We start from the raw sequence: 111,607 nt of genomic DNA, 5'->3' as shown, positions 1-111,607 counted from the left end.
CCCTTTCAGAGTCTCTTGGTGAATTGACTGCAGGGAGCCTCCTTGTCGCCACATCCTGGATGGGTCTGTGGGCAGAACGGGCACCTAGATGCTTTGTGGATTGGGAGGTGAGCGGATGAAGTGTTATCAACTGGGAATTGTGCTGAGGACAGACTCCAAGGAAGAAGTCCACAGCGTCTCCAACCTCCAGCTTCATCTCCACCTGGGAGAAGGAGGAAAGGCTGAGGGCTGTCACCACCCAGGCCTCTAAATGCTTACCTTTCCTCCCTGTTCACTACACCCTACCTTCACCCCATCACACAGACGGGATCAAGTGCCCAGGAAAGATAACCCGTTTCCTCTTTGTAATGTAGGACAAAGAAGATACACTTTTTTTTTTTGGAGGTCTAATGGATGCGTGGATGAGTTTCCTTTGTTGTTCATCCTACCCCAAGTAACTCCAGCTCACTCATGGTCCAACCTCTGTCCTTTATGTTCATGTGTATGCACGTGCATGTGTGTGCACAGCATGGGGAGGCCGGAGGACAGTCTTGGGTATTGTTTCTCGGGTGCCAAACACTTGGGTCTGATTGGCATAGTGTTCATCTGTCTCTTCTCTGGCCCTAGCATGTAATTACAAACATACACTACCATGCTCTGGTTTTTTATGTAAGTTCTAGGGATCCAACCGAGCTAGGTCTTGATGCTTGCATGCCAAGCACCGTGCTAGCTGTTTGTTTATTTTTATATGTGCACTGTAGCTGTCTTCAGACACATCAGAAGAGGGCATCAGATCCCATTATAGATGGTTGTGAGCCACCGTGTTGTTTTGGGAAATTGAACTCAGGGCCTCTGGAAGAGCAGTAGTGCTTAACCACTGAGCCATCTCTCCCCCCCACCTTGTTTCCCCTTGGATTTCATTCTAAGGGACTTTTTAAAAAAATATGTTTACATGTAGCATGTGTACACACGTGCATAATAAGTCAGAGGATACATTTGGGAGTCAGTTCTCCTTCCACCAAGAGCATCCTAGGGATTGTTGTCAGGTTTGGCAAGCATTCTGCTTGGAACCGGCTCACTGGAGTGGGCTTTTTATTTTATTTTATTTTTTTGAGATAGTCTCAGCATGTTGTCCAGGCTCAAGCCTCAGCCTCCTAAGGGCTAAGACTACAGATAAATAGCACTGTACCTAGCTTCTGGTGTCTCTAAACATCAGGATCCTATATCCCAGGCACAAGGGTTTCCCCCAACTAGATGGAACCCTCTGAGGTTGGAATTGTTTCTCTGGAGCTCTGCCCTGGTATATGAATGAGGACAACTAACTTCTAAAAACAAAGCAGTTGAAGGGTCACTGTCATAGTTTGAATATATTTAGCCTTGGGAAGTGGCACTATTGGACGGTATCGCCTTGTTGGAGTAGGTGTGTCGCTGTGAGTGTGGTCTTAAGACCCTCACTCTAGTTACCTGGAAGTCAATCTTCCACTGATAGCCTTCAGATGAAGATGTTGAGCTCTCAGTTCCTCCTGCACCATGCCTGCCTGGATGCTGCCATGTTCCTGCCTTGATGATAATGGACTGGACCTCTGAGCCTGTAAGCCAGCCTCAATTAAATGTTGTCCTTATAAGACTTGCCTTGGTCATGGTGTCTGTTCACAGCACTAAAACCCCCGCCTTATACAAGAGGATTGAGGAGGGACCTGGGACGGAATTATGCAACCCAGGAGGGCTGGGTTAGAAAGGGTGACCTCTTTTCCAAACTGTCTTTTTATTTTGTGTAACATATGCCATGACACATGCAGAGGTAAAAGGACAATTTTTTTCTTCCACTTTGTGGGTCCTGGGGATTGAACTCAAGTTGTCAGGCTTGGCCACAATCGCCTTAGCCCACTGAGCCATAGCCTCAGCACAGAGGGAGATGTCTGTTGGTAGCAACATCAGGAATCTAAAGGGAAGAAGGCTCCTGACCCCGCCCCCAAATACAATACATGCAGCGTCTTCTCCACCAGGGTCTTTTTCTTGTTTCTATTGCCGTTTTAGCCAGGCCCCAAGCTCTCTTCCCACCCAAGGATTAGACATTAGACCTGGGCTGTGTAATGTTGGTCTCTGCTTTTCTGACATCCCACCCTCTACCCTGCATGGCTGAGGAAGCTACCTATTACTGCTAACTCGTCGTTGATTGAGCCCTACTGTGTGCTAGGCCTGGGATACAGAGTGTGAAGCTTTGCTGTAGGGACAAGGGAGAGCTGGGTCAGTCCAGCTTGTGAGGAGGCAGCCGTGCTTTGTGTGTCGTTGCTACCAGATGCCAAGAGTGAGTCCTGGGAGAAAATGCAGAGTGTGACGAGGGCCTGGCAGGAAATACCCAAGTTGAGGACAAAAGACAGGACTGTTGGCTGAGGCTCCTCAGCTGTGATGTTCTGGGGAGAGATGGGTGGCAGAGTGCTACACGTTGCTGGTGGTTAGGGGAGCCTCATCTTCCTCTCGACTCTGGAGGCTTTCTCTGGTCACTGCTCCGGGTCGTGCCCTCTGTTGACTCGCCGCCTGTCTGCAGGTCCCTAAAGCAGTGAAATCACAGGTTCACCTGCCTGTCACATCTCCTCAAAGAGGGCACTGGTCATCTAAAGCCCCTTCCTGGGGACATGGAACTACCACTGACCAGGAAAACGGCTTCTGTCACTAGCTCACTGTGTGGCTTAGGACAAATTACTTTCCACCCCTGGAAAATGATGTCTCTAAGCAACCAGTTCACCCCGTGCATGTAGATTATTCATCTCAAGTTAGTAATTGGGGTGAGTTCCAGAGGACCTCAGATGCGTTGAAAAAGTCTCTCGAGAACAATTCATTCCTGTCTTTCTTCCCAATAGCCAGTGTTTTATCAGGAGAGACAGGGAGGGGCCAGGAGTCAGCACAACAGGGAAACAGCATGGCACTCAGGGTGCCCTGCGTCTGCTCACTATTGGCATCCACTGCCCTTGCTCTGATTCACTGGCTCGGTGCTCCTTCCCAAGCCTGAATCATTTCTTTTCATGCCTGGCTTTAGGAACCACTTAAGGGAATAACTCCTGCTTGTGTGTTTGCATATGTGTGTTGGGGTGGAGGATGTTAGTCGCTCAGGGTATCACCTCTCCCATGGGGCTGCTTACTTAACGATAGTTGTTGAAGCCTAAGACTCTCTTTAAGACTAAATTCCCGACCCAGGGATCAACGTCTTATTCTGTCTCCACTGAACCGAGAGGGCATAGGCGAGGAAAGGTACAACTTTAAGATCATTGGGGTTGGCAGGATGGCTCAGCCTGCAAAGGCACCAGCCAACATGTCTGACCACCTGAGTTGGGTCTCTGGCACGTGGGAAAGAAGAAAACCAACCCTTGACCTCCACACACATATTGCAGCATATATAAACATACACAAATAAATAATCAAAAGGTCATCAGGAGCCTCTTCCCCTCCCTGAACCTCAGCTCTCACCTCCCATGGCCCCTTCTGCTGGATAGAATACTATAGGACCCTCTTCTATCTGACGGCAGTAGGACATCCCGTTGTTTTCCCATGATGCCCTTACCACCCTTTAGATGCCCATGCCTACCTTCTATGGACAAACCTCTCGTGCCAAGGAGATCCTGCACTATACGTCCCAGCTGATACCCTGGTGGGGGGGGGGGGGGAGAAAGAAGAGGTGAAGAGAAACTGTGAAAGAAAGGGTAGTGGGGGCGGGGAGGGGGGCTTGCAAATGCAGCCCTTTTCATTGCGGGACATGAGAGATGCCCTAGAGCCCTTCATTCTTCCATGTCTTTACACATTGGCTGCCCTCTTGCTAATCCTTTCACCAGTATTTCCATGTTCAGAAACTAGGCTAAGTATTAAGGACACAGAGTGACCCAAGCCTGCATCTTCCTGTGGGGAGTTTCCAGGCTGGGAACGACAGTCACGTGACACAGCAGGACTGCACTATGCAGTGTGCCAAGGACAGCACCCTTCCCAGTCCATGGAGGCAAGCTGTCTGCTAGGGTAGGCAATCTCACTCCAGCTGCTAGGGAGGGGGCAGTGAAATCAGCAACGGCCAAAGGGCATGGCCTGATTCCCGTGGCACTCAGGAGTGGTCAGAAGAGACTGGCAGCTTCTGTGTTGTTTCCTTTGAGACAGGTACTTGCTTTGTAGTTCAGGATAGCCACAGGTAATCCCTCTGCCTCAGCCTCCCAAGAGCTGGGATTAGAGGTGTGGGCTACCACACCCAACCTTCCCTTTGTGATTCTCTTTCTTATGAAGGGTTTAAGGAGAATAAAGCCTACCTGGGTTTGCAGTTCTTACATCCTCAGGGGGCCAAGGGCTGAAGCTCTGAGCTCTCTTATCTTCCTGGTTGATGCATTTTCTTAGCTCTGGTAATTCTACAGCTCTGGCTCTGACTCCTACCCCTGCAGGCACTCTCTAGGCGTGCGCATCCCACCCTCTGGGGAACAACCTGAGAGCCCAGTCTTCTGGTCAAGTCACAGCAGCTCTCCAGTGCTATAGCAGCGCTGGCCAGGCATGTCCCCAGCCCGTGCCCCCAGCTGGAGGTCACTGTTTAGTCCAGGGTTGTCAATGGCTAGCACATGGTATGTGTGTATGTCTGTGTGAGTAGATGTGTGTGTATGTATGTATGTATGCGTGGTGTAGCATATGTGTGTATACGCCTGTATAAGTGTATTTGTAGGGGTGTGTGTGTGTGTGTGTGTGTGTGTGTGTGTGTGTGTCAGCCAGAGGTGGACACTGATTGCCTTTCTGAATCACTGTCCACTTTGGTCTTTGAGGCAGGGCCTCTCACTGAGCCTGAAGCTCACCATTTGGTTTGACTGGTTAACCACCAAGTCCCAAGTATCGTCCGGCCTTTCGTTCCCCAGTGCCGGAGTTACAGGTGCACGACCTAGCTTTTCATGTGGGTGTTGGCTGCTGACTTCAGCTGCACATGTTTGAGTTGAGCCATCTCCCTGATCCCTTTTTTTTTTTAAAGGCAGGATCTCATGTAGGCCTCAAACTCACTGTGTAGCTGACAATGAGCTTGAACTTAACACCTTGTGTCTACCTCCCGAGTGTCAGGACTACTGTCATGTGCCACTGTGTTGCACTTATGTTCTACATTTTGACCTTTCCCCCACTAGTGGTCTTAGGTTTTGCTGCTATGATCAACTCAGCAATGAGCCTCATGGTGCAACATCTCAGGGCTCACGTGACATCCTCCCACGAACTTGAGATTTCCTGATGTGAAACTATTGGTGAAAAGGTGCATACATTTCCGCCTCTGATGGATGCAGCCAGTGTGCTCCAAATGGACAGAGCAAGTGCTCGTACTGAGCGTGGCTCCGCAGGACAATGGTGTCGAAGAAAAAAAATCGCAACCTAAGAGAAACAGCTTTTGTCCAGTTGACTCGTCTCCGTCTCTGGGACAGCTTCTGCACAGAACTGACTGGAAAGCCTGTCTCGTTCACATCTCAGTGCCGCTGTCCAGCCTCAGAGCACTCTCCCGTCTCTCTGATGTGGAACCAGGGTGCAAACCATCAGCCCCTCATCTACTGAATAGCCCTTATATACCTGTTACCATTGGCACTCCCTAGAGCATCCTGCTTGATTGACAACTGATAGACAGTGTACCTCACTATCCCATGAGCACCCTCCCTCTCCTGGGTATTGCAGAAGCCACTCTGAGCCACGCTCACAGCCTTTGTCACTCACCTCCCACCCGCTTCCCCATCAGACCATAGAACTGGCGAGTCCTGCTTCTCTTCAACTCCTGAAGCTTAAGTTCAATGCTGGGGACGGGGATTCCCTGGAGAAGCAGAGAGCTAGCGTTAGAGTGTGGTGCTGATGAGGAAAGGGGGAGGGGTGGATAACCATCTCAACAGCCTGGCGCCAGGCTCTTCTTCACGGTTTACCCCAAATAGCACATTGTACTAATGATGATGGAAATCTTCACATACTGTGTTCCTGGCACTGCCCTAAGGACCTTTAATTTAGGTAACATCAATTCTCAGCCAAACCTCATGAAAATAGTGCCTAATACTATTACTGTCACCATCTAACAGATGAAGACATACAGGTGTGTAGAGATGAAATATGTCCAGAAGTAGTGTAGCTGAGAACTGGGGTCAGAACTTGAATCTGAGCCATCTAGATCAAAGGGCAGGCTCTCAAGCACACTCCGGTCAAAATTTCAATATTAACTATTATTAGACTTTGGAGCTGGACATGGCGGCATGTGGTTGTAACCCCAGCACCTAGGTGGCTGAGGCAGGAACACACACACACACACACACACACACACACAGTGGAGGCGGGAGGATTGGCACAAACCAGATGTTAGACTAGTCTATATAGAGCTCCAACCAGCTAGGGATATTGAGTAAGACTGTCTCAACAAGAGAACATGTGATCCCCTGTCTGTTTTACATACATGGAAACTAAGGTTGCCCTTAACTAGGGTAGCACAGGAGAAGCTGAAGCTGGGTCTAAAATGGTCTTTTCCATCTTGAGAAATATCAACAAGGACAGAATCTGGCTGCCCCTTAGTTGTCGGAAGTACCAGAGCTAAGGGCTGTTCTATTCTCTTCCCCCAGCCTCCCAGATTTAGCCTCCCCAGAGCTGGGCATCCTGGGAGGAGCTATTGTCCTTGGAAAAGCCATTTTAATCCTCTAGCTTAGCCCAATTAGCATTACCCTTCCCCAACAGCTGTAGATCCCGTCTCCCTCCCCCCACCCGCTCTGCAACTTTGGCCAAAGCCTTCTCCTTCTTTGGCCTTAAGTCTCTGAGGGATCATCTCTGAACTGAGACTGGCAGGAACCACCATTTCCAACAAGGCTGAAGGAAGATAGGCCACAGCCTCGAGTGAGTCTGAGAACTGGGGACAGATCGGGGACTCTCCTTAGGGCCTGGGCAGGATCTCAGCATTCCAGGGATCCAGCTGTATGTCATGGAAGGCCCGTCTGCTGTCTGGGGTTGATCGCACCCTGTTTTCATGATAGGGAGAGTCTGTTTTCTAATTCTTGGCCTAATTCAGTCTCCCAATCTGTCTCCTCCCTAAGACGTCAGTGGCTGGGGCAGCTGTCGCCAGCTGGAGTCGCCCAGCCTAGCCAGAAACCAGAGAAAAGTCTCTTTGGAGATTTAGGCCCATCTTCGAACCGCTCATGAAAACCACTTTGCCTTAACAAAGTGCATGCTGGAAAGAGTGGTCTTTTACGAATGAAATAAAGCAGACCCTTCTGTTCACTAGGTTTCTGCTGGGGGAGGGGAGGCATTAGGAGGACCATTCTAGTTTACCCCAGGGCGGGTGGGGGGTGGGGGAGCTGCAGGCAGGGCACCCTGGGAGCCATCAGAATGTCCCATTTGTAGTGACAATTAGCAACCCGCAGAGTCTGTCTGTACTTCTGGTTTTCTAGCCTAGCCTCTACTCTCCTAGAAGACAGAGGGACACTAAAGGAGAGAGGAAGAGACAAGACTGAGATTCACTCCTGCAGGGTGAGCTAACTGACTTCAGGGAAAACCAGGTGACAGCGCATTCGAGGTTGATGGCACTTCCACGTGGCCACGCCCAGTGCTCTCGGTCATCCAGCTGGACTTTTCACACATTGTATGTCTGTCACTGACTCCAAACCAATTATATATATATATATAAATGTGAGAATGAGCTAGGGCTCATTTTCCCTCTCTCTCCATCTTGCAGGCAAGAAATCTGAGGTCACTGGGCGTGGTGGCGCACGCCTTTAATCCCAGCACTCGGGAGGCAGAGGCAGGCGGATTTCTGAGTTTGAGGCCAGCCTGGTCTACAGAGTGAGTTCCAGGACAGCCAGGGCTACACAGAGAAACCCTGTCTCGAAAGAAAGAAAGAAAAAAGAAAGCTGAGGTCAAGTCGAGTAGCAGACTTAAACCCACGTCTCCCAGTGCCCACATTTTCCCAGTCAAGCTAGAGAGGGCCCTCCCCACCCTCAGCAGGGCTGTCTGTGAGTGGTTCTCTCTAGGGTTCCAGTTTTACTGCTCCTCCCCTCCCTAGACTGGCTTTGAACTCTCTGTATAGCTAAGAATGGTCCCGAAACTTCTGATCTTCCTGCCTCTACTTCCTGGGTGCTGGGAATGCACCACCATGCAGTTTTGTGTGGTGGTGGGGATTGGATCCGGGGCTTCATGTATGCTACACAAGCCCTTCACCAACTGAGCTGCATCCCTAACCTCTCAATTCTAAGAACTTCCAGGGACCTCACATGGCTAAGCACCATACACCAAACTGAGCAGTGTCCTTTCCATCCTGGGACTGTGGGGACACAGGTTCCTGTTACCCTCCAGTTCAATCTTCCCTGACTACCAGTGGTTCCCCGAGGAGGTACTGGGAGCTCCAAGGTCAGGGTCTTCACGCAGGTCAGGGATACTGGATCTCAGAGTAGGGTTGGGGCTCCAACTTTAAGATTTCTTCCAGGCTGGTAACATGGCTTAGTGGTTAAGAGCACTGACTGCTCTTCCAGAGGTCCTGAGTTCAATTTCCAGCAATCACATAGTAGCTCACAACCACCTATAATGGGATCTTCTGGTGTGTCTGAAGACAGCAACAGTGTATTCATATACATAAAATAAATAATTCCTTAAAAACTGTTTCTTCCCAGTAACAGTATGCAGGAGGGTGGTAGACGCTACCATTGTCAAACACCAGTGTTTGTCAGGAGGCAAAGGCAGTTAGTTCCTTGTATGAGGCAAAATAGCAATCCTGTTCCAGTTGGTCACTTGAAAAGAAATTCTGGAAAACAATCTCCAATTCAAATATACATAGAACCAGAACCTAGCTAAAGTAGAAGCTGTGCTTTTGAGGCAATTCACTTTAAAGAAGCTCTGTGACCTCTCTGTACCTCGGTTTTCTTATCTGTGAAATGGGATAGCAATGACATTTTCCCCATGAGGTTGAAATAGGCTACTTTTCATAAGGCAGTTAGGACAGTACCAGGAACACAGTAGGTGCTAACTAAATGTTTCCATCTATACAGCACACATTGTTGCTCTCACGTGTATAAGCCAAACGCTCCCCTGGTAGTTGGACAGATCAAGGCTTGACCCTCCCCATCCAGCAGAGTTGGCCAGTCTGTCTTGCCATTAAAGTGCTTAGGAGAATGCACTCTGCTATCCTGGCTGCCTTAGAAGGAATCTCCCAGCCTTCCATCATGGGTCACCATCTCAGAAAGGTACCTTCAGGTTCACGGTCACCCAGGACTCTGCCTCTGCACCAAAAGCCAGTTCCTCTCTGTCTCCTGCTGTAGTGCACACTGATGGCCCGATCAGGAGAAGCAGGGCAAGGAGAGGCAACATGGTGAGCAGGTGCCTCTCTGTCCAGGGAGCCCCACTCAGCCTGATGCCACCTCCTCCAGCAGGCTCCGGTCCCCACGGGGCCACTTGTATGTGGCTGAGATGTGTCCTAGACTCTCTGCTTCCTTCCTATGCCTCACCCCACCTTTGCACTGCTTCATGGGACAGCCTCTCTCCTTGGCTGATAGAGCCAGTGACATCAGGAGCCTAGACCTCCCCATTGCCACCCCAACATTTGATCCCAAGGCTTAACACTGATGCAATACCAGCCTTCCCTTTGGCAGAGTTCCCTCCTGTGACAGGTGCACAATGGCACAGTATGTGGGACCTGGAGGTTACAGCTTGCCAGGGATGACAACCCCCATGGGAAGAGAGAGGGCGGTATGGTGCTTCCTTCCTGCACTTCCTGTCTGTCACTGCTGATCGGCCACTCCCACCCCATCTCTTCTTTCTCTGTACTCTTCCCATCCTCTCTCTCCATCAGTGCTGAGAACACACTGCCTGCCCTGGAAAGTGCCAGCCCTAAAAAAAAAACAAAAACGAGGCTTCTTACAAGTGGAAAATGAGATTTGCCAGAAAAATGGCTTCCGAACCCCAATGTCAGCTACTGACCCACAGTGATTTTCCACTTTTTCCGTGGCCTTCTAACACGGAACCACACTTGTCCCTTCTGCTTGTAGCCTGTGTGCTTCCATATCACACTCTTCTACAAACTACAAACTCATTCTCTGTTCAGCTCCTCCCTCTCGGCCTGGCCATCCGTTCATCCATCCTGTCAACTGTAGCATCATCGTTGAATAGCTATGTGATCCTCTGGCTATTACTTAACCCCTCTATGCCCTAGGACCAAAGGCTGGGGACAAATAAGATAGTGCACATGGGACATTCAGCACAGAGTGGGATGTCTATATTTAATGTCCATTAACTATTGTTAATGTTATTTTTTTTCTTGAGATAAGAGTTTCTCTGTGTAGTCATGGCTGTCCAGGAACTTGCTTTGTAGACAAGGCTGGCCTGGAACTCAGAGATTTACCTGTCTCCCAAGTGCTAGGCTAGTGTCCCCATGCTTGTCTGGCTAACTATTGTTATTATTACTATTATTGGGACTGGATGGGAAGATGAAGAAGACACTGTGTCTAACCTCAACGCCAGAAACCTGTGGTGCGCTGCAATAGGGGTTGTTTCAGAATACTAGGACATGCTAAAATGCAGATTCCCTGGTTCAGGCCAGGCTGAACATCTTTTACAGATGTGCAAACAGGCAGGTCAGACTCGCTATAGGCTAGCCTGAGGATCCCAGCATGGGCTCTGGAATAGGAGGTAGCCTTCCCACCATAGGCACAGATAGATTAACTTTAGTCTGTGAGGAGTCTCTCCTCCTCTCTCCTCTCTCCGCTACAGGAGGGAAGTTTAGTGATGGGGCCATAATTTGGACCTCCACACTCTGCCCTGACTCTCTTGAATTACACCCACCCTGGTGTATATTTTTCTTGATGGCACCTGACTTTAAAGAGATGTGTTTGAGGAAGTTTGAGAAAAGGAGAGGAACCCAGAGAAGCCCCCAGACTTCCTCTCTCTCTCTCTCCTCTCTCTCAAGTATGTGGGTACTCTGTCTTCAGACACACCAGAAGAGGGCATCGAATCCCATTACAGATGGTTGTGAGCCACCGTGTGGTTCCTGGGAATTGAACTCAGGACCTCTGGAAGAGCAGATGGTGTTCCTAACTGCTGAGCCATCTCTCCAGCCCCTGTGAGGAGTTTCTGAGCCTCAGTTTCCCTGTCTGCAAACTTGCTACGGTGCAAGCAGTTCATGAATGACTGCGTAAATCGTTCACAGGCACAGCAGACGCCCGAGCCTCGGCATTGGTCTCGAGGTTCTCCACCTCGCCGGTGAAGGAACCACAGTGCATGGGTCAGGATGTGGTGGGCGCACTGTGTGGACACAGCGGGGAGGCACTGGGCAGATGAGAGGGTGGAGGGAAGAAGAGAGAGAAAACCCCAAAGGTCCGGAAGACCAAGAGGGAGGCGGGGCACCAGCTGGAAACCGCGGCTATTTGCAGCATCGCCCTCGGTTTGCGGTCAGGCTGAGGCTGGAAGGCCGGACGACCGGGATCGCAGCCCCGCCCGGTGCCCTCGGCCACCCGGGCGGGCGAGGCCCTAGCCGGCGAGTCCCCTTCGCTGCAATGTTGAGGCGGGTGGACTGGGACGCCGAAGCCAGATGGATGACAAGGCCACCGGAGGACAGACCGCTCTGTCCTCGTAGGGTAAGGGAAACGCAGGGTGGGTGGCAGATTCCGGTTGAGGTCGGACCCGGGGGTAGGCGGGGCCCCGGCAGGATGGGACTTCGGTACTAGCGCAGTCGGGCACGATCGGGCGAGCAGCGCCCTCCAGCGGTCGAGCCGAGCAGTGCCCCCGACTGGCCGAACCGGGGCAGCGCCCTCTATCGGCTGAGGCCGGCAGCAACCCTCACCGACTCAGGAGGGCAGATTGAGCTCCGGAACAACTGCACGTGGGCGGCCCGGGTCCCGGGCGGCGCTCTGGCCGCGGGGCGGGTCGCGGCAGCGGAGAGGCTCCCTGGGCGCCGGGTGGGCGCGAAGGATTGCTAAAGGCTGCGGTTTGGCCAGGATTGCGGAGCCGAGAAGAAAAAGATGCAAGCGGACAGGGATGAAAAAAGAAAAAGCCGAGGGAGAAAAGGGAAACACTAGATGCCGCGGGCGAGCTGCGGGCAGGAAGCCGACGCTTCCGCGCACCCACTCGGCCAGAGGAGGGGGTCGTGGGCCCTTTAGAGGCCGGCTCCCGGAGGCCAGGCGCCACGGGTGGCAGAGTCGGGATTCGAACCTGGGTCTGCATTCGGCTCTTGTTTCGTTCACCTCCTAGATCAAGGAAACGGAATGGGGGGAGGAGGGGGGAAGCGATGACGGGGCTGGGAGGGGCTCGGGTGAGAGGTCTTGGCTGCCCCGTGGAGACACTTGCGGAAGAAGGCCAGATGTTAAGGACTGATCTAGGGACGCCGCTGGACCCTGCTTCCGTCCTACCAGCGCCCCCACGTGGAAGCTTTTGACCGACTCATCGCCCCTCCCAGAGCGCCGCGTGCCCGCGAGTTGGGACCGGGGTGCAGGGTTCTGATGATGTTCTGTTCTTTGCATAGAAGAACAGTAGGTTCCTTCCAGTGGCGGGGGAGTAAAGTGGCTCAGGTCACCCGAGAGCCCAGACCTGGAGCAACAAATAAAAACCCCGTGCTTGGACCCCTCCATTGCAATAGCTTGGACATATATATTCATTCATTCTCTCCCCTTTCCTTCCCCCATCCTCCCTCTCCCCTTCCCCCCTCTTTCTCTCACCTTACTGTTCCCCCTCATTGGCCATGAATTTATTGAACGTCTACTTTGACATAGCAGGGCATCTACAGAAGAGCAGGCACACTGGGCAAAAGGCTCCATCTCTATCCTCACTGGTCCTTACAGTCAGAGTTGGGGTGGACAGATATTTACCCACATTTCCACTACTGAACCCAAATCTCTCATGTTCTTGGCATCTTTAGCCTGTTAGGCTGTTGGCCTCTAGCCCTGGTTTCCCATATCTCTGGCAGGGTCCAGATTAAATTTCCTGAAAGTGTTGCCATATCTACTGCTAGCAAATCAGGATTTGGTGTTATTGTTACTGTTGTTTGGGTTTTGGCGTTCGTTTGTTTTGTTTTGTTCTATTAACCTTTTATTTTACGTGTATGGGTGTTTTGTCTCCACTGTGTCTGCAGAGTGTGGAGGTTCAAATTATGGCCCCATCACTAAACTTCCCTTGCTGTAGGAGAGACAGAGACAGAGACAGAGAGGGGGGGAGAGAGAGAGAGAGAGCACGCTCGAGAGAGAGCACACTTGTAGGGAGTAAGAAGATAACACGAGAATTTTTGTGCAGCGTTTGTTTAGCTCGCTGTCAGCATATAATAAATGGCAGCAATTATTGCTGTTAATAATATAATTAAACGACAACATCCATCTACATTCCCTGGGAAAGCCCAGATTAAGGAAAGTCATGGGGCATTCCCTGATGTTTCACCATTCAGTTGCTTCTTAAAATATGGCAGCTAGGTGCCTGCCATCAGACTGGGTCTCCCTGTATGGAGTGTCTTCCTTAGACAAAATTCAGCATCCTGGATCTTAAAGGGTGGGCACAGGAAGGGTGGTGAAGATGGGATGTTAGGAGTTCTGGGTTCTAGAACTGCCCCTTGCCTCCAGGGGAACAGAGGAGCCTTTCTGAAGTGCTCACTTCTCCCAGCGCCTGCAAACAGTAAACCCTCGGGTCTGACCCCATTAGTGAGGGGAGAGAAGCTCTGTTTAAAACCAGTCTTCTCTTCCTGGAGCCTGGTCTGAGTGCTGCGGTGGAGTGAACTGCTAATTGAAAATGTTGATAATGCGTTGCCCCTGGTCTGCGGAATAGAGCCTCCCTCCAGTTCCCGCCGTCTGCAAAACAGCTTGCTGCTCTCAAAAGGCTCTAGCATGGAAACAGTGCCTAGGAGGGGGGAATCAGGATGGCCGGTCTCAAGGGGCACCTGGGCTAGCCTTAGAGGACATACTTTGTCCTGCTATCCCTGACCATGACCTTGGACATCTAAGCCACCCAAACTAGAGAGGGCAACTGGAGATGAGGAGATGCCCCTGGTCCCAGTCCTAGATCTGCCCAATCCTTCTATTGTCTGTGGTGAACATGAGGCCAGTGTGGGTAGCTTGGGGCAGATGAGGACAGCTTGGGGTTGGGAGAAAACTCCATTTCTGATGTCCAAGCACTTAGGATCGAAGCAGAGGTGACTCTAGACATCAAGATGTCCTGAGTTCCCTGGGCCTAGCAGGACTGGAGCTGGGACCTAGGCTCTGCCATTTCACGTGGGCCTGATCCCTGTTCCTCCGTTCTGACCCTGAAGATACAGACAGCCAAGGGTTATTTCATACCCCGTCTCCACTCAGCCTTCAAGGACTACGTAATGTCAATCTTTATCTTTTTGTTGTTGTTGTTGTTTTCGAGACAGGGTTTCTCTGTATAGCCCTGGCTGTCCTGGAACTCACTTTTGTAGACCAGGCTGGCCTCGAACTCAGAAATCCACCTGCCTCTGCCTCCCGAGTGCTGGGATTAAAGGTGTGCGCCACCACGCCCGTCTCAATCTTTATCTTTTAAAACTTTTTAAAAATATATTTTATTTTACGTGTATGGGTGTTTTTGTCTACATCTTTATGCAACACTTGTATGTCTGGTGCACATGGTGGCCAGAGCAGACATCAGATATCCTGGGACTGGAGTTAAAGAGGCTGTGAATCACCATCGAGTGCTTGGAATCCAATCATCGTCCCTTGGAGGAGCAGTCTTTGAGACAGTCTCACTCTGTAGCCCAGGTTGGCCCTTCCTGGAACTCACCATGTAGACCAGGCTGGCCTCAGAAATCTGCTGGCCTCTGCCTCCTGAGTGCTGGGATTAAAGGCGTGCACCACCACTGCCTGGCCAGGCTGGCCTTGAATTTTGAATCCTTCTGTTTCTGTCGCACTAGTGCTACAACTATGAGTATGCTCTATTCTGCCCAGCTGAGCATCATTTAAAAAAAAAAAAAAAAGTTCACGAACAAGGATCTGGGGCTTGCCTGGGCCATGGCTCTTCAGCAGGGGTAGTGGAGTTTCGTCCTGAGAATGTTCATGTGTATGGGGTGAGGTCAGGATAAGTCGCTGGAATAGTCCCAGGATGACCTGGGGTGGGGCTGGGTGAGGCCAGTCCTGATCTAGAGAAACGTGGGCTGAGCTCAGTGACAGCCAAGGGTGTCCTGGGTCTGAGGTCTGGAGGACAGGAAGTGGGAGGCACTGGGATGATGATGGGGAAATATGGCTCAAGGAGTAAGGATGCCTGGGTGCGCTTCTGGACAGTGTGGCGCTGAGATGCCTGGACTGCCCAGGAGGAGGCACTGGGCTCAAGGAGCAAGGGTGGTGCTGGAGCTGTTAGAGAACACCAAGAACCCTCAAAATGTCTGGGGAGATGGCTCAGTGTGAGGACCTGAGCAAAAACCCAAGAACCCACATAAAAGCCACGTGGGATAGCATGAGTCTGTAGTCCCACCGTCCTAAGGGTAGACAGGAGACTTACGAGGGAGGTTTGAAGATGGATAGCCTGGCATGCCCCTGCCTCAAACGGGGTGAAAGGCAAGAGCTGATGCCTGAGGCTGACCTCTGACCTCTGTGAAGAACATGTGCATGGGGATCAGGGGACAACACCCAGAGAAATGTGAATGAACAGACTAGAGATGAAGAGTGTGGGGTACTACAACCCAGCGAAGTGGGTCGATTGGAGAACATCCAGCAATTAGGAGGGAAAAAAAAGACTAAGCATATAGTAGGCTGTCTATAAGGTGATCCCATCCGCTTAGTAACACGAAAAACATGTCCATTTATAAACGGATACATGCAGATGCCAGGACAGTGTCAAACACTTTGCAGAATTGGGGTTCAGTCTGGGAAGCAGTTGATGTATGGGAAGGGGAGCAGGAAAGAGACAGATCTGGGACCGGGGGAGACACAGGGTGCCTTCATTTCTCTCTGTAAAGGGTTGGTTTTTGTTCTTTAAATTTTTACATGCATTTGTTTGTTGTTTGTTTGTCTATGTGTTTTGTTTATGAGGTAGGGACATGCCCATGTGTGTGGTCAGGGGACAACCGAGGGAGTTCATTCTCTCCCTCCATCCCGTGAACCCCAGGGGTTGAACTCAGGTTGTTACAGTTGGCTACAGGCAGAGTCATTCCACCAGCCCAAGTTCTGGTGTTTTAACCTGGGGTGTGGCTCTGGTTTTGCACACTTCGGTGTGCCTTGTGCAATGAGTAAATTCTGGGAAAGAGACCGCAGTGGAAGTCTGAGAACCTTGGAGGAGTGTTTCAACTGCGGCTGGGGTCGAGTGCTGCTTGCCTGGCATGCCTGAGGCCATGGGTTCAATCCCCAGCACCGAGCAGGGGGGTGGGCGGGATGAGACTTAAGGGAGTGTCAGTTACCTCACTAACCAGCTGGAGAGGTAGTTAGCCCTGAGGCAGGGGGATGACCATGCTGAATTCTGCAGGAGTCAGTGAGTCTCCAGTGCCCAGGGGCTGGTGGGCAAGGATAGTGTTGAGACATGAAGATTTGAGGAGGCTAAAGTCAAGCCCTGTTGCCTGGGCATAGAGAGTGGGTGATGCCCGCTCTTGGCAGCAGTAAGGTAAAGGATGCGGTGCCAAGCTGGGCAGAGGGGCTGCCAGGGTAGAAGATCAGAGGAGCGGATGGGGGTGCCGGGGCACTGTCAGGGCTTGAAGCAGGAGGCTGACGGGGGTGGAGTGTGGGGGATCAGCAAAGCTCGGGGGAGGCCAAGAGGAAGTGGGCATTGCCAAGCCTGTGGTGGGAAGCAGTTGGTGCCAGCTCGGGGCTGAGGGGCAGAGGGTAGGGGTGAGTACCCTGAGCCTGGTCTCCCCTGGGTCTCCCTTAGCCGGCCAGTTTTGCTACTACCATATTGTATCCTGAAGTCTCAAGGACAGAAGACCTTTGTACAGAAAAGGACAACCATGCCCAGGGGTGGAGAGATTGTCCTAGGTCAGGCCACCCTGTGAGTCTGGTGACAAGACCTGGACCAGTGCTGCCTCGGTGTTTGGATCTGTGCAAACCCTATAGGTTGCATAGTGGGGTGAAGGGACCATGGGAGGGGCTCCTTTCTGATCTAGTGCCAAAACCCTGCTTGTGGAGGAACAAGGCCCAAATGTTTCCAAACAGCAGACATAAGGCCACAAACACAACCTAGCAAATGTTCTGGCCCAACAGAGGGGTGGACCTTGTGATTCTCGGTGTCAGGGAAGGTGGCAGGGATTCCCACAGAATCTGAAGCAAAGAGTTACATGCCTATAAACCCAACAGAGTTTATTTATGCCAGGCGGTGGTGGCACATGCCTGTAATCCCAGCACTTGGGAGGCAGAGGCAGGCAGATTTCTGAGCTCGAGGCCAGCCAGGCCAGCCTGGTCTACAGAGTGAGTTCCAGGACAGTCAGGACTGCACAGAGAAACCCTGTCTCGAAAAAAACAAAAACAACAACAAAACCAAAAAAGGTTATTTATTTGTTTGTTTTTGAGACAGGGTCTCCATATGTATAGTCCTGACTGTCCTGGAACTTTCTACACAGACCCAGCTGACCTCAAACTCACAGAAATCCACCTGCCTCTGCCTCCAAAGTTCTGGGATTGAAGACATGTGCTATTATGCCCACTTTAAGGAATTATTTTCAGAGATGAGTGTTAATCCAAGCACTCAGAAACATAAATTTGAGGCCAGGCCAGGCTGTATGTAACAATAACCAACAAAACAAGACAAACAAACAAACAAACAAACAAAAGCAGACAGTTGCTTGGGTGCTCAGTTGATGGAGAGTATTTTCCTAAGCAAATATCAAGCCCTTGCTTTGATTCCTTGTAGCACAAAAAACAGGCCTGGAGGTGCCCATCTGCAGCCCTAGCAGTCAGGAAGTAGAGGTGGAAAGTTCAAGGTCATCCTTGGCTACATAGTGAATTTGAGGCTAGCCTGGGGTACATGAAATCTTTTTTTTTTCAAAGTTTAAAAAAAATTAGAAAACAAAGACTACTTAAAGAAGACTCCTTTGTATTTTTATTTTATGTGTATTGATGTGTTACCTGCACGTGCGTATATTTTATATACCATGTGTGTATACTGCCCACTGAAACCAGAAGAGGGTGTCAGGACTTCTGGAACTGGAGTCATGGATGGTTGTAGGCTGCCATGTGGATGCTGGGAATTGAACTCGGGTCCTCTGGAAGAACAGCCTGTGCTCTTAACCACTGAGCCATCTCTCCAGCCCCAGAAGAGTGTCTTTTTTAATAGGAACCAAATACCCCATGATGCCAGGGCAGGCTTTGAAAGGCAAAACACATTGAGACAATGACTGTGGTAAGTGAGGTTGACCATATTACTCAGGCCGTCCCACGGGAGCCAGGACTTGGGTCTTCAAGATCCCTGTGGCCCCCTGCACCTGCCTTGGGACTGAGCTAAGGGCTTCTCTCAGGTTTTGTCCACTGTAGCCCCAGGAGCAGAAACTAGAGGTCAGTTGGGATGTGCCCCCTGGAAGACTTGGAGCTCCTCTTTGCTTTACAATATAATGGAATAAGATCCAGGGAAAAGTCACATCACCCTCAGATTCCATTCAGGTCAGAAGTATGTTTGCGGCCTGTAACTGCAGGCGTTTGGTGGCATTGCAGGATGGCGCTGGCTTAAGCTAGTTTTCCCCCAGGGGACTGAGAGCAGTCCTGTGAAGGACACTCAGGGGGACAAGCCTGGCTGGAGACAGATGGAGCAGTTTTGACTGCCCTGGTGTCCCCTGACCAGAGGAGGAGCCAGCAATGGCTTGAACCTTGTACCCTCTCCACCCACCCTCTCTTTGGCCCAGAGGTGCCTGACTGCTTTGAAAGGGCGGGGTGCACCGTGGCTGCTGGGGGCTGCAGGACAAGACCCATTTAGCCTCAGCAGTCATCTGACCCCCATGACTCAGGCCTGGCCCTGCCCATGGAAGGCACAGGGCCAGTCTGAGCTCATCTCCACTGCCCGGAGCAGAAGTGGTAAACAAGTTCACCTTCCACCTCCCACCCCAGTGAGGAAGCCGGGAACAGAATGAAACAAGCCCCCCCGCCCCAAGACACTGCACCACCCAGGTGCGTGCCATGGGTGCCCCTGGACTAGTCAGTGTGTGCTAGGCTCTTGTATTAGCGACCTTTGATGTCACATATCCATGGGGTGCCCACAGCAAACCTTTGAGGGCTGGAAGATGACCGGGGCTCCTGGAGAGACTAAGACTAGGCAGCCGAAGACACATGAAACCCAGTCTAGGACTGGTGGTCACCTTGAATACCTTGTTTTACCTGAATCAGCCCGCACTTGTATGCTCTGGGCCCTTTGTGGCCTCTAGGAGCCTTTCCACAGGAAAATATTCATGGTCTATTGCTCCAGCTTGCCTGGCCCACAGCGACGTGGTGGGAACTGTTGTTGTCTTCCACAGCATCTGCCTCTCGCTGGGGCTTCCAGCTCCTCTGCCTTTCCTCTCCTCCCTTTCCCCGCTCTTTCCTGCTTTTCTGGGCTTCTACTTTTCAGAGCTCTCCTTCTCCCTCAATCTAGGTGACCGTCATTGCCATTGGTGGCCACCAGATGGCACCAGCGCATCATGTGTTCTGTCACTGCGGCCGCACCAGCACCCGACCCCGGGAGGGCTCACCATTCTTAGCTTCTCACCCTGCCCCAGCCCCTTTGAAGCTTCTGACACCTGGTCAGGATATAGCTGAAGACATGAGCTCCCAGCTCCCGGGCCAAGGGCTCTGCTGACTCTCTTGAGACTCCTGTCAAGAAATCAAGAACACTCATTCCACAGAGCTCCAGCTCTGAGGGGTCTTTCTCACATATCTACTAAAGGAACACAACTCAGAGAAATGAAGGTGGGACAGTCAGTATCGGTTTTGTGGAAGGGACTCAAATCTAAGCCTTGTGGGTTCCAAAGCCCTGGGGATTTCTTTTTTTTTTTTTTTTTTTTTTTTTTTTGGTTTTTCGAGACAGGGTTTCTCTGTGTAGCCCTGGCTGTCCTGGAACTCACTTTGTAGACCAGGCTGGCCTCGAACTCAGAAATCCGCCTGCCTCTGCCTCCCGAGTGCTGGGATTAAAGGCGTGTGCCACCACGCCCGGCGTCCCTGGGGATTTCTGAGTGTAGGGTTCCCTGATCAGATCTCTCACATGCTGACTCTGCCATTGCCCCTTCCACGGGCACGTTGGCTTTCCTTCAAATCTGCCTCGAGATGGGCTGTGATCATGCTGTTCTGGATGCTGCAGAATTCAGGAACCTGGGTATCAGCTGGCACTTCTGCTGCTCTCAGCCCATCTCTGTAGCTGGAGCTGGCAACTGTTCTCTAGGAGTCCCTGATGGTGTGATGGGCAAGCTGGGGAAAGGTGTCTAGGCAGGCTTCCTGGAGGAGGCAGGCATCAGGACAGGACAGGTGAGGGCAGTGTGCTATGCAGCACTCTGTAAGGAGTGCTGTGTCCTTCAGATGTGTATGGGAAGCAGAGGAGGCCTGGCTGCCACAGCCCTGGAGTCAGGCTCAGTTCCCTCCTCACCCTGCCCCCAACCCCTCACTCTCTGTCCCACTGGGAGGCCCTGTGGACTGGGGAACAGAAGACAAGGCTGGAGTCCTACCCTGGGCCTGAACTGTACCCTGAACAGGCTGTGGCAGTACCCAGGAGGAGCCAGAGAGTAGCCACCATCCCCCATTCAGGGTCCCTCTGTAATTACAGCTATTTTTAGGCCCCTCTTCCTTCCTATTTCAGGCCTCTGGACTAGGCTTGAGAGTGGGCTGTCCTGGGGCAGCGGCCTGGAGCCGCTAAAGTAAGACGAGGCGTGGGAGATCCAGCCACAGCGCTGACCACAGGTGGGCGGAGTCCTGGTCCAGGGAGCTCAAGACGTGGCCAGAGCAGAGCTGGCGGAGGAGGCGTGTCTTGGCCCATGGACCCCTCACCGATCTGCACCATATTGGCCCATCCCTCTACTTTCAACACTGCTGGTCTAAACGGTTAACCCTGGCCTCAGTTTTCCAGTCTAATAAGATTGGGTACCCATTATCTTCGGGACTGTGGCCTTGGGTTGGCACAGAGTGGTCACAGTAACAATCACTAATTCATGTGTATGTATGTGTGTGTGTGTGTGTGTGTGTGTGTGTGTGCGTGCTGGTGTGCATATTGATGGACCCATGCAGAGCCCATAGGTCAACATCTTCCTCTATTGATCTCTACCTTCCAAAAACAAAACAAAATAAAACAAAATAAGAAAACAACAACAAACCAACCAACCAGAGTTTCACTGTGTAACCTCAGCTTGCCTGGAATTTATTATATAGACACCTACCTCTCTCTTGAGACTAGCATCAAAGATGAGCATGCCTGCTCCATGTAACCCTTTAAAAAATATTTTTAAGTTGGCTTTTACTGTGAGGTGTGTGTGTGTGTGTGTGTGTGTGATGTAGGTGTCTGAGTGCAGGTGCATGCATGTATGTGTGTGGGGGGCAGGTGTCTGATTGCAGGTGTGTGCACTTATGTGTGAACATCACGGGACAGCTTCCAGCGTCAGTTTTCCCCTCTCACACTGGGCCCATGGGGCCGATTGCAGGTCTTGCAAGGCTGACATGTTTATCTGCTGAGCTAGCTCCCCGGCCTCACCTTACTTTTCAGACAGAGTCTCTTACTGAACCTGGAACTCAGTGAGATTCAGACTGTCCCCCAAGATCCTACTGCCCCAGCCTCCCAGCCTGAGAATACCAGAGCATGCTGCCATACCCAGACTTTTGGGTAGGTGTTGGAGACCCAAACTCAGGTTCTCATGTTTATACAGCCAGCTTCTCCGTTCTGAGCCATCTCCCCAGTCCCTATGACCAGAGTTTATTGAGCACTTACTGTGTGCCAGATGCTGTCCCAGCCTTTGACCTATATTAATTCACTGTTGACAACATTCTGAGGTCAGGATTATTTTATTCCTATTTTACAGATAGGAAAACTGAGTCTCTCAAGTGTTTCATTGCCATGGGCTGGGCTTGGTCTCACATGATTTACTCTCTCATCCCTGTCTTTGATGGTGTTGGAGGAAGAAAGGTATCCATCCAGACATTAGTTTCTTCCTGGTCTACTTCCAGACTCAGTTCCTTGGGTCTGGGGCTATTAGGCATGGCATGGTCTGTCTGTCTGTCCAGTCATGGCCCAAGGCCTGTCCTGCAGGAGGAAGGGTGAGTCTTGCCCAGCTGGTTCCAGTTAGGCTCCAGAAAGCAGGCAAGGGGTATATTTAGCCCTGGTTTCTCAAGGAGCCAGAGATCTTTCATCCTTGGAGACGCCGGCCACAGTGGGACTGGCCTTGCCACAGCTGGGCCCCTGGGCTGCAGGGCGGGCAGGCTTCGGGGCAGGGAGGGAAGGGTCCAGTGTGAACTGGCCTCTCTCTGACACCAGGAGGTGATGACAAATGCCCATGTCAACTGGGGCAACTGAGCTTGACTCTGATGGTCCCAATCTGTCCCTAGAAGTTGAGGGCTCCTGAAGACACTGGAAGCAACATCAGCACCCGATACCTGTTCCTCCAGCTCAGATGCAGTCTGTCTTAGGTTTTCCCCATGGAGGGCTTATTCTGTATCTAGTCCTGACCAAAGCATCAAGGGCCCATCTTTCATCAGGAGAGGTAGGCAGACGATAGAGCTTGGGACCTAGAGAGAGGTAGCCTTCTTCTTCCTTTACTTATTTTTAAAGATTTTATTTGTGTGTGTGTGTGTGTGTGTGTGTGTGTGTGTGTGTGTGTGTATTTTATGAGTGCACTACCTGAGGAGACCAGAAGAGGGCATCAGAACCTACAGAGCTGGAGTTACCAAGGTTTGGGAGCTACTGAACCTGGGTGCTGGGAATCAAGCTCAGGTCTTCTGGAAGAGCAGGAAGTGCTCTTAACTGAGCCATCTTCCCAGGCCCTATTTATTAATTTTGAGAGTCTCATGTAGCCTAGGATGGTCTTCTGCCCCACTTCCTGTTTGCTAGGACCCTGGGCATGTGGCAATGTACCCCATTTATGCAGTGCTGGGGATCAAACCCGAGGCTCAGTCCATATTAAGCAAGCACTGTACTGACTGAGTTACACCCTGCCCCCTTTCCATTCTTTCCTACGAGACTCCCTGATGCGTTTGAAGTTCATATTTGCAACTGGTGGGAGGGTTGGGGGCAGGTAGATACAGACAACAGAAAGAGAGGCCATAATGTGCAGCCTATGCTGGCTCTGTGGGAGGTGCTGGTGTTTCCTGGGCACCCTCTCTGGGCCCCTGGGCATCGTGGTGCCGTGTTGCTATGGAGGACTATGTTGCTGGGTGTGTGGTGACCCCCAGGTGACTGTGGCATTGCTCAATGTGGATAGTTATGATGGTGGGGACTCTAGTGTGGTGCTTCTGGGGGCTCCTGGGGAGTGTGGTGGCAGAGGCCAGATGAGCTGCTTTAAACAGCACCACTGTGTGTTTGCCTCTATGTGAGACTGTAAACACATGGGTTGTTGGTTGGTTTAGACCTGTGTGTGTGAGTGTGTGTGTGTGTGTGTGAGTGTTGACTCTGAACATGACTGGATATGGGACGGCAGTGTCCTACTAGCCACCCACGCCTTCCCACTGCACACAAGGCCTGATCCCAGCTGAAGTTCATGCCCCATTGCCCTTCCGGGGACCCCCACCCGAAAGCCACAGGGCCACGGGTCTGTGATAGGGAACCCTACTAGCTGGAAGCCTCTGTCTCTCCTCTAATCCTCTCACCCCCACTCCTTCCAAACCCATCCTCCACAAGGCAGGCTTCTACCTGCCCTGGGGCGGAGGCTGGGAGAGAAAGAGGAGCCGGCAGCCTGCCCGCCTGCCCGCCGCCCTCTGTCGTCTCCCCTAGCAGACAAAGAGCTCACCCTGGTCTCTGTGGGCGTCTGGGAGACGCTGGGGGGATTAGCTCTCCGCGCCGCCCTCTCCCCATCTCATGCCAGCCCACCCAGCTGGCACCAACACCTCAAGCCCAGGGGTGGTGCCCTTGCCACAGCCTCTGCATTAGTGTGGATTTGTGTGTGTGTGTTTATATGAGAGTGTGTATGTGTGTGTGTGCATTTGTGTGAGTGTGTGTGTGTATAAGAATGTGTATGTGTGTGTATTTGTGTGAGTTTGTGTATGTACGTGTGTGTTTGTATGAGTGTATGAGTGTGTGTGTGTTTGTATGAGAGTGTGTATGAGTGTGTGTATATGTGTGTGTGTTTGTATGAGTGTGTGTGTGTAAAAGAGTGTGTATGAGTCTGTGTGTATTTGTGTGAGTTTGTGTGTGTGTTTGTATGAGTGTGTGTATGTGTGTTTGTATGAGTGTGTGTGTGTGTGTGTGTTTCGCAGGCTGCAGTGAGGTGGGTTTCACCTTTTCTGCCTGGCCTGGGTTAGGTCTCGCTTCAGTTTCTCCTCTGCTTGGCAGTTTAGAGGTGCCCCAGTTGGTATCCAATGCCCACCTCATGCGTGTGATTTTTCTCTTGAGACAGGGAGGGTCTCCTGTAGTCTAGACCGGCCTCAAACTTGTCTGGTAGCCAAGAATGATTCTGAACTTCTGATTTTCTTCCTTTTGGCTTCCCAGTGCTGGGACTGCAAATGCATGCGTCCGCGCTCAGTTTATGTGATCGTGGGGATCGAACCCAGCCAGGCTTGTGCACGCTAAGTATTCCGCAAATTCCCCAGCCACTTTAGTTGGTATCCATGGTTTCAAACCTCCCGTTAACCCATTTGTGTTCCTTCCCTTCTGTTAATGGCAACACAACAGTCTCCCCCGTTCCTTGTCTTCAAAGGAGAGAGCAGGATCGACTGTGAGCAGGAGGAGCTCTCTAGAGGGGTGCAGCTCCAGAGGGTGCTTTGGGGTGCATTGGAGGTTGGTGTCTGATGGCACTGGGAACTGCATTGGGAGTAGGGTTGGGGTGGCACCGGGTGTTCTTTGGGGCTGGCATTAGGTGTGACATTGGTGTGACAAGCTGTTCCTTGTGCTTCTGGAGAGCACCCTTGTGGTTTGTCCTCCGTCTGGAAATGTGAAGTGATGGTTGGGGTGACAGCCTTCATGACTTTTAGACCTACATCTTAGCATCTTCTTTGTACTGGGCAAAACTAGAGATGGTCCACCAAGCCCTTCTGTGCATTCTCTTGAGGGTTTCTGCAGCAGGAGCCTCCATTGCACAAGTATTTCAAGCAAGGCTCTGAGCGTTAAGAGACTTCCCCAAAGTTACTGAGCTGAGAGACTGCAGCAGCACCTGCCCCGTGACCCAGGACCTCACTTCAGATGCCTCAGCATCGCTGTCACCTGGCCTTTACCTCCCGAGGCCCTGTTCCCTTCACTCCTGTGTTCTTGGGAAACTGGAATGGGGACAAGCCAGGGGGAGCTGGAGAGATGCCTGCCCCACCCAGAGTCACACCTCATCTTTAAATAACCGAGGCCCATTCCAGAGACAGTTCTCATTGCCCATCCCATATGTTAGCAGTAGCCATGGAAACCTTCCCTCCCGCTTAGTGGGCTGAGATTTTCTTTTTTCTTAAGACCCACCTCCACAGGGCTCAGTGGTTAGGAGCACGTGATGCCATTCCAGAGGACCCAGATTTGATTCTTAGCACCCACATGATGCTCAACTATCTGTAACTTTGGTTTCAGGGCATCCGATGCCTTCTGGCCTCTGAAGGCACTAGGCATATACGTGGTATCTAGATAAGCATACATTCAGGCAAAACACACACATTAAAAATAAACAAAAAAAATTTTTTTTTGGATTTTCGAGACAGGGTTTCTCTGTGTAGCCCTGGCTGTCCTGGAGCTCACTTTGTAGACCAGGCTGGCCTCGAACTCAGAAATCCGCCTGCCTCTGCCTCCCGAGTGCTGGGATTAAAGGCGTGTGCCACCACGCCCGGCAACAAAAACTTTTTTAAAGTTAAAAAAAAAAAAACCTAAGTCCTCCGTATACACCTCTTGTTTTAAGTGCTAATATAGGATTTGGCTCCTGTCCCAGGTACAGTCTTTCTCCTTCTTTTTGGTCTTCCGTGGAGCTGTGGAGGCAAAGGCCATCTTCTCTCAGGCAGTATGCTACCCATAAGGAGGCTGGGATACCCTAATGAGTTGGGGAGGCCAAAGAGTTGGGGATGCAGCCCAGTGTCTGGGATGAAAGAGGAGAACAACAAAGGCAAATGAGCAGAGAGGGGTGAGTGGGCGGTGACCATTTTGAAGTAGGGAGGGTGGAGAGGAAGCTTAATGGGGTAGCCATGTTGGTAAGTAGGGCAGTGGATGGGTATGTAAGGTGGAGTGGGAGGGCAACGGGGTGTCTGAGGTCTGGTAGGCCACTAAGTCATGGGAATGGGGGTGAATGAATGGATGGGTGGAACATTAGGTGGATGGACAGAAGAGGGGGAAACACAGATGGAGGAGAGGAGAAGCAGACAGGCCTCCGGGCAGGTGTGGAGCAAGGCCTTTAGAAGACAGGCTACATACAGCCCATTGGGTATGAGGTTCTCACAACCTTGGCTCTTGTTTGGTTGGTTTGGGTCTTTTGAGCCAGTGTCTCGAGTAGCCTGGGGTGATCTCTAACTTCTGACAACCTATGTAGCTGAGGATGGCTTTGAACCCCTGAACCTCCTGTTTCCACCCTGGGATTTCAAGCATATGCTCCAGTACCTCATTTACAACTTTGGCTTTTCTTGTTTTTTGAGTTTTTGTTGTTGTTTTTTTCCGAGACAGGGTTTCTCTGTGTAGCCCTGGCTGTCCTGGAACTCACTTTGTAGACCAGGGTGGCCTTGAACTCAGTAATCTGCCTGCCTCTGCCTCCCGAGTGCTGTAATTAAATGCATGTGCCACCATTGCCCGGTGACCTTGTTTTTTCTTAGCTCCCAATTATCCAGCCTGACGGAAAGAGACTATGGTGTGGAAAAATCTAGAAGACAGAGGCTGGTTTCATCCCAACCGAGGTCACATTCAGGGGTGACTTTAGGCCCTCCCTTGTGAGACAGGGGGGTCTGAACCCTGGTGTGTGAAGTTGTACCGGTGGGAGTGGCTTGCTCAGAGTTCTGCTCTGATTGTCCTGACCCACCTTTCTTCCCTGGGACAGTGGCAGCACATGATCTCAGTGGGTGAAAGTGCAGACAGCACCTGTGCAGCTCTAGAGCAGGGAAAAGGAATTGTCCCCATGAGCATGGTGGCCCAGAGGAAGAGAGGATGTCCCAGGACCTGCCGAGTGGCATGGTGGTTGGGACGGTATTGAGATGTGGGTGGTGACAAAGTGACCTGAGAGCAGAGGGTGGACACAACAGGGACACCAATGGAAGCTGAGGCAAGGCTTGAAGAGGCTGGCGATGGGTATGGTGCCTAGTTTGGAAGGCTGGCACTGTGCCGTGTAAATACTTCTCTGCCCTGCTTGGGATTCTGGTTCTATTCCTGCACAGGGACAGGTCTCTCTGCTCTCTTCTGGAAATAGCTTCCTTGCCAATCTGATGGTCCCCTCTCTATATTAGTGCCATTACAGCCTGAGATCCTGCTGGAAGCCAGGCACCTTGTACACATGACCACATTTGTGATTTGATTCTCACAATGTCCTTTGGAGGTAGAGATAGTGGGTGCCTACCCACCTCACAGATGAGGAAGCAGAGGAGGCCATGGAATGTGGGCGGCAGGCATAGCTCAGTTGGTTGCTCAGCATGCCGAGACCCTCGCTTTGCTCTGGAGCCACGCACAGGCCGAGTGTAGTGTGTGGTCGTGCACATCTGTAACCCCAGTGAGTGGGAGATAGATTGGACATTCAAGACTGTTCTCCATACATAGTGCATTTGAGCTGACCTGGACTGTATAAGATCCCATCTCAAACGAAGAGGATGAGAAAGAATGGGGAGAAAGAAGAGGAAGAAGAAAAGGAAGAGAAAGGTGATGAGAAAGAGAGAGAAAGGGAGATAGAGAAGGAGGAGGAAGAAGAGGGGGAGGGGAGGAGGAGGAAGAGAAAAATGAGGAGGAAAAAGAGGAGGAAGTGGAAATGGAAGAGGAGGAGGAAAAGGAAGAGGAAGAGGAGATAGAAGAGAAAGAGATAGAGATAGAGAAAGAGAAGGCAGCAGCTGAAGGGTACCCAGTGGTCATCATATAGAAGGACAGGAGGTTGGGCACAGTTCTGCTTCGTGCCAACTGCCATCCCGTCTCCTGCTGGGGTCTGAAAGAACACATCAGGGAGATGTGCCTGAGACCTCTAGAGGATGTGGCCTGGGACGGAGAAAATGGGCCCAGTGGGAGTCTTCCTAGAGTGGCACATTGAGCAGAGGCCACATGATCTGGGGGTGGGACTCCTGAAAGCCCCGTGTGGCCAGGAGGGAGTATGATGGTGACGTCCTTGGAAAACCTGTCTGCTGCATTCATGCTCTGAGGCCAACTTGCTGACCCGTGGCAGGAGCTGGCCCTGAGCCATCTTGGGCCATCCCTTTGCCTCCCATCATGGTGGGCATTTTCTCTTTGTTGGCAATCTTGAAAGCTAGATGGTTTGGGATTTGAAGGAAAGAGAGTCACAGTGACAGGTTCCAAGGTACGGAAGCTTGAATGACTTGGGGTCTACTCGAGGACCCCAAATATGGGGCTGAGAGAGGCAGACGACACAGTTCCCGGGAGTTGGGGAGATGGTGGCTTCTCAGGCCAGGGCTGGTCTGAACTACAGCTTGCTCTGCTCCTGGAAGCCTGCAGCCTTGTCTGTGATCAGGCTGCTTTGCCTGTGTAAGCATCAGAGTGGAAGAGTGCTGGCCTGGCTAGCACGCAGTCAGTGTGGTCCCTCCTTCATCTCCTGGGCCTCTGGCCTGCCTCCTGGCCCTTTGATGCTTCCCTCGCCACAGACTTCAAACAGGCTGCTGGCCCTGCTGCCCTACCCGCCTGGCCTGCCTGCTGTAATTAGAACTCCCCTGAGCTCAGCAGGCCCTCTACCAGCAACTTCTCTTCTCACTGTTCTGGGCTTCTGCTCTCTCCACCTCTGGCTCACCTTTGCTTCCAGCTCTGTTTCTGGTCCTCTGTCTAGACCAGGGACCAGTTCTGGATGGGTACCCTGACTTCCCTAAGTCCTGGTTTCCCCAGGATACTGAGGGTAGAATGGGAGCTGGATACCATGTCTTCCGGTGTTCTTTCAGTTGTTCACAGGGGAACCTCAGTTTGTCCAACACAAGCGTGGTATGATCAGCCATGTCCTTGTTACAGATGGAGACACTGAGGTAGAAGCAGGCTCATGTTCATCTCCATGGCCCCTCCTATATAGGGAGGGCAGGCTAGTTGGTATGGAGACTCAGGCCCCCCAGAAGTCAAGACTGCAGATAAGACACGTGTTCTTGACTGGGCCTCAGTCACTGGCTTTCAACCCCACGTAGTTTTTGCAGGTCCTAAGTGGCACGATGGGTATCAGTGAGTGGATAGGAGCCGAAGAGATGAGGGGTGACAACAGGGACGTCCAAGAGAAGACCTGTCTGGGAGGTGGACAAGGATGCTTGGGAGCAGGGACGTTGCCTGTACTGGTCAGATCTGGGCAAGCAGGGCCTGACCCACCAGCTACAGCAACATGAGTGTGCTTGTATTTATGTCTGTGTGTATTGTGAGGGATGTGGGCTCTCTGGCCACAAACAGTGACTGTGGGCATGCTCTGCATGTGTGTCATGTGTATAAAAGGGAGCGTATAGATGAGTAGATGTGTGTGTGTTCAGGTGTGAGGAGGGGTGGGTAACAGCAGCTGTGTCAGTGGCTGAGTCCTGCATCCTGCCTGTGGGTATGACTGGATTCTGCCTCCGAGGGTGGGAGGGCAGGTTCTGTATGGGATGAGGGTGGAGCTCCGTTGGTTGGGGGGCTCAGGAAGCATTGACAAAGCCCTCAGTCGAGTCCCTAGCACCACGTAAACCTGGCAAGCTGGCACGCACGCATATTTGGGAAGTGGAGGCAGGAGGATCAGGAGTTCAAGGTTGTCTTTGGTTACGTAGAAAGTTTGAGGCCAGCTAGGGCTATGTGAGATGTTATTGTAAAATAAATAAATAAATAAATAAGAAGGAAGAGGAAGAGGAGGAAGAGGAAGAAGACTGTAAGAGGCAGCTGGGGTGTGGCCTGCTTCCCCGTGAGTTACAAGAGCACACAGCACACCTGGTGCCTTCCTTCCTGTCCACTTAAAGCCCCTCAGCACTCAACCGCTTTCTCTTCCTCTCCTTTCCCCCTCCCTCTCTGTGTCCATTGTATGCAGTTCCATGCACCCCGTTCCTGAGTCCACTCTTGCTCTCTTGACTATCAGGAAGTGAGGGACACCCCCCCACCCGCCGCCCCCCCAGCCCAGGTGAGCCCACCGCCCATTAAGGCTCTCTGGAAGCAGAGAAGTTGAAGCGGCTTCCTCTGCCTTTCTTTCTCCACACCACCCTCAGGGCCCGAGTTGCCATCTAGGACCTGTATGGCTTGGGGTCTTCCTGGTCCTTGTGGTCGGCAGCAGCCCATGATGCTCTGGGGCCTGGGCCTTACCTGCAAAGGTCTGTCTATGTTCTAAGACCTGGCTGGACCCTCTCCCCTCCTCAGCAACTTTGGCCTGTTTCCCTGGCTCTGCCAGCGTGGTGGGGCCTGTGGTCTGAGGTTTTTGGCTGGGGAGGAGGCTGGAGGAGTGAGGGAGGCTTTTTTTTTTTCCCCTTTAGAAATCAGGGATTTGGGCTGAGGTTAGCTTGCTCATCTCAGACAGACTTGTCCAAGCACAGCTCTGCTGTAGGGAGGGATGGGCTACAGCACTGGCCAGCTTCTGTTCCTCCTGCTACCCTTTGGGGGTAGCTGGCTTATGGGTGCACAGAGAACTTGCTCTGGGTACTACCATGCTGCGATGAAGCCAGACCCAGGCCGAGGAACCCCTCAGTTTGATGCAAGAGATTAGGTGCCCTGAATTTCTGAGAGCGAGGTACAGACACCCTGAAATGAAGAGGTGCTTCTGAGCTAGACAGAACATCTGGGTCTCCTGGAATCCTATAGCACCCAGGAGTCTGAGGCAGGAGGACTGTGAGTGAATTCAGGGCCAGCCTGAACAAATCGCAAGGTCCTAACTCCATACTTCCCCCTGCCCATCTCTCCTGCTCCATCAATAAATGAAAGAGAGAATAGCAAAAGGAAAGGAGATTGAGAAAGAGGACAGTCTTGAGCCAGGACCCGAGCAGCTGCCCGAAGGCCACCAGGGCATAAGAACGACCTGTTCTTCTAAAACCAGCTTTGTGGATCTCTGGTACTTCTAAGGGGCCTCTCTGGACTCTGGAGCCCAGGCCCTTGCAACGTCATTCCTTGCTAGCTTTCTCTTCCTGCCTTAGTTTCCCACTGGTGTTTTGGGCAGACTTGCTATTTGAAAGCTCAAGGAACATGTCAAGGGGTCTCTGTGGTGTTCCCCCCAGAACACTCAGCCTTTTCTTTTGTTGCTGTGTTTTTAAAAGTTATTTATTTATTCTTGTGTGTGTGTGAGTGTGGGTGTGCAAGCCACGGAGAACACATGGCTCTCAGAGGAGACCTTTCTGGAGCCATTCCACCTTTACGTGGGTTTCAGGGAATTGAACTCAAGGTTGTAAGGCTTGTTACGCAAGCGCGTTAGAGGCCAAGCCACCTCTCCGGCCCCTATTATTTTTTATTTTTAACATGTATTTATTTAGTGAGCGTGGAGCGGGCATGCTACAGCGTACCTATGGAAGATAGAAGATAACTTCCAGGAGTCTGCTTTTTCCTTCTACCATGCGGGTCTCCTGGGGATGGAACTCAAGCCTGCTGAGTTGGCAGGCAGGTCTTTTCTTAGTGAGCTGTCGAACAAGACTCCATCTTATTGGTTGAGCCTGGGTCTCACACAACCTCTGGCTGACCTGGAAGTCACTGTGTGGCTCAGGCTAGCCTCTGGCTGACCTGGAAGTCACTGTACGGCTCAGGCTAGCCTCCAATTCCCTAGTAAATGAAGATGGCCTTGGACTTAGGATCCTCCTGCTTCTATCTTCTGGATCCTAGGATGCAGGCCCGAGCCACCCTGAGTGGCTGCCATCCAGCTTTTGAGATGGAGGCATGGTCTTCAGCACAGCTGAAGGATGGGGGGGTCAACTAGAGCCCCCATATCTAGATCCATCTCCCTTCGGGTCCTACTTGTCACTGAGACAAGAGGATGACAGAAATGTTTTATTGTTTGTTTGTTTGTTCATTTTCAAGACAGAGTTTCTCTGGCTATCCTGGAACTCGCTCTGTAGACCAGGCTGGCCTTCAACTGAGAGATCCACCTGCCTCTGCCTCCTGAGTGCTGGGATTTAAAGGCGTAAAGGAAGATTTAGTGTGTCTTAGGATTTCAGTTCACCACTGGGTAAGGGAAGTGTCCGGACTCCCTTCACGGCAGGCAGCAGGCAGCGGGAGTGTGAGGCAGAGCTGTTTACACAATGGCAGATCAGGAAGTGGAGAGAGAAGCCAGACCAGGGGCTGAGTATGACCTTCAAAGCCTGCCTCTGGTGACCTCATTTCCCCTTCTCCTAAATAGTCTCCAGATTCAGATTCAAACAACAACCCGCTCTCTGTCTCCCCAGACCCTAGAAGTCACAGACAGACAGACACTCCTCAGCAGAGAGGGAGAATGGGGCTTGGTGGGGGAAGGGCGCACTGTAGTAGAAAGAACTCCTAGGTCATCCCTGGTCCAGTACTAGAGGGATGCTGTGGGAGAGATTGGAGGGGTGGGGGCAGAGACTTTTGGGGTTTCAGTGACTCACGCATTCCCAGTGTGCTTTTAGGGCTGCCTAGAGCCTCTCACATCAGGCCGGTGGATGGAGAAGGACTCCAGGCTCTCCCTCCTCCCACATCTCAGAGGGTCACAGAGTGTGCACCTGATCGCAGGGTTCCTGATTGGATGTAGAAGGAGGTGATCCGATGGCCCGGCATGAGCAGATCCAGAATAAAACTCTGGTGGCAGATTCCTGCCCCACTCCCTCCTTGGTAGAAGGTCAAGGAGCTACAGGGCCAGAGCAGACTCGTTTCACTCCCTCAAGAGTGTGGGCAGCCAGTTGTCAAATATACAAGCTATCCTGCTGAGCAGCGGTGCTGGAAACTGTATTTGAAACTGACGGACACAGTCGTGTCTCTGGCAAGGATGCTCTTCAGTTTGTACACGCAGACTCCGTCCCCATTTGGAGTTTCTCAATGAGCCGCAGGCAGGAACTGGATAAGCATACCTCCCACTGGAAGCAAACAAAACCAGAGTAGCCATACCTGAGGCTCCGGTTGGTGTGGCTGTCTGTACCTCAGCCTGAGCTCCATACCCTGTTCCCACCTCACCCCCATGCCTCATTCTTTACCAAATTCCCAAGAGAGTTTGGTCTCCTGGGAGACCATCCTGGGCAACCGTGTCTGCTTCGGACCAAGGGGCTAGGGCCAGGGGAGATCGGACAATAGGACTCAGGCTAAAATCCCAGACTCAGACCAAGCCTGTGCAGGCGGGCTCAATACTCCTGACGAGAAGTCTCATCAGGTGCAACTACCCTCTTTCTCCCTGAGACTGTGCCCAGCAGGAACAGCCAGTGACTCTAGGGGCTGCGAGAGGTGGGCCTCAGGCAGAGATGCCTCTCCGTGGGCCATGGGAGACAGGTATGGGGGACTTTTGATCTGGTTCTAGCCACCCCAAAAATTCAAATGTCAACAGGAGCCCTACTGGTGACTAGCCTTTCAGTCTGAAGCATGCTCCTCCCCAGGATAGTTCTTGCAGGAGACCCCTCCCCCACCTGGCCACTAAACAACCTAACACCAAGTTGCCACCTGAGACATCTCTCTCCTTCTCTTTCTGCTCAGTATTGTGCTGTTTCTGTGTGCAGGTCGGTGGTGCCTAGTAGGCTTTCCATCTGGGTGATCTCATTAAGTCTACTTAATTGTAGGTATCAGTAGTCCTCCAGTTTGGAGGCTCGAGGAGGAGCTTGAGGCTCAGGAAGATGGAGTAACTTAGCCAAAAATCATGTAGTTAGGCAGCTGATAGAGATAAGATTCAAATAGTCAGGTATCCAGTAGGGCAGAGAAGTGCTGTCGGTGGGGGAGCTGGCAGCTTGAGGAGACCTTGGATGTCTCAAGGACGAGCAAGCCTCAGCTTATTCTCATAGGTGTGAAACTTTTAAGCAGAAAAATTACACGGGGAGAGGAGATCAAAGAGCTAGACAGTCTGAATTTAAATCTTGTCTTCGATATCCAACTGTGTAACCTTAGGAAAGTTACTACACCTCTCTGTGTTTCATTCTCCCTTCTGTACAAAGATGGTAGAGGCAGTGTCTTCCTCTCAGGTTGGCTTGGAGGAGTGAGTTCATGATTCCCTAGACACTGGGCTGAGAGCAATGCTTGGGTACACACCAGTGCTGTGTGAGTTTGGACTAGTCCTGCTGCCTCATAGATGCCCCTCCATCTCCCTTCCTCACTACCTCCCCCATCCTCCTTGAGAAACAAGCAACCTGCCTCAAGTAAGGGCATGGCCTGTGGCCTGAGCTCACAGGGACCTGCATTGCTTGTATGCTGCTCTAATGTCACAGCTGCCTCCTGTCACTCTAGCTAGGGTTGGCAGGTCCCTGGTGGGTAAGAGGGACATGGATCAGAAGGAAGCCACACAGAAGTCTGAAAAAGCAATGTGACCTGGTGGACTACTTGCGTCTTCTTGCTTGCTGATGCCTGGGTATGGCTGAGGATGTAGCCAGAGACATTCAGCTTGAGAGAGTCCTCTGGGGACTGGCAGCATGGGCGAGCATGAGAGGGCTTAGGGGGATGGGCTGGTGAGGGCCAGCCTGGAAGGAGCAGAGATGTAAGATGTAGAAGCCAAGGGGTTTGGTAACCCAGGCAGGCCTTGTATCTGAGGCGATCCTCCTGCCTCAGCGTTCTGAGCGATGGGCATGCAGGAGTGTGTCTCTGCACCCCCCAACCCCCGCGTGTTTTCCCTCTGATAGTTGTTTCAGCCCAGTGCCTGGGCACAGAGGCTCTGAGTAACTCTCTCTCCACAAGCTGAGCTTAAGGCATATGGTCTGTGGTTTCTGCCAGTGTGCAGCTCCTAGAGACGGGACAGCGAGGAGTCTAATGGAGGCAGTGGGTGGAGACATCAGAGGACGTAGAGGGGGGACTCCAGTTAGCGCTCGGAGGATTCTACCGATGTACCTTGCCCTTTCGAGTGCCAGCACAGACTGGATCAGGGCAAGGGAGTTGCACTTCCTAGGGGCTTGGGAAATGTTTCTTTTTCCTTTAAGTGGATCGTCACTAACAATTATCCAGTGAAAGAGGCCCATGAAAAGTTCTAGGGATATCCCTTACACACTGTGCCTCCCACGAGCCACTAGCAGAAACACCCATCACCGGTTTTTTTTGCACCTTAGACTCTTTTGGTGCCAACAGATTTGATGTCAGTCCAAGCTGAAGGCTAAGCTTTGCCACTTATGAGGGGTGTGACTTGGGCCCATCCCCGAATCCCTGTGCCTCTGTTTCCTCACCTGTGAAATGGGGCTAATAGCACTTGCCTCATAGCGTTATTTGGAAAGTAGCCAGAAGGGTGCCTGGGCATAGAAACTGCTTTGTAGATGTTTGTGACATATGATAAAGAAATAAACACTTCAGAGCAATAATGTCTGTGATATCATGGTTTGGCATACACACGCCAATGCAGAGAGCTAAGGGTGAGGACATAACTCAGTTGATAGAGCATTTGCTAGCCTGCACCCAGACCTGGGTTCCTTTCCTTGAACCACACAAACGGGCTGTGGTGGAATATACCTGAGACTCCAGCAGCCAGGATGTGGAAGGAAGAGGATCAGAAGTTCAAAGTCACCCTCATCTATTGAGGAAGATAGAGGGTAGCCTAGGCAACCTGACTGAAAAAAAAAAAAAGTTTTTTGTTTTTTTTAATATAAAGAGAACTATCAACAAGGTTATACCCAAAGATACCTTCCACACTGTGCACCTCCAGCAACTGGCCCAGATGAACCTCCTGCAGTCTATCTTCCTGCTTCAGTCTCCTGGGTGCTGGAGGTACAAGCATGCACCACCATACCAGGCGTATGTTTCTAGGTCCCCTGGAGCCAGGATTTTCTGTAAGCTTCTGCTGAGGTCAGCATCGCTGCTGCTAGAATCACTGACCCATACAAAGCATCTGTGCGGGTGGCATCTTCAGTCTGCCCCAGGAGCCGCTGCTCTAGTGACCCTGACACGGTGGCCATTCCCACAAAAGCTCTGTGAGCTGAACCCAGACAAGAGGAGAGTCTGGAAATGGAGACCAGGATTGGGAGATTCCAGCCTATGCACCCTGCCTGCCATTCATCCCGTGGTTTGATCGGTTCAGGACCCCCATTTGCAGGCAGCGTAGCCAAGAGAGCTGAGAAACCCCCATAGGAGTGAGGTTTCCCCATAGAGCTCCCAGGAAGGATGCTGTCAGTAAAAGAGAAGTTGCCAGAGAGCCTGTACGATTCTCATTACACAGTACTGAGTGTCCAGCACCCCTAAGCTCTGCACAGAGGCAGGGATTCACAAGGAGGCACAACTGCAGCAGGACAGAGACACCAGAGACTTCCTACCAGACCCACAGCTGAGGGGGACGTCCTAGGGGTAGCTAGTGACAGAGTTTTCTGGCATTGTGGGTTTAAGACAGGATGGCAGGGTTGGAAAGGGGACAGCTGGACTGTTGTCCTCTGCTGGAAGCCTGGTGTCTACATCCCAAGAGAGTACGTGTGTGTGTGTGTGTGTGTGTGTGTGTGTGTGTGTGTGTGTGTGTGAGCCTCTATTGCCATGATCCAGTGTTTATGGGAGGAGGGAGAGAAGAAGAGGTCTCCATCCCAGTAGTTCTTCCTGGGACAGAGCTATCTTCCCCCACCCCACCCACCCCCACCTCTTGGGTTCCTGAGGTCTTGGAGCACCTCCCTCCACCCTGTAGAGTCATTGCCTCAAGGCTGAGGTATGGATCCCAAGGCTCTGCCACCATTTCAGCTCAGACTGTCCTCCTCGGCCTTCCTCCTACATGCAACCCAAGGGTCCCTTGGAAGACTTGCTGAACAGTACTGTTCTAACCACACCAGCAAGCCAGCAGTGGAGAAGGGCTGGGTGGTGAGGATTTCTTGGGGCCAGGGACCTGAGCAAGCCTGGCTCCCATCAGATAGGCAGCCTGGGCATGTCCCCGTTGACAGCTGTTGTGAGGGACAACCCTGGATGATGACTGAGTTCCAGACCAGGATACACATGGGACATCTGTTTTCCCATCCTGGCTGAGAAGGGCCCTGTGGCACCCAGTGTCCCATCAAGCTATCTGTGAAAGCTCTGGACTGTCCCTCATACCTCTACCAAAGGCACAGGTTGTGGCAGCCTCTCTCATTCCATGAAGAACTCCAGCTACTCTGTTGGAGAAAGGATTTGGGTCAGACAGCAGGAGGAATTTCCCAGGTCACAGCAGTTCATGACCCCTATTAAATGCTCGGATCCCAGCGTGGAATGCTTTCAGTACCCTCCTTCCTGCAGGCTTTGTAGGGTCAGACTGCTGGGTGGCGTGTGACAGTGTGTTCAGGGAATGAGACAGGACATAATTCTCAGGTCACAGATGATTTTGGGAAGAGCCAGGCAGTGATGGCACACACTTTTAATCCCAGCACTTGGGAGGCAGAGGCAGGCAGATCTCTGAGTTCAAGGCCAGCCTGGTCTACAAAGTGAGTTCCAGGACAGCCAGGGATACACAGAGAAATCCTGTCTCAAAAAAACAAAACAAACCAGAGATGCTGGGGTAAGGTATCCATAGTGGTACATTCCCAGCAGTCTTGAGGTAGAGGCAGGAAGATCAAGACTTCCAGGGTATCCTTGGCTACATAGCAAGGATAAGGCTACCTCGAACTACATCCGATGCTGTCTCAAACAGGGAAACAGAGGTTGAGCAGGGAAGGGCTTCACAGGGAAGCCTTCCATGGTGATGGGAGAGGGGCTTAGTCAGGCTCGAGTAGACTATATCAGTAGCTTCAACAGACACCTGAAGGTCACCCAGTTAGCCCTTAGGGGTCATATAGGAGGTCAACCCAGGTATGCTCTTGCCTCAGATTCAGTGTTCCACTACTTCACTAGAAGGCATCCCCTGGAGTTAGAACCCCTAGGCTTGAATCTCAGCACCTCCCCTCTCCTATCTTGGGCAACTGAGCTTGATTTCCTCATCTATAAGACAAGAATGATGTCTTCCTAAGGATGGACCTCCTGTTAGGCCCTCACAGCGCTTGGCTCAGAAATGCTGTTCGGTGGGCACCAGTTGTAGTCGATCACAATCCCCTAAGAAGTTCTTTCAGCTGTCTGCCCTCTATCTCACCTATGATCAGATGTCATCTTTTAGTTTACACTGGGAAGCAGGACGAGTAGATATGTTAGTCCCTTCCAGCTCAAAGCTGGCTCTGCATTCCCCCTTGCTCCCTCCCTGACACCCACCCACCCACCAGGCCTGCACGGTGAGATAATGTCTAAGAGATACTCCGAGTGACTTGGAGGAAGAGGCCAGACAGTGAGTGACCAGAGGTGATTATCTGGGGTGACTAAGGCGGGTGGTTTCCCTCCCCCCAGCCTGAGCAGAGGGAGAGACATATGAGGCAGTCTGCAGTGGGGTTGCTCCTTAGAGAGGGTTCGACCTGGGGAAGTGACCTCGGGGTGGAGGTGAGACTGGACACTCTGTTCCAGGTAGATTTTTCACAGAAAGCAAACACAAGAAGACACAATGCATCCTGTATGAAGGAGATTGGAGGCAGGGGCCTGGGCCAAATAGACTCTCCAGCCTTTGCTTTCTATTTTTTGGATGGCGCTCTGAACTTCATCCCTGTCCTTTATAGCCTGGGATTAGCTCAATTCTGGGATCTCGGGGCAGGCTGCCTTGTCCTAGCTGGCCCTGGCCATCTTTACCTGAAGATGCGGGTGAGGGCTAGGCTCCGCCCTCCAGGCCCCGCCCCCTGGCCGCCCCGCCCCCTGGCAGTCCGCATGCAGTTTCCGCTCTGGCCTCTGGGTGCCGCTCGATGGCTGCGGTTGGTCCATCGCCCCCCTCAGCTGATCCTCACCTTCTTTCGACCTTTTTCCAGTCCTCCCGCGCTGCCACCCCGCAGCGGCTGCTTGCATTTAGGGAAAGAGAAACGGCCACCCCTACGAAGTATTTTCACAAACATCTCATTTGATCCTTTTGTTGTTAGTGAGCTGACTCTCCGAGGCATGGAGAGGCCAAGTGGCCTCCCTCAGATCTACAGAAGAGGGAGAGGATCTTAGGAATTGAGTCAGCTGGGGGCGGGTGGCAGGAAGGGGGTCTCAGATGCCTGCTCTGGTTGTATGGGGTCCCAAGGAGAAGGAAAAGAGGCCATGCAGCCTTGGGCAAGGCCCTGCTCCGCTCTTTCCCAAAAATAGATCTCCCTTCCGAGGGCGGTCTAAGGAAATCCCATTTAGAAAACAAATCCTAAAAAGAAACTGCGCATATCCAGGCAGTTAAGGGCAGGTTGGGTGAAGGACCCTATTTGTTTGCAACCCATAGTCCCAGATGCAGGGTTCCTGTTCTTCTGTCCCTGGGGAGGTCCCGCACAGACCCTTTCCTGAGGCAGTGATGAAAGAAGGGGAGAAGGAGGCTTAAAGCCTGGCAGCCATAGACCGAAGTGGTTGGGAGGCAGCTCTACACACCCGGCGGGCACGCGCGGGCACACACACACACACACACACACACACACCTGTCCATGAGACAAGAAGAATGTCCCAGAAGTCATTGCTTCCTTCCTGTTGCTTTAAGAGTCAGGCAAGGTCTTCCCTGACCTGCCTCAGCTCCTCCCATCTACCCCTAAATTATATACATGTATATTTTAACAAAATATTTTGGGACATAGGGTGTATCTCAGTGGTAGGCCTTGAGTTCAGCTCCCCAGGGCCTGAGGAGAAGACGGAGATGATTTCATTCAAGAAGTTATGGGCTGAGCCTGGTGGCTCAGGCCTGCAATCCCAGTTACTCAGGGGCTGGGGTGGGACACTCATGAATCCAAGACCTGTTTGGGCTTCAGAGTGAGTGCCAGGACAGTCAGGGCAAGGTAGGGAGACAGATTCAGCCTCAACAATTTTATTTTATTTTATTTTTGGTTTTTTGAGGCACGGTTTCTCTGTATAGCTCTGGCTGTCCTGGAACTCACTGTGTAGACCAGGCTGGCTTCGAACTCAGAAATCTGCTTGCCTCTGCCTCCCGAGTGCTGGGATTAAAGGTGTGCGCCATCACGCCCAGCTTATTTTATTTTTTTAATGATTTATTTATTTTATGTATGTGAGTACACTGTAGCTGTACGGATGGTCATGAGCCTTCATGTGATTGTTGGGAATTGAATTTTAGGACCTCTGCTCACTCCGGTCAACCCTGCTTGCTCAGTCCCTGTTCACTCTGGTCCACATAAGTACACTGTAACTATCTTCTGACACACCAGAAGAAGGCATTAGATCTCATTACAGGTGACTGTGAGCCACCATGTGGTTTCTGGGATTTGAACTCAGGACTTTCAGAAGAGCAGTCAGTGCTCTTATCCACTGAGCCATCTCGCCAGCCCAGCTTCAACAATTTTAAATGGGGCTGGAGAGATGGTTCAGTGGTTGGAGCACTGGCTGCTTTCCCAGTTAATGTCTGCTCAGTTCCAGCAGCCACATGGAGGCTCACACCTTCTATAATGCCAGTCTCAGGGGACTCAACGCAGCCCCAGGAAAGGGTCTGCGAAGAATCCCCAGGGACAGGAAGAGAGCAGGGACCCTGAATCTGGGACTATGGGCAGCAAACAACAGGGTCATTTACTCAACCTGCCCTCCACGGACACTGCCCTTATGCTCACATGGCGCACAGAGATGCATGTGGACAAAACACCCATACACAGAAAGCTTGGTTTTGTTTGGTTTTGGTTTTTCGAGACAGGGTTTCTCTGTGTAGCCCTGGCTGTCCTGGAACTCACTTTGTAAACCAGGCTGTCCTGCAACTCACAGAGATCTGCCTGCCTCTGCCTCCCAAGTGCTGGGATTAAAGATTTCAGCCAACACCACCCAGTTTAGATAAAATGTTTTTTTAATCAGTATTTATTTAAAGGGCTGGAAAGATGGCTCAGTGGTTAAAAGCACTTACTGAGGGCTGGAGAGATGGCTCAGCTAAGAACACTGGCTGGCCTTCCAGAGGTTCTGAGTTCAATTCCCAGCAACCATATGGTCCCAACCAACCATCTATAATGGGATCTAATGCAGGTGTGTATGCAGAAAGAGAGAGAGAGAGAGAGTGTGTGTGTGTGTGTGTGTGTGTGTGTGTGTGTGTGTGACAAACCTATTCATCTTAGCAGATAGCTCCTAAGTCCTGAGCTGGGTCTGTACGCACAAAGCCAGTTCTCACACGGGGCCACTGCGAGCCTGCTGTTGTGTGGCTGTACTCTGTCCACATTGGCCTCTCTCATCAGCAAGCATCCTGGACACTAATGTTCTACCCTCGTAGGTACCACTGGGACACAGAGTCCCCTGGAGTCTCACACCGCCATGTTGCATGCTCTGCCTCGCTGGCATGGTGTAGCCGGGCCAGCGGGTGTACATCTGATCCCTTGCTTCCTCCCACAGAGTCCCCTGGAGTCTCACACCGCCATGTTGCATGCTCTGCCTCGCTGGCATGGTATAGCCCGGCCAGCGGGTGTACATCTGATCCCTTGCTTCCTCCCACAGAGTCCCCTGGAGTCTCACACCGCCATGTTGCATGCTCTGCCTCGCTGGCATGGTGTAGCCGGGCCAGCGGGTGTACATCTGATCCCTTGCTTCCTCCCGATGAGGCACTCTGTCTTCTCTCCAACCCTAGGACGGGAAGGTTAGAAAGTTCTTTCTCTGGTCCGACCCAAACCCAGATCCCCCAGATCTGGGTCCCCACCTTTGAATGACAGCTGGCTGTGCCCTGAGGGAGATCCTTTACTGCTACGCCTTGGTATTGTATGTGCTTGGATTAAGTGATCATTCCTCTCCTTGGAGGACAATTCTTGCAGAAAGGGGAGAATGTTCTGGAAAGAACCCAGGAAACTCGGGATAATCAACACGGGGCTTCTTTTCTGAAAGCTAGGGGTGGTGGAACCAGGGCCACTTCCTGCCTCCCAGGTCCCAGCGTTTGAGAAAGACAAGGCCTCTGAGCTCGGGCAGGACATTTTGAAGCACTTCTCAGAGTCATCCAAAGCTTACTCTCAGGTATTAGGGGACAGTGGCTTCTGCAAATGTCTGAGGGGGAGGGGCAGGCAGAACTTGGGAAAAAAAAAAAAACCCAGCTGTCCCTTCTTCCTTAGTGGCCTTTGTCACCAGCTGGCTCCACCACCTGCCCAGCATGAGGTTTGAAAACTGTGGATATCACTTGTATGTGCCTGTCTCTACACTCAGCAGGTAGCTCAGAATTAAAGGTCATCGGGGGTCAGCATTAACCCTTTGGGGTTTACCCAGCCCAGTAGGGCTGTGGCTGCTCAGCTAGTACCCATAACGGGGTACATTCCCATAAATACCCAACTGTTTCCTCCAGGATGCTGCAGTTTTGCTCCTGGTCTTTGCCCCCAGAACACTGTCCCCATCCTGAAGCAAAGCCACACTGGAAGCATGCTGCATTGTGTGGTGTTCCTGGGGCAGTCAGGGGGCCTGTCGCACAGTCTATGATAAGGCATCCTGAGGAAAATCACTATTAGAAATACACTCAAAGCGGCCGGAGACGGCTCAGTGGTTAACAACACCTGCTTATGCTGAAGACTGGCTTCAGTTACCAGCACTCACATGGCCTGGTCATATCCATGTCTAACTCCAGTTCAGGGGGGGGGGAGTCTAACACTTTCTTTGGGCTTCTGTGGGCACCATGATACACACATATATGCACATGATACACATATATACATGTAGGCAAAACATTCATACACATAGAATAAATTTGTTTTGTTTTGTCTTTTGTTTTTCAAGACAAAGTTTCTCCGTGTAGTTCTGGCTGTCTTGGAACTTGCTCTGTAGACCAACCAAGCTGGTGAACTCTATTGCTTCTAGTGCTGAGATTGAAGGTGTGTGCATGCCACCACTGTCTGATTTCTGTTTTGGGGGAGGAGGGGTGTTATTTTGTTTGTTTGTTTTAAAAGAAATACACATTCAGGCTGAGTGTGGCACACGTCTTTAATCTCAGCACTCAGGAGGCAGAGGCAGGTGGAGCTCTGTGAGTTCAAGGCCAGCCTGATCTACAGACGGAGCACCAGGACACAGAAACCTCGAAAAACCAAAAACCAAACAAACAAAACAAACAAAAAAAAACCCAAAAGCAAAAACCCCCAAAGCAAAACCAAACAAACAACACCCCCACACACACCAAAGAAAAACCCAGAAAACAAACTATTGAAGGCTGGGTCTGGTGAGCTCAGGGGGTGTTTACCTAGCACTCATGAGGCCTTGAATTCTCTGGTAACACTCAGGAGGCTCGCGCTTGTCATTTCAGCACTTTCCGGGAGGATAGCCTCTGGCACAGCACACAATGCTCAGTGGACCCACAGGAAGTGTTAGCAAGTGGGTACCAGCGGCAAGCCTGGCCGGGCACAGCCCTTATCCAGCTCCTGGAGGGAGGACTGGGGGTTCAAGGTCTGTTTGGGCAGCTTAAGACTCTGCTCAGAACAAAAAAGGATAAGAGGGCTGGAGAAGGAGTTTAGTAGGCCGATATTTGACTAAGGACATGCAGGGCCCTGGGTCTCAACTCCAGCCCTTAAAAACACACCAGGGAAGGTATGTTCGTGCTCAGGCACTTGCTGTGGGGCTCTTCCCTTCTCAAGGCACAGAGCTGGAGATCAGAGCTTGCAGAAGCTTCTGCGTATGGCTGGCCTTGGGAAATAACTCGCGCACACACACATACACTCACACACACATACACTCACACACATACACACATACACTCACACACACATATATTCACACACACATTCACACACACACTCACACACACATACACACATACACTCACATACACATACACTCACACACACACTCACACACACACATACACTCACACACACATACACTCACTCACACACACACATACATTCACACACACATACACTCACACACTCACACACACATACACTCACACACTTACACACATACACTCACACACACACTCATACACACACATACAATTGCGTGCGCTCACTGAGGAGCTTCCCACATCGTTTAGAAGCAGCAGTGGACTGGGCGATGCAGAGACAGGCAGATCTCTGCGAGTTCTAGACCAGCCTGATCTTTAAAGCAAGTTCCAGGACAACCAGGCCTACACAGAGAAACCCTGTCTCCAAAACAAAACAAAACAAAAACAAAAACAAAACAAAAATAAAAACCCCAAACAAACAAAAAAACCAAACCAAACCAAAACTAAAACCCCAAAACAAAACCAAAACAAACCAGAAAGCAAGCAAGGCTGGGCTTGGCAGTTAAGTATCCGATGGGGAGAGTTGACAGTGTGCAGTTCTCTGGAGGGCTAAGGGGTTCACACTTTTGATTGGTTGCTCCTTGTCTTAGGTAGTAGGGTCTCATGCCTATGTTTAGAAAATGCTAACTCTGTCCATTTGGTGGGAACCTGCTTGGCCTTTTATGTCTGGCTGGTCCCTAGAGCAGGGCATGGGTGGAGCTGTAGTGGCCTGAGGGAGGTGGCTGGTCCATGGCCAGGCATCTGCTGTGATCTGGGGAGGAAATAGGGGGCTGGGAAACACGCACTGGGGAGTCGGGGGAGGGACCAGGAGTTCTAGAAGTTCTGAGATGACAGCCAGGCCAGTTTGGGGATTGAATGGTCTTGCTTGAGCCCCCAGGGCCCCTCCTTTTCTCACCATCTCTTTTCCTATACAAGTAGTGCTAGACTAAGCTGAGAAGAAGAAGAAATGACCTTGAGGGAGGTGGCATGGTGTTCCACCATAGTTAGCCCCATGCCCAGCCCTGGAAAAAGACAAGGACTGGACCAAGGGCCCAAGTCACAACTTAAGGTTGTATCTCCCAGGCTCATGCATGTGGACAGTCACCCTCTTCTTACTGTTTATTCTTCCCACACAGCTGAAGCTGAAGCTGTGTGGGAATGATGAATTTGTCCATCAGGGAAGTCCTTCTTGATGTCTAACTTCAAGCCTGCCTGCTGACAAGAAAAAACATCTTCTCCCTTCTGCTGGAGAAAGGAGAGGGACTGGATTCACACTTGTCCTGTTTTTGAAGCTGATTAAAAATGTACGTACACACACACACACACACACACACACACACACACAGTCCAGCCATATTCTTTACTGGCTAAAGAAGTTGCTGCTGCTTACTTGTTCTTGTCTCTTTCTATCCAGGGCTTCTCTGGGCTTCCTCTTGCCCCCACCCTTCTCCTATTTCCAACCCAGTGGAATGCCAGGAACCTCCTATTCCTGCCGACACCCTCTCCTCAACTCCAGGCTGCTGGGGGGGCGGGGGGCAGGCAGGGGCCAGGAAGACCAGTTTTTCCAGCCAGCTCTCAGACAGTGGAGAGACCTGCCCGCCCCCAGGGGCTCTTCGGAGCCTCGTCGAAAGGCAACCCAGGCCTCCTTGGAATGTGGCTGATCAGGCTCCTACAGACACCAACTGACTTGAGGGAGGTTGCAGGTAGCCGAAGAGCAGAGTTTCAGCTTGAGCCTTCACACCAGGTTTGGTTCATACTTTTCAAACCTGGTCCTCTTTCTTTGGAGGTGTGCATGGGGGTGGTGTGTGTGTGTGTGTGTGTGTGTGTGTGTGTGTGGTCTGCCTCCCACCCATATTTGCTTCCCTAACCAGTACTGGGTCATCCTTCCTGTTCAGTTGGCACCCATCTGCCTCTAGGAGGCTCCCTCCAGATGCAGGTTACCCCAAACTGACACCCTGCCTGGCTCCATCTCCGACATGTACCAGCCTAGTGTTCAGTGCACCAGGCACATTTCGTTGGTAGAGTGTACCCACTAGCCTGACATGGCTCACATGGACCCAGCCTGTCTCTGCCAGCCTCCCCTGGAAGACCACCATTGAGGATTCTCTCTGGAACTTTTCTTTCCTGGGGGAGACTTGACCCTGGAGTCCATGACTCAAGTGTTCACTAGCATCCCATTTCCCACCTTCCCTGAGGGGGTTGGAGTCCTTGCTGGTCTGGGATGGCTCAGTATGCCGCTTATGGCCACGTTGGAGTCTCCTGGCGGCATGTCATTTGAGCCTCATGACAGTCCTACACAGAAGGTATATTACTGCCCTTTCACAGGCGAGCAAGCCCAGCTTTTAGCTCCCAGTGTGCAGGGACACATCTCAGTCTTTAAGCTCCAGTCCTGAATACCAAGGACGCAGAGGAACCTCCAGTGCTCTCTTAACACAGCATGTGCTCTGGGCTCCCACCTCTCAGCACCTGGCTGAGGCTACCTGTCTCAGCGCCAGGGATTCCATAATCCAGGGGTGGAGCCAGGCTAGAGACTTGCTTCCCCTTTCTGTCTGTTTCCTAAGGATCCAGGGGGGTGGAGACTGTGACGGGAGGAAGTTTGGGCAGATCAAGCAGCCCTGGGGCCCTGGAGCCCAGATGTTTCACCCTAGCTAGGGGGTTCCACGGGCACATGTAGGGGCAGCCGTGTTGCAGGTTGGGTAGTGGGAGGCTGCAAAAGAAGACCTGACCCTCAATGCCTGGGATCTGGGATTGTTAAGGTCTTCTGCGGGTGCCCTGGGGGCATCTCTAGTGGGTGGGGCTGCTGTCAGGCTTCTGTTGTGATGTTCCGGGCGGGAGGGCGGGTGTAGCGCAGGCCCTGACCTGGTTGGGCAGGTTGACCCACCCTGAGTGGCACCTGTGACCAGGCGCCAACCCCACCCACCGCCCTTTGAAGTCATCCTGCTGCACTCAAAGCCCAGCCCCAGTTCTAGGTCGCCTCCCCCATAAGGCTTGGGGGTCCTTTCGGGATAAAGCTGCTTTTGCCTAAGGGCAGTTGGGGGTGGTAAGGCAGGCCTAGGCCTGGCTGGAGCAGGGGCATCCTTTCCCATGCCACAGTCCCTTTGGAGCTTGTGGCTGGGGTCTGCCGGGATTGACAGGAGCCTAAGGGGAAAGAGATGAGCAAGGGGGAGGGGCTAAGAAATAGAGGGTTTAAAGTCAGGAGCCTAGCGAGATGGGGAGGGGGTGGGCTGGCCAGAGAGATGAACCTTTATGGAGGTAGATTCTCCTGAATCGCCCCCCCCCCCCCCCACACACACACAAGCTTGCCGTCCGCACACGCAGGTTGCTATGTTTCAACCCCAGTCTTCTCCAGCGTGCTCTTCACACTGTCTTTCTTCGTGGCTCCGCAGATGGATTTGAATCTTAAGCGACACCAAAGGACCTTCGCAGCTTTAGGAGGAGTCCCAGCACCGCCCCTGGAATTTCGCCCTGCTGTCTCTGTGCACTGCAGGTTGGCTTAGCACAAAAGCCACCTGACTCCACCCACCGCTCTTGGCACGTGCGGGAGTCCCAGTCCCTAACCTAGTCCTGGCCCGCCGCCACGTCCCGAGGGGAGCGACCTCTAATCCCCGGGGCTCCTCGGAAAACCATTAGGCAGCGGGACCGCGCCCCGCGGGTCCCACCCGGCCATTTGGGAGCCCGCTCCCGCCGCCCCCACTTCTGTCCCTCTCCATCGTCGCCGGATATCTACCGCAGCGACTGTCTGCTCGAACCCGGGACCGCAAGGCTGGCCTCTAGCCTGCCGTGCCTGTCCGGCGAGGCCAGGAGCGTTGGGTCCACGCCTTGGCTCTCTGTCACTGGCTGCCCTTGCCCTGCCAGTTTTGTGCTAGACTCTTTATTCGCCCCCAACCCCAACCCGCGTGGCCGGCCTGGAGGAAGTGTCCAGAAGCCCAGTCTTTGATCACATTGGCACGACCCAACTCCCAGAGGTTGTTAGATAACCCTTGACCTTGACTCTCTGAGGATGTTTACCCAACTGTAAATTGGTGAATTAGGGTGTTGACTGAAGTTGGCTTAGGAAGTGTGGGGATCTTACTGTGTAGTCAAATTCAGGAACCCAGATCTCCACATCAGGTCCTCCAGAATACTTAGGACCATCTGTAGCCTTTGTCCACATAATTCCTGGGAAGGAGAGACAGCCACCAGTGACTTCCCTGCTTCGAAGGTTCCAGAGGACAGGCACAAGGGTATCTGCCTCTGCCGGGGGGCGGGGAGGAAAGCCCCCAGAGTGGGCATTAGACTTGTGGAGTGAGTGGGGAGATCCCCCCACCCAGAACTCTCCATTGAGAGGACTCAAGGCTTGAGGATCTGAGAGGATCTGCCTCCTCTTCCTTTAATCAGCAGCTTGGGTGGGGGCTCCCCCCAAGCCCCAAGCCCGTGTGAAGCGAGAAGGGACAGCACCTCCTTCATGGTGCCAATGGTCTCACTCTAGGGGCGGATGTGATCTGCCTGGAGCAGATTAAGTCTTGACAGTTGCTGAGCAGGCTGAATTTTTGGAGCGAACACGGTGAAGTAGATCATCTTCTAATCAAGACGGATGACAGATGCAGCAGAAATATCTATCGCATGAAGCAATCTTTGAAAGTTTTGCTGAATCTTGCTTTTTCTCCTGGTGAAATTCCAGTCTTTATCAGTCAAGCCCGTTCTCACTTATTGTCACTTATCCGTTGCCCGTGACTGTGCAAAAGCCCTGTGCAGGAATCAGCTGGCTTCCTTTCCATACCTCACCTATACGTTTCTTCAGGATCAGTTCGGGGTCACGGTGCTTGGGAGCTACACAGGGAAGGAGGGAGGGTCTTGAGGCCCTGAGCAAAAGAGCAAGACCCTCATCTCAAAAAGCCAGGGCTAGAGATGTAGCCCACTGATGAAACACCTGTGTAGCATGCAAAATGTCCTGGGTAAAAGAAAAGAGGTTAATTTAGGGAATATTTATCAAATATCTACTGTGTGCCAGGCTTTATTCTAGACACCAGGGGCTGTGGATCCAGTAAGAACAACAACAACAACAACAACAACTTCAAATAGGGTTGCTGTTCTCGTGAGCAGATATTCTAGTGAGAAAAAGAAGAAAACAACCAAGAAAATATAGCCAAGAATATTACACACACATACACACACACACTTTTTTTTTTGAGACAGGGTTTTTTCTGTGCAGCCCTGGCTAGTCTGGAACACACTCTGTTAAACCAACCTGGCCTGGAACTCACGGAGATCCACCTGACTTTACCTTCCTAGTGTTGGGACTAAGCCAGGTATACATTTATGACCTCAGCATTTGGATAGCTGAAGCAGAGGAATTCAAAGTTTAAGGCCAGTTTAGACTACACAGGGAGACCCTATGTCAAGAATGACTAAACTATTAAATGTCGTTGTGGTTATTGTTATTGTCGTTATTATTATTATTATTATTATTATTATTATTATTATTATTGACAAGGTTTCACATATTCCAGGCTGGCCTCAAATGCACTATGTAGTCAATGATGACCTTGAACTTCTGATGCTCCTGCCCCTGTCTTAGGAGCTCAGGGTTACAGATGTGTACCACCACCACATTCAGCTCATACAGTGACGGAGAGCAAACCCATGGCCTTATGCATGCCAGGCTAACACTGTAAGAATGGAATCACATCCCCAGCCTCAAAAAACATCGCTAACCTAGTCCTGTCCTGCTGCCTGTCAAATAGAGACGTAAACTCCAAAACAAGGTCTTACATTAGGTGCTGTCTTATGCGTAGCCCTGACCCCTGGCACCAGGCAGACCATGTAGTAATTAAACAGTAAATATCTATAGAAAAAACTGGCAGAATATTAGGTGTGTGGAGAGTCTGATTTTCTAAGGAAGCCCAGAGTCTCTAGGAGATTGAGTTGCTTGCTGTGGGAGGGATCTTTCTAGACCTGAGTTGAACCCCGTAAGTTTACAGAGGAGGACACCGAGGTGCGGAGTGATGGCAGATGAGGAAAGATGCTGTGTGGGCAGGTGGAAGGTGTGCCACCCTCTTTCTCGGTCCTCCCCAGGATTGGAAATGCCACGGGTTCATCTCCGCGCAGGAACAAAGGTTTGGATCATCTGGAAATGGGAACACAGAGGTGTGTTCGAAGCTGTGGTTATCCACACGGTGGAGAAACCTGAGAATCATGAGGCCTGTTGGGAGTCAGGAATGGGAGTGTTGATCTTAGAGAGAGGTCCAGTTACTGATGGAAGAAATGATGGTCAGGTCTGTCCCAAGGAAAGTTACTATAACTTCCCTCCGTATCTCCCACCCACCTGTCCACTCTGTCTACCCAGCTCTTCTCTCTGTTCAAGTCTCAGTTATAAACCCGCGGTATAGACCAGGAGACTTCTAAACAACGTGATGTACCTAAGGGGTTTTCAAGAAAGAAAAAAAAATCAGCATAGAAATTATTTTAGAGGACTCTCTTTTTATTAAAGCACATTTGGAAATAACATAAAAGGTATTCATAATATACTTATATATAAAATATTTATATATAAAGTATGCATAAATATACTTTCATAGTAAAGATAAGATAGAAGGCCTGGGGATGTACCTTACTTGGTAGAGTGCTTGCCTCTTAGGCATGAAGCACTGGGTTCAAGTTCTGGTAATGAATAGACTGGGCACAGTTTAGTGTATGCCCATAATTTCAGCACTAGGAGATAGAGGCAGGAAGATCAGGTGTTTAAGGCCACTGGGTATGATGGTACATGCCTTTGATCCCAGCACTCAGGAGGCAGGATATTTGTGAATTTGAAGCTAGCCTGGTCTACATAGAGAGTTCCAGGACAGCTAGGGCTATGTAGAGAGAGCCTGTCTGAAAAAAGCATATTCATTTAATACCAGCACTTGCAGGGCAGAGGCAGGCAGATCTTTGTGAGTTTGAGGCCAGCCTGGTCTACAGAGTGAGTTCCAGGATAACCAGGACTACACAGAGAAACCCTGTCTTGCAAAACCAAAATAAATATATATATAGATAGATGGATAGATAGACAGACAGACAGATAGATAGATAAAGATGGCACAGTGGGGGACAGTGTCTGCTGCCAAGTCTGATGATCCTCCAACCCACATGGTAGAAGAAGAGAATTAACTCCTGCAAACTGGCCTTTTTAATTCTTTTTAATTAATTAATTAATTTATTGCATATGAGTACACTGTAGCTGTCTTCAGACACACCAGAAAAGGGCATCTTATTCCATTACAGATGGTTGTGAGCTACCATGTGGTTGCTGGGACTTAAACTCAGGACCTCTGGAAGAGCAGAGGTCTTAACCACTAAACTGCCTCTCCAGCCCCCGCAAACTGCCCTTTGACCTCCACATTTGTACTGTCCCACATGTATGACTCCCCCATTCAAATAAATGCATAAATAAATGTAAACAGACAGATGGCAGGTAAAACACACACCTGTAATAAAAGCTAGGCAATCATGGGCCCAGGTATACCTTCCTTCACCCTCTCCTCAATGCCTGCTCGGAGAGGTGGCCCAGGCTGAACTCTGAGAACAACTGTTTGCCAGTAGTCCACTGTATTCCATTTTCTTGGGACAGGGGTCACTCCGGAATGAGGATGTTAACCTCAGAGCCAGAGCCCTGGCAAAGATTCTGGGCAGCGCCCCTGGCATCAAGCTGGTAGCGCCTGCCTTGGGTCGGAGCAGCAGGAGGGCGTGCTGGTTTCTAGGGAAAGCTCTTTGGAGCTTAGCACTTCCCCAGTGGCTGCGGAAGGGGATGACTGTGTGACCACAGGCTTGGGAGGTGGCAGGTTTCGGCAAGAGGAGGCCTGAGCTGCTGGCACCAGCCGGCCCTGGCACCCGATGCTCTGCCCAAGGCCTGGTGCAGAGTACCAGCCTAGAGAGAGGTGGCAGGGTGCCATAGGGGTGGCTCAAAGAAGCACTCCTGACGAGGAGGAGGTCACAGGTTGCCAGCAGGGCAGGGACAATAAGAGGGTCAGTCCTGGAGACAGTCAGTCGCCATCACCAGCCTTTCTGGGTGGAACCAGACTATCTGCCATCCCTGGGTCTTCGTGAGAATGGCTATGGGAGACTTACTAATGGCTCCTGGGAAAGGCCAGGGGTGGGGGGCAATCAGAATGAAAAGAGAGGAGGGACCCCGGGGGCAGTGGGACAGTGTTCAAGCTTTATATGGAACATCTAAAGGAGGGTCCTGCTTTGCGTGTTGGGCAAAACCCTGGTCTTATGATAGTCATGCTCACTGATGTCTCAGGAAGCACAAGCCCCACTCTGTGATCTTCACTCAAGACTAGCTCACTTCGTCCTCACAATAAACACAGCAGGTTGGAATTTTGGCTGTTGCCCACCTGGTGCGAAGGCACTCAGACATGGAAAGGTGAAGTGGTTCCCCTTGGGCTGGGAAGACGCCTCAGTAATAAAGTGCTTGCTGCCCAAGCGTAAGGACCCGAGTCTGGTCTCCAGCACCTGCTTAAAAGCTAGGTGTGCCTGTCTGTAATCCCAGCTCTGGGAGGTAACAGTAAGTGGATACTTACTGGCCAGCCAGCCTCGCCTAAGTGGCCAGCTAAAGGTTCAGTGGGGGACCCTGTCTCAGACAAGATAGCTCAGGGAGTAAAAGTCACGTGCCACCAAGTCTGACAACCTGAGTTCCGTTCCCGGAGCTTGCACAGTGTAAGAAGGAAACTAACTCTCATAATTTATAGAGCCATGGGATGCTCTATCTGTGCACACGGGTGTGTGCAAATACCCCACATACCCCAAAGTAATAAATAATTAAGTGTGGTGAACAAAAGAGCTGCCACAGACCTTTAATCTCAGGACTCAGGAAACAGGTGGAGGGTAGGTGGACCCTGTCTCAAAAAAATGAGGTGGTAGATAGGGCTGGCAAGATGACTCAGCAGATAAAGACTCTTGTCACATAATCCCAAGAACCCCAGGCCAGTCTCTGGAACACACATAAAGGTGGAAAGAAACAGCTGACTCCACAAAGTTGTCCCCTAGCCTCTGCTAACACAGTGTGGCTCACAGGCCTCTCTCCAGACCCCAGAAAACATACACACAATAATGATAAATAATGAATGAATAAATAGGTAGGTTGGTAGAAACTGACAGGGAAAGAAACAGACCTCTCCCAGTCCTCATAAAAACATACACAGTAAGAAAGAAAGAAAGAAAGAAAGAAAGAAAGAAAGAGAGAGAGAGAGAGAGAGAGAGAGAGAGAGAGAGAGAGAGAGAGAGAGAGAGAAAGGAAGGAAGAGAGAGAGGAAGGAAGGAAGGAAGAGAGAGAGAGAGAAAGGAAGGAAGGAAGAGAGAGGAAGGAAAGAAGGAAGGAAGAAAGAAAGAGAAAGAAAGAAAGAAAGAAAGAGAGAAAGAAAGAGAGAAAGAAAAAGAAGGGAGGGAGGGAAGGAGGAAGGGAGGGAGGGAAACTGACAGGGAAAGACACCCAAGATTAGCTTCTGGCCTCCACATTTGTACAAACATCCACACACAACTTAACAGAGTCCCTGCACTGTTGGAGGGCACCTATTCCTGGTGTCTGAGGATCTGTAATGAAAGCAGACAAAACATAAACAGAAGTTCCTTTAAGGCCAGGCAGTGGTGGCTCATGCCTTTTATCCTAGCACTTGGGAGGCAGAGGCAGGTGGATTTCTGAGTTCGAGGCCAGCCTGGTTTACAGAGTGAGTTCCAGGACAGCCAGGGCTACATAGTAATGGCTTGTTTTTGTTTGTTTGTTTGTTTCTCGAAAACAAAAACCCAAACAAACAAAAAAGAAGTTCCTTTAAAGTCTTTCTGTGTGCATGCATGCACGCATTTGAAACAGAGTCCCATACTGGCCTTGAACTTGTTAGGTAGCCAAGATTCAAGGCTGCTCTCGAACTCATGAACCTCCTGCCTCCACCTCACAAGTACAGGGATAGGCTTTTGCTGCCATACCAGCTTCTTCACCTGCCTCCTTCCCCCTCCTTCCTCCTTCTCCTTTTCCTCCTTCCTCCTCCTCTCTCCTCATGCTCCACTTTCTTCTTTTGACAGTGGTCAGGCTGATCTTGAACTTCAGCCCTTCTGCTTTAAGCCTTCTGAGTGCTGGGTCAGACATATCCAGTGTGCTCACTACTTACTGAACTAGCTGGTCCCTCTGTGCTTGGCCTGTATGAGTTTCTGTCGCTCTCATAGTCATCTCAAGTACATTTCCTACTTCACAAAGGAGGAAACGGGTGTCCAGAGAGATTACACACCTCACGGTGCCCTAAAACTAGGTGGCAGTCACAGAGCAAGTCAGTGGCAGAACTAGAATCCAGACCCAGGTCATGGTGACTTTTGGGCCTGAGAAAGAAGCCCATTAGTGAAGGTGGGTCCACACATCAGCTAGAAACTGGTGTGCAACTCATAGGTAAAGGTGTTTCTAATAGACATGCAGAGGAGATGGCATGGCGGTGAAAATCTGTAATCCCATGTGCTCTGGCAGTGTGGATCTCTGTGAGTTCAAGGTATTCTGGTCTACAGAGTAAGTTCCAGGACAGCCAGGGTTACACAGTAACGCCTTGTTTTTGTTTGTTTTCAGAAAAAAAAAAAAATCAGTAAAAAAAAACCCAGGTGGGGCTGAGGCAGGAGGATTGCCATGAGGTCAGCCTGGGCTACAGAATGAGATCCTGTCTCCCCAAACTGAAAACATATAGATAAATAAAAATCGGGAGGACAGAGGGGGGAGGGGAAGACAGAGAAAATAAGGGGAAAGCTTAGCCTTTCATGGAGTTCCTCTTGTCTGTGCTTGACTGTCTGGATCCAGTTTATGGCCCTGCCAAGAGGGGGCGCTCTGTTACCCAGGGAGAACTAGATAGGAGCACAGGCAAGTGCCTGGATTTAGGGTAGCAGCAACATGTCACTGGGGTTAGGGTGGGTTTATCCTAGGAGCTGAGGATAGCCTTGAACCCTTGATACTGTTGCCCGACTCTCCCAAATGTGCCACAACATCTGCCTGGGATGTTTCCCTTCTAGAGAACACAAGTCAGTATTGGGTGACAGAGTATGTCAGCCATGCTGTCTCTGTCCCCAGCCTTTTCTCCCATAGTCCTGGCTTCTTCCCCTCGGGCTGGATTCTTCCCTCGAGAGCAGTGAGTCCTACCTGGCCTGGTCAGAGGGTCTCGCACACCAGGTGTCTTCCCACTATCCCAGAAGCCGGACGACACTTCACTCCCAGCAGCCCACGGGGGTGGAATGCTCTAAAGGAAGAGCAGAGGGTAACAGGACCAGCCTGCCAGAGCTTTGGGCTGGAGTGAAAGGTGAACTGGGAAAGTCCTGAATGGCTTCACCCTGAGGTAGGGGGCAGCAGGAATGAAGGACGGGACCAGAAAAATGAAAGGTGTTTTCTTCTCAGGCGCTAGCTTGCCTGGAGCCCTGAGGCTACCTTAGCCCTAGTCTGTGCCTTTTCCCCAGGTACAGGGTGGAGGGTAGGGTGGGAGCAGGACTCGGCCTCACTCTCCTTAGCCTAAGACTTCTGAGTCTCTGACTCTATCCTCAAGGGTCAATAGCCCCAGTCTGGCCACTTCCCAGCAGTCTCCTCCCCGAGAGTAGGCTCATCTCATCGTACCCCTTTCTTAGACCCTGGATCCCAGAATTCATTCTTAAATTCTTGTGACACTGCTGGATCTGCTGGCTTTCTCTGCATCCCAGCTCTCCACGCATATCTGTCGGGGCTTCCGGGCCTCAGGTTGTTTAGGTTAGGAGGGAGGTCAGGGAACCAGAGGGTGACAGAAGGTGACAGAGGGTGGGCCACAGCACCTAGGCCCTCGGCCTGCCAAGCACCCCTTCCTGGTATAAAACAGGAAGATGCTATAAGGGGCAAGGCCATTCACACCCTGCCTGTCTCTGTGTTTCTTGTCTGCTCTGTGAGAGGGGGAGGAGAGGTGTTCTGTGCCATAGCAGACTTCCTGTCACGGTCTGAGCTATCAGCATGGATTTTTTTCATTTTTATCGTTTTAGCTTTTTTTTTTTTCCCCCACCCATCAAGTCCAGGGCTTCACACATACTGGACAAGAGCTGCGGCAGGCAGGGAGCGACACTGTCTGCCACAGCATGGGTTTCTGGTGCAAGGATTCAATGGGTAAGCTAGGCATGGTGGCACTCTCTTAGAATCCCAGTTCTTTATGAGGCTGAGGTGCAAAAGGCTATGAGTTCAAGGCAAACCTGGGCTGAACCCTTAGTGTAGGGTTGGCTAATGCGCTCTTTTGCTCCTTCACCAGTCTGTGAGCTTGTGTCTTGAAGGGCCCTGAAAAAACCTGCTGCCCCAAAGACATGACCTGGCCTTGCCCTAAAGCATCCCAGTGTCTCTCCCAGAAAACATCTCTGCTCCTCCCAAGGTCGTTCTAATTCTCTAGTTCCCACCTCTGCTGCCTGGTTGCAGAGAGCAGATGCCCCGGCTCTCTTCTCCTCAGGATCCTTAAACAGTGTGACATCAGCACCCAGAGCTGGGGGCGGGGTGGGGTGGGGGGCTGACAGTGACAGAGGAGAGGCAAGCCCGAGCCAGTTCCTGTGTCTCCAGAGGGGAAGGGCTCAGCACCTTTCCCCACAGCTTGGCTGTCAGCTGGCCAGCCCCAGCTCCAGAGCAAAAGTGTTTCCATGCAGGAGGGAGGGAACCCCACTCAGTGAGAGAAAGATGAAGCTGGTCCCCCCACGTGTCAGTGAACAAATTGGGCCAATTTGGTGTGATTAGTGAAGAATTCACATCTGGCCAGCAGAGGCCTCCCCCAGCCCGGCCCAGCCTGGCTCCTGCTCCCCATTACAAGCCATTTTCTCTGACGGCTCCATTTGTCTCTGGAGTGGGGGATTTGACAGCTCCCTGGCCAGCCTGGGGGGCCTGGCTGTGAGGGAGAGGCCCAAGGCCAGGCTGCTTGCCCACCGTGAGACCTGAAGCCGAGCAATGCCACATTCCCCACGGGTCCAGACACCTGTCTGTCTCATCTCCGTGCTGCACGCAAAGCACTCACAGCCAAACCTAGGGTGTACTTTCCCTAAGCTCTGCTGCCCAGGTCTCCCTTGGGTCACAGTTTTCTCTCTTTGCACTGCAAATAGTTACGTCTTAAGATGGACAGAACCTTGTGTGTAGAAGAGGCAAGGGTCTGGTGTTTTCTGAAAGAAAGCAGCTGGGTATGCAGAGGGAGGGCTTGCTCCCACATCCCCACCCCTCCTGCACCCACACCCCTCCCATAATGCCTCAGATGCGGCCACTCCTCGGGAATGCCTGCAGAAGGCTGCTGCACAGCTGGAAGGCTCACCCCAGAAATGGCTTCAAGGTAGTACAGGGGTGTGGCCTTCAAAGTCTTGGGTCTTCCTCCCCCAGCAGTGACCCCAGGTTGCCTGTGTCAAAGCCAATTTGGCGCTGTTTAAAGGAGTCCGACCTAGGGGTCACCTGAGCAAATCTCCTCCTTGAGGAATTACCACCAGATGGCAACCTGGGGCTTGCCTCCTCTAAGGTGCTGCCTGGTTGGCCAGGAGTCTCCAGGCTCTGCTCTGTGTTCCCCGCACAGATGTGTGGGCCTGTACGGTCTACATGTATATATGTGTAGTGTGTCTGTGGTAAGGTATGTATGCATTCATGTATGTACATTTATGTGTGTGTGTGTTTACACACATACAGATTGACCCAGGACAACAGTTCCTGGATGAGAAGTCTCACTGGATAATGGAGGAAAGAGGCCCTAGGCCTCTATACATCAGAGGGTGAGCAGCTTCGTTGGGATGGGAGCAGTGTGAGCATTTGGGGTCTCCAGTGTTTTCCACTGTCGTGTGGATGTTACAGAAGACCGAGCAGAGTGGACCGACATCTACACCCTGAACCTTCTCCAGGCTTCAGACTGCCTAGAGAAGTCAGCCGCTACCCCAGCTCACTTCAGAATGAACAGCTGTCTAGGATGTGGATGTGAGACTTTATGTATGAAAGCTCGGGCGGTCTTAAGCAATCTGGGATAGCTGGTCACTGTCCCCTAAACCCAAGCCTCAGAAGCCAGGCAGAGGGATGGAGGGAAACCTGTTTTTTGCCTTGCTGCCTGTTTAAGAATTTTTTAAAATTACATTTATTTATTATGAGTTATTATGCACACACATGTGGAGGTTAGAGGACAGCTTGCGGGACTTGGTTCTCTCTTGTGCCGTGTGGCCCAGGGATCAGACTCAGGCTGTCAGGTTTCGGTGGCAGGCATTTCTACCTGCTGGTGTCTGCCTGGATCTCACTCAGTCCTTTTGTGGATGTAGCCTGGTGCTTTGTTTTTCTTCCTAGGTCCACAGCTGTCTTTGTTTTTTCAGGGTAATGCCTGGGATGATGGGATGATGGGATGATGGAAGGATGCTCTTACTTGGGCCTGGGTGGTTTATCTCATTCAGAGAACCACAGCTTGGGGTGGACCCTAGTGGCCAGATTGCCCTGCCCCCTCCCCAGGGCACCGACCACGACCACCCACCTCTAATTAGCAGATGCACTTACAGAACACCCACTGTTTGGCTGCTGGAGCTATTATCCCATTTTAGAGATGGGATAACGGAGGTGGAGTCAGAGGTTGCAGGGCTGAGGCAGGGGAGAGGGAAGAAGGAGGGTCTTCTGGCTGTCGACCCCTGCCTGAGAGTTCCCTGCTCTGAAAAAGCAGTCTGCTTTCCTTTCTTTCTCTCTTTCTTTCTTTCTTTCTTTCTTTCTTTCTTTCTTTCTTTCTTTCTTTCTTTCTTTCTATTTATGTATTTATTGACACGGGGTCTCTCATATAACCCAAGTCAGGCTCAAACTCACTCTTGTAGCCAAGGCTAACCTTGAATAACTGATCCTTCTGCCTCCATCCTAAATGCTGGTATTACAAGCATATGCCACGCAGGCCTGGGTGAACAGCTCTTTTCTTGAGACTAGGAGTAAGTTCTGTCCACAGCATCTGGCTATCTGCTGGTCCTTCTGGGAAGCCTATTCTGAACTCCACTCCCCAGACAGTAAGATGAGGAGGAAGAGGAGGAGGAGGAAAGAGAGGAGGAAGAGGAGGAAGAAAATGAGGAAGAAGAGGACGAGGAGGAGGAGGTCACCTTGGCAGAATAGCAAAGGCAGAGAGATCTTCAGAAAAATGTAGACATTAAACCCAACTTCAGCCTTTGTTTATAGCGGCCTCCAGGGAAGAAAAATGGAGGGGAGGGGACTTAAACACGGTTTGAAAAGAGAACCTTGATCCTGCAGCCTCACCTGCCTCTCTCCACAGCTTCTCTGAAGTTTGTCTCTGCATGGACACAGGACCCTTAGACACTACCCGGAGAGATGGCGAGCTGGGCCTAGCTGGGCCTATCAGTGGAGCCAGACAGGAAGCAGGGTTTCAAAGAATCCATTTCTTCCAGTTTACTGTGGGTCTGAGGACACTCAAGTGTGAATCCAGAGCCTCAAGCAGGCTAGGTGGGTGCTCTACTGCTGAGACCAGAAGTTGTCAATCACAGATCTGGGACACTTGGCCCCCTTTTCTAGAGTGCTTCCATGGACGAGATGACCACAAGGGATTTTGGGCTCCCAGGAGAAGGCCTGGAAATCTGTAGGACCTGGTCCTGAGCCTGGAGCTGGACTTCCTAGAGCGCTCCATTGTAGAAGCTGTACTGCTCAGCCCCTCTGCATTCCTGATGTTCCTGGGGAGGCCCCTGGCCCCAGTGGTGAACTAAGGTATATCCTCCCAGGACACCTTGGATTCCAATGTGGAACCCAGTCTCACCCAGTTTCTCCTGGAGGAGAAGCCTTGGGAGGGGTACCCCCGCCTGTTTACACCCTGTTGAAGTTTGCTTCAAGCCTAAGGCAACTTCCTGTTTGCACCAACAGGTCCAGAAGAGATCAAAGGCCAGGGCTGGTGAGTTCAGGGGCCAGGAATTGAGGATGGCCATCCAGCCACGGTGTCATGGGAGGGTGGAAGCTTAGGAAGGACACTGGGAACAGCGCCCATCCCAGGGCCCTGGGCCTAGGCCTGGCTGGATTGATCTTGTGGCGACATCTCATTAGGAAGCCCTGAACTTCCGGCCATGCCTTGTCTCTCCTGGATCTGGGAGAGAGCACTGCCACCTTTTGAGCTCTGGCAGTGTCCTGGCTCTTCCAGACGTCCTGATCTCTCTCCTTTCACAGATCCCCTTCAGGCCCAGGGTTTCAGCAACAAGGGCACACACACACACACACACACACACACACACACACACACACACACACGCCCCAGCCCCAGTCCCCAACACACACACACTCCACCGTAGACCAGCCCCCTGCCCCTCCTCTGCGGCGGGCGTGGCCGTGGGGCTGTCACTCACTGGGAGGAATGCAGACGGCAGGGCTGCCCTGTGGTCACGTCTCCGCCCCACAGGCGAGGTAGGCGCCCAGGTACCCAGCCTGTGGGCCTTGGGAGCCCGCCAAGCTGCTGATGAAAGGCGCTGCCAGATTAACCCTTTCTTGCCCGCACCCCCTCACTGCCGCCGGCTGCTGGGTGGTCGCTGACCTGGAGGTGCACCAGGCATGGAGCCTGAATGGGCAGGCTAGGAGAGGCTTCAGCGTGCTGGAGTTGGGGAATCCCAGTGGCCGCAGATCCCCTTCCCACCCCACCTCCTCGATACCTCCACCCCGGTGCACACTTCTGCTCTGGGAACAGGCATCCCAGTAACAGAAGGACTCTCCATTAAGCACAGCTGAAGAGAACACAGGCAGAGTCCAGAAAGCTTTACATCCAGTTTCATTTTAAGAGCAGAGTCAGGTCAGCTGTTAGAGTATAGTAAACGCCAATGGGCTTTCAGTCCTGTGTCCCCCACCCCTATCCCTAGGGTAGGGAATGACAGCCTGGATTGGAGGCTGGGGCTGCCAGCTCTAGCAACCTCTATTCTGCCCCCAAGTGGAATCTCAGGCAGATACCTAGGCTGTACACTAAAAGGGAGAGAGATTCTAGTGTGGGGTGGGAGTGTTGGGTTCCTGCTATCCTGGCTCTGCCATCTTCCTGAGAAACAACCCCCTGGCCCCAGACCCCAGGCCAGTTTGGGGAACTCTGAGAGCTAGGTTTAGGCGCTGCTGTCTTTCTGTGTCCTGTCTTTGTCAGCATTTGCCACCTAAACTTTGGCAACTTGAGCATTTACTGAGTTGTGAACTCTGTGTGTGTGCTGGGTGTGTGTGTGTGTGTGTGTGTGTGTGTGTGTGTGTGTGCGCGCGTGTGTGTGTGTGTGTTGGAGTGAGAGTATTCTGGGGCCCTGGGGCGTTCTCCTGATTTCTGGGTCTGGGCGATGTGTCCCTCCTCGATGAGGAAGGCTAGACCTTTGATTTTGAGGTTCTCATCCCTAGCCTATGTCCTGAAGCCTGGTCTTATTGGACAAGTTGCTAGACCCAGCACACTGCCAGGAGGAGCCATGCTCACGGTCCACACCCCATCCAAAAGCCTCCTCTCTTATTGTTCTGTTTAGAGTTCTAAGCATCCAGGGGCCAAGGGGAGAAGCATTTTGTTCTGACTTGTGCACTGGAGTATGTGGTGGGCAGGTGAAGAGAGCAAAGCTCTTGGGGCTAAACCTGCTGAACCTCAAGTTCAGTTTCCCCCCAACCTCTGCTCCACCCCCTACCTGCCAGAGAATCTTCCACAGATCAGATCTCATTGTTAACCCTCACTGAGGTGGGCTATGGCTTGAGCGTTCCATCTCTTCTAAGCCTCTCTGTCAACAAGGGGCAGGGATGAGGTGGTTAGAGGGCAAAGCTAACAGTACCCAGCCCTCCTGACTATGCTCCTTCCCTAGGGCCTCTGGGAGCCTCACACTTTGGCGCAGGGGTTGGGGGGGGCATCATGGCACCCGGAGAGGGGTTTCCATAAGGCCTGGTGACGTGGGTTTGGGTTTCGAGAGAGCTGGAGTATAGACACCAGAGAGAACTTTCTGATCTCCGTGTGGTTCATGTATAACACCCACCTCCAACATCCGTGCCTTAGGTAGGCCAAGTCAGCCTGAAGGTGTCACCACCTCCAATACAGAGGGCCTGGAAAATTGCAAGTTATTCATTTATCACATTGGTTAGGCGTAGGCTGGCCTCAGACTCAGTATATAGCCCGGGCTGGCTCCAAATTCACAGTCCCCCTGCCTCTAGAGTGCTGGAATTATGGGCGTGTGTTACCCAGCCTGGCTAGCAAGTAATCCTCAGTGTGCCACTCCTGTCTCCATCTACAGATGTCACTGTCACCATGTCTGTAGCTCCTGCATTAGTCCTTGGTGAGGAGGTTTCCTGTTTTCCCCCTCTCTCCTGACCCACTCCGGCCTGTTCTCACCAGTTCCTGAGACGATTGCAACAGTGGCTATTTCCCCCTAGCTCCAGGGAGCACCCCCCCCCATCCTCCCTTCCCTCCTCCGCACAGCACTAAGAGACATCCTAGAACACAGGTTGGAGCATGTACTCTTACACTCAAAAACCTTTGATGGCTCCCATTGCCGGCAGGATAAAGTCCCAGCATTGCCTGGCATTTACAGTCTGCCATGATCTGATGCCAGCTTACCTTGCCAGCCTGGGTCTCCATCTTGCATCTCACTCCCTTCAACCCTAGCCACATCCTATAGCTCCTCTTACCTCAGACCTGCTGCGTGTCTTCATGGCCGACCACCTTGGCACATCACACAGATGAGCTTGTTCCTGGCTCCTTGGGTGTTGTGGGGGAGGAGGATTAATCCCATAATCCCATAAATAAATATATCTTTACATACTCTCGTAAGACCAGCCTGTTGTTCGGAACTCCAGGAGAAGCTAGAACAGGGACAGGGCACATTCAGGTGGGGTCTCAGAGAAGGCTTTGAAGCCAGAGAGGCAACTTGTGGTAGAGGATTCAAGTTACCCCTTGGATGCTGGGTGTGTGGGTTTATGTGGCCATCCGTGTGAGTTTATGTCTTCCTGTCAGATGGAAGTCTCCGTTTGTACACTGTTTTCTTGACATGTCCCACCTAGCCTGGTTCTCATCTTTGAGACTTTTTGGAGCACGACTACAAGATGGAGCAGCTGAGGGTAGAGATGGCTGCTTATTTATTCACCCCTAGAATGCCACCTGTGCACACAGTAGGCCTTTTACAGCAATCTTCGTACTTCTGAAGTGCAATTGTGCTGACTCCGTTAAGCATGGTGGTGACCTTTAGGCAGGAAGGAGGCTTCCAGAAGTGTTCCACAAGGTTCGGCACAGAAGCACGGGAAGTACAAGGAGTTATGTTTCTTGGATATTCCTTTAGTGAAATTCTGCTCTTTCTCCATCCCAATGTCTCCTCTGCCAAACCCGTCCCTTCCCAGGGACCTTGGAAGAGTTTCTGAACACTGACCCAGGTGGCTTTCCCCACACACTCATACTCATACACTCACATACACTCTCACACTCACACATACCCACACACACTCTCACACACACACACTCACACACACTCATACACTCACACACATACACTCTCACACTCACACCCACCCACACACACTCTCTCTCACACACACACACACACACACACACACTCATACACTCTCACACATACACACTCACACACACTCATACACTCACACTCATACACTCTCACACTCACACCCACCCACACACACTCTCACGCACACACACACTCATACACTCTCACACATACACACTCACACACACTCATACACTCACACTCATACACTCTCACACTCACACCCACACACACACACTCTCTCACACACACACACTCATACACTCTCACACATACACACTCACACACACTCATACACTCACACTCATACACTCTCACACTCACACCCACCCACACACACTCTCACACTCATACACTCTCACACACATACACTCTCACACTCACACCCACCCACACACACTCTCACACACACACTCACATACACTCATACACTCACACACATACACTCTCACACTCACCCCCACCCCCACACACTCTCACACCCACCCACACACACTCTCACACACACACTCACACACACACTCATACACTCACACACATACACTCTCACACTCACCCCCACCCCCACACACTCTCACACACACACTCTCACACCCACCCACACACACTCACACACACACTCATACACTCACACACATACACTCTCACACTCACCCCCACCCCCACACACTCTCTCTCTCACACACACACACACACACACACACACACACACACACACACATGCTCTGCACCAGCTAGCACAGAGGAATGGAGGGGCTGGAAGAGAGCGAGGAGGAGAAGCTTATCTGGGAATGACCCTGAGCTAGAGGCCGCTCTTGCCCCATGCTTCCCCCCCCCAATTTCCCAGGTTCTCCAGTTCTCAGTAAGGGCTCCTTCCCTCCCTGGGACTTTCCCATCAGTGGGAAACTTGAATCAAGCAAAATGGAGACACTGTTGAAGCCATGGAGGCGAGAGGCTGACCCTCTGATGCCAGCCTAGCCCCTTTGGACCAGGTTCTTGGTGTAAGCTTCCCCGCCAGGGATTCTTTGATCTGACAATGGTCTGACAACCTTCTGCCTCCAGGAGTCATGGCTCAGCGAGTTTCCTGGTCTGAGACCCTCCCAGGCTACAAATGGGGACATAGCCCCTGCAGCGAGGTGCCCAGCAGTGTCCCCAGCCTCCAGATTCTTCCCTCAGGGTGCCCTCACACTCTTTCGCTGTGGAGTTCAGGCCAGTGGTGGGACTGGAGGTACAGGTGGCCAGCAGGTGGTGAGATCCAGGGAGCAGGAATGTGCCCGGGGCCTGGGCAGAATGCCACCGGACCTTCCCAGCCATTCCACCTCCTCCCCATGACCTGCTCACCCTATCTCCTGCCAGCCACTATCATAGTCCCTATGTGACGGGTCATAACCAGGTCCCGGCTTCCGGGTAGCCATTCCCAGGAGGAGAGCTGGCCTCTAGACACAAGGGGCATCTTGTGGGGTGTTAGTCACTGCTGTAACTGCCATTTCATTAACCCTGACCTTGTGCCACCTTACTTAATCCTGGCAGTTAAATACTGGCTGACCCTCATCTTACAGGTGGAGACACTGAGGACACTTGGGGAGATAGAGTTAGGATACAAATGTCCCTTTGCAGCCTATCCTGTGGAAGCTGGTGGATGGGGCTCCTGGGGGTTGGGGGAGGAGCCAACAGCAGACCTGCAGCTCTAAGGGGGCCTTGCTTTCAGCCTAAGAAGGAGTTTGTCCCTGGAGTGAGAGGATTGGCTGAGTGTGAGCTCAGCAGCTGGGGAGGGGGAGCAGACTCAGCACCTCCTTCCAGCCAGAGGACCCCTCTTTTCTCCCTTCCCAAGCTGAGGAAGCAGGTGGGAGATGGAGGCTCCCTGGATCCCTGATCAACCTAGGAAGAGAGCCTGCGCCCTGCTGTGGCAGCCCAGATGCCCCCACTGTCTTGAGGCCGTCCTGTGGCCCAGGCTTCTCCTTGGAGTTGGATGTCTCTAAAGTACCGGCAGGGGCTCTGCTTAAAACTCCAGAGAGATTCATCTTTGCTGTACAAGGCTTCTCTTCCCTGCTTGCCCCACCTCCGGCTTCCCTTGCAAATACTCATTCAACCCCCCAGACCACCTACAAACCACCCATTTGCCCAGACCACACAGCTTCTCTGCCCAGCTCAGCTCCCCAGGGTAAGGACCTCCCCACCCCCACCTACACAGCCTGTACCCCCAAGCCTAATTACCACCTTGGCACCTCCAGGACAAGGGCAGGGGGGCACTGACCTCTGTTTATGCTTGACATTCTCTAGGGCAAAGGAGGTTTGTTTTCCTCTGGACATCAAGGGACAGAAGCAAATTAGAGAGAAAGAGACCCTCAACCGGACCTCCTCTGGTTGGTCCCTCCCACTCTGCCACACACCACCACCTGGTTCCTGGTTCCTGGTTCCTGGTTGTTGAGGCAGAGCTGGGAAGGCAGGCAGGATGGCGGAGGCCTGATACTAGCTGGTCTATTCTTCTGGGCATGGTGAGGAGACAGAGGAAAGACCAGATTCTGGTACTGCCCTGTAGGTATGACACCAGGGGAAAAAAACGCACGCGCACACCAGAAAATACCACACTGATAGTCAAGGATAGAGTTTGATGTTTCTTCAGGGCCTAGCTTCCCAGGTGGGAAGGATGAAGCCACTCACTGTGTATGGTCTCTAAGCACTCTTCCAGCTGAGAGCCCTAAATCCCAAAGGGGCACCTGAGGGAGGCCAACTGATAATAAGAGGCCTCCTTGCGAAGAATAGGGTGTACCAGGTAGAGGCTGTGGAGGGCAGGTGGTCTGAGACAGTAGGGCGGTGCAGGGCAGGCCTGACATTGTCTTTACAGGTGGGGAGGATAGATAGAATGTCAAAGCTGGGCTTAGGGTGGCAGAAGCCAACCGTGGATCAGAAGCTCAGGGCTGGCTCCCTGGGATTCGAGATAGAGCAAGGGAAGACACCTTTCCAAAGGCGGCTAAGACAGTGCCCTCTGTAGCATCTACCCTGACCCAGGTCCTGCTCAGGGAGGGAAGGAACAGGCTCCATGCCTGTTCGACACAAGACTGGCTCTCAGAGGTTGCCTGGGAAGCTTTAAATGAATCTAGAAAGACTGGGAAGACTGAGGCAAGGACAGAGAGGAGAGCAGTCTGTAGCTCAGGTTGAGCTGGGAGGGAGGGAGGATGGCGGGGTAAGTAGGTGCCCGTGGGTTCACCCCCCTCCCTCGACACCCGCACCCAGGCAGGGCTAAGCCAGGCTGAGGCCTTGGGGCTAGGGCCACCAGGGCTGGTCCAGGGCGGATGAGGTGGTCTCTGTGGGGTCCCTCTCAGGATCCCTTCTTCCCCCATAATTACTTCTGATTAGCTTCACCGCAACAGCCAGGCTGGAAAGAGAGGGGTGTTTGGGACATGGGGGAGGGGAAGGGGGCAAGGTAGAACAGAACACTCAGGACAAGCCACGGCCCCCAGCTGAGTTCCCTCCCAGGAGCAGCTGAGTACACACACACACACACACACACACACACACACACACAGAGAGAGAAAGAGAGAGAGAGAGAGAGAGAGAGAGAGAGAGAGAGAAGCCCCTTGGAAGATTCTGACAGAGCTCCCATCTACACTACACAGGCTTGGGAGCTACAGTAAGCCAAGAGATCAGGTCTGTGGGACGACTCAACCATGGCATTAAGCCAAAATGCCCCTTCATGGCACCATGGTGGCAGAGTAGGGGACAGACAGAGAGAAAGGGGATATGATGACTATTTCAGGCAGGAGGGGATCTGGGGCCTGCACATGCTCCCCTGGCCAGCAACTTAGGAAGTTCTTCCTGGTATCTAGCTGCCATTTCTGTGTGCTCCACTCTGAGTGGAAGAACCTTCAGACAGAAGTCCCTGTCCCCTACCTGCTTTGCTGGAGACACGCCATGCTAGAGCCATCTCCGCAAGGCTGGGGTCTCTCGATGGTTGGTCGGATCTCCCTTCCCATTCCTCAGCAGGCCTAGCAGGGGCTAGCTCAAGCTATCCCAGTCTCCCCAAACCATATTCTGGTCACTGCTGGGAGAAAGAGCTGCACACTCGTTCTAGAAGTGGGCTGGAAGACAGAATAATTAAAAATTAACTAAATAAAATAATAATATAGCCAGTTTATTGTTTTTATTAAAAAATCTTGCTGGGCAGTGGTGGTGCACACCTTTAATCCAAGCATTTAGGAGAGAGAGGCAGGTGGACCTCTGAGTTCAAGGCTAGCCTGGTCTATGTTGTGATTCCAGGACAGCCAGGGCTACATAGAGAAACTCTGTCTTGAAACAAATCTTTTGGGTGTACATGGTGCTAGGGATAGAATCCAGGGCCGTGTGCATGTTCTCCTAGTGAGCCCTGTCCCTTTTTTTAAAAGACAAGAGTCTCCCTATATACTTCAAGGTGGCCTCAGATTGGTAATTTTCCTGCCTCAGCCCCTGACATTGTACTCTCAGTGAGATTACAAATGTGTACCACCATGCCATTAAAAAACAAAAGGTTGCTGGGTGTGTGGTACATGTCTTTAATCCCAGCATTTGGGAAGCAGAGACAGGAGGAGTGTCAGTTCAAGGCCAGCCTGGTCTACATGGTAGGTTCCAAGACAGTCAAGGGTACACAAACAGACCCGTCTTTAAAACAAACAAACAAACAAACAAACAAACAAACAAACTTGGGCTGAGGATGGAGCTATGGGTCAACTATATATTTACCCAGCATGCACAAGGCCCTGATCCCCCAAGGCACAGCATTAACCATTCGTGGCAGTACATGCCTGTAAGCTCTGTGCTCTGAGGTGAAGGGAAGATCAAGGTCATCCCCACTACAAAGCATTTAATCCTACTGTGAAATACAGAAGACCCTATCTCAAACAAAACAAAACAATTTTATGTACCGGGGTGCAATGGCTACACCACACACACACACACACACACACACACACACACACACACACACACAAATTCAGGAGGCCAAGGAAGAGGGCTGCAAAGTCAAAGCTAGCCTGAGCTACATAGGGAGCCTCTAGCTCTGAACACAGAATTACATGTTTAATAAACACTATGTCTTCAGGTCTCCTCCTTTGAGTCCCCAGCTCCTGTGGCCGTCTAATGGGATCCCTTTTTGTTGAGCCTCTACTCCAAAGAGAACCAACCCTGACCTCATATTTGCTTGGGAACTGATTTCTTCCTTACGACTTTCTCCCGCAGAAGGAGCAGCTAGCTGGCTTTCACAGGTGGCCTACATAGGTGGCAGAGCAGGGCTTCGTGAGCTAGGGTGGACTGCCTGGAGGCGGCGGCACTGAGGCTGGGCCCCCGGACGATGCCGCCCCGCTGGCGCTCCCACGACCCGGGCAAGGCTGTCTGGGCGCCGTCTCCGGTCTCGGGGCCTGCGGTCGGGGCACAGCGGGGCCGCGTTTGAGCCGGTCAGCTCCCTGCGGAAATTACAGGGGCGCTCGGCACTGCGGTCGCGCCCCCCGGGGCAGCACCCGCTGGTTGGAGGCGTTTAAATTGAAAGCAGCTTTGGGGAGAGAGGGCGGGCGGGGGCCGGCGAGCCAGGGGAGGGGGCGCCGGGCACAGCGACCCCATTGTCTGCGCCCTCGGAGGGGCGGAATCCTGCGGTAAGCACGGCGGCGCCCCATCCCCGTGCGGGGTCCAGAACCACTCCCAGCCGGTTCCCACGGTGCCCAGCTCCTGGCAGGCTGTGACTTTGCCTCAGTCTTCACCTGGCCCCCACCTGGCACCAGCCCTGCACTCCCCTTCACTCTACACCCCTGCTTCCTCTGGTTCGGTTCCTCTCCAAGGATGACGAAGCACCTTGGCTCTGATCAGGTGTTCTTGGATCATGGAAGGTCAGGAGGCCTAGGACAAGCCCATTGCCAGGTTCAGTCACCTTGGGATTTGTCTCTGCTTTTTGGGACACAGGGTCTTCCATAAAAGGAAGGATACTTACTTTGACCCCATGTATGGAATGGGATTCCAACGGGAGGGCACTGTCAGCATTTGAGGGACAGTGCCCAGCTGCCACACCCTCCTGTATGGTGGTACATGTTTGTAATCACACTACTAGGGAGCAGAGGTAAGAAGATCAAGAGGTCAAGGTCAGCCTTGGCTACAAGTTGGAGGCCAACCTGGGCTACAAGAAACTTATCTTAAAAAAAAAAAAAAAGGAAGAGGTGGAGGTGGAGGAGAAAAAGAAAGAAAAAAAGGGTCTTTATACTCATCAGTAGGTGTGTAGGAGGTAGTGTGAGCCAACAGTGCAGAGGCTGGGCAATCTTGGTAAAGTTCCTGGAAGAGGGAAATGTGGAGCCCAGCTGGGAAGGCTGAAGAATGTTCAAAAGAGAGAGAGGGTCTGGAGGTGAGGTGAAGTCAAAGAAGAGAGGCCATTGTAAAATGAACAGGTCCTGCTGAAGTAACATGATTTGGAAAAAAAAAAAAAAAAAAGAAAGAAGGTAGGTGGTGCCAGGCCCCGGTAGTCTCCTGAGCCCAGCAGGCTCCCCTGTGTGGCTTCCTAGTTCTTTTTCATAGGGCACTGGACAGCTAGAGGCTGTCCCTGGGCCCCTGGCACCAGGTGTGGGGAGCCTGGGTTGTTGTTTCCTGGGCTTGCAGCCACAGCAGTTGTTTGCCAGGCTTGGTGCCCAGGGACATACCCACTTGCTTCACATCTGGCAGAGCCACACGTTTGTGCTCTGCCTTCTGGAGGTACCCAGTGGGTAGCAGGTATGGGAACAAAGACAGTGGGACCCGTTCCTTGTTACAAGGAACCTGAGACCCACATATGGTTACAAGGAGAGGGGCACTGACTAATTGGATGAGGGGGCTGTAAGGGGGATGAAGACACAGTCTGGGAGGATGGAGACATGGGAGGGGAAGCAGAGAGGCTGGGCCAGGTGTCCCCTCAGAGGTGTGGGGATTCAGAGCTCTTTCTTTATCCCCCCCCCCCCACCTCTGAACAACCCTCCCTCCCTGAGTCCCTATCCTATCTCCATGAGGGCTTGGATCTGGGAGATGAGGCAAGATCTCCAATCCCGCTTTAGTGACCAGGCTGGAAACTGAGCTCTGGGCTTGGCCTGACCCTCCTTCTCCTCTCTTCCCCAGGTCCTGAGTTCAGGGAAGAGGCTCTCAGCTTGGGCAGCTGATGGGCATCCCTGCTGGGCTAGGGAAAGTGATACCATAGAAACAGGAGGAGGGGTCCAGGCTAGGGATGGCGACCACAGGGGTACCCCCATTCAGATCACTGGCCAGGCCATTTTTCTCAGGGGGCTAGGGCTCAGGCTCCTGTTAGACAGGGATGTCAGGAGGGATAGGAAAGCCCTCATCCCCACAGCCTCAGGGTACTGCTCTGGCATTGCATGACAACCCTATCCTTCCTATCCTTCACTTTGGGCTTTGGAGGAGCTCAGGGAATCTGCCCCTCACCTCGCCTAGCCCTTCTCCTTAGAAGCCTGGATAATTCCTTTGCTGTGGGGGCAAGGGAGAGTTGGGATGGTACACGGAGACTCTGAGGGCCTGAACATATCCTAGATACCACATTCAGAGCTAGTAGCTCTCAGGGCACCACCATACCAAATATTTCTTTCCTGTATCCTCTTCCACCCATCTGATACCTTGCTTCATCAGAGACCATGTAGGCGGCTTTCTTAAAATATTCATTCATTCATTTATTCATTCATTCGTTCATTTTTTTCTCTCTGTGTGTGTGCAGGAGCACTTAGAGAGGTGCCAAAGAATATGTTTATGGAGTTGCTTCTTCCCACTTACCTTTCTGTGGGCCCAGCTCAAGTCGACAGGCTAGTACCACAAACACCTTTGCCTGCTGAGCCGGCCATCCCCGAGCCCCTCACAGGCTTCTTCCACAGATTTTTTTTTTCCCTCTGCCTCTTCCTCTGTACCAGGTTGAGCAGGGGAGGGAGTGTGTAGGCCACACAGTGTGGGAATTCAGTGGCCTGTCCTGCCATGGCCTACCCTACCAACTTCCCTCCTGGAGGAAGGTACATCGCTGAAGTTGGGTCCTTTGCAGGCTCTGGACCCTGCCTGATGCTTTGGGTTTGGCACCTGAGTGGATCCCATTGAATTCTGGGAAGGAATACAGCTGCATTGGACCTGAGTGAGGCTCGTTGACCCTTTGGGTCCATCCTCATTATCAAAATGCCCCAGAGCAGGTGCCAGGAGCAGAACAGCATGTCACAGAGAGTCCTTGTTGTTAGGAACTCAAGCCTCATTTGTCTAGAAAGGCCAGGCTGGCGGAGGAGGGCCCCGGCAGAGGAGAAAGCCAGGTGCTCTGGGTGGCCCGCTCAGGGCTGCCGTGGGTTGCAAGAATGTAATGTTCCGATTCAGCCTCTGCACAAAAGCTGGTGTTGGTGATAGCCGGTACAGTGGCTGGTGTTGGTGATAGCCGGTGCAGTGGCGTTATTGAGGCCCCCTGTGTCTTGTTCCACAACTTCCCCTGATATCTGTCAGGAGTTCATTGTGCTTGGCTATGGGCTCCTGCTATGGAACCTTCCCCTTCCTTGAAAGGTTTAAGAGCTTCCCTCTCCCATTGCTTCTCTCCTCCCTAGGTCCGAACTCACAGAGATCTATTTGCCTCTGCCTGGGCTGGAATTAAAGGTGTGTGAAGCCTCTTTTCAGAGACTCCTGCCGTGGGGCCTCAACTCTCCTTGGAGCCTCTTCATGATGTTGCCTCTCTGTCTGATCATGGCTTTATAATTCTAATAACCTCTTGAATCCCCGGTAATTTGTCTCAATGTCCTCTTGATCACCTGCCGCACTCAAAACGTAGCAGCTGTGTAGTCCCAGAATCTAAGATCCTAAATAGGATGTGGTCCCCAAGTGCTGGGATGGCCGTGACTGTCATGGTAACAGCTTCAGCCGCTGGGCTGCCCACCCAGCTCACTGCCTGCCTACTCAGCCTTGAAGATAGTAAGGTATGGGAATTAAAATCCAACGCTGGACCCAAGTGCAGGCTGGCTGAATCCTCACAGGGGAGCAATGGAGACCACAGCCCTCCCCCCAAAAAAGTCTCCAGGAAAGAGGAAGCTGAGGGAGAAAGGGTTGGCCAAGATGGCTAGTGGGAGGTTGGCCATTCTAGGATATTAGGGTGCCCTGGGAGGAACATGGCATTGTTAGTGGTGGTTGGAAGGATTCAGGAGACAAAGAATGAGGAAGAAGTCTGGTTTGGCTGCCTTCCCCTCCTCCACCAGCCTGGCTCGGACCCCAGGGCGCTTGCGCTTGCGTAGCTTTAGGAGAGAAGATGCCTCTTGGGCCTCCTGGGCCGCACCTCTCTAGGCTTTAGCCCTCTGCCTCAGGCTGGAAGCCACTTTCAGCCACTGTCAGGCGGAACCCTGGGGAGGCCTTAGCGGGGCCTCTCCGGGGGACTGATTAACAGCAAACAGCTGGAGGCAAACATCTGCTCTTACCCTAGGGAAGGCCAGGCCTTGTTCCACAAGTTAGCAGCTATCTGTCCCCGCTGAGGAGCCAGCCCTGCCTTAGTAGGCCTCCTCAGAGCCTGCACGGGAGAGGAGACAAACACTTGTGAGGTAAATCTTCAGTCAAGCGGCTATAGCCACGTGTTGCCGAGGGCAAAGACAGTGTGACACACACAGGTGCAGGCTCCCAAAGCCCCACAGAAGTCACAGTGAGCAATGGCTGTTGTTCAGCTCTTTTCTGGCTTTAAGGCGCTACTGGGAGTCTGGGCATGTTCTGTTTGATGCTTACAAAGGGGCTTGGGAGTCTGGGTAGGAGCAGGAGGGATCCAGGAGGCAGGGTAGAAAGCGTGACTCCCAGCATCTGTTAGCCTCCCCAGGGCAGGCCCTGCCATGACTTCTGATGGCCAGCCAGGTCACTGTGGGCATCAGGAAGCACAGAACAGCCTACGAGGTAAGTCCTAGAGCCTTCTATTTTCCAAGGAGAAAACCGGGGGCTCAGGAAGATATTATGGCTTAGTCATTGCCCAGCCATTGATACCCAGAACTTTTCTCTCCAGCTCTCCACCAATCCCTTTGGTGGATGCAATTGCTGTCAGGTGATTCTCCATCCTCCCGCTCAGGGTCCAGCTGTGCTGGAAGAGCAGACCCTCAGCTGCCTGCCCTCTGACCTCCTCTTGTCTCATCCCAGAAGGCTTAACTCAGGGCACTGCCCCTCCAGGTCAACTTGCCCAGCCCAGGTGCAGGAGGCTTCCCAAGAAAGGTCAGAAGTCAAGTGGTGAACCCAAGGTCCTCCGGACTCCACCCTGTCACGTCATGGGGTTCCACTGCCTGCCTCCACTGTCAGAAGGAAATGTCTTATGTGATATCTGGGGATTGGAAAGTGAATCAAGTATATGCTTCTATAGTGTGCTGTTTGCTTGCTGTAGGGCCTGGGGCAAATGGGCTACCTTCTCTAGGCCTCCTTGTTGGTATCTGTAAAGTGAAACAAATCAGGGTTCTGGCTAATAACAGGATCAAGTTGGAAAGGATTGTCTGGACACTGGAGCAGTGCCTTGTCTCGTTGTTCACAGAGACTCCAGAGGGGTTGTTTAAAGAGAGAGAGGCCCGGCAGTGTCTATGAAAAGGACAGGCTTGATAGGGGAAGTGTCTAGATTTCGAAGGAAGGGTGGATAGTTGGATGGGCTTCCAGGCGCCAGGCCTCCATCTCCACCCTCAACCCCAGGGAGGAGAACACTCCTCCCAGGTCTCCTTGCACCTCCAGGCGCCTGGGATCCTGGCCTGCAACGCAAGCCCAGCCCACCTGGGAGGCCTCTCTACCTTCCCTATGAGTCAGGACTGCTGGATGGGCCAAGGGCTCCTGTGTATCCTTGTGAAGTGTAAAGCCCCTCAGGGGGCCGTTTCTGAGGTCCTACTGGGACCAGTGAGAAACACATGGCTCAGTGGGGTGGCTTTGAGGCTGAGGGCCAGAAGCCTGTGTGGTGGGGTGGGTTTGTGGATTCTCAGCCACCAACCATCCTGCTTACCGCTATATCACTAGCTGGTAGTCCTACGGTTCTAGCCCTCCCCTCCCCTGTGGAGCCACATGCCTGTGTTGGGGGTGCAGATGAGGCACCTGGCAGAGTCACATCATTTCCCCCCACCCATATCTCCACCTCTCCCCTGAGGCTCCAGAGGTAGGCTTCCTGTCCCTTGCCTCTGTCTGTGGTCATGGTCTGCACAGAGAGGCTAGCCTTAGTGAGACGCGGGTCCTCTGGTGTGATGGAGAGAAGCTGGAAGTGAGGGGGGACATCTCCCCTCTGACTTCTGACTTCTCTGACTGACAAGCTTCTTAGGGGAGGAAAAACGGACGGCCTGGAGGGGAGGACCAGGGTTAAGATCCTGCCTTGGTGTGTGTATCTCTGCATCTGCCCCTAGCCACTCGTCCATTTACATCCATTTTCGAGCAGGACCTCTGGAACCCTTCCCTAGCTGGCTGGAGTTATTCTGTCACAAAATGGGCCCAAGGGACAAGCGGGGACCATCTCCTAGTGCCACCACCCAGCTACCTTGTTGTAAATGTAGACTTCTTCCCTTGCTCAAAAGCTCTCCATGCCTCCCCATGGCCCACAGGAAAACACCCCTGTTCTTCAGCTGTCTTTCATTGACCTCCGCTTGTGGGCCCTGAGCCACCATGTTAATACCTGATAATCTTAGTTCCTCTATCCATCCTTGTCACCCATCTGGCTTAAGCCCAACTGTGACATCCTTGGTCACACAAACTGTCTCATTATTGATGGAGACTGTGGTTGCTCCTGCTGCTGCTGGCAGAGTGAACGGTGGCTGCGTTGATGACTGGGGCATGACTTATTTGCGTCTACAGCACCCAGTCGCTGGAACATAGTAGTTGTTCAATAAACGGAAGCCAGCAGTTGATTGAGTCAATGGTGAGCCGACCCCACCCTTCAGCTTGGAGGACGTCCATCTTGTCACTGTTGGCTAAAGTCTCACCAATCCTCCGAAGTCATCTCAATGCCTCGCGACCCTGACCTCCATCTGTGAGCTCAAGCCACTGTGACAAAATGTTCCTGTCACCCTTGAGCCCAGTGACCCTTCCCATTGCCCCACCAGCCTTTTGAGGCTGAAGTTGAATGAGTTTTCCTTCACATCACTAGACTATTTTCAGTGTTGGTATGACCTCAAGGTTTCGAAATTGGCAGGAGTGGTGGTGAATTCCTGTAATTCCAGCACCCAGGAGGCTGAGGCAGGAGGATGGTGACTATAGGACAGTCTGCATTATATATCAAGCTGAGTCCAGTCCAGGATCATCCAATTAAATAGGTGTCCAGCCCAGTTCAGGGATAGATCCACTGTATCAGCTTCTCAAGTGTCTGCAATCCCAGCACTTGGGAGGCAGAGGCTGGCCCATGTCTGTGAGTTCGAGGCCAGCCAGAACCACATAGACACTGTCTCAAATGGAACAGCCAACAGGCAAGTAAAATAATATCCAGTGAAGCTTCCCACTGTGTTGGAGTCTTTGGATGGGTCTCAAAGAGGCCCTGAACTCTTGTTGTTCCAGACATAACAGTATTTTATTTTATCTACTTTGAGATGGCTTCTAGGCCAGGCCAGTCTTGAACTCCCTCTATAGCCAAGGTTGACCTTCAACTTCTGTCCCCTCTGTCTCCACTTTCTGAGTACTTGTGTTAGAGGTATTTATAGCCATATCCACTTTATGTGGTGCTGGAGACCAACTTCTGGCTTGTATGCTGGGTGAGCATCCTACCAACTGAGTTATGATCCCCAGACCCTTGGACAACTTGAACAAAAGTCAGCCACAGTTGTCTTCCTTCTGAATGTCTGTCATATAGGGAGAGGACAGGCCCACCTCCTGACATTGGTAGGTCAGCAGCTGGGGCTCTGACATGCTTGTTTTCCTTCTCAGAACAGAGAAGGGCTCCATCAGAACCTGATTGCAGTCCCCACTGTGGAGTGTGACACCCCTTCCCCCACACCACAGCTCTCTTTCTCCATGCCCCCTGCTCTGACCTCAAAACAAGGAGTTTGGCTCTCTTCCTCCAGTCTCCCTCCTGGAGACCCCTAGCCTCCTCTCTGAGGTCTTGCCCCCACTGCTTGGAGAGCAGGCTTTCAGCCCCCCACCAGGCTCACCTGCTTGGCTTCTGTCCCAGTGGACACAGAGATGTTATCCCTAGGGAAATGGGCCTCAATGGGGGTATTGTTCCCTCCCCTTTCACAGAAGGATCAGGGAGGGGACAAGGCAGAGACTGGGAATGTCCCAGGTACCACACAGGCCTGCTTTGTCCTCCTCCTCCTCCTCCTCTCCTTCTTTCCCTGCCCTCCCCTCCTACCTGGCCAGCCCCCTCCCTTTCACCTACGTCTCCAGGCTTCCTCCAGTGGTTCCTCTACACCTTGGGGCAAAGCAGCTGCCGCAAGGGTGGGGCTCAGGGTGGCCCTGGGCAGTTGTGTGGGAGCAAGGTGTCCCCTCCACATGCCAGCACTCCTAGGAGCTTGGCCTCCCCTTGGGTAGGCTCAGCCTTGCCTGTTCCTTTTGCCTGTGTGACACCCCTGACCCAGGAGTACTCTGTCCTGGGAGACCCGGCCCTGCTGGTGATCACCTTACTCTGGGAGCACTCTGTCTTAGGAGGAGCACCTTGCCTTGAAAGCATAATGTATGGGGAGATCCTGGCTGGGCAGTGTCCTGCCTGGGGAGCACCGTGTGTAGGGGACCCTGTCTAGGGGACCCTGTCTAGGGGAGCATTCTGCCCTGAGACAACCATGAACAATTCTCTTTATGCACTGTCCAGACTCAGTTCCGCCCTAGCTTTCTTGGTCACCATCTCATGGATAGCCTGCTAGGAGATAGGACAGATTAAAGAAAAGATCAGTTTCCACTATGCATGGTGCCTGCACCTGTAACCTCCTCCCTCCCCAGTACTGGGGAGACCGAAGCAGGAGGAGGCATTGAGCTTATGAGTTCAAGGCCTGCCTGGGTAATTTATCCAGACCCAGGACTCTAACAAAGTAACAAAAAGATCACTTCCTACCAGCTGAGGCCAGAGCAAAAACTCCTGGAGCCAGGTGTAGGCTCAGCCAGCGGTTAATCAGGTGACTCAGTAAGCCACTGTACCCTGGAGGTCTCATGAGCCTCCTGGGTAAAAGTGCAACGTCAGGCCATCTTTTCCACGTTCTTCCCAGGCTCTGACCTTGATGAGAACCCGGCTGTGTGGTTGCTTCTTGGAAGGGGAAACTGGGATGCAGATAGAAATAGAAAAGATTCCCGACCCTGCTCCCACCTCCTGCCTGAGCTTTGTCCCCAGAGCGAGTGACAACCAAAGAAGGCTAATGGAAGCTAGCCCTGCTGCAGGTGACACTGATCTCCTGATTCAGATCCAGTTTCTGCCCTCGTGGCCCCCAGGCCCCTCACACCTGCTGGGTCCCTTTGTTCGTTAGGCTGGGAGCACTGGCTGCCTTTCATCCTCCTCCTGCCCCATTCATGCCATAAGCCAGGGCACCGCCTCCTGCCTCCTGGCTGGGTACCACCTTGACAAGGCGGCTGCAAGCTGGCCAGGGCAGCACCCATTGGGCTCCGCTGCCCCCTCCTCTCCTCTGGGAAGATGGTTGTGAAAGGAGATGGAGTGTTCAGGAGGAAGGCACAGCTGTCCCTACTCCTTAAGGCAATTGGTCAGTTGGAAGGACCTGGGTTTTTGTTGACGAAGGTGTCTTGAAGAAGGGACATTTTGTCTTGTGGATTTGATTCACAGCTAAGCCCAACTGGGGAGGGGCATGCATAACTACTGGCCCAGTAGTTAAAAAGCACTTTCTGATTGCTGCTCTTCAGAGACCAGAGTTTGATTCCCAGGAGCCATGTTGGACAGTCCACAGCTGTCTGGTGCTCCACCTCTGTGGACACCCACACGCATGTGCAAATAACCACTCTCTCTGTCTCCCCCAGAGTTAAAAATAGGATAAATAGTCTTTAAAATATAAACTCAATGGAGGGTGTCTAAGCAGACCCTGCCCTTTTCAGGACCAGGCAGAACTACCATCCATCCATCCATCCATCCATCCATCTATCCATCCATCCATCCATCCATCCATCCATCCATCCAGGAAGTACATACTGATAAGGGACTCTGTAGAGGATCTGCTGTAAGTATGGAAGACATAGTGCTAGGTCATCAAAATCAAGCTCTCCTTGCCTTTGCCGAGTCTGTGCTCTTGAGTAGAGGAGGCAAATCAAAACCAATAGATATGAGCCAGACATGATGGGACGAGCCTTTAGTCCCAGCACTCAGGAGGCAGAGGCAGGTGGGTCTCTGCGAGTTTGAGGCCAGCCTGGTCTACAAATCAAGTTCCAGGCCAGCCAGGGCTACACAGAGAAACCCTATCTTGAAGGAAAAAGAAATAAGCAAAAATAACCACACCAAGCTACCACCAATAAAACCAACAGACAGGGTACAAGTTGGTTATGACAACCGAGGCACAAAATTAAGGTGGGTGAAGGGGCAGGAAGTGACTGAGTTTTGTATTTGATAAGGAGCTCAGTCCACCTTCCTGGAAGGTCACAGAAGCAGAGAGGCAGGTGGAGAGCTGGGGGGAGGTCACTCAGGCAGTGGAAAGTGCAAAGACCCTGGGGTGGCGGAGGTGGGGAGGGTTTGCTGGGTTAAGGGATGTCAAGGAGTCCACAGGGACGTGAGTGGAATGAGAGAAGAGTGGGCGTAGAGGAGTCTGAACTCAGTGTCACAGGGCCTTGTAGACCGTGGTTATGACTTTCAGTTTTATTATAAGTAAGGTGGGTAAGGAAGATAGGCCGGTGCCCTTCCTTTGGGAATCTGAAAAGCCTAACTCTCTGCTCTTGCTTCCCAGACCTAGGAATATGGCAAGAGTTATGTTTGGGGATCCATCCATCCATCAGTCTATCCATCATCTGAAAATATCCTACCCTGCTCTGCTCAGAGCAGTGGACACTCACTAGCCGGGTGGTCTCAGGGCAGGCGACTTAACCCCCTTATCTGTGAAGTGGGGCCAGTTATCATAGATTCTTTGTTTGAACTCCTGTTAAGGTTAAACAAGGTCTTTCGTCCTTTCTTGGTGCTGGGCACATGGTACGGAGAACTACTCTGTGGATGCTGGCCGAACTCATGCTTATGTGAGTTCCACCCAGGGCAGAAAGTCTGATCAGTACCCCACTTCTCTGGGGATCCCTCCCAGAAGGGTACCCCTGCATGGTGATCTCTGAGCTTCCCTGTGCTCTCTCAACTTTTTGCCCAACTGCTCTATGCCAGCTCTCAGGTCAAAGTATGGCGTCAGAGCCTATAGAGCTTTCTCTCTGGGCTTCTGTGTGCCCGTCATTTGGCTTCTACGTCACCTGGGGCCGCTCGCTCAGTGCCCTCTGCAGAATGGCGGGCATCCACTCGGAGCCGTGAGAACTGAGGACACAAAGGCCCTGAGACAGTCAAAACTTCTAGGGAGTGAAACCTGGAGAAGTCCCAGGCTTTGAAGCCCTGAGGACTTGGAGAGTAAGGTATATTGAGCAAGCCCTATTGGCCTCAATGTAGATTGTTAAGTTACTTCCTGTGCCTCAGTTTCTGGATCTGGGAAAATGGGGCAGTAACACATGGAAGGTTTAGGCATTTACGTGAGGCTCCTGACTCCATGAGGAATGTGCTCCTTAGGCTGTGGCAGCCAGTGAGGAGAAGGGATGGGCTACATGCTGCCTCTCTGAGGTGTGTGCTGTGCTCCAGACCCAGTGATGGAGATGGGCAGAGCCTCAGCAACAGTATCCAGTGTAGGTATACTTTTGTATGGAGTGAGATACATGAAACAGAAAGGACTAAGAGGTCCAGTCTACTTCATTGCTTGGTTCCCATTTCAAGAGTGGTTCTTAGTGCGTGGCATGTTCTTAGTGCTTACTCTGTGTCAGGCCCTGTGAGGAGATCAAAGACACATGGGGGACGCCCACAAGATGCCAAGTCAAGGGGCACATCTTCACTAGAAGAGTCTTTGCCTAGCCTGTGTGAGGCCCTGGCTTCTACATCGAGAATTGCCCATACCAAAAGTTGTTCCCTGTTCCTCGGTGAGGGAGAGCTTGTGGGAACACAGCCCCTCCCAGGCCTCCAAAGGGCATCTCTTCTCTATTCCTTTCTACTCCCCTCAGAAAGGCAAATCAAAAGAGACACTTCAGTGAGCTTAAGGACCAGAGATCCTAGTGATTGCCCCAAAGTCACACAGCAGGTAAGCTGGAACTTGAAATGAAAGCCACTTCCCTGGGGCTCTTTCTTGCTCTTCATGAGATTCGCTTCTCTCCGTCCTCCTTCTCCTCCTCCTCTTCCCCCCTTCCTCTCCCTCTTCTTTTGCTCCTTCTTCTTCACACTCCTCCCTCTCCTCTCTCTCTTCACTTACTGCCATCCTTTAAGAGAATCACCTGGGATCCTCCTGGAATCCCCATCCCTCGTCCACCATCTTTCCCAACGTGGGGCCCTTCAATATGCCACTGCTGAGGCAGGTGGGCTGACTTTGGACTGGTAGGTACAGAACAAGGGGTAACTTAGCCTGCGAGATGAGGCGTCTGATGAAGGACACCCCCCCCATACACACGCCCAGGGCTCCTCTATGCACCCCCATCACAGGGTTTTTGATGCTGCCTAGGATAAGCCAGACCTCAGCCCACGCGAAACTCTTCACACACACCTCCAGCTCCAGGCGGTCCCCTCGACCTTGTCAGGAGCTGGCCCTGTGCCTAGGTCCCAGCCCAGGGTGCTAGGTGGCAGCAAGGGGCGGGAGGCAGGCTCCGCGTGCTTTCAGTATTTATTTATTTATTTGTAGGTCCAATGTACACATTCCAGGCTCTGATTACCCCTGGGGCCCGGGAGGAGGGACACACTGAGGGCCGCCCGGGCCTTTGATGTTGGAGAGGAGAGATGGTGAGATGCAGAGGAGTCCCTGCTTCTCTGGGGTGTGTGTGTGCTTGTTGGGGAGTTCTGGTGATGTCACCTCTACAAGACAAGGATGATAGGCCCATGGCCAGGCCCCGGGGGAAACAGAAGGGGTCAGAAAGCAAGGAAAGAGGAGACGGCCCTTTCTCGAGAGAGCTGCTTGGCTCACAGCCCTGCTGCCCCTGCTAGGGTTGTAGCCATGGCTGGGGTTTCAGAAACACACGAACATGCTCCAAGAGTAAAGGGAGAAGTTGTCCAAGTCCCATGACAAGGGACCAGCGTCCACCCCACCAAGAGACCCAGAGACCCGAAGAGGGAAATGCAACCTCACCACTGAGGTCAGGGACACTGGGGGAGAGCCACTCATACTCACCAAGGCCGTCAGTGAACCTTTGTGTCTCTCTAGGGGGGTGTCCTGAGTCATGAGGAGAGCTTGCCCATGTGTGTGTGTGATGGATGAATGAATGAATGAATGAATGAATGAATGAACAAGTAAATGAATGAATGAGTGAATGGAAATGTTGACCACAGATGGAGTGAATGGAAATGCTGATACAGATGAGAGGCAGGAAGGTGGTGTGAAAATAACCCACACCACAGGGGTCGATGCATTTTAAAAAAAGACACAGAAAATGACAACCAGGTATGTACTGGGATGTGATGTAGGAGGAAGAAGGAAGAGGAGGAGGAAAAAGAGGAGAGAGACAGCTGTGGCCACCAGGAGCCAACCAACCATTCTTCTTTTTATTTCTAGCTGGGTACAATTTCAAAAGCGGCACATGTGAAGTAGTATGGACTGGCCTCATTTCTCTACCCAGACGGTCCGTGATTTGATAGCTATACCTCTCTAGTCTTGTTTACTTTTCATTATTGTTGTTTGGGCACAAAGTCTCACTGAGCTCAGGCTGGCCTTGAACTCCTGATTCTCCTGCCTCCACCTCCCAAGTGCTGGGATTACAGAGGTGCACCACTATGCCTCTCTCATGCTCTTTCTCTTACTCTCATTTTACTATCGGTGTGTGTGTGTGTGTGTGTGTTACTAGGGATACAGCAGCCACCCTCTCCTGAACAATTCAAGGGTCACCCCTCAACGTTTCCAGGTGTATGTCCCAGGAACAGGGCTGTCCTCTTCCCTATCAGTTTCACCTTTTCACTTTGATCACAGAATTTCATTTAAAGAATCTATTCTTCATGACCATATTCTAATTTTTATACTTAGCCTAATATGGTTGTTCAAGATAAGATTTTACTATGTATGGGGTGTGTGTTCTGCATGTAGGTATGTGCACATGAGTGCAGGTGCCCTTGGAGGTCAGAGGCAATAGTTCCCCTGGAGCTGGAGTTACGGCAGTTGCGAGTCACTTGACTTAGGTGCTGGGAACTGAACTTTGGTCCCCTGCCAGAGCAGCTCTTAACCTCTGAGCCATCTCTTCACCCTCAGGTTGGTTTCTTTTTTAGATAAAGTCTCGCTTGGATAGCCCTTGCTGGCCTGGAACTCTCTATGAAGATGACAGGTTTGCTTCCAACTCCGTGACCCTCCTGCTTCTGCTTGTGAGGGGGACATCACACATGTGCCTCTGTGTCTGGCCTATGGGCTTTAATGTGTGTGTGTGTGTGTGTGTGTGTGTGTGTGTGCTGTGTGGATGCTTGCATGTCACATGTTGTAGAAGCTCCAGATCAACTTTGTGGAGTTGGTTTCCAGGACTGAACTGAGGTTGTACAGTTTGCACTGGAGGACAGCAAGTATCTCAGAGCCCCTCATAGAGTTTTGGTTTTCTACAAGATTTACCCCTGAGATTCATAAGGATTCTTATGGAATGACCGAGACAACTATCCAGGGACACAGGGACATGAGGAGTGGACACTGAATGGGATAGAGGATGGCACGCACAGAAAAAAGTCCCAAGTCCCCAGCAGGCTGGAGTATTTAAAATTTGACAGGGCGAGGGCTCAGCTGAGCCCCGGATCCCTTAACTCACCAATGTAAGGGCTCTCCTCTCTCTCCCTCCTCCGGACCCATTATGAAAGTGCTCTACTGTCTGCATGCCTAGCTCTCCTGACAGCAGTCTACGGAAGCAGACAGAAGTCTGTGTGTCAAGTTGCCTAGACCAGGGCCTGCTGTGTCCCCAGTACTTGTATACTGGGGTGGGGGGGGTGGGGGGGAAGGTGGAGGCAAGGAGAGCAGGAAGCATCCATGTCACTCGTTCCAGATGCTGCAGCTGGTGAGCCCTAGGCTTAATGGGGCCAGGGGGAAAGTGGTCTCTGCAACTCATGACAGGCAGAGGTTCTACCCACAGTTCCTCTGCTCCACTGAAACCCCCTCTGCCCTCAGGCTGCTTCTGGAGCGTCCCCTTTCACCCTTCTGAGGAGTTCTAGTCCCTTCTCAACACTCACATTCTGGCTAGAGAGGGGGCCCGGTAGGACGCTGTTCATGTTTCATGCATCAAATAGTGCCTGGAACCCAGTAGATACCAAAAATCCTTCCCTTAATTTCATCTAATGGCCAAATCCAGTCACCTCCACGCATCTCCCTGGGACATGCAGAAGGATCTGGACAGCAGAAGGCACACAATGGGAGTGAGAGGGCACGGTCTCGATTCCTGCTCAAGGCCCGGTGGGTAGAGAGCAAGTGGCTTGTGACTGAGAATGTCCTCTCCATATGTCTGGGGTATCAGGGATGGTTCCTTGGTCCACCTGTGCAGGGACAGTATGTGGGATGTCAGAGAGACAACTTGCTGACCCTCACAGGTCCTTCAAGCCTCTACCCCCTCAGGCGTGGGTGGTTGGCTCAAGTCTACACCACTGTCTTCGCCAACCCGGCCAAAGGTGCCCCATACAGATGCTTGGTCTGGGAGAGTGTCCAGCCCTTGGTCCCCAAGGTCCTCCCACCCCTGCTGGACAGTGGCCTCTCCCAGTGACTCAGTCCTGACGTAGTGGGGCAAGCGGAAAGGCCATGGGCGGAGGAGGTGGCGGCTCCCCTCCCTCCTGTCCTCACTTCCCTGGTCTCAGTCCCCATAAACTCCTCTCTTGACATGCCTGTCCTCTCCCATGAGCCTCTGGGCTGGCAGTCATTGCCTTTGTCTGTGGCAATGAGCCTTGTGTGTGCCTCACTGTGGGTCAGTGGACACAAGAAGTGAAGCTTCTTGCAAAAGAACCTAGGTTCTGTCTCTTGTCTCCACAGGAGCGCATGCTGATGAAGAACCGGGGTCTAGCTCCTTCCTCAGGCCTCTCGTAGGCTCCTCAGTTCGACTCCACAGCTGTCTATGCCCCGGATTCTGCATCCTCTGGCCTGCCCCCTGCTCTCCAGAGCCCCCGTAAGTGTGTGACCCCAGCTCTTGATCTCCAAGTTGGAAAGAATTCCCGTTCTCCCACCTTCTCCCTGTAGGCCAAGCACCCTGAGCCTCCAGCTCTGTCCTGCCCACACCCTGCCCAGTGGCCCCCTCCTCCACCCACTTCAAAGCCCAGAACTGGCAGCTGCTAATTACATGCCCCCCACCCCCTTCGCTCGTTAAGTGTCATTAACCCCAGTTTACAAATGAGGAAACTGAGCTGGGGAGGTAAAGGACGGACGTCACCCCCTTCATCCCCACCCTGGCTCCTAAGCCGGGACTGGCACAAGGTTAGGGGGACCCTGCCAAGACTCCCCTTCCTAGGAGGATTTGGGGGGCTCAGTGTTCTTTCTCAGCTTCTACCTCCTCCCTCTTCCAATTCTCCCCCTTCTCTTGTCTCTCCTGGTAGAGTGTGAAGCCCCTGGCTTTGTAGGGTAGCATGGAACATCTCAGAAATCACACACAGCAAAATGCAAATCAGGCCCCCAATTACTTTATAGAGTCAGGGCGGTGGCACGGGAGTAATAAGACGTAGGGAGTGCAGGGACCCCCGCCCTCCTGAGCATATGCTCGCCAGAGGCCCTCAATGGGATGGGAAGGTGTTGGTGATGCGTGTCCTGAGCGAGGCTGGGGGAAGGTGGGGTGGGAGCAGTGCTGACTCTGAGGAGACTCTGGAGGGCTCCAAGCTGATGCTGTCAGCTGGCCGGCCCTGCCCTGGGGACTAGAGAAGCCCTGAGTGTCAGCCCTCCGTGGGAAGGCGTCCCTCTGTGGCTGGGAGTAGAGCCAGCTGCTTGACCCTGCTTGACTCAGCTGACTGGGACTTGGAGGTCCGTGAGAGCCCTAGAATGTCCCCCAAACAAAGAGGAACAAAGGTCTTTTACAGACAGAGAAACTGAGGGAGGAGTGGGATTTGTTCAGCAGGGATTGCACAGTGCAGAGGGAAAGGCTGACCCTTGGAGCACGCTGTTGATGCAACTAGGGGGGAAAAAATACAAAACAAAACAAAAAAAACAAAACGGAAGGCTGGAGAGGAGGGAGGGAGGGCAGATGCTGAGTGTGCGGCTCTATGGAGAAAATGCATTGGCATGCAGCTGTCGCTGGCCTCTCATATAAATCCCTACCCTCCCCCCCCCCACTTTTTCCTACCCCCTCCTCCTCTTTTGACTTCGTTTCAGGTAGCCCAGGCTTCCAAACTCACCAAGTACCTGAAAGTGACCTTGAATTCCTGATTTTCTTGCCACTACCTTCAATTATAGACATGTGTGACTGTGTCTGGTTTGTGTGATATTGGGATTCAAACCCAGGGCTTTGTACCTGCTGAGCAAACACTCTGCTAACTGAGCTACATCCCCAGCCCTTCTCATAGTAAATGTCTTTTGTAGCCCTTCTCATAGTAAATGGTTGTATGGACAGATCCGTGACAAGGGGCCCATACTAACCTGACCACTGTTTTTTTTTTTGTTTTGTTTTGTTTTGTTTTGTTTTGCTCTCCCAAGTCCATGAATGCATAGAGATTGCAGCTGTAGCCTGAGGGATAGAAGACAGGCAGACTTGAAGAACTCTGGACCTCCATGAGGGACGGCTGTGATCTCAGTAGCTAGTTGGTATACCTAAAGGCATTCTGCCCTGTCCAATCTCCACTCCAGGATGGAGGAATGTCTCTGGCAAGCACCCCTGAGGCCCCCCCCCCCACTGTTCTCAGCATGGAATGAAAGGCCTGTGGACTTCGTCTGTCATCATAGAAAGATCCCACATCCGGGAAGGCTGGCAGTGACATCACTTGCAGCTTTGGACCAGGTGTGCAGCCTGCGATTGCTGTGCCCTGCTCCCTGCAGCTGTAAAGGTCTCACTGAGATCTGGGGGAGGGGAGGACTTTGGGAGGGTACAGAGAGGTAGAGAGCCAGAAACTAGAGTCTTCCTCCCACCTACGGATTCCTCTGTCCCATGCTGGCTTCTTAGCATGCTTTTTCAGGACAAGATCAGTCTCTTTGAAGTCCAAGGGGTCTGGTGACAAGGGGCCCGAGGAGGCTGAAGTGCTGTGGGAAGGACCCCGCAGAAGGTCAGGCGTATGATGCCAGCCGACAGCAGGAAGATGTTTAGTGGGTGTCTTGACCCTTTTTTGAAGCCTCTGGCGGTTTCCACTGTGTGAGGATGCTCTGCTCCCAGAGTCTGGAGTAAGCAGACCTCCTGTGGGTCTACGCAGAGTAGATTACTGTGAAGGCTCCTCGCTACTGATAGGCCTGGCTTCAAGGTCTGTGTCCCCTCCCATAGAGGAAATCCTCACAGAGCCCCTGCTGCTGACAGGAATCTCTCCTTCCTCCACACCTTCAGGAGTGAGCTTGTATGTTCCCTGGGACCTGGCTGCTGGGCCTTGTTTTACTGTGTCTGAGCTCCTAGCCACCTCTCCATGGAGCTTTAGACAGAGATTTGTCTCCTTGGAAACAAGAGGATAGAGGTGGAGGCCTGAGCTTTGTGTAGTTCCAGCTTTCTTAGCTACCCCTACTCCCGGGAACTGTAGAATATTCCTGGCCGCCAAGCAGGTGCCATTTGGACAGGGCTCACAAGGCAGCCATTGTTCCCATCAAAACGTCTGTGCTACTGGTTCAAGGTGAGGTACTTCCCCTTCCTGAGTCTCAGTGACCAAGAGACTCCTGGACTGAACAATACAAGAAATGCTCAGAAGTGAGTTTAGTCCCCGGGAGAGCCCTGCACCTCTGTCGTGCATTGATGACCACCAGTGCCAATCTGTACAAACCACTTCTTAGCCTCTGCTGCTTTAACCTCTGGGCTCATCTCTTTGCCAGTCCCATGACCAGAGACCCTGGTTTGTCTTTGTGGTCCTCTCACCTGGCACAGGGATGGGCCCATCACATAGCACATGCCCTGTAAGAGCTCACGGAGATGAAATGACCAAGAAGAGTTGGGAGGGACTCGGGCACAAAGGAGTGTGCACGGGGACAGGCTCACTGGGAAGTGGAAGGGACAAAAGTGGAAGGAACTGAGTCCAACGGAAAGGTAAAAGGGGGTTCCAGAGAGGGTGACTGTGGCCAAGGTCATGTGAAGGTTAGTGGCAGAGCTCCGTCTTGAACCTCTGACTCATCTGCATTTGAGATGGCAGGCTAGCAGGAAAGGTTGAAAAGCAAAGAGGAATAAGGGATGAAGCCTGGTCCTGGGAAGTTTGGGTTGATGGAGAAAGCCTCCGGGTCCATTCTGGACTAGGTGAGAGTACCCTGGGACAGGGGCAAGAGATGCAACCCAAAAACCCCTGAGTGGCTCCAACCGAGCGACTCAGGAAGAAAACCAAAGTCATAGACGGTCTTTCAGAGCCAGGCTTCCTCACAGGTCACTATTCCTGATGATCTCTCTGTTTTCCTCTCTGAAGCCATGGGTCTGGAACCAGCAGGTCCCTATAGCCCCATAGGGGATTAAAGAATTACCCATAGCATGCCCAAGGGACAGAGCCGAGCACAGGAGCTGAGGCTGAGGTAGGGGCTAACCTGAGAAGTTTCTGGTTTTCCAGTACGCAGTGCTCCCTCATTGTAATGGTTTCTGGGTGTTTTCTCCAGAACACTGGAGGGGATGGCTGGGGAGCTGCTGTGTCTCGGAATCCCTTCTTTTTCACAAGTCAGCCATTTTGGCAGCATGACTTCGGACAGAGCCCCTGCTAAAAGGAGACCAATCAACGGAGCTGTGTAACTCTCACGCACATTTGCTTTCTGATACAGGAACAGAGGATAACAACGTGCAACCTAAGTGGATGTAGGGACACTGAGGCACAGAAAGTAGATGCGTGAGGGAAGGGAGGTCTTGGAAGCTCTCTTGGCAAAGAGGAAACTGGGGCATGGCAAGAGAAGGTAGTCTGGTACCAACTTGAGCCAGATCTCACTTCCCACACTCTGCCCACCCAACTCTGCCCAATGCCAGTTTGTACCCTGTACTGGAGAACGGTGGGCCTTGGGTGTTGCTTGAGGCTAAGAAGCTAGCTGGCAGCCTGGGAGAGACATGGAAGAGAAACAATGAGAAGCCAGGAAACTTTAGTCCTGAGGCCAGAGGGTCTGAGGGAGGTCATGGAGGACGGTCATTCCTCACCGAGCAAAAGGGAGGGCGGCAGGGGTGCAGAGTCCAGATTCAGACCTGGGGCCCGATCTGGAGCTGGATACATCCAGCCCCCTGACTCCCCTCTCAATCCTGGCTCTCCCTCTTGGCTAGCCTGGCTCCCAGCTCTTCCCAAGCCGGCAGCCTCAGCAGGAGCCTGGAGAGCAGGGTGCTATGCTGCTGTGTTGTTCGCAGGAGCCTTGGAGGGGGTTGGTGGGAGACTGCCAGGCGCCGCTTAATAGGATTTTAATTATACAGCTCCAGTAAGAATTTTTTCCCCCCTGGGCTTGGGCCCTCACAGGCACCTCCATTTCTACCTCAGCATCTTCCCAGCCCAGGCGGCCCACTCTCCCAGGCCCCCCGCTGGCAGCCCTCACCCACGGAGGGGGGACTCTGGCCTATCTCCTAGAGGCTCAGGGAGGGCCTGGCATCTGCCCCCCAGCAATCTTGGGCTCCTAGGGAGGGCCTAGCTCAGGGAACTTCTCCTGGGAGATCTACATCCGGGACTCCTGTGGCCAGAACAGGGTGTGACAGCCACTCAGCAACCTGATGGCCTTGGTGCTCATTTTTCCAGGGTGATTCTGCCCCACGCCAGGCCCTCTTGCGATGATTGTCTCATGTGACGCTTGCAACTCTGGGAGGCAAGCCGGGCAGATGGAAGTGATAGGCTCCATTTTACGGATGAGGAAACCGAGGCCACAAGAGTGAGTGGCTTGCTCAAGGACACAATGAGTAAGGAGTCGGGACTGCCGACCCGACTCCTCCAAGCTCCATGTCCTGCCCTTAGCCTGCACTGCCACTGTGCTCCACATCCCCAGTCAGAAAGAACTGGGTCCATGTGCAAACCATAGTGTCCTGAACCTTTAATCCTAGCACTTGGGAGGTGAAGGCAGGAGAATCAGGAGTTGATGGAGATCATTTTAAGCTATTTAGTGAACCCGGTTTGGTCTATATAAGACCTTGTCTCAAGCCGGGGAGGGAGAAGGCAGAGAAGAGGGGAGGGGAGGAGAGAAGAGAGAAGGAAAAGAGAAAACAATTCCCTCGTTGCTGTCCTGTTTGGAACACAAAATGTCTTCTCCCTTTAGTCTGAGTCAGGTTCCTTTATTTATGCCGTCACAGCGCCTGAGCATGACTACCGTCACTCAGTCACACAGTGTTGCATAGACTGGTGATCCGAAAAGCCTATCATTAGCCTAGCATGTCCTTGACCCACCAGGACAGACCTCCTGGTGCCCAGTGGCCAGGCTGTACCTGTCCAGTGACCTGCTTGAATGCCGTTGGTCTCTTGGCGTCCTCGCCAGGCAATGTCAACAGTCTCTGGCACTATTATTTTGTTTTACATAAAAGTTTCAGAGAATTTTCATATGCCCACCACCGTCCCTCCTGTTTTTGCATACTGTATTGGCCTATATCATTTGTCTCAGCTAAGAAACTTTGACACACTATAAACTAGCTTTAATATTTCATTTGAATTGTACCATTATTACACTTTTAAATGTCATAAGAAATACACCGATATATCTTTTTTCTTTAGCTTCAATTTTATTTTATGTGTATGGGTGTTTTGCCTGTGTGTATGTTAGCACACCACTTCTGTGTCACCAGATTCCCTGGACTGGAAGTTTAGATGGCTGTGAGCTGCCATATGGGTGCTGGGAACTTAACCTGGAAGAGCAACTAGCTCTCTTAACTGCTGAGCCATCTCTTCCACCCCTATGGATATATTTTATATGAGGTTCAACAGTAAAGAACAACTATGTAAGACAGTATGGATCTCTCTTCATCCCCTTCTGCCAAGTCTCTCCTGCCCAGGGATAATTCTTCTGTCTTGGGCTATCAGACTGTGGGTCTCTGGCTGTAGCAGTCAGTACCTTGGGCCAACCTTCATTTGCAGCAGCTGCAGTGGTACCCATCCAGCCGATCCTGCATTCAGTTCAAACTATGCTTCCTCACGTACCCCACCCCTAGGAACCACCCCTCCCAGCTGTCCATGTTTCTGTCCCTTGCTGGGTACTGACAGGGATACCACAGCTTTGGTGACAGAATAGTTACTTGGTATTGAGGCTGAGTGAGGAAGAGGCTAAGGTTTCAGGAAATCTGATGTTGGGAGCTACAGTCTGTGTGAGAGATGCTCACCCATCTCAGCCTAGACCCTGAAGGACTTTGGCCAGACCTAATCGGTCGGATGTGTGTGGCATGTGCGTGTGCATGTGTGTGTGTGTGTGTGTGTGTGTTTATGGTGTCTGTGGACAGAGCCTCAGCCCATCTCTGCTGGATGGGGCTTTGTGATTTTAGCTGCAGTAAGGGCATGCCCAAATAGACCTAGCCTCATGCCCATCAACAGGAGGAAGCTCTTAGCTCCTTCTGCCTCGCCCATCAAGCCTTCCTCAGAGAGCCCTAGAGGGCAACTGTGAGCTGTCTCTGAAGTCTTTCCCCCCTCCCCACGGTACGGTATACTTCTTCCCACCCAGCCTCCCGAAACAGCGCCACGCCCCTGTTACTGAGGGCTTCTCTTGGACCTCTTTATCACAACTATCTCATTCCATACTTTCCCCAAGGCCCCAGGAATTAAACCGAGACCAGGAGAGGACAGTGCCTTAGTGATAATCCATCCCTCCAAGGAGATGGTCATCTTGACTTATCACCGGCCACTCATCCTCATCTTGTCCAATCCCAGGCAAAGGAGGGAGGGTGGCTATCCCTGGCCCTGTCTGTCCTTCCACCTGTCAAGACCTACCTCTCCTTGGGAGGGAAGCCCAGGAGCAAAGGACAGCAGGGGATGGGTCTCAAACTGTGGGTATAAGTGACACTGTGAGGGACCCTGGTCTGCAGCTGCGGTGGGGCCTAAGCCCTGGAGAAGCTGTGGAGCTGGCTGGTGGGGGATGGGCACAGCCTCGTGGCCGGCTGCCGTGGCACGAGATGAAAGGCCAAGAGTGGGGCTGTTGGCAGACGGACAGGCGGGCCGAGTGGAGGCGTGGGGTGGGGGAGGGGAAGATAACCATCTGCAAGGGCTGCCAGGTGTAGACATGGAGTTTGGAGGACGCCCGGGTGGAGTTTTAGCCCTTGGGATCAGGGCAAAGAGCTTGAACTTGGAAGCGCTCTCTGTGAGGTCATCTTGTCCAGCCTGAAGAGCCTTGAGGCACTGGGCCACAAACCAACAGGCCCTTTCTGGGGATGGCTTTTGAGGCTGGGTGCCCCTTTCTGGCACCAATCGGTCTCCGCTTATACCCATTCCATAGTAGTGTTGTCTGAGGTCTAACTTAGAACTCTCTGCATTTAAAGGTGCAGCCCTCTATGAGAGCTTGTCTTTTGTTAGTTCCTGGCTTGGAGTGCTTAAGGCTGGGTCCATCTCGAGTACCTCCTTGACAATGAATTTTTCTAATTTTATTGATATTATTGGCTGGCACTCCACCCTAGTCCCAACCTTGGAGAGAAGGTTCCAGACTCTCTCTTAACCTCTCTATTCTCTCCCCTTCTTGTCTAGCCCAGGCTTTTACCTTTGTTCACCTAGAAATTACGTCCTCAGTCTCTCCTACGGACTCTCTCCGCATCTCCCTTCTGCCCCTCTCTCTGTGTCTCTGCCCTTCAGTGCAGTGTTGCCCTCTGAGCCCTAGTCCTGTCAAGCCTGAGCACACAGAACCAGCCTCTGTCAAAGAGCCCCCAGCAGTCAGACTGGCCAGGCCCTGGGATGCTGTACCATACAACTCTTTGCTCGAAACATCCGCCCTTGGGACTAACACAGACAGAGCCCCAGTCAAGGGCTTCTTCCTCTTAAGTTTTTGATATGTAAAAAGAAACCTTGCCTCCACCTCAGAGTGAATGTGGAATTTATACAAGTGCTGGGGTGGAATAGAAATGTGTATGGGCTAGGAGTGTGGGTGGCTGATGGGGTGCCTGTCTCTCCTGTGAGAAGCCTTGCGTTCCGTACACAGTGCAAGAAAGAGGTGACGTGTGTGCCGAGTCTTTCATACAACAGGAGCAGGGCAGGTGTGTGTTCATTTTTGTTTTTGAGACAAGATCACAGGAATGTAGGGCAGGCCTTAAATTGCCCATGTAACTGAGGATAACCTGGAACTTCTGACCCTTCTGTCTCTATGTCCTGAGTGCTGGGATCACAGGTGTGCACCACCACACCCAGTTTTATATGGTGCTGGGTACTGAACCCATGGCCTTGTGGATGCTAGGCAAATGTAAGCTAGATTTCCAGACCCTGGGTTGTTGTTATTATTGTTGTTGTTATTATTTTTTTATTTAAAAATAACACAACTTATTCTTTCATAACTGAATTCTCTAGGGCTAGGGGTGGAGTTTAAGAGTAGTGTGTGTGCTTGGTACGCACAAAGCCTGAGGTTCACTTTCTGGTGCTTAAAACAACAACAACAACAACAACAACAAAAAGTAGAAGGAAAATGCTTGTCCAGCATCTTTAAGACTTCTGGTTCTTTAATCTCAGCACTCAGGAGGCAGAGGCAGTTAGATTTCTGAGTTCGAGGCCAGCCTAGTCTACAGAATGAGTTCTAGGACAGCCAGGGCTACACAGAGAAACTCTGTCTAGAAAAACCACTAAAATATGGGTAAAGCCATAATTCTTACATAGCTAAATATTTATGTGATTACATATTCTGGTTTAGCCCTTTCTGTACATGAGAATTCAGAAGTCTCCATCAATGAAGCAGAGAACCTTTATGAAGACACTGAATCTGTTGGTGCCATGACCTTGAGCTTTCTGACCTTCAAAACAATGAGAAATGTTTATCCTTTACAGATTTTAAAGGATTCTAGTTTAACATAAACTATAACTAATAAACATAAAGTTAATTAGACTAAATATAAAAATAGTCAATCAAATCTAAAATTGTAATTATAATCATGTAAATCTAATTATCCATGAGATATTTTTACAAACCATAATGCTTTGAGCTGGGCATTCTGCGATTGGGAGGGCAGATCTTTGTGAGTTCAAGACCAGGCTGATCTGTATAACAACTTCCAGGTCTGCCAGAGCTTCATCGTGAACTCTGTCTCAAATAACAAGCAGATGAGGCCAGAGAAATGGTTAGTGGGTAAGGATGCTGCTTCCTAGCTTGACGACTTGAGTTAGCTCTTTGGGACCCACACGGTGAAGGGAAAAATACCTCCCCTTCTCCTCCTTCTCCCCTTCCTCCTTCCCCCCCCCCCCTTCTTCTCTTGGTCGTTGAAAAAGTCAGTGGACTCTTTGCTTTGGTGTGTGGGGCTCAGGAGCTCTTGGTGTCTTGATGGGGCGGGTCCATTTCCTCTTCACCACCACAGGTTTCTGGCTTCAAAGGATGGCACTGGCCCTGCGAATGGCCGCCACGCAAGGATCAGGGCAGCATTTATTCTCTTGGGTCATGTGTCAGACGCTGCTGAGGGTAGCCCAAGCACTCTAGCTGATGGCGGTCCTCACGTAAGAAGTGGCACAGTCCTCACGTAAGAAGTGGCAGGTTTTCGCTGACCGGATCTGCATTTCATAACCACCACGACCCCTTTGTCATCAGCCGCAGGCTCCACTCCCACAGTCTTTAGGTGAATTAGCCCGTTGTATCGGAAGGAGCTGCAGGCCTTCAGATTACTGGGGCTCGGTGCTGGGCATCTACTTATTTCTCTTGATCAAGAAACTGGAGCAGTTCCGAACGACCATCCATTGCAGATGCGCGGCCATGGTGGCGGCTCCTCTCCCTATAGTGGCCAGAGACTGAAAGAGGAAAACTCCACTTCCGATCTCCACTCTTATGTTGTGACACACACACATGCACTATCCCACACACAATAAATAAAATGTAAAATTAATAATAATAATAATAATGTAAAAATAAATTAACTTACTATAAAGAAGAGGCTTGTAATTGTGGTTTAGTATCCATCAGATTGACAGCATAAAGATTCCTGTTAACTTTCACCTGTGCCTTCTCCCTTTATATCATACAGACCAAGAGCTGCATGCATCGTCCAGTAGAGCAAACCACTTCCCACCTGTAGTGTACATCCATTCTGAATACTCTGCTAATATGTGGGGACTCTGGGGCTCAGAGAAACAAAACCATGTGGGTTTAACACTAGCAGCAATTTTATTTTATTTTCCAAATGCTGAAATGGAATCCAGCCTTCTGTTTCTGTGGTTGTTACTGGTTTTGTTTTTGTTTTTGTTTATCGAAACAGGGTTTCTCTGTGTAGTGCCAGCTGTCCTAGAACTCACTCTGTAGACCAGGCTGGCCTCGAACTCAGAGATCCGAGTGCCTCTCTGTCTCGAGAGCTGAGATTAAAGACCTGTGCAACCGTCCCCAGCTTGTTTTACACAACTAAAAAAATCTTTTGTTGTTATGAAGGCGAGTAGGAAGATTTTGTTTTATTTATTTATTTCTGAGTCCCACACCCAGAAATACCTCTCCTTAAATTTATTTATTGTGTGTGTGTTTATATGTGTGCATGTGCATGCCACAGTACACACGTGGAGATCAGAGGACCACTTATGGAAGCTGGCTCTCTTCTCCTGATACATGGACTCGAGGCATCAGATTCCAGTTGGTTGGCTTGGTGGTTAGTGCCCTTGCCTGCTAAGCTAACTCGTCCACCCTACTCAGTCTTTATATATTTTTTTATTTGTTTGTTTTGTTTTTTTGTTTTTTGAGATAAGATTTCACCTTGTAATCATTGCTGGCTTGCTATGTAGACCAGGCTGGCCTCAGACTCAGAAATCCACCTGACTCTGCCTTGATAGTTCTGGGGCTTAAGGTGTAGGCCACTATGTCTGACTTTTTTCTTTTCTTTTCTATTTTAAATTGATTTTATTTATTTATTTAGAGACAGGATTTTACTTATCCTACATGGTCCTCAAACTTACTACTATATGGCTGAGGATGGCAGAGAATGCCTGATCTTCCTGCCTCAACACCCCAAACGCTAGGATTGCACAGTAGGTCCCAAATATAACCAGCATCAGTACATACTTCATTTAACCATTCTTCATTCATTCATTCATTCACTCACTCGTTCATTTTTATGATAGGCTCTTGCCATGTAGCCCCAGGTGACTGCAAACTCATGATCTTCCTGCCTCAGCCTCTCAAGAGCTGGGATTACAGGCATGTGCCACCACACCGAGCTTATTTAGCCATTTATTATCTCAGTGTGTGGTCTTCCCATTGTGCCTTCGTTTGAGCCACACGTACTTTGGAGATGGGCTGCCATATTGCTCTCCGTTGCCTGCAGGGCTCCTTGGCATGATCCGAAAAGGTCTTTCCCACCCGGCTTCTTCATGGATCCTCTTCATCTGACCCTAGACCAGGAGGCCTCTCAGGATAGACAGACATCTTGCTTTGCCTGCTCAGCCTGACATTCCCTATTCTTCTCTAGGCACTGAGTAACACACACCAACTCCTGTTCCCCCTCAACCCACTGTGCCTCTCCTGGCTCTGGCAAGCAGCGGGTACTTTCCCACATGCCCGCTGTGTGAAAGGAGTTGTTTTGTCATAGAGCAAGGTTTGCAGGTGTAAACTGGCCTTCTGGGCAGGACTTGGTGGTAGAGGCAGAGCCTCTGTGGGGCTCAGCGCTCAGTGCTGGGCCAGTAGTCTGAACCTGTGGGCTGAGGACATGGATTCTGCCTGGGGTATAAATCACCACAGAGGAGACTCCAGAGAGCCAAGGGCCTAGTATGGGCCAACTGCCATCTCTGGTAGCCAGGGGCTCATTGAGGACAGAAGGCAGAGGGGACTCTTGAAGAAAATAAGGGTCTGGTCTTACAGCTATGGGAAAAGGGGAGGGGGAGGTAGCAGGAGGCTAGCAGGTGCTGAAGAGGTGGGGACAACAAAGTAGATTGAAGATAGACTGAGCTGAGGAGGCGGACGTGTTCATTACAGTCACCAGCTCCCGCAGCAGAGTTGGGGGCAGGTGGATCGAGACTGGTGCCTTGCTTTCTCAGACTTGCAATGGACCAGGCACTGTGCCACTGCCCTGGATCTCATGTCATTTAAACTTCTACAAACCTTCTGGAAACTTCTTTTCCTCATGACCCCCTTTCATCTGGGAAATTGTTAACATAATCCTGGGTATATAAAATAGGAATACAACTAAAAAAAATTAGTGATAATAAGCCCTAAAGACTTTTATTTTTAGGGGCTGGGAAGATGGCTCAGCAGCTAAGAGTACTTGATGTATTCTAAACTATCCCAGCAGTCACATGACAAGCTCACAACCACCCATAACTCCAGTTCCGAGGAAGCTGATTCCCTCTTCTGGTCTCTGTAGACATCAGACACAGTGCGTAGACAAACCACCCATATACATACAATTTTTTTTTTTTTTTTTTTTTTTTTTTTGGTTTTACAAGACAGGGTTTCTCTGTGTAGCCCTGGCTGTCCTGGAACTCACTCTGTAGACCAGGCTGGCCTCGAACTCAGAGATCTGCCTGCCTCTGCCTCCTGAGTGCTGGGATTAAAGGCGTGCACCACCATGCCCGGCTGCACAAATAAATATTTTTAAAGACAGAGGTAGGACATGTCAGGAGGCAGAGTCATGTAGATTTCTGAGTTTAATGCCAGCCTGGTCTACACAATGAGATCCAGGAAACACAGATCTAAGCAGGGAAGCCTTACAAAAAGGGGTGGGGTGGGGAGACTGGTGAGATGTGTCAGTGGTTAAAAGCACTGGCTGCTCTTTCAGAGGACGTGGGTTCAATTCTCAACACCCATGTGGCAGCTCACAGATGCTTATAACTCTAGTGCCAGGTCTTCTGACATCCTCACACAGACAGACATGCAGACGCAACACCAACGAACGTAAAACAAAAGTAAATTACTATGAAAGGATAATAAATAAATAAAATTTTAGAATACTAAAAGAAAGATAAAAATGAATTTAATTTTAAATAATCCTTTATACACATATAATTTTGACATTTCCTAAAAGCAAAAGGGTATCTGCATACTAATGAGATGGTGTGCTTATTTAGTTTTGCGCAATTAAATCGTGGGGGTTGGGGAGATGGCTCTGTGGGTAAAGTGCTCCCTGCAAGAACCTGACAGTCTGAAACAACTCCAACATTGCCACACTGGAGGAAAGGAGAGCACAGGCTCCCAGAAGCTCCTGTGGGGAGCTGAAGAGATGGTTCCGTGGCTGTGAGCGTTCTTGTTGGGCAGCTTACAACCAGCTGTAACTTGAGCTACAGAGGATCTGAGACCTTCTTCTGGCCTCATAAACATCTACACTTATACACCTACCCCGCCTCCACTCCACCCCACCCCCACAGTCACACATAGTTATACATAGTTACAAATCAAGTCAATCTATTGCTATTCCAGAGGACCTGGGTTGTATTCCCAGCACACACATGGCCAGTAACAGGCACCAGACAAACATGAGGTGCACAGACACACGTGCAGGCAAAACACTCATACATGTAAACTAATAAAATAAATAAATCTAAAAAGGAAAAGAAAAAGAAAAGAATAAAAACAGTGTTTTAAACAGCTGTCCTCTGACCACCACACTTGTGTCATGGCAATGGGGCATTCGCACCTACACATCACACACACTAATCAACAATAAATCAAACAATTAATGTTGGCTGCTAATTTTATACTGCAGGATATAGAGCATCCACAACAGCGTTTAGAGTTGAATGATTTTTTTAAATAACAATTAGTGATGAAAATGTTGCTTTGCATAAATACATAGCACAAAATCCCAAAAGTATTTGTTTGTTTGCAAGACAAGCTTTCTCTGTGTAGCCTGGCTGTCCTGAAACTTGCTTTGTAGATGAGGCTACAGACTGTTGTGAGCTACCGTGTGGGTACTAGGAATTGAACCCAGGTCAACCAGTACTCTTAACTATTGAGCTATTGTCCCTAAATTTTGGGATAAGGTCTCACTATGTATCCTGGCTGCCCTGGAACTAGATATTTAAACCAGGTTGGACTTAAACTCACAGAGATCTCCCTCTCTCTGCTTCCCAAATGCTGAGATTAAAGGCACGCATCAGCACGCCTGGCCTTGAATTTTTCTTTTGGTGGTGGATCAGGTGGGAGGTGAGGACGGGGAGGTTTGAGACAGGGTTTCTCTGTGTAGCCCTGGCTGTCCTGGAACTTACTCTGTAGACCAGGCTGGCCTAGAACTCACAGAAATCCACCTGCCTCACCCTCCTGAGCACTGGGATTGAAGACATGCCCCCACTACTGGCCTTGAATAATTTTTTAATTGATGCTCAGAAAACAGCTCAACTCAAACAGTGGACTGGCTGGTTCTGTGTGCCAACTGGACACAAGCTGGAGTTATCGAAGAGAAAGGAGCCTCCCTTGAGGAAATGCCTCCATGAGATCCAGCTGTAAGACATTTTTCTCAATTAGTGATCAAGAGTGGGAGGGCCCACTGTGGGTGGTACCATCCCTGGGCTGGTTCTAGGTCCTATAAGAAATGAAACTGAGCGGGGAAGTGGTGGTGCACGCCTTTAGTCCCAGCATTTGGGACTAAAGAGGCAGAGGCAGGTGGACTTCTAAGTTTGAAGCTAGCCTGGTCTACAGAGTGAGTTCCAGGACAGCCAGGGCTACACAGAGAAACCCTGTCTTGAAACACACCCCCCCCCAAAAAAAAAAAAGAAAAAGAAAAATGGCAAGCTGAGCAAGCCAGGGAGGCAATCGAGTAAGCAGCATCCCTCCATGGCCTGTGCATCAGCTTCTCCTTTCTGACCTGCTTGAGTTCCAGTCCTGACCTCCTTTGGTTATGAACAGCAATGTGTAAGTGTAAGCTGAATAAATCCTTTCCTCCCCAACTTGCTTCTTGGTCATGACGTTTGTGCAGGAATAGAAACCCTGACTAAGACAAACAGAAATCTTTTTAAAATTATTATTACTTTTATTTTTTTACAGTCCAGCAGTTGTCCCCCTCCCGGTCCTCCCTCCCACAGTTCCTCATCCAATTTCTCCTCCCTCCTGTCTCCAAGAGGATTCCCCACCCCACCCCCCACAGGCATCCCCACTCTCTGGGGCCTCAAGTCTCTCGAGGGTTAGGTACATCTTCTCTCACTGAGGCACATGATCCACTATGTTCATAGCAGCCTTATTTGTGATAGCCAAAAGCTGGAAAGAACCCATATGTCCCATGATAGAAGAATAGATACAGAAAATGTGGTTCCTTTTCACAATGGGATACTAGTCGGCTATTAAGAATGAGGACATCAAGAGTTTTGCAGGCAAATGAATGGAACTAGAAAATACCATCCTGAGTGAGGTAACTCAGAACCAAAGGGACACACATGGTTATATACTCATTGATAAGTGCATATTAGCCAAAAAGTACTAAATACCTACGATACAATCCACAGAACTCAAGAAGGTTAACAAGCCAAAGGGTCCAAGTGAGGATGCTTCAATCCTACTTGGGAGGGAAAAAATAATCACAGGAGGCAGAGAGAGGGAGGCACCTGGGTGGTTGTGGGGAGGGGAAGGAGAACATGATCAGATATGGGGGAAAGACGGGAGAGAAGCCCTGAGGGCCAGCAGAAATAGAAATATGTAACCTCGTGGGCGGGGGGGAGGCAGGGGGACCCTCTAGAAAGTACCAGAGACGTGAGAGGTAAGAGACTCTCAGGACTCAAAAGGAGGGACCTTAGATGGGGAAAGTCCACCTCCAGTAGAAAGACAGGGCATCAAGTGGAGGAATGGGGTTTCCATCCCACAGTCAAAAACTCTGACCCAGAATTGTTCCTGTCTAAAAGAACTGCATTGACAAAAATGGAGAAGAGACTGAGGGAAAGGAGGTCCAGTGATGGCCCAACTTGGGATCCATCTTAAGCTGAGTCTCCAAAGCCTGACACTGTTACTGATGCTATGGTGTGCTTACAAACAGGAGCCTAGCATGGCGGTCCTCCGAGAGGCCTAACAAGCAGCTGACTGAGACAGACCCAGATACTTATACCCAACCATTGGACTAAAGTCAGGGACCCTTGTAGTTGAATTAGGGAAAGACTGGAAGAAGCTGAGGAGGAGGGCAACCCCATAGGAAGACCCGCAGTCTCAACCCACCCTGACCCCTGAGATCTCTCAAACACTGAGCCACCAACCAGGCAACATACAGGAGTTGGTCTGAGGCCCCAGACTCATATACAGCAGAGGACTGCCAGATCAAACAGCAATCTTAATAATCAAACATTCTCACGTCACAACCCAAAGAGATAGCAACTTGATAATCACATCCTGAAGGATGATGCTAAGAAAGTATTTTATAGTTTTGTTTTTGTTGTTTGGTAGTCCAGCCATCTTGTTGCCGTAAGAGCAGAAAACAGTATGAGCCGTCAAAAGACTTCATCCCCCACTCTGTTCTAAACATACAGTGTGTAGACCAGGCAGTGTTTGCTGACATTCCGTGCTGTGGTGGTGGCTTACTGTGCTAAATCCTAAATGTGTGTTCAAAACCAAGGCTGCGGTGAAGCTGTGCAGTACAACACAGGCCACTCCAGCCAGAAATGCCTCGGCTCAAGAATCTGAATGAACTTTTGGTCATTGCGTGTTCAGAAACTTCTTACTGTTACCAGTTTTTTTTTTTGTTTTGTTTTTTTTTTTTTTGGTTTTTCGAGACAGGGTTTCTCAGTATAACCCTGGCTGTCCTGGAACTCACTTTGTAGACCAGGCTGGCCTTGAACTCAGAGATCCGCCTGCCTCTGCCTCCCAAGTGCTGGGATTAAAGGCGTGCGCCACCACGCCCCTGTTACCAGTTTTTTGTTTTGTTTTGTTTTTTTGTAGCACCCCTCCACCGAATGCAGAATTAGTTGTGTGTGCCAGCACTTGGGAGACCGAGGCAGGAGGATCTCTGTGAGTTCTATTCACCTACAGGTGTGAAATCCTGTGAATCAGTTTCTGTGCCAGGTACTGGGGCACAGAAATGCTCAGTGCAGTCTGGTCCCTGCCAACAGGAGTTGCTCTTCTACAGGAGGGAGAAAGGATGTCACCAAAAGAAGCCAGATATGCAGAGGTGGACCCATACGTGGACAAACACCATACATTGGGGGTGGGGTGGGGTGCAGAGACTAGGGGTGGAAATGATGTCAATAGAGGCTTTGCGGCCATTTGGGGGTCTGCAGAAGGGCAGAGAAAGGGCTTCTGGTTGTTCCGTGGGCTATGCCCACTTCTTGGAGGGAGATGGGAGTGAGACAGGAGACTGGAGCAGCCAAGACTAAAGCCAGCGGTTCCCAACTACGGTAGCAAAGATCTGGCACAGTGGGCCTCCTTAAAACATCTCTGAGGCCCACCTATGTTCCACCCATAGTCTCAGTACCCAATCTCAACTTCACCCCACTTTTGAGCATCAGGGCTAGATAGCACCCGGTTCCTTACCTCTGCAGTGGGACACTAGTACAGGAAATGAGGTGACTCTGGACTCTATGTGGGAATGCAGCTGAGAAGCACGGACCCTGTGGGAGTCGGCCATGCCAGGTGTGTGTGGGCACATGCACGCAGAAGGTAAGATTGGGGTCCAATGGTAAGAGAGGCTTTGTGAAGGAATTTTGCTCCTGTAGACCTGTCCAGTGAGAGAATGGGACAACTGTATGGCTGACTAAGGCTCTGATTTTCACAGGTTAGGGACACCTGTGTAGGAGGACACCATGAGCCAGCCTCCTTTCTTTCTCTGAGGGTGTTGGATCCTCTGGAACTGGAGTTACAGACAAGTGTAGGTGTTGGGAACTGAACCTGTGTCCTCTGTGAGAATAACCAGTGCTCTTACCCACTGAGCCATCTCTCCAGTCCACAGACCCCTTTCTTATACAGCCATCTGTATTGTATTGCACTGTACATACATTTTTGAGACAAGTACAAACATTTTGAGACAAGGTATCCCGAAGGCTAGCCTTAAATGTACTATATAGTTGAGGGTGACTTTGAACCCCCAATCTTCCTGCTTTTACCTCTTAAATGGTGAGTGTACGCATACACTACTGTCTAGTGTATGCAGTGCTGGAAATCAGAACTCGTGCTGTGCGTGCCAGGCAGGCACTCTACCAAACCAAGCTACATCCCAGACCAAGTAGTACATATTATTGTAAAGAAGCCAATCTCCATGAACCTTGTCCAGGGTCCTACTACTGTCCAGGCAGAACCAGACCCCAGTACCCAGTGTTCTCACCCAGGGTTTACCCCTTCGTCACAGGTGGGAGCCAGTCGCCGCAGCATAGTTAGAAGTCTGATAGGATATTGCTGACTCTAAGACTGGGTACTTCCATCCAGGCACTCGTACACCTTTGGGATTCTCCATGAGTGTCCATCTGCTCCAGTTCTCAGCCTCCGTCGCTGATGTCCTCCTTGTCCTCCTCCTACCATCTGCAGGCTCAGCTGTCAATCAAAACCTGTACCACCGTGTTCCTACAGCTCTTGCCTTGAGGCCCAGGAACAACTAACTCCTTGGGCACCATCCATGTTTCTCCAGCTAGGTGCTGCAGTTATTGTCCTGGTGCAGGAGGGCGAGGGGGCGGCCTGTGGGCGTCATGACGCCGGGCTGTCTGCCCCACTCCTCCCCTTGTTATTACCTCTCCTCCAGGCTCCCATTAGCCAGCCTGCCCCAGAGGCCTGCTAGCCCTGCTCTCCTCCTGGGCTTCTCGGCACCTTTGTTCCTTAATTATCACTGGGGAGCCCTGCTCACCTGCCTGCCACTTTCTAAGAAGCTGTCTGGCTCCCCTTTGCCGCCCTGCACCCTAGGACCTAAGCCCCTACACTCCTGGGGTTGGGGCTGAGTCTAGCAGTGGCTTGCCCAAGGCTCCAGCAAGCTACAGAAGCCAGGGCTTGGCCTAGCCCCAGTCCCTCGTATAGATCTTCTCTTGTAGTCCCTTCACCACCTCCTTCTCCTCCTCTGAGAAGTCTACCCTGATTAACCTGTTTTAGCTCTATGTTGACAGGGACAGGGCTACCAGGATTGGACCGCCTAGTGAAGGCGCAATAGTCAGAGAGTAGAATTAACCTGTGCTTGAATGCCTCTTTGAATGGGCAACTCACTCCCTACTAAGACAGTGTTACCCTGAGATGGATGGAGCAGTTAAAAACAAAACAAAACAAACAACAACAAAAACAAACTAACAACAACAAAACATGGTCTCTTCATCTAGTGTGTGTATTCCTTCCCAGCACCCTCTAATTTTCATGGCCTTTCTAGAGCCCACCTTGCTCCATTCCTGAGTCTACACTCTGTCCCATCCATTCTGCTGATGCCCACTGTAGACAGGCAAGCTCCCTGGCTCTATCCACAGGCACTAGGTACCCCTGCCCCACACAGGGAAGCATCCTTGCACTGGCTGCCAAGCTCGAGCCCCTGGCTTTCTTCTGGTCCAGGCTTCTGTTACTGTTCTCTAGCAAGAAGGGCAAGGGAGGAGGTGAGGGGTGAGATGCCTCAGGCCAAACAAGCTCCAACAGTCTACACTCCACTGCGGGGGAGGGCTCTGGCTGCAGACAAGGCCTAGGATGGAGATGGGGGGGGGGGGCTGGGAAGTCAGTGAGAGCCCAAAAATCTCCTTCCAGCATACTGAACCTGGCGCTTGCTACCTGATGTGGTGCAATAAGGATGGATTTGAGGGCTCCAGATAGAGGGACAGGAGCTGAGCTGACACATCCACCCGCATGGGGTCCGTGCTCCAGGTCTCTTGGGTGCTGTGCTCCCCTTCGGGGACCGGGGGAGGCTAAAGATGATTCCCAGAGCTTACCACTGTTTCTACATTGAACCAAGGAGGAACCGGCCAAGCAGAAGGTCCAGTGTTCACAAAGGCTCTCAGAGCCTGGGCCTTTGGACACTGGCTCATTCCATGGCTCCTGCCCCTCCCATCCCTCCTCCACCCACCTTACTTTGCTTTCAAACCCTGAGACAGTAGCATAAGATGGGCTTTCACTTTGTAGCCCAGGCTAGTCTCAAATAGTGAGAGCTGCTTGGACTTCTTGCTGGTGTGCACCCATGGTACCTGGCTCCCCACCAGTTTTGGTCCATATGAAGGGTCTCCCCTCACTTTTTTGTTTGTTTGTTTTATAGTACTGGGTATACACCTAGGGCTTGTGCAAGCCAGGTGGATCGTCTACCACTTAGACATACTCCCCCAACACAGAGGCTGCCTTTTCAAATGTGTCTGTGTGTTCTTTAAACATGTCTTAGCTTCTCCTCAGACTGTGGTTCTGTGAGGATAGAGTAAGGCCCTCTGTGCTTGGACTGCGGCTCTTGGGGGTAGGGTCATGTTTCTTCCCAGAGAGCAAAGTGGCATCTTCCCTCAGACTTGGGCCCAGGAAGTGTGATGACAGGGGCTCCGCCCCCGGACTTGGCTCTGGACAACTGATGTCCCAGGAGTGCCTGAGGGATGCCACAGGGTGCCTGGCACACGCTGAAGGATGCACTGGACAAACAGCAGCTGGGGTGGAGGACTGGAGTCAGAAGGCCACCTCCAGCCACCAGACTGTGACCTCAGCAGGCCTGCCTGTGCTGCTCTCCGGATCTGACTCAGTCCCTTCCCTGGGCCTGCTGCTGGGCGGCCTTGCCCAAAGTCAGCCCCAGGAGGCCATTAGGTTTCAGGAGCTCCACCCTGACAGAGACCATCTCCAGCCCTGCTTGCCCACTAGAGGTCTCAACAGGATGTGGGGAAACCAGGGGGCAAAGGTCACTGGCTGGCCACTTGCTCTATCACCTTTGACCTTTTCCTCTCCAAATGGAAGATTTGTCTACATGAAGATTTCAGCCTGGGGTAGATGTGGCACCCTCCTCTTATTCAGGCACTGTCCTCACAGAGTCCCAGTTATAACAGGCACCCCACAGCAGGCTGGTGCAGAGGGATCCCCATGAGGCAAAGGAGGTAGTTTCTCCATGATGGCAATTTCCGAAGTTACCCCAGAATCTTCCTTGTTAGATAAAAATGAAGCCAACTCTTCTAGAAGTTACCCCAGAATCTTCCTCGTTAGATAAAAATGAAGCCAACTCTTCTAGAATGTTCTAGAGCCTGAGTCTGGATGCCTGGAGGATTCTAATGTGGGAGACATTAAACTCCTAGTAGGGAAAAGGTGAGAGTTGGCTTCAGTTGGCCTTAGCACTCGTGACTTACTTAGCCAAAAGGCTCTAACTTGGTATGCCTTGGGAGGGGGGTCTGCCTTGTTAACTCCCCCAACATACATTCAGTACCCCCTCCCCTCCCCCACACATTCAGTAGTCAGACTCCTGCGTCACCAGGCATGGAAGCTTTGTCCCCTGCCCTTTCTGGGCCCCATCTATCTCTGGAGGTCCCTCATCTCCTCACTTGTCCCCCTCCAGTCTGAGCCAGCTTCCCTTCTAATTTTGTTACTGGGTTTACCTGTTTATGTGAGGAGGGCGAGGGCACAGGTGTGCCTCCACATGTGCGTGGGGGTCAAAGGACAGTTTGCAAGAGTCTTCTACCATGAAGCTTTCAAGGATCAAACTCCGATCATCAGGCTCGGTGGCACTCACCCTTACCCCCGGAGTCAGCTTATTGGACTCCCAGCTTGGGGTCCCTCACATACCCCAGGCCGGTCTTCAGCCCAAGACCTTTGCATTGGCCACGCCCTCCAAGTAGGATGCCCTGTCCACACTTTCCCTTATCTATTGCTTTTAGATTTATTTACTTATTTATTTTAAGTAGGTGAGTACACCATAGCTGTCTTTAGACACACTAGAAGAGGGCATCAGATCTCATTACAAATGGTTGTGAGCCCCCATGTGGTTGCTGAGAATTGAACTCAGGACCTCTGGAAGAGCAGCCAGTGTTCTTAACTTCTGAGCCATCTCTCCACCCCCACTTTTCCTTATTTTTGCCACTCCAAAGTCAGGAGATTTCCCAAGACTTTGACCCATGATTCATTTGAGGCTGTGTCTCTGGGTCTCTAGGGCTCTCGTCTGTGCGTGTGTGTCTGTGTGTGGTGTGTGTGTGTGAGTGTGTGAGAGTATGTGAGTGGTGTGTGTGTGTGTATGTGTGTGTGTGAGAGAGAGTATGAGTGTGGTGTGTGTGTGTGTGCTCGAGTGTGTGTGGTGTGTGTGTGCGTGTGTGTGCGTGCGTGTGTGTGCGTGGTGTGTGTGTGTGTGCATGTGTGTGCGCGCATGTGTGTGTGTGGTGTGTGTGTGTGTGTGTGCGTGTATGTGTGTGCGTGTGTGCGCGTGTGTGTGCGTGTGTGCGCGTGCATGTGTGTGTATGGTGTGGGTGTGTGTGTTTAGTCTTCCTCCTCAGCACTTCTTATACCTGCACCAAGGTTCTGGTTCCTTGGTCATTATCTGCCTCCTCTTCTGCTCGGTGAGATCCTGGAGCCTTGGTGCCTAGTGTGGAGCAGGCATAGCCAGGGCTCCAAGGACTCCGCTAAGTGAAGGTGCATCCCTCCTGGGGAGGGAGAGTCGCATATACAACCCTTAGATTGGCAGGATTAGTACAGAAAGAATCCCTAGAGACAGCCTTACAGGAATTCGGGGAGGAGTGCCAGTCCCTTGGGAAGAGGAATGGTGGGGAGAGGGGAGCTGGTGTGTCCTACCACTACCTCAGAACATAGGTCTGTGAATGATAAGTAGACAAGGCAGGATCCCCCACAACCCCTCCCCCGACCCCAATCTACCATTCTCTGAAGGTCCACCATTCCTCCAGATGGGATGGGAAAGAGTGCCTGTTTAGGTCTTGGGGCTAGGCATCTCCACTGAGCTCTGAGGCTGGCTGTCCAATGCAGGAGGTTCGTTCTGCCTGGCCACTGTGTCAGACCACAGGTTGCAACCCAGGACTTCACTCTGTCTACGGTCCATTGTAGCTTCCATGTATTTCTCTGGGGGAGGCAGGGCTGTCCCTCTCACTCACTCCGCCCTCCATCTCATCAACAGCTGGAGAACAAGTCCGGGGTTCCTCATCTCTCAGGCTGAGACACCTCAGAGCAAACCCATCAGAGGGTAGGTGAGGAAGAAAGGCCCCATGTTCTTACCAACATCCTCTGCAGGGACTCCAGGTTGTTCTGGAAGCACATGGGCTGGAGGTAGTGCCACGCGGGCTGTTCCTGCTTTCTTTTTATTCTGTGGCCTTAGGGAACGTAACCTTCCCTGTTTCTCCCCTTATACAATAGAAGTAATGGTGTTTAGTTCATCTGATTGCTTGAAGACTGAGAAGACATAACAAGCACTTAGCAAAATTCTGGAAAACGGGTTTCATTTAATAAAGTGGGGCTCATTCAACTTTTACTCCCCTACTCGGGAATTCAAGGGCCTCTTTTCTACCATGATGGGTGGAGGCTCCTCTTCCCGGCTCTCAGGGGGTCCAGTGCTTGTCCTGACCTTTCCAATCCAGTTTCCAACCCCCACTTCCTCTTCTGTGCCCCCACTAAACACATCCCGCTTCCTTCTCTGCCAGGCTCTTGGCGGGGCTGCCCTTCTGTTACTTGTTACTTTGCTTGTCTAGCAAGGACTCTTCTCCAGGAAGCCTTCCTGGATCCCTTCTGTTCTGATTTGGGTTTTTTTTTTTTTGTTGTTGTCGTTTTTGTTTTTTTTTTTTCCCTGCCGCAGCCAGGCACCATAGCTGTGCTGTCAGAGTGGCTGGCTATTTCCATCTCTACAAATGTCACCTCTTATACCTGGATCGGCATCTGTTTCTAAGAGGCACAGACAACCTCCCCCTCCCCCCCCCAGGGGTTCCTCAGAAGTTTCTTCTAAGTATTCAGTAAATAACCAAATATCTAAACAACACAGCAATACATACGGCAGGTGTGGGAGAGGCTCTTAGAGGCGTGAGGAACTAGGCTTCCCAGCACCAGAAACTGGGCTTGGGACTCCACAAGCCACTTCTTGGTCCCCACCACCCTGTGGGTAGTAGCATTCCCATTTTACAGATGGGAAGATGGGGGCTCAAAGAGATGCTGTGACTTGCCCGACAGACACCACGTGGCTAGAAGCTGGTGGGGCAAGGTTTGAGGGAGGCATGGAGGGGTGTGGTCTGGAGAAGGCATTCCAAAGGGGTGCAACCTGCTCACAGGCTCTGAGGTGGAAGGTTGGGGCGGTGAGGAACATGCGGGAGGGCATTGGTTTGCCCATTTGAAGATGAAGGAGAAGGCTCTAGAGCCTTTTTTTTTTTTTTTAAACAGCCTTGAGAAAGGTAATAAGACCTTCTAAGCAGACTGGTTATGGCTCCAGAATATTCTTTGCTCTTTATTTAATTTTTTAATTAGTTAATTACTATTTTGAAGACAGGGCCGTGTTACATAGCCGAAGCCGGCCTGGAACTTTCAGTTCTCCTGCCTCAGCTTCTGAGGGTTGGGATAATAGGCGTGTATGGCAGAGGCCTCGGAGGCTGAGGGGTGACTCTGGTGATCTCAGGGTTCTGGGTACATCCCCCTCACTGTAAAGCAGTTTCATTAGTCACATATCCAAATGATTTGCCCAGAGTCCCCATGTCACAGACCCTGCAGCTGTCACACAGCAGTTGGTCCTGGTATATGTGGCCTCTGTAGGTCTGACCAGCACCTAGCAACTCTCAGTGAGGTACCAGCCTGGATTCTACCACTCTCCACACTTGACTCAGAGACCCTTCCTGTTCCCCAGCCCCACTGGTTAGCCTCCCTGTGGGTAGCTGAGCCCAGCTGGAATAACATAGCCCCTTCCCTCCCACGGGCACTGGACTATTTACAGCTCACTAGGGCCTTCACGCCCATGAGCTCACTGGAGCCTCCCTATGCGCCCTGGGAACCCAGCAGGACACACACCAGATCTTGGTTTCATCCACTGGGAAACTGAGGTTAGACCTCAGCCAAGAACTGCCCGAAGCCCAACCCCTTAACTCTTCTATTCTCCCAACACCCCCCTAAATTGGAACGGGGGAGTCTGGGGCTGGAGCCAGGTGGGGGGGTAGGGTTTGCTCTGTTGAGTTAAGCCTGTCCCAGGAGCTGGAAGGAGCCTCAGAGGCAGTGGGCCAGGATGGCAGAGGCAGAAGTTTTCATGGCCTTGGCCACTGGCTTGGCAAGGGCCTGGCAGAAAACACCTTCAGGGTGGACGTGGGGAGAGTAGGGCCTGTGGGCTAGCTCAGAGCACAGTTGGACTGGCTGCTTAGTTGAAGGCAAAGGTGAAAGGGAGGCTCCAGCCTGCAAATTTATCTTTGGAAATGAGACACAGGTGGTTGCATGTCAACTGCAGCTGAAGGGATACCAGGTAGATACCAGGGGGGCTTCCCATCTATAGACGGCCCTAGGCAGGTTTTTTCTGCCTTGGGACTGGGTTCAGTCCAAGCCCTCTCATGTCATCCCACTTAGAACAGGAATCCATCAATCTCTCCACTTCTCCGGTCTTTCAGACCTTCCAAGAATTTGTTCCCTCCCTAGGTCCTTGTCAGTTACCTCCTGAATTTTTTTTCTCCCTCCTAGTAGGTCCCAAGGGGTCCTGAGCCCTTCCCAGGAGCCTCTAGGATTCCTCCCCAAGTCCAGAAAACTGTATGATTCTTTGTTCTTTGTCTTAGACCTGGGTCCTGAGAGGAGTGCTGAATCCCCTATAAGACTAAAGGACACTTGGGGACAAGGATCATGTCTTCCCATCAACTGTCGCAGCCTCCTAAGTTCTCCTTGCTTTCGCTAGGGCAGGCTCTGCCCATAGGGGGCGCCCACACAGTACGGTTGCAGCTCCTGCTGGCACTGGGCACTGTGAATCACCCACAGGAAGATGGGTCCGGGAACCTGTATGTGACATCCAGCTTCTCCAGCACCCTCAGCGGTCTGTGACGACTAAGAGGGAGAACATTCAAATGAGGAGAGAGCCTTCTGATTTAGGGTGGGAGGGTGGGAACTGGATGGTGAGAGAAAGAAGCCCTCATGCTCACAGCGCCCATGAAGTCCTTGACCATGCACTTACTGGACTGCGCTTTTAAGCGAAGCCCCAAACCAAGCAGTCTCAAATCCTTCCTCAAGTCTCTAGGAAAGAGTAGTGAGTCAGCTGTGGCCATGAACTCACCCTAGGCAGTAAAAACCGAAAACAAGCAGGCTCCTGAAGGAATGGAGAAGGGTAGGGAGGGGGGACAGGGATTTCCCAGGCTGTGCTGAGGGCATCAGCATCGTTTGAGGTCTTCAGGAGTGAGGCAGCATCCTTATGGGCCCCTAGAAACTCAACCACATCAAAGGCACCTGAGGTAGGTGTCACACACAGTCACAGTCACACAGTGACCAACCGAGTCCCTCAGAGGAGTGCACAGTGACACAGTTGACTTGAAGCCATGACACCCAGAGACCCACCAAGCAGTGACTTCTAAAAGGTCATACCGAAGCAAGCACAGACTCTCAGACACACGTGCAGACATCTCATGGTCCCACATGGCCACATGTATCCACAGCAGCTGCCTCCATACAGCCACACACAGGTCACAAGCAGCAAACCACAGCTATGCAGACAGCCACCTCTGTCTCTATCTACCCAGCGCCCATTGGCTCTCAGAACCTGTCCCTGGGACTCACACACACACAGCACAAATAACACTCATTCTTGTGTACATGGTCACATAAACACACAGCCACAAGGTCACATGTGGCCACAACTGCATAGCTCCCTGTACAATGTGCAGAGCCATACCTAAGACACGGGGAGTCACACACACACACATTCTGTTACACACCCACCACATTCACAGTTACACAGTAGTCAGATGGCCTCAGCCACACAGTTACACACACCATCACACAGACACACGAGTCCGTGAAGTCTCTGGCGCTCAGTTCTGATGGCAGTTGGGCCCTGGGGTGGGAGGCTGAGTGAATCACCAAGTGCCCCACCCCTCCCTCCCTTGCTGGCCCCTCCCTGGCATCCTTCTCTGAAAGCACTTCACTGTATGGTGTTGGCCAGGCTTTGGTGAGACCCCACACCATGCCTTGGAGAGGCCTAAGTCCCACAAACCAAGCCTTCAGGGCTTGCACTGAGCCAGAGAACGACTTTCTCCAAACTGGATCCCCACTTCCCATTGTGGGCTCACCTATTTCTACACAAGCATTTGAGTGCCCTTGAGAGAACTTGGTCCAAACACCCACGTGTTCCAGACTTCAGCCTGAAGGACTTGCCTACACCCCACACCTTAATCTCTTTTGGAGGTTGGAACGATGGCCCTGTAGTTATGAGCACTGGTTTCTCTTCCAGAGTACCCAT

The 111,607-nt window shown here is 51.6% G+C and overlaps 1 protein-coding gene, 1 long non-coding RNA gene and 1 pseudogene across 4 annotated transcripts; 1 reads left to right on the top strand and 2 right to left on the bottom strand.

Moving 5' to 3' along the window:
• Positions 1–1,725: 1,725 nt before the first annotated feature.
• Positions 1,726–9,462, bottom strand: Tac4 (tachykinin 4). Its single transcript, NM_053093.2, has 4 exons — positions 9,172–9,462; positions 5,683–5,776; positions 3,563–3,622; positions 1,726–2,531 (listed from the first exon to the last, which is right to left on the bottom strand). Exons 1-4 carry the CDS (start codon positions 9,289–9,291, stop codon positions 2,419–2,421), a joined length of 387 nt encoding a protein of 128 aa, NP_444323.1. The 5' UTR covers positions 9,292–9,462; the 3' UTR covers positions 1,726–2,418.
• A 1,565-nt stretch (positions 9,463–11,027) lies between these two features.
• On the top strand, positions 11,028–90,026 carry Gm11515. 3 transcript variants are annotated; one of them, XR_388972.1, is made up of 3 exons: positions 11,028–11,552; positions 84,256–84,388; positions 85,900–90,026. It is a non-coding gene; the product is annotated as a predicted gene 11515 (long non-coding RNA). The 3 variants fall into 3 exon arrangements; XR_004691283.1 differs by lacking the exons at positions 84,256–84,388; positions 85,900–90,026 and adding exons at positions 45,195–45,524; positions 47,167–48,404; XR_001780303.1 differs by lacking the exons at positions 11,028–11,552; positions 84,256–84,388; positions 85,900–90,026 and adding exons at positions 44,866–45,084; positions 45,195–45,524; positions 47,167–48,404.
• Positions 90,027–93,692: 3,666 nt separating this feature from the next.
• Gm11514 lies at positions 93,693–94,178 on the bottom strand (annotated as a pseudogene).
• Positions 94,179–111,607: the final 17,429 nt, after the last annotated feature.

This window comes from Mus musculus, chromosome 11 (assembly GCF_000001635.26).
Source record: "Mus musculus strain C57BL/6J chromosome 11, GRCm38.p6 C57BL/6J".
In the NCBI taxonomy this organism is placed as follows: domain Eukaryota; kingdom Metazoa; phylum Chordata; class Mammalia; order Rodentia; family Muridae; genus Mus; species Mus musculus.
The sequence above is the reverse complement of the archived record's forward strand: the minus strand, read 5'-3'. Positions and strand labels throughout refer to the sequence as shown.

What these genes read in the sequence shown, in the direction of transcription:
- Tac4 (NM_053093.2), bottom strand. Translation starts at nt 9,291, where the DNA reads ATGTTGCCTCTCCTTGCCCTGCTTCTCCTGATCGGGCCATCAGTGTGC. An exon ending in GATGGGGAAGCGGGTGGGAG is followed by an intron (nt 3,623 to 5,682) that starts GTGAGTGACAAA and finishes CCCCCCCACCAG; the next exon opens with GGTATCAGCTGGGACGTATA. An exon ending in GAGAGGTTTGTCCATAGAAG is followed by an intron (nt 2,532 to 3,562) that starts GTAGGCATGGGC and finishes TCACTGCTTTAG; the next exon opens with GGACCTGCAGACAGGCGGCG.